Source organism: Schistocerca nitens, chromosome 9, assembly GCF_023898315.1.
Source record: "Schistocerca nitens isolate TAMUIC-IGC-003100 chromosome 9, iqSchNite1.1, whole genome shotgun sequence".
Taxonomy (NCBI): domain Eukaryota; kingdom Metazoa; phylum Arthropoda; class Insecta; order Orthoptera; family Acrididae; genus Schistocerca; species Schistocerca nitens.
In genome coordinates, this window is record NC_064622.1 from 329,052,076 (window position 1) to 329,191,241 (window position 139,166).

General features: G+C 41.0%; 1 protein-coding gene across 1 annotated transcript; it reads right to left on the reverse strand.

Annotated features, from left to right (window-relative positions):
* Positions 1-8,653: 8,653 nt before the first annotated feature.
* Positions 8,654-89,701, reverse strand: LOC126203011 (AP-1 complex subunit beta-1). The gene is made up of 18 exons (XM_049937213.1): positions 89,560-89,701; positions 89,095-89,211; positions 88,851-89,021; positions 80,274-80,519; positions 79,964-80,157; positions 72,282-72,456; positions 66,042-66,229; positions 65,580-65,706; positions 65,375-65,502; positions 62,077-62,257; positions 61,729-62,000; positions 37,219-37,411; positions 29,595-29,800; positions 24,956-25,042; positions 22,546-22,675; positions 17,663-17,834; positions 17,394-17,548; positions 8,654-9,148 (listed from the first exon to the last, which is right to left on the reverse strand). Exons 2-18 carry the CDS (start codon positions 89,200-89,202, stop codon positions 9,074-9,076), a joined length of 2,808 nt encoding a protein of 935 aa, XP_049793170.1. The 5' UTR covers positions 89,203-89,211; positions 89,560-89,701; the 3' UTR covers positions 8,654-9,073.
* Between the last annotated feature and the right edge of the window lie 49,465 nt (positions 89,702-139,166).

Below are 139,166 nucleotides of genomic sequence, written 5' to 3' on the forward strand. Positions count from 1 at the left end.
ATATATTACCATCAGTGCCCGCAGATGGCCACAGAATACTGCAGGTAGCCTTGCTCGGGACCCTACTGCAGCCAATGAAACAGTTGTCTCCAGACACACAGTCTACAGACGACTGAACAGACACGGTTTATTCACCCGGAGACCTGGAAGGTGCATTTCACTGACCCCTGGTCACAGGAGAGCTCGTAAAGCCTGGTGTCCAGAACACAGTACATGGTCATTGAAACAGTGGTCCCAGGTTATGTTCATGGACGAGTCCAAGTATAGTCTGAACAGCGATTCTCGCCGGGTATCCATCTGGTGTGAACCAGCAACCAGATACTAACCCCTTAATGTCCTTGAAAGGGACCTGTATGGAGGTCATGGTTTGATGTTGTGGGGTATGGGATTACAATTGGTGTACCATATTTACTCGAATCTAAGCCGCACATGAAAAATGAGACTCGAAATAAAGAAAAAAAAAATTTCCCGAATCTAAGCCGCACCTGAAATTTGAGACTCGAAATTCAATGTTGTTGTTGTTGTTGTGGTCTTCAGTCCTGAGACTGGTTTGATGCAGCTCTCCATGCTACTCTATCCTGTGCAAGCTTCTTCATCTCCCAGTACCTACTGCAACCTACATCCTTCTGAATCTGCTTAGTGTATTGATCTCTTGGTCTCCCTCTATGATTTTTACCCTCCACGCTGCCCTCCAATGCTAAATTTGTGATCCCTTGATGCCTCAAAACATGTCCTACCAACCGATCCCTTCTTCTACTCAAGTTGTGCCACAAACTTCTCTTCTCCCCAATCCTATTCAATACCTCCTCATTAGTTATGTGATCTACCCACCTTATCTTCAGCATTCTTCTGTAGCACCACATTTCGAAAGCTTCTATTCTCTTCTTGTCCAAACTGGTTATTGTCCATGTTTCACTTCCATACATGGCTACACTCCATACAAATACTTTCAGAAACGACTTCCTGACACTTAAATCTATACTCGATGTTAACAAATTTTTCTTCTTCAGAAACAATTTCCTTGCCATTGCCAGTCTACATTTTATATCCTCTCTACTTCGACCATCATCAGTTATTTTACTCCCTAAATAGCAAAACTCCTTTACTACTTTAAGTGTCTCATTTCCTAATCTAATCCCCTCAGCATCACCCGATTTAATTTGACTACATTCCATTATCCTCGTTTTGCTTTTGTTGATGTTCATCTTGTATCCTCCTTTCAAGACACTGTCCATTCCGTTCAACTGCTCTTCCAAGTCCTTTGCTGTCTCTGACAGAATTACACTGTCATTGGCGAACCTCAAAGTTTTTACTTCTTCTCCATGAATTTTAATACCTACTCCGAATTTTTCTTTTGTTTCCTTTACTGCTTGCTCAATATACAGATTGAATAACATCGGGGAGAGGCTACAACCCTGTCTCACTCCTTTCCCAACCACTGCTTCCCTTTCATGCCCCTCGACTCTTATAACTGCCATCTGGTTTCTGTACAAATTGTAAATAGCCTTTCGCTCCCTGTATTTTACCCCTGCCACCTTCAGAATTTGAAAGAGAGTATTCCAGTTAACGTTGTCAAAAGCTTTCTCTAAGTCTACAAATGCTAGAAACGTAGGTTTGCCTTTTCTTAATCTTTCTTCTAAGAAAAGTCGTAAGGTTAGTATTGTCTCACGTGTTTCAACATTTCTACGGAATCCAAACTGATCTTCCCCGAGATCCGCTTCTACCAGTTTTTCCATTCGTCTGTAAAGAATATGCGTTAGTATTTTGCAGCTGTGACTTATTAAACTGATAGTTCGGTAATTTTCACATCTGTCAACACCTGCTTTCTTTGGTATTGGAATTATTATATTCTTCTTGAAGTCTGTGGGTATTTCGCCTGTCTCATACATCTTGCTCACCAGATGGTAGAGTTTTGTCATGACTGGCTCTCCCAAGGCCATCAGTAGTTCTAATGGAATGTTGTCTACTCCCGAGGCCTTGTTTCGACACAGGTCTTTCAGTGCTCTGTCAAACTCTTCACGCAGTATCTTATCTCCCATTTCATCTTCATCTACATCCTCTTCCATTTCCATAATATTGTCCTCAAGTACATCGCCCTTGTATAAACCCTCTATATACTCCTTCCACCTTTCTGCCTTCCCTTCTTTGCTTAGAACTGGGTTGCCATCTGAGCTCTTGATATTCATACAAGTGGTTTTCTTCTCTCCAAAGGTCTCTTTAATTTTCCTGTAGGCAGTATCTATCTTACCCCTAGTGAGACAAGCCTCTACATCCTTACATTTGTCCTCTAGCCATCCCTGCTTAGCCATTTTGCACTTTCTGTCGATCTCATTTTTGAGACGTTTGTATTCCCTTTTGCCTGCTTCATTTACTGCATTTTTATATTTTCTCCTTTCATCAATTAAATTCAATATTTCTTCTGTTACCCAAGGATTTCTAGTAGCCCTCGTCTTTTTACCTACTTGATCCTCTGCTGCCTTCACTACTTCATCTCTCAGAGCTACCCATTCTTCTTCTACTGTATTTCTTTCCCCCATTCCTGTCAATTGTTCCCTTATGCTCTCCCTGAAACTCTCTACAACCTCTGGTTCTTTCAGTTTATCCAGGTCCCATCTCCTTAAATTCCCACCTTTTTGCAGTTTCTTCGGTTTCAATCTGCAGTTCATAACCAATAGATTGTGGTCAGAATTCACATCTGCCCCTGGAAATGTCTTACAATTTAAAACCTGGTTCCTAAATCTCTGTCTTACCATTATATAATCTATCTGATACCTATTAGTATCTCCAGGATTCTTCCAGGTATACAACCTTCTTTTATGATTCTTGAACCAAGTGTTAGCTATGATTAAGTTATGCTCTGTGCAAAATTCTACAAGGCGGCTTCCTCTTTCATTTCTTCCCCCCAATCCATATTCACCTACTATGTTTCCTTCTCTCCCTTTTCCTACTGACGAATTCCAGTCACCCATGACTATTAAATTTTCGTCTCCCTTCACTACATGAATAATTTCTTTTATCTCGTCATACATTTCATCAATTTCTTCATCATCTGCAGAGCTAGTTGGCATATAAACTTGTACTACTGTAGTAGGCATGGGCTTTGTGTCTATCTTGGCCACAATAATGCATTCACTATGCTGTTTGTAGTAGCTAACCCGCACTCCTATTTTTTTATTCATTATTAAACCTACTCCTGCATTACCCCTATTTGATTTTGTATTTATAACCCTGTAATCACCTGTCCAAAAGTCTTGTTCCTCCTGCCACCGAACTTCACTAATTCCCACTATATCTAACTTTAACCTATCCATTTCCCTTTTTAAATTTTCTAACCTACCTGCCCGATTAAGGGATCTGACATTCCACGCTCCGATCCGTAGAATGCCAGTTTTCTTTCTCCTGATAACGTCGTCCTCCTGAGTAGTCCCCGCCCGGAGATCCGAATGGGGGACTATTTTACCTCCGGAATATTTTACCCAAGAGGACGCCATCATCATTTAATCATACAGTAAAGCTGCATGTCCTCGGGAAAAATTACGGCTGTAGTTTCCCCTTGCTTTCAGCCGTTCGCAGTACCAGCACAGCAAGGCCGTTTTGGTTAATGTTACAAGGCCAGATCAGTCAATCATCCAGACTGTTGCCCCTGCAACTACTGAAAAGGCTGCTGAACCTCTTCAGGAACCACATATTTGTCTGGCCTCTCAACAGATATCCCTCCGTTGTGGTTGCACCTACGGTACGGCCATCTGTATCGCTGAGGCACGCAAGCCTCCCCACCAACGGCAAGGTCCATGGTTCATGGGGGAAGTCGAAATTCAAGGGGAGAGAAAAGTTTTAGGCCGCACCTCCATATCGAAACAAAGTTGGTCCATTGTAATATGAGACACAATTTAGGTGGAATGAAAGACGATACAGCTACAGTAGTTTGGTTCTAGTCGTAAGCTTAGCAGTTAAGCTTTACCAGGTAGCCATTGCTATGCGTCAGGCGCTCCGTCCGTATTTATACGGGTACCCTTCCTTTTTCACGTGCTTCGTCTGGTTTGAATCGATTGCTTATTTTGCTTTGATCTGATAAGTGCCGTTTTCTTTGTTGTAGGTGTTTACGTCACTCTAAGCTGAAAATGCATTACTGTACTGTGTAATGCATTGTCGCATTTTGATAGTGCGTGTTTACGGCCTGTCGCCGCTCGCGGCATGACTTGCTTTTGTGCGCGCTGCCGCCGCTTTAAAAAAAAAAAAAAAAAAAAAAAAAAAAAAAAAAAAAAAAAAAAAAAAAAAAAAAAAAAAAAAAGGAGGAATCGTCTCATTAGCGAAACAATGGCAAGAGACTGCTATTTGTTGTTACTTACACTGCTGCTTTCTTTGATAATGATCAACAAGAACCAAATGCGTATGATAGAACATGCGTATGATAGAACATGTTCTGAACGAGAGTTTTGCGAAAATTTTCCTCCGTTTGAAAATCTTTGCGGCCGCTTCTTTAGTACATCAAATTCTGCACAGAAATTGGCCATCTTACATTTAAAATCTAGTCAGTTGCCGTGCTTCATTTCTGACTGTATCACTATTAGGCATAAGAATAATACGAATATAAACATGACACGATACGTATATTCTTCCGCGTTTGCTGTTGTCTCACTCTAGTTTCGTAGTTTATTTCGCAGACAGGATTTAAATGAGATAGCAACAAACACGAAAGAATACATGGCAAAATGTTTATATTCGTATTATTCTTATGGTGAAGAGAATACTGCATGTGATTCACATTTCATCAGGTTCCTATTAGCAACCATCTCTTCTCACAGGTAGGAAAAAACTCTGAACATAGAGTTGGCCAAATTGACAAACATCCCTAACAGTCTTGCCAGTCGGATTTTCGTAGTACACTGAAATTCTGCTACATTCGAAGATGAACAATACGGAATTTGTATTTACTTCGTTGGATAATGTATGAAAATGCAGTGGTCGAAACTCGGGGCGGAGAAAAAAAAAAAGCTCATCTTCTACCTTTTTTTTTAAATTTATTTACTGATGCAGAGGTTTTGGCGCCAGTATTTATCTTTGTGCCCACAAAGCATGCTTGTGTAGCGCTACATATATTCGACGGCAGAAGTTAGTTGTGGCGGCACCTATCAACATTTTTCAGAACTTCCGCTTGCTTTGCACTCGATTCTAAGCCGCAGGCAGTTTTTTGGATTACAAAAACCGGAAAAAAAGTGCGGCTTAGATTCGAGTAAATACAGTACATACACCCCTGCATGTCTTTGACAGAGGAACTCTAATAGGTCAGGTGTATCGGGATGCCATTTTGCACCAGTACGTCCGCCTTCTCAGGCGTGCAGTGGGTCCCACCTCCCTCCCGATGGATGATAACGCATGGCCCCACTGAGCTGCCTTCATGGAGGAGTACCTTGAAACACAAGACATCCGGCGAATGGAGTGGCCTGCCTGTTCTCCAAACCTAAACCCCATCGAGCACGTCTGGGATTCTCTTGGTTAACATATTGCTGCACGTCTTCAAACCCTTAGGACACTTCAGGAGCTCAGACAGGCACTGGTGCAAGAATGGGAGGCTACACCCCAGCAGCTGCTCGACCACCTGATCCAGAGTATGCCAACCTGTTGTGCGGCATGTGTACGTGTGCATGGTAATCGTATCCTATATTGATGTCAGGGTACATTCACAGGAAAACAGTGGCATTTTGTAGCCCGTGTTTCGGGACGGTCTTCTCGACTTATCACCAATACCGTGGACACAGATCTGTGTCTTGTGTGTTCCCTATGTGCCTATTTTATTAGTGCCAGCTTTATGTAGTGCCACATTGTGTGGCACCACATTCTGCAATTATCCTTAATTTATGAGCATGAGTGTATGTCATTTTTGCCTATATTTATTGTATCTCATCGTAAGTTCTTATCATCATTATTGTAGTAGTAGTAGTAGTAGTAGTAGTAGTAGTAGAAGATTTCTATTTTCTTCTTCATTTTTAGATGCTTTACCATTTGATTTTGTGTTCGTAACCCTGTACTCACCTTCCCAGAACTCTTGTTCTTCCGATGGACTTTGCAAATTCAAACTATAACAACATATTAATTTCTCTTTAAATTCTTTTATCTATCCAATACATCAAGGGTTTTAATATTTTCGCTCCAGCCTGTGGAATACCAGATTTGTCCTGATGACATCATCCTCCTGATTAGCCCTCATCTGGAGACCTGATTGGGACATTTTTAGCTTGAGAATATTGTACCCAAGAGGACAAAATCATTAAACCCATGTGTCCTATCAAAACAAAATATGTAGTTCCACTTGCCTTCAGCCATTTACATTATCAACACAGCAAGGCCATGTTGACTAATGTTACAAGACCAGATCAGTCATCCGGACTGTTACTCCTGCAATTACAGAAAAAGCTGTTGTACATCTTCAGAAACCATATGATCGTCTGGCATCTCTGCAAATGGAGGGATGACTGATGAGGTTAAATGGTAATCGTATCCCATATTGATGTCAGGGTACATTCACAGGAAAACAGTATGAACTATGAAGTCACCGGTCCCTTGATCCTTTGTGCGTCAAGCCAGAAATAGTTCCCAGAGAGAAAGGACAGAAAAGACAAATCCCAATGAAGCCAGCTATATCTGAGAATCAAGAAAACCAGAAGAGAGAATCAACAAGAGGTGAGAGAAGGTCCAGGTGGTAGACTTTCATGCATCCTCTGCATCCAACAGTGGTTACCACCCCTTCCATTACCACGAGAAAACTAACTACATGGACAAGTTGATAGAATCTGAGGAAAGACAATTATGGCAAGACAGTAAACCAATGTCAGATGCAAAAGAATGAAAAAGGTGGGATGGGCAGGAGTCAGGCCAGGCCACTGACCAAGGGCAGCCATGGTCCCCCAGGATCGGAGCAGGCGAAAGGACATGCTGCCAATCCCTCAAGCAGCCAAAAGACCAATGTTCCTACATCACAGAGAGGAGTAAAAACCACTTTTGTGGTTAAAATGTAAAATCAAATCGTCCACTAGCACCAGAGGCAGCCTGCCAGCAAGTTTAAGGTTTCTGCATACGGTGGCCAAATTAGGGCAGCCCAGTAGGATGTGGGCCACAATCTCTGCAGATGTCCCATCTTTTAGCTTCAATAATACCTACATCCTTTTACTTAGGTATTATTAATGTACAAAATATTTTCTCTCTTTTGTATAATCTTTTCCCTTTCTACTCTAAACCCATCTTTCTTTGCTTCCAGTGGATGCCATTTCGATAACATCACGCTCTACTGATTTGTTTTCCCAAACCTCTGACTTCTCCACGATGCTAATCTGTCTTGCACTCGATATTGCTTCTGTCTGTTTAGGGGAGGGATTCCCAAACTTTTCCTCTGATGGAACAGTTAACCCTGGTACTTTGAGGGAACACCTTGTTTATCATGTTTAGAGATTAATTTTTTTTTTTAATGAGAAAAAACTTTTTTTACTCCGTGATTACTTCAATTTTAAATCTTAACTACACACACAAATTATGAAATTTTCTTTTCCAGAGCACTTATTCAATTCCTGCTGGAACATTGTTTGGGGGAACCTTTGTGTAATGAATGCCTGCAATTGGCAGAAATGCAACTTAGTCTTCTTGTAGTATGCCATAATTTTTTGTACCAGTGATCAGCCATAGCCCTTTAAAGTTCACTTTCCAACTGTATCTTGTTCACTGAGTGACCATTCTGCTCAGAACCTTGGCCACTTTAAAATTAGTTGCAGAAGCATAGTAAAATCAAGCACATACTGTTGATATATTAGTTACGTGTGTGTGTGTGTGTGTGTGTGTGTGTGTGTGTGTGTGTGTGTGTGTGTCCCACCCTCTCCCCATCTGAGGTAGTTTACTTTTAAATGTGCCTATCTGCTGCTCAACACTATGGAATCAGTAGCTATACATTGTTTGACTGTTTTTTGCCCACTGCAGATTTTCCCTCATTTGAAAGACTTCAGTCTTTGCTAGACTAGGAATTATCAATAACTCGGGCCGGATCCAGCTGTTGGAGTTGGTGGTCGTGTGCTTGCTCGTGTGAATTGTGCTTGCTCGTGTGGATTAATGGTATGTGTGTGTGTTTTTCCGACGAACGCTGAGACCAAAAACTTGTTTGTAAATATTTTTAAATTGTGCCTGTCTGCAACTTAGCAATATATCTTTTCCTACATTGTCAAATTAATGTAAAAGAAACTTGTGTTTTCTCTCTTTCCTTCATGTTTGCACCATACCATTTAATAGTTACTTTCAGCAGAAAATTTTAACACACATATTTGGTTGCACATTCTATATTTTTTGTGAACACAGGACACTAACTTCAAGACTTTCAGATAATACTCTGATTGTACAAGTCAAAATCATACAAATAACAGAAGAAAAATTAACCTGCTTCATACCTAAGATTGAACTGGAAGATAAAAAAAGAGAAAACAAGTGACATAACAGTAAGAAACCACCACAAATTAAATTTAAAGTTTTGTTTCCCTTTTCTAACTGTACTTTGTCATTTTCAGAAATACTGTGACTAAAATATGCTGATTAGTAAATATGCCAACAATTTTTAATTAAAAAAATACTAAGAACTAATATGTAGGTGTGGTGGCAAATGAAAATACTATTTCAGTTTTACCTAAAAATTTATTCATTTAACAAGCCATAGCGCTCCAAAACAAAGTCTCTTTGGTTTTTAAGATAGACACTGTAACAGGGAACATTTTTTCCTTCAGTGCATTTCTCTTGAATTATTTGTGTTTGATTTTTCCAAAAGGAGATTCTATCCAGTAGCAGAAACAATTACAAATCTAGTTGAACACATGACAGGTTCTTATTTTGACAGTTTGAGACAAATCATATTCAAAATTCAAATTTTATATGAATTTCCTCATATCAACCATCTCTCTTCATTTATACGGTGCATTTTAAACGAATATACTTTTAACTATATAACAGTATTTACTACACATGTAATAGAGTACTATAAATTATAACTGTTGAATGTAGGATATATTTCATATCTATACTGAAACATCAATCAAATGGAATGTTAACTGTGGAGAATAGCATCATAGGCTTGGAAAACACCAGGTGCGACGTCAAGAGCTCTAGACTTCAGTGACAACTGCAACAGGGGAAGAAATAGTATAATGACAGTAAAAATAAGCCAATTCACAATGAAGTAAATGTAACACAGTGACATGACAATTATCAGGCTTTTAATACATACTGATAAGAGCTAATAATGTGATTAACCTTTTACACAATAATGTACTGAAAGTTCTATTTGATGATTACAAATTGTTTAGGAATAAAGTAGACGACTCACTGAAAGGCAGAAGTGCTGCTTTGTAAATAGGTACCCCATCCCAGACCCCCAACTCACCCCAGTACAATGATTGGTCAGGAAAGAGCAGACAGTCGACTAAGCACAATGTAGTTCAACAGGTGTGTGTGTGTGTGTGTGTGTGTGTGTGTGTGTGTGTGTGGGGGGGGGGGGGGTTGCGTGTGCATGTTTTTTTTTTTCTACAAGACTGAAAAAGGAAGTGCATTCCAAAAGCTAGCCAAGCTCTGTACCTTTCGCTTGTGTACCTGTCTAAGCACTGCTTCTGCCTTTCGCTGAGTTATCTCCTTTATTCCTAACTAATATATAATTCTCAACGTTTTACACATCTACATAATTTGTAACCTATCCCTGATGTTATTCAATCTGTATATTGAGCAAGCAGTAAAGGAAACAAAAGAAAAATTCGGAGTAGGTATTAAAATCCAGGGAGAAGATATAGAAACCGTGAGGTTCGCCGATGACATTTTAATTCTGCCAGAGACAGCAAAGAACTTGGAAGAGCAGTTGAACGGAATGGACTGTGTCTTGAAAGGAGGATCTGAGATGAACATCAACAAAAGCAAAACGAGGATGATGGAATGTAGTCTAATTAAGTCGTTTTTTTTTTTTTTTTTTTTGGGCGCAAAACTGCTATGGTCATCAGCGCCTGGTCTGTGACTTAGGGAAAGGTAAAAAACGAAAATGGAAACCAGCAGCAATGGGAACAACACTCAAAAAATTGGAGAAACTAAAAGCAGAAGGAAAGCTTAAAAAACCACTACAGAAAGGGGTTGGTTGTCCCCAAAAAGAGCTTCAAATGACTGACATCTCACTGGCACTAATAAACTCGAGAACGCGATCGGCCAAGCGCGTGTCATCTGCTAAAATGGACGATATATCAGGCGACAGCTGTAGATGGGCACGTAACACAGTAAAATAGGGGTACTCAAGTAAAAGGAGTCTTACCGTCCACAGCTGAGAGCAGTGGGGACAGAGTGGGGGAGGATCGCTGCTTAAAAGATGTCTATGGCTAAAAAGACAGTGCCCTATCCGGAGTCTAGTTAAATTTACCTCCCCCCGACGACGTGTTCGGGAGGACGAGGTCCAAGCACAGGGAAGAGCTTTCACGTCCCGCAATTTATTATGGGCAAGTGTCGACCAATCTGCGTGCCATAAAAGAACAACACGACGACATAAAACGCTCCGTAGATCGGTGAAGGGAATCGATCGAATAGCTGGCCGAAGAAGAGAGACTGCAGCCCTGGCTGCTATATCGGCCGCCTCATTTCCACAGATACCAACGTGTCCTGGGAGCCAGAGGAACGCCACCAAGACGCGCCCCAGGTGGAGCAAGCGCAGACAGTCCTGAATCCGGTGGACCAGAGGGTGGACAGGGTAGAGAGCTTGAAGACTGAGGAGAGAGCTGAGAGAATCTGAACAGATAACATACTGTATCCGCTGATGGCGGCGGATGTATTGGACAGCCTGGAGAACAGCGTAAAGCTCCGCAGTATACACCGAACACTGATCGGGAAGCCGAAATCGATTTGGGGTGTCACCAACAATATAGGCACTCCCTACACCTAATGATGTTTTCGAGCCATCAGTGTAAATAAATGTGACTTCCTTCATTTGTGCACAGAGCAGCAAATGCCCGACGATAAACAAGTGAAGGGGTACCATCCTTGGCAAATTGACAAAGGTCACGGAGCAGGCAGATCCGGGGACAGAGCTAAGGCGCTGCTGTACCCCAAGTTGTCAAGAAGGTTTTAGGCAAGCGGAAGGAAAGAGAATGGAGCAGTTGACGGAAGCGGACTCCCGGTGGTAGTAGGGAGGAAGGGCGGCCTGCATACCCTACATCCAAGGAGGCGTCAAAAAAAATGTCATGGGCTGGATTAGCAGGCATGGAAGACAGGTGGCTAGCATAACGACTCAGAAGGACTGCTTGCCGATTGGACAGCGGAGGTTCAGCATAAAGGCTTTCCACAGGGCTGGTGTAAAAAGCTCCAGACACTAAACGTAATCCACGGTGGTGGATAGAGTCGAGACGCCGAAGAATAGACGGCCGAGCAGAGGAGTAGACTATGCTTCCATAATCCAATTTCGAGCGCACTAAGGCGCGATAGAGGCGGAGAAGGACCGCTCGGTCCACTCCCCAGGAGGTACCATTCAGGACACGGAGGGTGTTGAGGGATCGCAGACAGCGAGCCGAAGGACAGGAAACGTGGGAGGACCAGCACAGTTTTCTGTGAAACACAAGACCCAAGAATTTAGCGACGTCTGAAAATGGAGGGTTGACAGGTCCGAGATGTAAGGAGGGAGGAAGAAACTCCTTACGTCGCCAAAAATTAACACAAACCGTCTTCCTGGGAGAAAAACGGAAGCCGGTTTCGATGCTCCAAGAGTGGAGGCGATCGAGACATCCTTGAAGACGACGTTCAAGAAGGCTGGTCCGTTGAGAGCTGTAGAGGATTGCAAAATCGTCGGCAAAGAGGGAGCCCAAGACATCAGGAAGGAGACCGTCCATAATTGGATTTATGGCAATGGCAAACAGTACAACACTTAGCACGGAGCCCTGGGGTACCCCGTTTTCTTGGGAGAAAGTACGGGAGAGAGTAGTGTTCACCCGCACTCTAAATGTGCGCTCTGCCATAAATTCGCGAAGAAAAAGGGGCAGTCGACCTCGAAAGCCCCAAGAGAACAGTGTGCGGAGGATGCCTGTCCTCCAACAGGTATCATATGCTCTCTCCAGATCAAAAAATATTGCTACTGTTTGGCATTTCCAGAGAAAATTGTTCATGATATAAGTGGAGAGAGCAACAAGATGGTCAACTGCAGAACGATGCTTTCGGAATCCGCATTGGGCAGGTGTTAAAAGACTGCGGGACTCCAGCCACCAAGGTAAACGACAATTCACCATACGCTCCAAAACCTTACATACACTCCTCATGAGAGAAATGGGGCGATAGGTAGAGGGGAGATGTTTGTCCTTTCCAGGTTTCGGAACAGGAACGACGATAGCTTCCCGCCATCGTCTGGGAAAAGTACTGTCCAAATTCGATTATAAAGGCGAAGGAGGTAACGCAGACTATGGGTTGATAAATGCAGCAACATTTGGATGTGGATACCATCCGGTCCTGGGGCAGAGGAGCGAGAAGAAGAGAGTGCATGTTGGAGTTCCCGCATGGAGAAAACAGTATTATAGCTTTCGCGATTTTGAGAGAAGAAAGCAAGAGGTTGCACTTCCGCTGCACGTTTCTTCGGGAGAAACGCTGGTGGTAATTTGAAGAGCTCGAAATCCCAGCAAAGTGTTGACCCAATGAGTTAGAAATTGTGACAGGGTCCACGTATCACGCGCGAGAGTGAGCCCAGAGACCGGGGAGAAACTAGGCACGCTTGATAACCGTCGAATCCGACTCGAAACTTCCGAGGAGGGAGTGAAGGTGTTAAATGAGCTTATAAAGAATTTCCAGCTTGCCTTCTTGCTATCACGGCCGACGCGACGGCATCGCGCACGGAACTGCTTATAGTTGATACAGTTGGCCGAAGTAGGATGGTGGCGTAAAACGCGAAGAGCACGTCGCCGCTCACGTATTGCGTCACGGCATGCCTCGTTCCACCAAGGAACTGGGGGGCACCGGGGCAATTCGGAGGTACGTCGTATTGAACGTTCCACAGCTGTATGAATAACGTCTAATATGTGTGACCTCATCGTCGACACTAGGAAAGCGATGGTCATCGAATGTCGCTACAGACGAAAAAGGTGTCCAATCGGCTTGGGCAAACTTCCAGCGTCTCGGGCGCATATATGGCAGTTGAGGCTGCAGCCTAAGGACACATGGAAAGTGGTCACTCGAGTGTGTATCATCAAGGGCGAACCATTCGAAGCGCCGAGCTAGCGGAACAGTACCGACCGCAAGGTCCAAATGAGATAAATTTGTCGTGGAGGCAGACAAAAATGTGGGGACCCCAGTGTTGAGGCAAACTAGATCCGCTTGGTGGAAGACGTCTAGCAATAGTGAGCCACATGGACAAGGATGTGGAGATCCCCAAAGCGGGTGGTGGGCATTGAAGTCCCCATCTAGCAAATAGGGAGGTGGAAGCTGACCAAGAAGATGAAGGAGATCAGCTCGTGCCATTGGTGTGGACGATGGAATGTATACAGTACAAAGAGAAAAGGTATATCCAGAAAGGGAAAGACGGACAGCGACAGCTTGGAAGGAAGTGTTTAAATGGATTGGGTGATAATGGAGAGTTTCATGGAGAAGAATCATGAGCCCTCCATGTGCTGGAGTGCCTTCAACAGAGGGGAGATCAAATCGGACGGACTGAGAATGGGGGAGAATAAAGCGGTCATGGGGACGCAGCTTTGTTTCCTGAAGACAAAAGATGACCGGCGAGTAGGATCGTAAGAGGATTGACAATTCATCCCGATTGGCTCGAATGCCGCAGATATTCCAGTGGATAATGGACATAGGGTGAACAGAAAATGGAGGAATGTGAAAAAGGTTGCAGTCAACTCAACAACTGCTCAGAGCTTGCGACCGACAGCATGGAATGGCATTTAGCCGAAGGCAGAAGATCCTGATCCATAGGTTGGTCAGGAGCAGCTCCTGCCACCAGCGACCGGCCGGTTGATCGGCCACCAGCAGTGCGCCTCGGCGACACAGAAGACGGCCGAGGGCGATTTCCGCTAGGTGGTGCTGTAGATGGGACACGCCTTGGCGGAGAAGGAGAGGAACTGGGTTTCTTAGTAGCCTTCTTGGAAATATGATGTTTAGATGAAGGAGGAACCGATGGTTGTGAAGTTGGGGTAAATGAAAAATCTTCACGAGTATGCTCTTTTTTCGAAGTCTTTGTGTCTGACTTTTGGGCTCGAGATTTAGCAGAACCCGAAGAAGGGTGAGCCATAGAGTGGGCAGGCGAAAGTGGTGAGGTTGAACGGGCGATCTTTGCGCTGGCCGATCTGACGACCGTGGCACTAAAGGTGAGGTCACAAGTCTGCGTGGCCACCTCCTTTGTTGGCCGAGGAGAAGCAAGGACAGTGCTGTATTTTTCTGTGTGAGGCACGATGGGCTGTCAACTGGCGAATAATTTTCGAGCAGCAAAGGTCGAAACCTTTTTCTTCACTCTGATTTCCTCGATGAGCTTTTCATCTTTAAAAACAGGGCAATCTCGAGAGGAAGCAGCATGGTCACCCATACAGTTGATGCAGTGAGGGGATGGAGGTGGACAAGCACCCTCATCGGCATCCTTTCCACACGGAACACATTTGGCCGGATTGGAACAGAACTGGCTGGAGTGATTGAACCGCTTACCGATAGCAACGCATACAGTTTGGGACGTAAGGGCGAACGGAAATTCTCATCGCCTGCTTTGATTTTCGATGGGAGTTGAACTTTGTCAAATGTCAAGAAGACAGTGCGGGTTGGAATGATGTTCGTGTCAACCCTTTTCATAACTCTATTAACAGCCGTTACGCCCCGGTCAGACAGGTATTGCTGAATTTCTTCGTCAGACAATCCATTGAGGGAGCGTGTATAAACAACTCCACGCGAGGAATTTAAAGTGCGGTGCGCTTCAACCCGGACAGGGAAGGTGTGAAGCAGTGAAGTACGCAGCAGTTTTTGTGCCTGGAGGGCACTGACTGTTTCTAACACCAAGGTGCCATTCCGTAATCTGGAACAAGACTTTACAGGACCTGCAATTGCTTCGACACCTTTCTGAATAATGAAAGGGTTGACCGTGGAGAAGCTGTGACCTTCGTCAGACCGAGAAACAACAAGGAACTGTGGCAACGATGGAAGAACTGTCTGTGGCTGAGACTCAGTGAACTTACGCTTGTGAGCAGACATAGTGGAAGGTGAGGAAACCATTGCGGAAGAATCCCCATGATTACTAGCGTCTCCGATGGCGCGCTCCTCCCTTGTGGGGGCCCTCTCTGAGGGCACTCCCGCCTTAGGTGATTGTTCACACCTCAGGTCACACCTCCCGACAAACGGACAGAGGGACCAATCGGCACTTTCGGAAGGTATCAGCTCGGGTAATCACCCCTCCCTGGGCCTGGCCATTACCAGGGGGTACGTACGTGTCCTACCTGTCTACCCGGGGTGGGGAATTACGCATTAACCCGTCACTGGCTAAGCATGGAAATGCGTGGGTCGGCCTTCAGACACGCACAGGGAGGAAAAAAGAGAAGGGGAAAAACAAAGAAAGGGAAAGGAAAGAAAAGAGGTCTGAAATGCCGCAGCGGAGAAAAGGGTAAAGAGAAGAGGTAAGGAAAAGAGAAGGACAAAGGAAGGATGAAGACAAAAGCAGAGAAAGCGAAGAATGTGTTACATTTTCGAACGTCCGTCTCCGGATGTAGGCACAAAACATATTCCCAGAGGGGGAGAAAGGGAAGGAAAGAGTTAGAGGTGAGGGGGTGCGAAGATGGGGGATAGGGAAGGATGCGGAAAAGGAAGGAGGGCCACATTAGCTAGGGGTCCCGTGCTCACTACGCACGTATCCACAAAAGAGTTGTGGACCCCCTGGGGGGAATTAAATCGGTTGATGCTGAGGGAATTAAATTAGGAAATGAAACACTTGAAGTAGTAAATGAGTTTTGCTATTTGGGGAGCAAAAAACTGATGATGGTCGAAGTAGAGAGGATATAAAATGTAGACTGGCAATGGCAAGGAAAGCGTTTCTGAAGAAGAGAAATTTGTTAACATCGAGTATAGATTTAAGTGTCAGGAAGTCATTTCTGAAAGTATTTGTATGGAGTGTAGCCATGTATGGAAGTGAAACATGGATGATAAATAGTTTGGACAAGAAGAGAATAGAAGCTTTTGAAATGTGGTGCTACAGAAGAATGCTGAAGATTAGATGGGTAGATCACATAACTAATGAGGAGGTATTGAATAGGATCGGGGAGAAGAGAAATTTGCGGCACAACTTGACAAGAAGAAGAGATCGGTTGGTAGGACATATTCTGAGGTATCAAGGGATCACCAATTTAGTATTGGGCAGCGTGGAGGGTAAAAATCGTAGAGGGAGACCAAGAGACGAATATGCTAAACAGATTCAGAAGGATGTAAGTTGCAGTAAGTACTGGGAGATGAAGAAACTTGCACAGGATATAGTAGCATGGAGAGCTGCATCAAACCAGTCTCAGGACTGAAGACCAATACAACAACATAATTTGATAAAACTTCTCAATTTTCACAAAAATTAATTATAATTCAGGGAACATGACAAACTGCCAAATATAAAAGTACGAGGGCTTGTTCAAAACTAATGCCTTCAAATTACTTATGTGAAAGCTCTTAAAGCTTCATAAATAAACCAAACTTTATTAACATCTTCATCTCTATTGTATGTATCGACACATTTATTCCTCAATGTAGTCACCCCATATTTTTCCAGACGAGAGACCCGTTTGTCAATACTGTCACTGTAGAATGCCTGATTTTGTTGATGGAGCCACAATCTCTCCACTTTACACCATTTCTGAACTATCAAAGTTAAGTCATCGGAGGTGTTCTTTACCATTTGGAAACACATGAAAATTGGCTTCGGCCAAGTCAGGATTTACAAAGAACGATCAATGACAGAGAACCCAAGGCATCTCATTGTTGCAGATGTCCCATGTGGACAAAATCTTTGAATTCAAAACTTTATTGTAGTACACCGTTGCTCAGGCACAGACAGTTATGTTACACAACCCATGCTACATACTGCTATTTGAAGCCTTCTACGGCAGAGAGCTGCAAATATGTAGATACAACGAATAAAGATGTAAATAACTTCATTTTATTTACAAAGCTTTAAGAGTTTTCACATTAAAAAAAATCAGAGGCATTACTTTTCAGCATGTCCTCATACCACAGATGACAAAGATTGCCATAAACAAGGGCCCGAGCTTTCGTTTTCAGTCTTTTCCCCTAGCTTTCACTTGGGTGTGGAAGCTTTCTTTTTTGTATCATCTTTACCTCATTTCACATCCCATACCTATTCTCACAATAAGTAGCAGAAAATGAATGAACAGATTTTTGGTACTTACAGTGATGTTAGGATTTCCTGGTTGAATCTTAAGCTCATTAAGAACCCATATTCCATTTGTCAGCTTGAGAGATTGGTAGAGCATGTCCTGACCTTCAACATTACGCTTTGCTATTGTGAAAACATTGTTTTGTTGCATTTTTTGCACCACTGCATCTGTGGATGAAATGAATTTTAAGCGACATTAATTCCCTGGGAAAAGTTTCTGATTCTGATTACATTTACTCCAGCAAATACTACAAAAAATTAAGTTTAATGTTTTCAGCTTACCAGCATTGCACTGCACATTTGTCAGATTATACTGAACTTCATTCTGAGCTGGAATGTCTTTCCATGTTGCAAGGAATACACGCTTGTCCATCTGCCCATCTTCAGTGAAGAAAACATTCATTGGTACCAAACAGGCAAAATAGAAAACGTCTATGTTGTTCTTTATAGCAACCTGGCAAATGAAAAACAAGTATTAGAAGTAAAATTAAATGAAACAGAAACAAAATTGTCAGCCTTCAAAAATTGAGTACAATTAAGCTCCCACAAGTTTATTGTGCAATTATGCTTCATGATATCTAATATGTAGAGCAATCAAATTCTGTGTTTCTTTAAGAATGTGGAAGTTGAGAAACATCAATAACAGAAATATGTTACATTTATAAAGAACAGAAAATTCTACCGAAACAGACACTGATGACAACGATTAAATATCATCCATGGACCATCTTCACACACTCATATCTGAATTTAAGAATTATCTTTTAAATTAAGTTGTTGTAAAGAAACTCACAAATAGTGGAGTACTGTGGCGAATAATTTCAACTACTTAGCATTTGGTGTCAGCAATATATCACATTAAACAATGTAGCTTATAAAGCGATGATTCGTTACAAAAACGATCATATTGTCAGTTAATAGATCATTTATAAACTTGTGTTACCCAAATTTTGGTGTAAGTGAACAGTGTATTTGGTGATTATAATTTTTTCCCTAAATATTTACAGGAGGCAGGTTTTGGTGCTAGAAACTTCAAAATTTTAAATTAAATATATCTGTGTAAAACAAACCCGTCTCAAGGTACTGGACTCTAATTATTCGAGTTTTTGGTAAATTTTATAGGACCGTTATATATCACTTAACATTTATTATTTAGCAATGGTAATTCAAATAACAGCAATAGAAACACACCTTGAGTCTGTGTGTAGAACAGTGGAGTTACACTGGCAGACAGCTGTGTTCCTCTGAGTCACATGTTAACTATTTTTAATCCCTTTATACAGAATCCACAAAACATTTTTCATTGAATGAACTCAGTATTTGAAGTGATTGATTAGAACAGTTCATCTGAATTATAAGGAGGTTTATCTTTGCATTTATGAGATTTTAATGGTATTAGAAGGCCTGTTTGTAGTGTGCCTAGCATTTTCACTTTAAGTAGGAAGAACACAATTCTATGCTTCTGAAATAAGTGGGTGCATACAACAGTACTTGCAAAGACTACTCTTACATCTGAGGGACTGGGTACAAGACTAAGGTTATCTTACATTGACAGCAACGTTATTTAACCAACAGAGCTGTCCACTGCAGCCTCTTCAGAATTGGTGGCAAAGGTATCAGTCAAGATATTCCAAACACACTAAAGAAATAACCCCTCAAGAGTCAATACTTGACAATAGATAAGTAGTACTTCTATTAAATTTTAGAAATACTTCTATGAAACTATCAATTGAAAATTTTAACCTTAACATATTCACTCATAATATTTTAATCTAACACTAAATCTCTCGGTTCAAAATAAAAAGATATCTGATATGTGGGTTACTCACCTGCTTCTTCAGATACAATTCACTGAATGCACTGGAATATCAGTGGCTTTACAGCAGAACTACCTTATCCTAAATACTCTGAAACTGATCATCTTACAATTCTGCTTTCAGAACGTGTAAAAATCATAACAATCTGTCAAAAAGAATACTGGTTAACGGAAGACCGTATACAAGTTTTAAATAATATTAATAATCTTAAGGTAGACAGCAGCTTTTGTAGCAGAAAGAAATCTTGTGGAGGCTCCTGCATTTTTATTGACTCTCCAGTATGTTATAAGGTAAGAGAAAATTTGAATAATTTAAATGAAGTGAATGTGTTTTAGAGTTGCTCTACAGAGTTGTTATCTGAATACAGTGATTATAGCAATTTATAGAATTTCTGTATGCTCTTTAACACAAGTGTTCTTAGCTAAATTCCACAATCTCTTGGGAAAAACTTCGACAAGTAAAAAAAAAAAAATTGTGATTGTAGCAGATTTCAACAAAAATATGTTACCTGAAAGCAGTGATTCTACAAAATTTTGCAGAAATCTGGTTTTAACTTAAACTTTTCTGGAGAGATTACAGCAGACCAATGACCTGCACTGATAACTTTATAACTAATTACCAATTTGAAAATGCAAATAAGTACTGCTAGACCTAGGTACTTAGGATCATTCAGCTCTGTTTCTTGACCTCCCAAAAGCAGACAAAGCCTCATGTATATAAAAAGGAATTTAAGAAAACATAATAGGGATTTATTCTACAATAAATTAAGTATTGTTAGCTAACCTGCAGGCCACTACAGTTCAAGTGTCAGACAAGGCAAATTGTTGAATTTTTTACAAGTATGTTTAATGGATCTTTTATCCTAGATGTTGTCAAGAGAAAGTGAGCAGTAAACTTAAATGGATTACACCAGAAATAAAAGTATATAGTGCCAGAAAGAGAACTATATAATGAGTTAAAACTGAACAGAAATCCTGATTTTGTAGAGCATGCAAAGTCTATACAGCAGTTTTCAGGAAGTTTGTAGTGGCAGCTAACAAATAATACATTTATCCTCAAACACAGAAATAAGACAAAAGTGTTTGGTCAGTCTTTCAGTCATAATTAGGAACCAATGTCAAAAGTCAAGAGATTTTGAAAATTAAATTTCAAAATCATATGATACATCCTGTTCAGATGTCAAATTGTTTCAAAGAATTCTTCTGAAATGTATCAAGTTCAGCTGTAGATATGGCAGCCAGTCGAGGCAAAACAAATTTCACAGGCTCCAAAAATAACCGAAATAAGTCTTGTGAAGAGTTTGAAAAATCACCCAAATGGATGTTGAAAATGAAGTACTCTCTAAAAAATAAAACCTCACCTGTATGGGATGAAATACCCTTCCTGTAAATAAGAATATCATTTCACAAACATTGTCAGTGGTTACAAACCAATCTTTCAAGCAGGTATGCTTTCCAAATATATTGAAATTGCTGAGATAAAACCAATATTCAAAAAGGGATTGGCTCAAGATATGTGGAATTATTGCTTTATCTCCCTTCTGCCAATCCTCTCAAAGTGTTTGAAAAGACTGTAGCAAGACAAATTCAAAAATTTCTTACTACAAATGAGATTTTACATAAAATCTGGATTCCATCAGGGAGAAAGCACAGTAAATGCCATCAAAGAGTTTACTAAAAAAGAGTTTTACATTAGAGGTCACAGGAATATTCTGTGGTCTGACAAAATCCTGATTCAGTGAACCCTTTCACTATTTCTCCGCAAATTACAGATATAAGAAATGACAACTAATTGTAACTTCAAATTCAAGCAATTACTCCTAGAACTGGAAAACAATTTCCCCAAGGAGCCCCACAAAATTCGATATTGGTCACTGTCTGTCCTTTTTCTACATAGACGACATATCACTTGCTATTGATGTTTATACAGTTTTATTTGCTCATGACATCAGTTTTAATTGAAAATGAGGTATCTGACAGAATTTCAGAAAGTGTCAAAAATGCTCCAAAAGAGCTTGAACCTTTGTTGTATCATAATGGACTAAAACTAAATGTAACAAATTAAAATGACGCAATATGAAGCTAAATTATTAGAATTGAGTGAAATGAAGGTAACCTATAATGATCAGGATTTCACAGAAGCAAACCGTGTGAAGTTCTTAGGTTTAATCATCTTGACAAAATCTAAATCGGAATCTATATATTGACTAATTAGCAAATGAACTCAACAGCTTAGCATCTGCAATGACTATTTTGGCAGTTTCTACAGACAAACACCAGAAAGGTAGACTTTCACTGTCATTTTGAGTCAGTTATTCGTTGTGGCATGATCTGGGAAATTCAACAAATATCATGAAACTCCTAGTATTACAAAAGAAAGCAATCTGAAATATTTCCAGAATGAGATTTTCACTCTGCAGCGTAGTGTGCGCTGATATGAAACTTCCTTGAAGATTAAAGCTGTGTGCCGGACCGAGACTCGAACTCAAGACCTTTACCTTTTGCGGTCAAGAGCACTTGCCCGCAAAAGGCAAAGGTCCCAAGTTCAAGTCTCGGTCTGGCACACAGTTTTAATCTGCCAGGAAGTTTCAATCTGGAATATGTGTGTTTCCAAACAATGGGTATCCTGTTGGCCACTGTTAAAAGATTTAAAAATATTGTCTATTCCCTCCCTTTACATATATGAAGTACTGTTATTCTTATATAAAAACCCTGTTTTGATCACAACTACAGTACTCACCACTCCTGACACACTGCTTAAAACTATACCCCAACACGAAAGTATATGGCATTTAAAATTTACAATAAAATAAAAAAAAAATGGTTCAAATGGCTCTGAGCACTATGGGACTTAACATCTGTGGTCATCAGTCCCCTAGAACTTAGAACTACTTAAACCTAACTAACCTAAGGACATCACACACATCCATGCCCGAGGCAGGATTCGAACCTGCGACCGTAGCAGTCGCGCGGTTCCGGACTGAGCGCCTAGAACCGCTAGACCACCGCGGCCAATAAAATAAAATAAAAGGCAGTAACATATTTTAACATGGATCTTGGTTCACTGGAAAGATTACTATTTGCTCTTCTGGTTGAAAAACATACTACTGAAGAATTCATTGAGGACAGAGTCACAGAACAAAGAATTTATACATTTTATTTTTGTATACTAGAAACTGCAGTATGCGTTTTAGTAGCAGTATCCCAGAAATGTCTATAATATAACGTAAACTAATGTATTTCCCTTAAAAATGTTTCTTATTTATTATCTTGACATGTCTCCTACACATCGAATCAAATTATTCAAAAATTGCATGTTAAGAGATGAATAGTCAAATTTCACGTATACCTGTAGATTATTTAGTGGTTCCATACGCTGTACAGCTCCTGTGGTAGCTAATGGAAGGGAACTTTCATGGGACATCCCAGGTGGCAATGGAGTCATCACCTGCAACTGTGCACTTGGTGTTAACCCAAAGCTGCAACAGAAATTAAGTATCATTATCAATAAAATACTGAATATAAGAAATTTAACACCAAAACTAATTATACAAGAAAAAAGCTTTAAAATGGAAAACTACTTTGATCAATATTATGTGGTGCAAAAAATAACTGTAAATATCTACATATGAAGTCTTTGCCAAGACAGAAAAGTGATGTTGACAACTGACTCCACTCAAGCACACTATCGAACTTACACATACACCATCCATTGGGTCCAGATGTTCCTGACCTCCACTGTCAAAATTTCACATCACTGTCAACAAGAAGACACTGCAGCTACATTTATATACATACTTCACATGCGGCCATATGGTGCGTAGCAGGGGGATTCCATGTACCACTACCAGTCATTTTCTTTCATATTCCACTCACAAATAGAGTGAGGGGAATAAAACTGTCTAAAAGCCCCTGTACAAGATGTATTTTCTCTCATCCTTAAGTGAAAAGTATGTTGGTAGGATCAGAATTGTTCTGAAATCAGCCACAAATGCCAGTTCTGTGAATTTCCTCAATCTCTCACAAAAATAACATCTTCCAGGGATTTCCATTTGGGCTGACAAAGCCTCTTCATAATACTTGCAGGCTGATCAAACCACCTGGCGGCGCCTCTGAATTGCTTTGGTTCCACCTCTGATCTGTCCTGGTGGGGATCACAAACACACTAGCAGTACCCAAGAATGCTAGTGTTCTATACACCATCACCTTTATATATTAATTACACCTTCCCAAAATTCTCCCAATAAAATGGAGGCAAGCATTCGCCTTCCCTATTACCAAACTGATATGCTCATTCCATTTCGTATCGCCCTGCAATGTTGCACCTAGATATTTAATCAACATATCTGCACCAAGCAGCATCCTATGAACTATGCAGACGAGCTTATGGCAGTTTCTGTGTTAATGATATCACACTGCGAATGAAATTAGTTTGTTGAAACGCAGTGGTAAGAACAGAACATGATTAGAAATCACTTTTTCCTCAAAATTAACGTGTACATCTGTGCAGCTTCCAGTTTCTAATTTAATTTTTAGCAACAATATTTTTGTGAATTTTTACAGCACAGGTATGTCAATATATATTTTATGGGTATAATTTTAAAAAAGTACTACTTAAGATGAATTGGAATGTTAACTTACTGTATCCTCATTTACATCACTGGAATCTCGCTTCTTGAAAATCTGAACAGGGAGAGCACAAACAACTTGCAATGTCGAATTAATGGAATTTAGTATTTGGTTCACTTTTTACTGTTGCCTGTATGTTTCCTTATTTAGTATTTGGCTCCCTTCTGTCCCTTCAACAGCTGCACATTTCATCGTTTTTCTTGTCATTTCCGGTTGTCAAAAATTTTCAGAGGAAAGTATATAAAAATTAGGAAATACCTTATCCGGAATCCGAATTTCAGCATATACTTCAACGTACGTCTACCTTGAATATATAACAAGAATGCTCTGCATTATCACAACGTCAGCAACACTGACTACAACAGAGGATACTTCGGTGTTCTTGTGCACGATTCTTCTACACTGTTAGTGCCAAGTGATCAGAATGAGATGTAAATATTGTGTTTTAGGACTGAAGCAAAGGAAGGGAGATTGGGTTGCACATTCTGTCAATGAGGTCATTTGAAAAGATGCACAAACTGATCAGGGAAAGATGAGGAATTAAATTAGCCATATTATTTCGGAAGAGAATAATTTCAGCTTTGCCCTTTTAACCCACCCACTCTGGATGGTCAATGAGGATTTCAACACTAGACAACTAATGTGCAAGGCCTGAAACTAATGAAAGACTGAAAACTTGACACAGGAACTGTGGGATGGAACATATGCAATATTGCTATGGCTTGTGCTTTGTTTGTATTGGGAACTGAAGTGTTAGAATATCTCATTGCTGACTGTATTTAAAATATTTAGGAGCTGCATATACATTCACAATCATTCAGAAATTTGGACGAAGTTTAAGACATTCACCACAAATCGTGGAAAAATTAAGTAATGCACAGAACTAGTCTGGCCAAAAAGTTTCAATAAATAAAATGAATACAAATATCTTTTTTGACACTTACTTGTAAACAAAATAACTGTTACGTGTGCTGAAGCTGTGCAGCACCCAAGCTTCAAAAGTTAGGATATAAAGAGTAACAAACACAGACCTTTAGATACATTGACATCTTATAGATAAGTAGAACTGTATGTAAACACAACAAATAAAAAAAAGCTGTCTAAAAACTAAAAAAGTAGATTTCACGTACCTGTTTTTATTAAGTTGGATCGCAAAACCTGCCATTGGTTGCATGGCTCTGTTCGTAAACGTAAAATCCATCTGAATCTGCCCATTTCTGAAAAGAAATTTACACTAGTCACTAATTATGTTTTGTCATCACTGTACAAATTTTTAATAGTATATCAACAGGAGTTTATAGTGAAGTGTAACAATCAAATAACGATATGTAACTATCTGCACACCTTTCAGTGCCTCATGGATGCTGTATACAACATTACTGGTTGTTCTGAACGAAGTACGAATGCTCAATGTTTAGTACTTGAATTAAACTAGTGATCAGTATAAAAGTGATACTCCTAAGTAATTTCGGGAGGACAACAGTTCAAACTCACATCCGGCCATACTGATTTAGTTTTACCGTGATTTCCCTAAACAGCTCCATGCAAATGCCAGGATGGTTCCTTTAAAAGGGCAGGACCGATTTCCTTCCCCCTCCTTCCTTAATCTGATGGGACCGATGACCTCGCTGTTTGGTCCCCTCCCCCACCCCAAATCAACCAACGTAAGTAATTTAAAAGTCATGGAACTATTATACACTACAATATGTCTAACTATAAATCTTCTCCATTCACTTTCTACATGTGCAGCTTCCTTTACCATCTACAAAAAGGGTGGGGAAAGGGTGTGGAGGTGTTGGATGGTACCAGAAAGTTGAAGCCAACCTTACAAGATGGAGCGCTACATGAGAAAGGAACAAACTGTAACTATCTTGCACAGTACTGTACTGTCAACAGAAGTAGGACTCTCGTTGCACTGAGAACCTGTGAATATTAACCAGTGGACAAACTGCCCTTCCATTTTAGCCAACTAGGGACCACGTGACTCTTAATTTTCTTCTCATTTTTTTCCTATATATTTTGATCTTTTCACCGTGGGTTCCCCTTTTTTTAGACCACTTTTTGCCTACTTTTATTGCTCCTGCCTTTCAAACCTTCTGACTAATATTTTCCTGCAGAAAACTTTCTCCTGCTACCTTTATATTCTATATTTGTAAATCATCTTTTAATTTGAATATAATAGAGGGAAACATTCCACGTGGGAAAAATATATCTAAAAACAAAGATGATGCAACTTACCAAACGAAAGAGTTGGTATGCTGACACACACACACACACACACACACACACACACACACACACACACACACACACAAAATTCAAGCTTTTGCAACCCACGGTTGCTTCATCAGGAAAGAGGGAAGGAAAGGGAAAGACGAAAGGATGTGGGTTTTAAGGTAGAGGGTAAGGAGTCATTCCAATCCCGGGAGTGAAAAGACTTACCTTAGGGGGGAAAAAGGACAGGCATACACTTCTTCCCTTCCCACCCCCCCACACACACACCCATCCACACACACACACACACCCACACACAATTTCATAGATCCTGCTTCTAGGTAGTTTCTTTTCCAAGATATACTTTAAGATTTGTGTTTTTAGCTTACTGTCATTCGTCCTACATAAATGTCCAAAAAATTTCAATGTTTTGCTTGTCATCTTGTTCTTTCTATATTTTCTGAACACTGGAAAATTTGATATTTCAACACCGTTTCCCAATTCACAGGCTTATGTGCTGCTTAAGGGACCTGAACTTTTCTTCACAATTTTTCTCTCTAATATTTCTAGTTTGTCTAATTCAGTGCTAGGCATTCACTTGTATAGAAGTGCTCAGGTTTCATTACATTTTGTAATGTATTCCTTGATATGCACTTTTTACTGTATTTGTTTTATTCCATGTTAACACTTCCACATTTCCTACAATTGAAGTCAACTTTAAAACCATAACAGGTCTATCTATGTAGAACTGCTTAATCACTGATATCTAAAATACAGAGTGTGACAAAAGTCTATTAACTGAAAATGTAGTACAGTGTTTTGTAGCTTTAATGGCTTTTACAAAGTAATTTGTTCCACTGAAATGGTTCAGTGTCCTCCATTGTAATCTAAATATTTAACCAATCATTTAAACACCGATTTATGTACACTATGTGATCAAAAGCATCCAGACACCCCCAAAAACATATGTTTTTCATAGTAAGTGCATTGTGCTGCTACCTACTGCCACATACTCCATATCAGTGACCTCAGTAGTCAGACATTGTGAGAGAGCAGAATGGGGGCACTCCGCGGAACTTACGGACTTCGAATGTGGTCATGAGATTGGGTGTAACTTGTGTCATACGTCTGTACCCAAGATTTCCACACTTCTAAACATTTGTAGGTCCACTGTTTACAATGTGATAGTGAAGTGGAAAGGTGAAGGGAGACGTACTGCACAAAGGCTTACAGGCCAACCTCGTCTGTTGACTGACAAACTGCTGACAGTTGAAGAGGGTCATAATGTGTAATAGGCAGACATCTATCCAGACCATCACACAGGAATTCCAGATTGCTTCAGGATCCACTGCAAGTACTATGACAGTTAGGCAGAAGATGAGAAACCTTGGATTTCATGGTCAAGCGGATGCTCATAAGCCACACATAACGCTGGTAAATGCCAAACGACGCTATGCTTGGTGTAAGCAGCATAAATATTGGACAACTGAACAGTGGAAAAACGTGTGGAATGATGAATCACAGTACACAAAGTGGCAAACCGATGGCAGGGTGTGGGTATGACAAATGCCCGGTGAACGTCATCTGCCAGCGTGTGTAGTGCCAACAGTAAAATTCGGAGGCAGTGGTGTTATGGTGTGGTCGTGTTTTTCATGGAGGGGGCTTGCATCCCTTGTTGTTTTCCACAGCACTATCACAGCACAGGTACACATTGATGTTTTAAGCACCTTCCTGCTTCCCACTGTTTAAGAGAAATTCGGGGATGGCGATTGCATCTTTCAACACGATCGAGCACCTCTTCATAATGCACGGCCTCTGGCGGAATGGTTAGATGACACTAACATCCCTGCAATGGACTGGCCCCGCACAGAGTCCTTACATGAATCCTATAGAACACCTTTGGGATGTTTTGGAATACCGGCTTTGTTCCAGGCCTCACCGACTGACATTGATACCTCTCCTCAGTGCAGCATTCTGTGAAGAATTGAGTGCCATTCCCCAAGAAACCTTCCAGCACCTGATTGTACGTATGTCTGCGAGAGTGGAAGCTATCATCAAGGCTAAGGGTAGGCCAACACCATATTGAATTCCAGCATTATTGATGGAGGACACCACAGACTTTTAATCATTTTCAGCCAGGTGCCCAGATATTTTCGATCACAAAGTGTGTTTCATTACACAACACCCCATTATTACCAAAAATGTTTTTGGAATCTTGTTCAACCAGCTACCTTAAATGCTGTAGGTTTAATGGTTTTGTAGCAAAAACATGCACTTTCTGTATCCCCAGACTGAAAAATAACATGGTATGAGACACATGGATGTGTAATCTGTAGTAAGGTAGAGCACTTACTTGCTGCCAAATGAGCTGTTTCATACAGTTTCAAGTATAGCAATATTATTTGATTCAGTATTACCTTCTCTTAACATTTTAAGATACATGTCTGCAGTCATTATCCCATCAAACAAATTGGGGCCTATCACTTCTTTGCTGCATATACCAGCCCAAACTAGCTTTGGGAATATTTAACTTCTCCTCAATAACAAGTCCTGAATTTTCAAAAGACCAATACACAGAACTGTATTTGTTAATTCTTCTATTTAATTAAAAACCTGCTTCAGACTACGGGACTGTTTTGTAAAAGTTATGATCACTTTCACTGCAGATCGCATACAGCTCACAGAATTCATGTCTTCGATAAAGATCATTCTTGTTTAGGGCATGTAGTAATTTATCTTTATGGGGCTTCAGATATAGTATTTTTAACTTTCTCCTTAATCTTCTATAGGAACTACAGCTCGTTTGAAGCTCTTCTCGCAGATTTCTTGGGAAATTTAATCAAGACCTGTGCATGTTGCAGATTTTCTTCGGTAGTTACTAATTTTGGACAGTCACCTCAAACCTTTGATTTAATTTGTAGGAAGCTTGCCTACCTGGTAGCTGTATATGCAGGAACTTTTCAACAAAAGGTTGTCTTACATCCTCACAATTTCCATCAAGGTTCTATCACATCTATGAAGCAAACAAGCCCTGTTCGAAGAACAATTTTCTGTTCATCATGTACACCTTTCATGCTTACGATGAATGCGTAAGTGATTCCAAGGCTCAGATTGTCAGTTGTTACTAATGAACCAGTTCTGCCATCACACTTCAAACAAATTTCACTGCACAAAGGTTTCTAAAGTTATCGATGTGGAATTTATTAATTAAATGATTACAATTTAACTGAGTTTCAGTATTACTTGATCACACATGTTGGGAAAAAAAAATATTTGTACGAACTTTCCAGACTTCTTCAAATTCAGAACCAGAGTGCAGTGAAGACTATGATACGGTGCATGGTTAGTAAACAATATTTCAACAACATTCATAAAAATCATTTTAAACACTAACACTTCATGTTATTTGTGTCCAATGCTTATAACTTTTCTGATAATACACTGATGTGTGGACACTGTAAATGGTAGCTAAAAATACAGCACAATTACAGAACTACTGATTCAGAAAGCATTAAAGCACATGTTGCACACATGTATTCTGAGATAGATAATCACCTGCGTGAAAATGTTCCCCAAATGTCAAGTCCCTTGCCCTTTTCTGCTGGTAGCCAGTTAGCTTTGGGAGGTGAATACATAACTGGTGCAGAGGCAAAACCAAATATGTCACCAAGGAGACCAGTTGTTGATTGAGAAACTGGAGCAGCAGTTGCAGCAGCAGCGGCAGCCGCAGGAGCGGCATTATTGGTAACGTCACCACCCAACTGAAAAAAAAAAAAAAAAAAAAAGCCCTTCAGTCAATAATGAAAAAAAAGTATAGTTGAGTCTTTGGGAGGATATTTACTTTTTGTATAATAAGGAATGTTGTTTTTAAGTAAGGCACAACTATTTTGTAACACACAACACTGATGCTGCAGACGTAGGTCCTAGCTACATAATAATTCATCACCTATTTTCATTGTACAAGACCAACAGTTCATATTACAGTTTACTATGTGTCCTTAACGGAGTAGCAAAGGTTAACAGTGATAACTGTTTTAGCAGGCACAACAGCACCTATCTGAATATGCAAGCAAACAGGTGGTAACACAGAAAGACTTCTTGCTTAAGTAATATTACTGTAAGGCAACCTTACTTGTTGGGACATAGCAAATTGCAGCTTAACGCACCTGTTACATTTCCTGCTCCCAATAATAAGCCCCCCTCCCCCATTCTACATCTGAGGCGGGTGCACATGCAATATACTGTAATTACATAATTGGATAGATAAAAAAATCTACTCACCAAGTGGCAGCAGGACACACACATGAAAAACTGTTGTGGTTGGCAAGCTTTCGGAGCCAGTAGCTCCTCCTTCAGGCAGAAGGATTGAAGGGGAAGGGGAAGGGGAAGGGGAAGGGGAAGGAAGAAGGGTGAAGGGTGAAGGAAAAGGACTGGAGAGGTCTAGGAAAGCACGTAGATTTCGGGAAAGTCACCCAGATCTGGGGGTCAGGGGAGAATTATGTATGGGATGAGAAGAAATGTGTGTGTGTTATGCCCACTTGGTGAGTAGATTTTTCACCTACCCAATTAAAATTTTTTTACCAATGATTGATTGTTTTCATTGTTATACTGTAAATACAGGAATATGTGAAAGTGTTATGTATGCAAAATCTCATTTAAAGTTATAGCTCAATTGTTTATAGTTTTTTCCTGGTTATTAACACACAATTAGTTTTACTGGAAGTCTTGACAATTAGAAGACACAGGTAAATGCCATAACTTCAATATCATACAAGGAAAAAACCTCGTGAGCTGAGACGCGGCAAGGTAGCTATTGTAATCTCTGATTAGCAAGCAGACACTCATAACTTTTTGAGAACATATTTAGAGTTATCTTTAAGTAATTTTATTGCTGTATTTTTGGGGAACAAAAACCACCGCTCACTACTTAATTCAGTCAGTATTTAAAATTTTGAATAATTTAGAATCATGAAACATTTATTCCAAGAGATAATATACTCGTAAATTGATAAGTTATACTATTTTATTTTTCCTACTATTTCCAACTATTCAATATGCCATATGAGTTTCAGACTAATCTTTGAAGGAAGCACTTTAATCACGAAATTAAGAAACAGGTGGTCCCAGTATGCCAATATTGGTAATTTTTGAGAGCTGCATTATGAGGCCTGAAGCTGACATACTGAATCGCTGAAACTTGCAGCAAAAAATAAAATAAGTCCTCAATTTGCATGGCTGTTTGACAAATTTCTTTGTTAAATAATCTTAATTCTGTCATCATATATACTGTCACTGTCTAAGCGAGGCAGCTCGTTTTCTATTATCGCAAAATAGGGGAGTGAGTTCCACAGACATAATACATAAGCTGGGGTGGCAATCATTAAAAGAAACAACTGTGACAAATGCCCAAACAGCAGGAGACTGATATGCATTGATACTATGAAATAGTGCATTGACAATGGCTAGGCACAATAATCTAAATCTAGATTTGCTGAATAAGACCTGCAAGAAAGGACAACTGATTGCTCTATCATTTGTAAATTAAAACAGAAGCTTTTTTTTTTAATTGAGGCAGATCTTTGTGAAATTTCAATCACCAACTTTCGCCTCTGACTGAAAAAATATTTTGTTGGTACCCACCTACGTAGGGAGAAATAGTTGTCTAATGAACAAACTAAGAGTCGACACAGAAAGATTAACGTGCTCTTTCCTCCTGCAGGCCATTCAACAGTGAAATGGTAGAGAAATAGTTTGAGGATGGTTCTGAACCCTCTGAAAGGCACTTAACTGTGAATTGAGTAATTGTGTACATGCAAATGTACATGACTAGTTTCATCATACTGAACTTGTTCTCATATTTTATGTGTAACAAAACTAATGAAGTGAATATCAACGTCACAGCCTGTAACAGTGCTTTAGATGGATTTTACGAGCAAGACACCTCTCAGTAATATGATAGATGGCATTATTCAAAATATACTTTTAGTATGGTCATAATGACATCGTAATTGATCCTGAATCATCCTGAGTGTTGCAACACGATATTTTTTGGGACAAATTATCAGTAGGATGCTAAACACACTTTGCTGTGTCAGTGCCCAAAAGAACAACTGTAGCTATCCCCATTCAGGCCAGACCTACAGCAGGTGGCACCATCGCTTCTAACTAATAACTGATCAACACTCTCTGTTTTGCTGCAATGGTCAGCTTTGATGATGTTTCTTTGTTTACGAAAGAGCCACTCAGTGACACACTGGAGCACATCGGTTCCTGCAAGATATCACATAGCTCTTCCATGCATGTCTCACCAAGAGCTATTTCACATGGAATGGCGATTTCTATGAACAGCTGGAAGGCGTCGCCACAGGTATTCCTCTTAGTCCAGTGGTAGCCAGCTTCTTCATGGAACAATTCGAAGCGCGCGCGCGCACACACACACACACACACACACACACACACACACACACACACACACACACACACACTGGACTTAGCGACTTGCAAACATAAGATGTGGTACAGATACGTCGATGATACTTTTGTTGTGTGGAGCCATGGTGAAGAACAGCTCGGTGACTTCCTAAGACACTTTAACAGCCTCCATGGCAACATAAAATTTACCATGGAAGTAGAAAAGGACAAAAATCTGCCATTTCTAGATGTGCTGGTCACAAGGGATGGCAAAAGCCTGGGACACAGCGTGTATCGAAAACCGACACACATGGACCGATACCTGCACAAACTATCAAACCACGACACGAGCCAGAAAAGAGGCACGATTAATATGCTTGTGATGCAAGCAGGATGAAAATGTGAGCCGCAGCACGTCAGACGCAAAATGCATCAACTGGAAAATGTTGTGAGGAGCAATGGGTACTCCACAAATTATATTAGAAGTGTAACAGAGCCAAACACTGTGAAGTAAGGAATCAGAAAAAGAAATGTTGGGTATGACCTTTCTGCCATACATTCCTAGCGTGACGGGCAGAATCGGCCGTATACTGCGCAAACATGGTGTAAAGATGATTTTCAAACTTACAAGGAAGATCAAAGAGTGTCTTAGATTTGCAAAGGAGAAAAGGGACCCACTTGCAATGTCTGGAATATACCGTATACCATGCACATGCGGAAATTTTTTTGTCAGAATGACTTTACGATTAATCAACACCAGGATCAAAGAACGTAAGCGACATTACAGGTTGGGGCAGGTGGAGAAATCGACCGTGGCAGAGCATGCACTGAGTGAGACTGACCACGTAATAATATTCGCCAACACGGAAGTTCTGGCTGTAGAGAAGCACTATCACACGTGCTTGTTCAGAGAAGCTGTAGAAATGCAAAAACACGTGAACAGCTTCAACAAGAAAGAGGAAAGCATTAAGGTAAACGGATCCTGGCTTCCCATACTGCAGCGAACGACTGTTGCAGGTAGCAAGAGGAGAACCGCACCAGAAATGATCGCAGAGCAGCCCTCGGACGTTGGCGCGCCAAGTACATATAGTCTGCAGCTGTGAGCTCGGCTCCAGTTCACCACCGGCAATGGAGGGTGAAGCTTTGACAATGCCAGCCACTCATGCTGGTGAAACGTCAGTAAAATCATTAGATGAACTTCGGCCGAAGAACCCGAGACAGAAGCCAATAGGCAGTTTGTCAAAAACTCAGAAGTTTCAGTAGCACAAGAGATTGCATCAGAAGACACACCCAACACTGTTGATGCAATCTGATGGAGACAGGACAAAGGTGATGAGAGCAGAGGTATACAACAAACAATTGCCAGCTGGCCCTTTGGAAGGCCCAACGTACCAACTGATTCATCAGGTGGTAGTGACAATAAGTGACAGGATAACTGATAGTTATCTCTGTCACAAAGAGTATCATATAGTGACCACAGTAATAAAACCAAGACTGGAGGGGGAGGAGAAGAGATTGTAAGGCTGATAGCCGAGAAGGTGCCACGGGTGGCACTAAAGTGGATAGGGGTATTTCTAGTGAAGAGGTACAGAACAATGTCACACAGAAATTTGAGAGTCAGAAGGTCCCTATCAGATATTTTGGTACTTCCAACCCCATAGGGGGGTAGTGTGCACTAAAATCTCCATGTAAGGTAAGTGGGGGTGGGGGTGGGGGTTATTCAGGAGGCCATATCAACGTACTTTAGTGTCCAACACATGGCTAAATAAATAAATATTGCCAGTAGTAACTGTTGAGATTGTTCGCAATCCTACTGCTATTCCTTCCAATGTGGTACGGAGGAGAATGCAATCACAGACATCTGCACAAACCAATATACACGCCCCTCCAAATGGCCCCCTCAGCTGCAGTTCACTTATGACAGAATGCACACTGACATCAAAGAGTTGAAGAATGGTCATCAGTTTAATACATTTCTTTTTAGGACAACACAGATCACAAGGACATCAGTTGTTGCAGTAATATCCATTACAGTTCCATTTAACTATGTCAAGGGTGTCCTGGTTAGTATTAAATGGGGCAAGAGGCTAAGTCATGCACTAGGATCACTGTCACTGGTTGGGGCGCAACAACAATGACAGATTTAAAGTCTGACGGCATTGGGAATCTGGCACCTCCAGGGTCACCAAAGCAGCATTTCCCCCCCCCCCCCCCCCCCACCCCCACCTCCCCTTTTCTTCTTTTTCTCTTATTTTAGGAGGGTTGGAATTATGGCAAGTGTAAAGAGGAGTGGACAGCCCTTGAGCTCTGGCAATGGTAGATCGGGGAGAAAGAGGACGCTTCTCTAGATTAGTGCAAAAAACCAGGTCCTTTAACTGCTGCTGCTGCTGCTGCTGCTGCTGATGATGATGATGATGATGATGATGCAGGAACACAGCATATTGTTCTCAATGGAGAGAAGTCTACAGACAAAGTAATCTCTGGCGTGCCACAGGGGAGTGTTATGGGACCACTGCTTTACACAATATATATGAATGACCTAATAGATAGTGTCTGAAGTTCCATGCGGCTTTTCGCAGATGATGCTGTAGTATACAGAGAAGTTGCAGCATTAGAAAATTGCAGCGAAATGCAGGAGATCTGCAGCAGATAGGCACTTGTTGCGGAAGTGGCAACTGACCCTTAACAGACAAATGTAATGTATTGCGAATACATAGAAAGAAGGATCCTGTATTGTATGATTATATGATAGCGGAACAAACACTGGTAGCAGTTACTTCTGTAAAATATCTGGGAGTATGCGTGCGGAACGATATGAAGTGGAATGATCATATAAAACTAATTGTTGGTAAGGTGGGTACCAGGTTGAGATTCACTGGGAGAGTCCTTAGAAAATGTAGTCCATCAACAAAGGAGGTGGCTTACAAAACACTCGTTCGACCTATACTTGAGTATTGCTCATCAGTGTGGGATCCGTACCAGATCGGGTTGACAGAGGAGATAAGATCCAAAGAAGAGAAGTGCGTTTCATCACAGGGTTATTTGGCAAGCGTGATAATGTTACAGAGATGTTTAGCAAATTCAAGTGGCAGACTCTGCAAGAGAGGTGCTCTGCATCGCGGTGTAGCTTGCTGTCCAGGTTTTGAAAGGGTGCGTTTCTGGGTGAGGTATCAAATATATTGCTTCCCCGTACTTATACCTCCCGAGGAGATCACGAGTGTAAAATCAGAGAGAGATTCGAGTGCACACGGAGGCTTTCCGGTAGTCGTTCTTCCCGCGAACCATACGCGACTGGAACAGGAAAGGTTGGTAATGACAGTGGCACATAAAGTGCCCTCTGCCACACACCGTTGGGTGGCTTGCGGAGTATAAATGTAGATGTAGAACCGTATAAGAGGGCATTCCTCCCCCTTGGTTTAATTGACTTGTATGACTACCAGAGGTTAACATTGAGGGAATGGATGAAGTACGTACTTGAGGTACTGCCAATGACCTGGCCATTGTGCTGGCTGAAGTCGGCAGTACCAGGGAGGAATATCTGCTATCATACTTCTAAATATGAGAGGCAATTTGAGACCTAAATTTTCTTGATGTTACATTCCTTAACGAGGATAGCACACTTTGGGAATCAAGGATAGTGACTGTCTCTGCAATTCACACAAAAAGGCGGTTGCTCACATGGCAAATTTTCACGAAGTGGCCCACCATAGTCTCTACAAATTGCATTGTTCATACAAATGGGAGGGTATATGAAGCACTGGCATATAAAGCACTGCAACAGGGTGTGCAATCAGCCTCACATCACACGGGCAGACAATGATTTTTACTTTATCATGAAACAAATCCCCTCTCAAAAGCAAGGATGAAAGCTCTAGTGTCTACCTTTTTGTCTGAAGGACCTCGACACTTACCTAATATGAAGTCAGATTCTCATTTCTCCAAGTTTTTGCACAATTCCCCATCTGTCTGCAGCATTAAACCTTTGTGGAAAATTAAACCTTGTACTACGCTCAGGCTCTTATGAGGTGTTACAGTAACATGTACCTCATGATATTTTAGTTACACGAGTAATGCTCGTGACTAAGCAATATTTGCTATTTTAATTAAACTGGAAACATTTCATTATTTACAGAGGGGTGAAATTTCTCCAAATACACTTTCAGTATTCTCTGCATAGAACACTGGTTTAGTAGACAGTCTCCTCCACCAGTTCAGGTACAAACTGATGGGATAAAGTTTATGCAGATTGTTTGATTTAGCTTTCCTTCCACAGTGTGGTCAAGGAGGAAAAGTTCCCAGTGTCTTAACAATCTACATTGGAAAATTCAATTGTACCTGAATGGACTGCCAGAACCTCACAGCCACCAGGTCTTTGAATTGATCCAAATATCTGCAACGGTACCATTACTCCTAACAAGTGTCACTCAGCAAGAGCAATGGTCCTCCCATTCATATCTGATATGAGTTAATATACATCAAATATATTTTTGAAAACAAGACTACTGTTTAGACAACTCAAAATTCTTCTCCAAAAACTGAACTTTTTAATTTACATTAATAATTGAGAATTCTAACAAAATTAAACAAATAACAGTAGAAAATGTCTCTTTGTATACATTAAAAATTAATAATTTTGATCCTTTACAGGCCAATACATTTCCATCATGGCATTCAACTTTTCTTCTACAATTCCCAAGCCACTGACTTTTCCTACATTTGTAGTTACTATTACAACAACGAATACTATCAACATTTTTTGAATGCTTACCAAACTGTCCAGTCCACCACCCAGCAAATCAACTGATGGTGGTGCCGTAAACACATTTGTAGTTGTCTGTGCTGGTATTGTTGGAGCACTGATGTCCATACTGAGCAAATCTCCAATCAGTGAATCCTGGGATGGAATGACAGCAGGCTGCTCCGTAGCTGCCACTTCCAGGACATTCTCATTCGAACCAGCTCTAAACAGATTGCACGGAAATACTTGTTAACGACAACTTCAACAACACAGGACAAACTGGATGTCTGCCAAGTCAATCAGGCAAAGCAATGGTACATTAATATGCCTGTAAAATGGTACTAATCAAATGTGTCATACCCTAAAACAAATAAGTGAATGCAAAACCAGGCTGTATATTTCAAACAAATGGACATTACTAAATGTGGAGAGACAGCTGTTGAACATAGAAACTAAGCTTCTCCTGTTCAAATACCTTTGAAAACAAAACAATATAAACAGATTCTAATGTAATCTGGTTTTCTCAGAGTGAGTGATTAGTAGAGTACATCCAGGTGTTCTGCTCAGTTGTTTCCATTTTCTGCACAATATTTTGACAACCAACACAGCCTTTAGCACTGCAAGTTTTGCTGTTATCTGTACTCACACCTGGGCCCTAAACATACTTTATTATTATTGGTTTTGTGTCACTGTTTATAGCCGACTTCGATTACCAGCACCCTCTATGTTCGTTTTTCACAGCTCACACTTGTGGAACACAAATTCTCTCGGTATTTTCCATCTCTGGTGGATGTGACAACCGACATAACTTTAATAAATTGAGAGCCAGATTAAATGTTATTTAAAATGAAACCTCAGACTCTGTTTATGAGATTTTTCTGAAAGCTTTATTTCAATAGACTCCGTAATTATTCTGCCCCAAAAACTTGGCATTTGCATCACAATACTGGTCTCATTTCCTTTCATTTCATGATTACTGTATATAAATAAATAATCCACACTATCGAATAATTTTCACACCATAACTTTAAGGGAGGGAGGGAGATATGTATTGGCTTTAATTTTTGTTTATTTACAACAGATTTTTTCTAACAATGACTGTATCGCCAGTTACATATATCACTACACCTTTGCTTCTCATTGCCGACAATTTGTATCATGACACTTGATTCCCCTTTCTTGTTCACAATATTGTCAAGCGACACCTCAAAATAGACTGGTCTTTGATCCACGTTAGAAATTTGCGATAGTATGTAGGAATGTTCAATACACAAATCATCATATAGAGATGAAAATTCACTACTGTTTCCTCTTAATCATCTGGAAGCCATTAACTGATGGTAGTTTACCTCGGGAAGCCTAACACATTCTGATTGAAAATCTTGATAGCTAGCCTTGGTTAGCTTTGAAACTGGTGATGCGTAGTTCTTTGGCAAACGCTAATGCTTTGAGCTGGTACATTTCGCTAGTCACGTCACATCTATATTGTTACTTCTGATCTACATCATCACAGAGCCCGTTTTTAAAGTCTCGATGCTTTGTTTTTTCGACATTAAACGACCAGTGATCACAGTTCAGACAGCATTTGCTCATATCGTACTTTCTTCCCGCTACGCAGTTCCCAATGTTCTCTGCTTCAATAATTTTTTATTTAGCTGTGGATGAGTGGTAACAGTAGCTTGTAGAATAATTAACATGTGGTTAATACTTTACTTGTAATGTGCTACTGACATGTCACAGACTGAGGCTGCAATGCTGTTATATAAGATATTGGTATCTTTTGTTGGAGGTGGAGCAGTACCTAGTTTATTACAATTAATCAGTGCACACCAGTTTGTCCTTAAATTTGGTAAAAAATATGCATAATATTCGAGGGAGTACTTTGTGACAGTTGATTTGCATAGCTGTTCTGGTCGTGTGTGTTGGCTATGCTCCCTGCCTCTTTCCCCGTCTGCTCTGAGAGTCTGCCCACATGTAAGACATGCCACATTCACATGGAATGCTCTACACCCCCAGCTTTCTGAGACTGTCTACTTCAGTAGATCACTGATATCTCACCGGCCACAGCTGGAATGCCGAAGCGGAAACATGCTATCTAGCTCTTCTCACATTCACTTTTCCACTATCCATAACCCCCAAAATTCATGGGTAGTTCTGGTGAAATTTACATACAAACTACCTTTACAATGTTCCGTCATCTTTCGGGCATGCACTCAGGACAGCGACAATTCTTCTTGCAATATTTCTGTTAGAAACCTCCCAGCCATCTTCAAGGCGAGTCAGAGACCGAGTTCATAGCGTTTGCGCTTGCCTATTTATACGGAGAGTCACGTGATACAAAGCTGCTGAGGATTGAAAGCGCATGCGTCAAAGATATCAAAGTCGCCACTACTGTGCTAGTCAAGACCTAATTTACGATCAAATAAGCGTAACTTTCTTCTGTGTCTTCTGTTTCACCTGTTAATGTACCTGCATTTTCCTAAAAATAGCAAGGATCAGACAGACAGAAGAGCTGATCCGCTTTTAGACCACATGACGTAGTGTTAACTAATGAAACGAGACATCTCTTTTGTTTCTCCGATCCTAACAGAACTGTTAGAATTTACTTTTTCCACTATTTCTCTTTAGACATATTGTAGTCATCGCTCTGTTTTTTTTTTTTTTTTTTTTTTTTTTTTTTTTTTTTTTTTTTTTTTAGGGCGCAAAACTGCTATGGTCATTAGCGCCCAGCCTGTGACTTAGGAAATAGTAAAAAAAAACCGAAACTGAAAATCAGCAGCAATGGGAACAAACTCATAAAATTGGAGAAACTAAAAGCAGAAGGAAGGCTTAAAAATCCACTACAGAAAGGGGTTGGTTTTCCCCAAAAAAAGCTTCAAATGACTGACGTCATTTCACTAGCACTAATAAACTGGAGAACGCAGTCGGCTGAGCGCGTGTCATCTGCTAAAATCGACGATAGATCAGGTGATAGCTGTAGACGGGCGCGTAACGGATTAAAATAGGGGCATTCAATTAAAAGGTGTCTTACCGTCCACAGCTGAGAGCAGTGGGGACAGAGTGGGGGAGGATCGCCGCTTAAAAGATGTCGATGGCTAAAAAGACAGTGCCCTATCCGGAGTCTAGTTAAAATTACCTCCTCCCGACGACGCGTTCGGGAGGAAGAAGTCCAAGCGCAAGGAAGAGCTTTCACTTCCCGCAATTTATTATTGGGAAGTGTTAACCAATGCGCATGCCATAAATGAGCAACTTTGCGACATAAACCGCTCCGTAGATCGGTGAAGGGAAGCGATTGAATAGCTGGCCGAGGAAGAGAGACTGCACCCTTGGCCGCTATATCGGCCGCCTCATTCCCAGATACCAGCGTGTCCCGGGAGCCAGAGGAACGCCACCGAGACGCCCCCCAGATGGAGCAAGCGCAGACAGTCCTGAATCCGGTGGACCAGAGGGTGCACAGGGTAAAGAGCTTGGAGACTGAGGAGAGAGCTGAGAGAATCTGAGCAGATAACGTACTGTATCCGCCGATGGCGGCGGATGTAGTGGACAGCCTGGAGAACAGCGTAAAGCTCCGCAGTATACACCGAACACTGGTCAGGAAGCCGAAATTGATTTGGGGTGTCGCCAACAATATAGGCACTCCCTACACCTAACGATGTTTTCGAGCCGTCGGTGTAAATAAATGTGGCGTCCGTCATTTGTGCACATAGAGCAGCAAATGCCCGACGATAAACAAGTGTAGGGGTACCATCCTTGGGAAATCGACAAAGGTCACGGAGCAGGCAGATCCGGGGACGGAGCCAAGGCGGTGCTGTACCCGAAGTTGTCAAAAAGGTTTTAGGAAAGCGGAAGGAAAGAGAATGGAGCAGTTGACGGAAGCGGACTCCCGGGGGTAGTAGGAAGGAGGAGCGGCCAGCATACCCTACATCAAATGAGGCGTCGAAAAAAATGTCATGGGCTGGATTAGCAGGCATGGAAGACAGATGGCTAGCATAACGACTCAGAAGAACTGCTCGCCGATTGGACAGCGGAGGTTCAGCAGTCTCAGCATAAAGGCTTTCCACAGGGCTGGTGTAAAAAGCTCCAGACACTAAACGTAATCCACGGTGGTGGATAGAGTCGAGACGCCGAAGAATAGACGGCCGAGCAGAGGAGTAGACTATGCTTCCATAATCCAATTTCGAGCGCACTAAGGCGCGATAGAGGCGGAGAAGGACCACTCGGTCCGCTCCCCAGGAGGTACCATTCAGGACACGGAGGGTGTTAAGCGATCGCAGACAGCGAGCCGAAAGATAGGAAACATGGGAGGACCAGCACAGTTTTCTGTCAAACGTAAGACCCAAGAATTTAGCGACGTCTGAAAACGGAAGGTTGACAGGTCCTAGATGTAAGGAGGGCGGAAGAAACTCCTTACGTCGCCAAAAATTAACACTAACGGTCTTACTGGGAGAGAAACGGAAGCCTGTTTCGATGCTCCAAGAGTGGAGGCGATCGAGACATCCTTGAAGACGTCGTTCAAGAAAGCTGGTCCGTTGAGAGCTGTAGTAGATCGCAAAATCATCCACAAAGAGGGAGCCCGAGACATCGGGAAGGAGACAATCCATAATTGGATTTATAGCGATGGCAAACAGTACAACACTCAGCACGGAGCCCTGGGGTACCCCGTTTTCTTGGGAGAAAGTGCGGGAGAGAGTAGTGGTCACCCGCACCCTAAACGTGCGCTCTGCCATAAATTCGCGAAGAAAAAGGGGCAGCCGGCCTCGAAAGCCCCAAGAGAACAGTGTGCGGAGGATGCCTGTCCTCCAACAGGTATCGTATGCTCGCTCCAGATCAAAAAATATTGCTACCATTTGGCGTTTCCGGAGAAAATTGTTCATGATGTAAGTGGAGAGAGCAACAAGATGGTCAACTGCAGAACGATGCTTTCGGAATCCGCATTGGGCAGGTGTTAAAAGACTGCGGGATTCCAGCCACCACGCTAAACGGTAATTCACCATACGCTCCAAAACCTTACAGACACTACTCGTGAGAGAAATGGGGCGATAGCTAGAGGGGAGATGTTTGTCCTTTCCAGGTTTCGGAACAGGAACGACGATAGCTTCCCGCCATCGTCTGGGAAAAGTACTGTCGGTCCAAATTCGATTATAAAGGCGAAGGAGGTAACGCAGACTATGGGTTGATAAATGCAGCAACATTTGGACGTGGATACCATCTGGTCCTGGGGCGGAGGAGCGAGAAGAAGAGAGTGCATGTTGGAGTTCCCGCAAAGGAGAAAACAGTATTGTAGCTTTTGCGATTTTGAGAGGAGAAAGCAAGAGGTCGCACTTCCGCTGCACGTTTCTTCGGGAGAAACGCTGGCGGGTAATTTGAAGAGCTCGAAATCTCGGCAAAGTGCTGACCCAACGAGTTAGAAATTGCGACGGGGTCCACTAATGTGTCATGCGCGACAGTGAGCCCAGAGACCGGGGAGAAACTAGGCGCGCCTGAGAACCGTCGAAGCCGACTCCAAACTTCCGAGGCGGGAGTGAAGGTGTTAAATGAGCTAATAAAGAATTTCCAGCTTGCCTTCTTGCTATCGCGGATGACACGACGGCATCGCGCTCATAGCTGCTTATAGCGGATACAGTTGGCCAAAGTAGGATGGTGGCGGAAAACGCGGAGAGCACGTCGCCGTTCACGTAGTGCATCACGGCATGCCTCGTTCCACCAAGGAACTGGGGGGCGCCGGGGCAATTCGGAGGTGCATGGTATTGAATGTTCCGCAGCTGTAAGAATAACGTCGGTAATATGTGTGACCTCATCGTCGACGCTGGGAAAGTGACGGTCATCGAATGTCGCTAGAGACGAAAAAAGTGTCCAATCGGCTTGAGCAAACTTCCAGCGTCGCAGGCGCATATATGGCCGTTGAGGCTGCAGTCTAAGGACACATGGAAAGTGGTCACTGGAGTGTGTATCATCAAGGGCGAACCATTCGAAGCGCCGAGCTAGCGGAACAATACCGACCGCAAGGTCCAAATGAGATAAATTTGCCGTGGAGGCAGACAAAAACGTAGGGACCCCAGTGTTGAGACAAACTAGATCTGCTTGGTGGAAGACGTCTAGCAATAGTGAGCCACGTGGACAAGGATGTGGAGATCCCCAAAGCGGGTGGTGGGCATTGAAGTCCCCAACCAGCAAATATGGGTGTGGAAGCTGACCAAGAAGATGAAGGAGATCAGCTCGTGCCATTGGTGTGGACGATGGAATGTATACAGTACAAAGAGAGAATGTGTATCCGGAAAGGGAAAGACGGACAGCGACAGCTTGGAAGGAAGTGTTTAAATGGATTGGGTGATAATGGACAGTTTCATGGAGAAGAATCATGAGTCCTCCGTGTGCTGGAGTGCCTTCAACAGAGGGGAGATCATATCGGACGGACTGAAAATGAGGGAGAACAAAGCGGTCATGGGGACGCAGCTTTGTTTCCTGAAGACAGAAGATGACCGGCGAGTAGGATTGTAAGAGGATCTACAATTCATCCCGATTGGCTCGAATACCGCGGATATTCCAGTGGATAATGGACATAGGGTGAACAGAAAATGGAGGAATGCGACCAAGGTCGCTGTCAACTCAACGACTGCTCTGAGCTTGCGACCGACAGCATGGAATGGCATTCAGCCGAAGGCAGAAGATCCTGATCCATAGGTTGGTCAGGAGCAGCTCCTGCCACCAGCGACCGGCCGGTTGATCGGCCACCAGCAGTGCGCCTCGGCGACACAGAGGACGGCCGAGGGCGACTTCCGCCAGGTGGTGCTGTAGATGGGACACGCCTTGGCGGAGAAGGAGAGGAACTGGGTTTCTTTGTAGCCTTCTTGGAAGTATGATGTTTAGAGGAAGGAGGAACCGATGGTTGGGAAGTTGCCGTACGTACAACCTCTTCACGAGTATGCTCTTTTTTCGAAGTCTTGGTGTCTGACTTTTGGGCTCGAGATTTAGCAGAACTCGACAAAGGGTGAGCCAGAGAGTGGGCAGGCGAAAGTGGTGAGGTTGAACGGGCGATCTTTGCGCTGGCCGATCTGACGACCGTGGCACTAAAGGTGAGGTCGCAAGTCTGCGTGGCCGCCTCCTTTGTTGGCCGAGGAGAAGCAAGGACAGTGCTGTAGTTTCCTTTCTGAGGCACGGTGGGCTGTCGACTGGCGAATAATTTTCGAGCAGCAAAGGTCGACACCTTTTCCTTCACCCTAATTTCCTGGATGAGTTTTTCGTCCTTAAAAACGGGGCAATCTCGAGAGGAAGCGGCGTGGTCACCCATACAGTTGATGCAGCGAGGGGATGGAGGTGGACAAGCACCCTCATGGGCATCCCTGCCACACGTAACACATTTGGCCGGATTGGAACAGGACTGGCTGGTGTGATTGAACCGCTGGCACCGATAGCAACGCGTAGGGTTCGGGACGTAAGGGCGAACGGAAATTATCTCATAGCCGGCTTTGATTTTCGATGGTAGTTGAACTTTGTCAAATGTCAAGAAGACAGTGCGGGTTGGAATGATGTTCGTGTCAACCCTTTTCATAACCCTATGAACAGCCATTACGCCCTGGTCAGACAGGTAGTGCTGAATTTCTTCGTCAGACAGTCCATCGAGGGAGCGTGTATAAACGACTCCACGCGAGGAATTTAAGGTACGGTGCGGTTCCACCCGGACAGGAAAGGTGTGTAGTAGTGACGTACGCAGCAATTTTTGTGCCTGGAGGGCACTGACTGTTTCTAACAACAGGGTGCCATTCCGTAATCTGGAACAAGACTTTACAGGACCTGCAATTGCGTCGACACCTTTCTGAATAATGAAAGGGTTGACCGTGGATAAGTCGTGACCTTCGTCAGACCGAGAAACAACAAGGAACTGTGGCAACGATGGAAGAACTGACTGTGGTTGAGACTCAGTGAACTTACGTTTGTGAGCAGACATAGTGGAAGGTGAGGAAACCATTGCGGAAGAATCCCCCATGATTACCGGCGTTTCCGATGGCGCGCTCCTCCCTTGTGGGGGCCCTCTCTGAGGGCACTCCCGCCTTAGGTGATTGTTCACACCTCAGGTCACACCTCCAGACAAACGGACGGAGGGACCAATCGGCACTTTCGGAAGGTATCAGCTCGGGTAATCACCCCTCCCTGGGCCTGGCCGTTACCAGGGGGTACGTACGTGTCCTACCTGTCTACCCGGGGCGGGGAATTACGCGTTACCCCGTCACCGGCTACGCATGGAAGTGCGTGGGTTGGCCTTCAGACACGCACAGGGAGGAAGAAAGAGAAAGGGAAAGGAAAGAAGAGAAATCTCAAACGCCGCAGCGGAGAAGGTAGAGAGAAGAGGTAAGGAAAAGAGAAGGACAAAGGAAGGATGAAGACTTACAAGCAAGGAATGAAGGCGAAGAATGTAGTATATGTACAAGCGTCCGTCTCCGGACGTAGGCACAAACCATAACCCCAGAGAAAGGGAAAGAGAGAGCCAGAGGTGAAGGGGGGGGGGGGGGTGGCGAAGATGGGGAATGGGGAAGGATGCGGAAAGGGAAGGTATGCAGCCCGGAAAGGAAGGAAGGCCACATCAGCTCGGGGTCCCGTGCTCGCTACGCACGTATCCACAAAAGAGTTGTGGATCCCCTGGGGGGTCATCGCTCTGTGACAACAATGAAATGCGACTTCCTGGCAAGGAAGATATACATTGTTTCAGTTTTGAATGAGTTTACAAGCAAGTAGGAGCGCTATGGAGCCCAGAGGAAGGATGGTGAAAATGCACCTGGACAAGGAACAGAATTTAATGGACTCTTGTAAGTATTAGACACTACTACTCAGTGTATATATTTCAGTAGTTAGTACTATAATAGTAATTATTATTATTATTATTATTATTATTATTATTATTATTATTATTATTATTATTTCTTTCTTTTCTCAGACGCTATGTCTGGTCAAAAAATGGAAAGTGACGCGGACCTTGATCAAGTGTGACTTCCTTTTAACTGTACGGTATATGTCATATTGCATTTAGGAACTTTCGGGCAACTGAACATGTATAAATAATTACGGATTTCTGTAGTTGTATATATAAGTTTGGATGTAGCTGTATTGCACTGATGTACTGGTGGATATTGTGTGGTATGACTCCTGTAGTTGATAGTATAACTGGTATAATGTCAACTTTATCCTGATGCCACATGCCCTTGACTTCCTCAGCCAGTTGGATTCAATTTTTTTCTCCTGTTTTGTTTTGTATATTTGTTGTATTGGGTATGGATATTTCGATTAGTTGTGTTAATTTCTTCTTTTTATTGGCGAGTATGATGTCAGGTTTGTTATGTGGTGGTGTTTTATCTGTTATAATGGTTCTGTTCCAGTATAATTTGTATTCATCATTCTCCAGTACATTTTGTGGTGCATACTTTTATGTGGGAACGTGTTGTTTTATTAGTTTATGTAGTATGGCAAGTTGTTGATGTATTATTTTTGCTACATTGTCATGTCTTCTGGGGTATTCTGTATTTGCTAGTATTGTACATCCGCTTGTGATGTGATCTACTGTTTCTATTTGTTGTTTGCAAAGTCTGCATTTATCTGTTGTGGTATCGGGATCTTTAATAATATGCTTGCTGTAATATCTGGTGTTTATTGTTTGATCCTGTATTGCAATCACAAATCCTTCCGTCTCACTGTATATATTGCCTTTTCTTAGCCATGTGTTGGATGCGTCTTGATCGATGTGAGACTGTGTTAGATGATACGGGTGCTTACCATGTAGTGTTTTCTTTTTCCAATTTACTTTCTTTGTATCTGTTGATGTTATGTGATCTAAAGGGTTGTAGAAGTGGTTATGAAATTGCAGTGGTGTAGCCGATTTATTTATATGAGTGATTGCTTTGTGTATTTTGCTAGTTTCTGCTCGTTCTAGAAAGAATTCTCTACCTGTCCATAATGTAGGTTTTTTTATATCGATAAGTCCCCTTCCTCCTTCCTTTCTGCTTAATGTGAATCTTTCTGTTGCTGAATGTATGTGATGTATTCTATATTTGTGGCATTGTGATTGTGTAAGTGTATTGAGTGCTTCTAGGTCTGTGTTACTCCATTTCACTACTCCAAATGAGTAGGTCAATATTGGTATAGCATAAGTATTTATAGCTTTTGTCTTGTTTCTTGCTGTCAATTCTGTTTTCAGTATTTTTGTTAGTCTTTGTCTATATTTTTCTTTTAGTTCTTCTTTAATATTTGTGTTATCTATTCCTATTTTTTGTCTGTATCCTAGATATTTATAGACATCTGTTTTTTCCATCGCTTCTATGCAGTCGCAGTGGTTATCCAACACGTAATCTTCTTGTTTAGAGAGTTTTCCCTTGACTATGCTATTGTTTTTACATTTGTCTGTTCCAAAAGCCATATTTATATCATTGCTGAATACTTCTGTTATCTTTAGTAATTGGTTGAGTTGTTGAATTGTTGCTGCCAGTAGTTTTAGATCATCCATGTATAGCAAATGTGTGATTTTGTGTGGGTATGTTCCAGTAATATTGTATCCATAATTTGTATTATTTAGCATGTTGGCAGAACCAGAAAGGACTTAATGAGTCTCCTTGGTATATTCCACGCTTAATCTGTATTGGCTGTGATGTGATATTATTTGAATTTGTTTGGATATTAAGTGTGGTTTTCCAATTTTTCATTACTATGTTTAGGAACTGTATCAATTTAGAATCTACTTTGTATATTTCCAATATTTGTAGTAACCATGAGTGGGGTACACTATCAAAAGCTTTTTGGTAATCAATGTATGCGTAGTGCAGCGACCTTTGTTTGGTTTTAGCTTGATATGTCACCTCTGTATCTATTATCAGTTGCTCTTTACATCCTCGTGCTCCTTTGCAGCAGCCTTTTTGTTCTTCATTTATAATTTTGTTCTGTGTTGTATGTGTCATTAATTTCTGTGTAATGACTGAAGTTAATATTTTGTATATTGTTGGTAGGCATGTTATGGGGCGATATTTTGCTGGGTTTGCTGTGTCTGCTTGATCTTTAGGTTTCAGATAAGTTATTCCATGCGTAAGTGTATCAGGGAATGTGTATGGGTCTGCAATGTAACTGTTAAATAATTTTTGATATGATTATAATAGAGGGAAACATTCCACAGAGGAAAAATATATCTAAAAACAAAGATGATGTGACTTACCAAATGAAAGTGCTGGCAGGTCGACAGACACACAAACAAACACAAACATACACACAAAATTCAAGCTTTCGCAACAAACTGTTGCCTCATCAGGAAAGAGGGAAGGAGAGGGAAAGACAAAAGGATGTGGGTTTCAAGGGAGAGGGTAAGGAGTCATTCCAATCCCGGGAGTGGAAAGACTTACCTTAGGATTGGAATGACTCGTTACCCTCTCCCTTAAAACCCACATCCTTTCGTCTTTCCCTCTCCTTCCGTCTTTCCTGATGAGGCAACAGTTTGTTGCGAAAGCTTGAATTTTGTGTGTATGTTTGTGTTTGTTTGTGTGTCTGTCGACCTGCCAGCACTCATTTGGTAAGTCACATCATCTTTGTTTTTAGATATGTTAAATAATTTAGTTAGATGTGAATGTGTTGAGGTGAACTTCTTTAGCCAGAAATTTGCTATTTTATCTTTTCCAGGGGCTTTCCAATTGTGAGTAGAATTAATTGCTTGGGTGACTTCATGTTGCAAAATTATCACTTCAGGCATTTGTGGTATCATCTTGCATGTGTGTGTTTCTGCTTGTATCCACCGTGCATGCCTGTTATGTTGTACCGGGTTTGACCATATGTTGCTTCAGATGTGTTCCATGTCTGTTTGTTTGGTGGATTGTCTATTTTAATGTGTGTGTTATCTATTGTCTGGTAAAATTTGTTTTGGTTTGTGTTGAATGTTTGGTTTTGTTTCCTTCTATTTTCACTTTTTTTGTATCTCCTAAGTCGTTTGGCCAATGCTTGTAATTTCTGCTTCTTTTCATCTAATTGCTCGATCGCTTCTTGTTGTGAGATTTTACCTTACCTTTTTCGTTTTTTTTCTGACATTTCATTTCTTATAAATTGTGTTAGCTGTCCGATGTCTTTTCTCAGTTTCTCTATTCTGATCTGTAGCCTGTGTTGCCATGCTGGTTTTGTGAGTTTCTTCTGTGTGTTGGTTGGTTCTGATCTCTGCCTAGTGTGTATATTTAGTGTAGTGAGTGCTCCTATATAAACCAGTAGTTGTACCTCTTCCATAGTTGTGTTTTCATTTATTTTGTTGTGTATGATTGTGTTGATAGTTTTTATTGCTGTTGTTATTTGGCAGTCTATGCAAGAATGGTCTAATGTCTGTATTTGTGTCTTTGTATTCTATATATGTCAGCTGAAATTTTTCTTCTATATCTAACATGTGTGTCACTTCGTGTTCTATTTGTGCTTGTTCGGGTGGATGTCACAAGATTTCGTTTTCCTCTGATTGTTTAATTGATGCGTGTTGTTCTTTGTTTGTTTGCTCTGGGATGTTTGAGTCCATTACTGTATTTTCTTCTTCTTCTGATTGCACATTATTTTGTTCCAGTATTTGTTGTACTTGTTTGATGTTTTCTAATTCTGACTGGGGTATCCTGTTATTTTTGATTATTACACAGATCTGATCGGCTAGTCGTCGTTCTGTTAAAAATTTTAATTCTGGGTAATTGGTAATAAATGTTGTGTATACTTGTGATCTGTATCCAGTTGTGTTGGTTCCTAGGTTTGTTGCTTGGTAATAACAGAACAGGAGGTGTCAGTTAACTTCATCTGATCATCTCATCCTCTGTCTGTTTTCCTTATACGGTGGTTGCAGGAAGCATATCCTGCAAAACACCTCTATTTGGATTTAAATCATTTTCCAGTTGGCTAGCAGTGTTATTATTATTATTATTATTATTATTATTATTATTATTGCTGTCATCATCGTCACTACTACTACTACTACTACTACTACTACTACTGTTTATATTTATAGCTGAGGAAGAACGTGATGTGGAGATGCTCCGGACATTCATTGATTCAGGTACAGATGATCTGTCCTATAAACCGGACAACGCTACAGATTCTGGTGAGTAAACAAACAATTACTAGACGCTACAGCAGTCCCACTTAATTTTCTTTTCCCTTCCTCTGAATACCTCTCATGTTATTGTTACAGACAGCAGTGTTTAACATGGAACATCCCTTGTAAAGAATGACACAAAAACTGAGGATGCAACTAGGCACAGTAAATCATCTTAATCAGGACAGGGAAATTGCAGATGACAATGCAGGTATCGAGAGTAGTAACAAAACAAGCAAATGAAAATGGGTAGCAGTTAAAGAGGAATGAAAAAGAAATCAAAGAAAAATCAGTTGACGGCATGGAAGGGCACACATTTCTACGAAGAATTCCCAAGTTCCAGCAAGAAATTGGATTGATGTTTAAAGCTTTCCCGGCGTACTGATTGTTTCATAAAAACACGGGAGAACAGCCGGATATCAGTAACTTACTGCCACGATATTTCGGCGCAGAGTCTTCTGGCCATCTTCAGGTGAATGCCACTGTAGTAGTACTGGCGAGTACGCGCTGAGCTCTGCTATTTAAAGCCTTCTGAGGTGACATTGCGCATGCGCTGCTCAGCGTGCACGTTCGTAACGGCTCCGTGTGCTGCGCCTCGCGCCCTCCACTGTGAAAGCCTGGCGTATCGGTGTCAAGTCGATTTCCATCTTTATGCAGATAACTACGTCGACTACGAAGTTTCTCTATAACAGGATTCCAAGCAGAGTCCAGCTGATAACCGCTATCTCGATTGATGAGTCTCGCTGTCAGACAATCTTATTTCCACAGATTCATTGATAACACTGGTCAACACTCATTTTCTTGCCAAGGATATTTGAGTGGCTTTAGGATGGGTTAGTGGGGCTGAGGACGAATATAGCAACCATTTATGCAGTTTGGCTCTAGTTTTTGAGATAATGCATGATTTATTCAAAAAATTAGAAAAAATTGCTAATACTGAACTCGAGCGCTACAAACTACAATGAAAAAAGAAAATAATCTTTATAAATAGCTTCTATGAAAACCTGATAGGCATTTGTCCACGTATGAAACATAATTGAAAAGTTTCTCTATAAGTATATCATTTTCCGTCCATGACGAACCGCTTCCTGCACGCTTTCCTTTTATAGGTCTCTTCAGAACAGTCACGTTGCAGATTCCAGCAATAATCTGCTATCATATGCCTGTCCCATCTTCCTTTATATCTTTCCTCTATTCCTTTCATATCTTGGTGGAACCGCTCTCCTTGTTCCTCACTGAAATCACCTAGATTACGAGGAAATCGATCCAAGTGGCTGTGAGAAAGTGCAATTTTATGCTCATGTTAGCTCCTAAGTTTTGAAAGTTAGTGAGCATGTTTTTGACCAGTTCCTCATAATTGGGAGCTTTATGATTGCCCAAAAAACATTTTACAACAGCGACAAAACTGTTCCAGGCCGATGCTTCAGTGACAGTCACGACACTTGTAAAATTGGTATCGTTGATGAGCCTGCGAATTTGAGGACCATCAAATATTCCTGCCTTAAGTTTTTCACTACTGAGTCCAGGGAACGTATTGCAGATGTATGTGAAGCAATTACCATTTCTGTCTAAAGCTTTGGTGAATTGCTTCATTAGTCCTAACTTAATATGTAATGGTGGAAGAACAATCTTGTCCCTACTAACCAGAGGTTCATTAATGATGTTTGCTTCACCAACAGCCATATGTTCCCTTGGAGGCCATGTTTTCTGCTTCCAATGTTCGTGCTTTGCCCTACTATCCCACATGCAGATAAAACATGGGCGCTTTGTGTATCCACTTTGTTGTCCAAGCAAGAAGTTCACCATTTTCAAATCAACACAAATCAACCACTGGTGCTGCATATACTGAATTTTCTGCAGAACCATCTTGATGTTAGCATATGCTTCACAAAGTTTTGTTGAGTGGGCAATTGGAATAGATGCGTAACGATTGCCATTGTGTAGGAGAACACATTTTAAACTTCTAGTGGAACTGTCTATGAAGAGACGCCAGTCCTCTGGTCTATATTCCGGCAGCCCCAATTCCAGTAAAAGTCCAGGTATATTGCTGCAATACACTATAACCTCTTCTTGGTTGAAGTATGGAAGAAGGTTTCCTTCTCTCGTCCGGTAAGCTGTTATTTTAACACTTGGATGAAGACAGTTCTTTTCCTTAAGCCTGGATGCTAAGAGTTCTGATGCTTCCTTTGAAAGATTGAGTTCTCGTATCAAGTCACTGAGCTCCTTCTGGTCGAACTGCTGGGGTTGTGTCTCACGTCCTTCGTATTCCGAACCACTACTTGTACATTCCTCGCCGTGCACATCGTCATCTGATGATGTTAGTGTGGGTAATGTTGTGAAGGTTGGTACAGGAACATCGTTGCTGTGCACCACCAGTCTTCTTGCTGACTCCAAATCGGGATATTCCCACTTTCGTTTTTTGAACCTATTAAAACCTTTCAAATTAACAATGCAAAAATAGCAATCATCTGTATGGTTCTTCTGCTCTCGCCATACCATAGGCACTCCGAAGTTTAAGCTTTTCCTTTTTCGTTTTGTCCACTGCCGTAAGCACTCCACACAGCATTTACAAACTTTATGGGGTGCCCACGCCTTGTCTTGATCTCCAAGTTTAATTCCGAAATATGCCAGATACGCTTCCTTCACAAAAGGAGTGATATTCTTCCTGTTCTTTTGAAGAACGTATTCACCACAAATGTAGCAGAACTCATCTGGATGGTTCACGCAAAGACGGCATGAAGAACTCATGTTTTCCTAAAACAAAATTGCGCAAATACTACATATTATGCAGAACTTTCTTGTATTTGCATGTCAATCACATCCAACAAACATCATTAATTGTTTTGTGTGAAATGAATACTCACCTCTTATTTGCTACGTCACGATGAAAAGGTTCTATCTCCTTGAAGCTGCACTGCACATGTGTGTGACTTTCGACCATCGCCATTTTTCTTGTTTACACTGAATGCTACCTATCGGCTGTTGCGGGGATTACCTCGGCCAACAAATGAATGTCGAGTACCGCCGAATTCAAATCTGCACAACCCTCAATATCTTCAACACACGCACCGCACAACAGGACTGAACACATGCTGACAGTGTGATGTTTGCATGATGTAATCCTCAACCACACAGATGCACTCCCTGAGCACAATTGTTTAATAAAGATAGTACAATATCACTAATTAAAAAACAGGTAGCAAATACATTACACCATATATGGACCCTGCAGTCGATATTATCCACATGAAACTCTCATTTCCACAAATAACCTATATCTCAAAAACCAGAGCCAATTTGGAAAAAGTACAAATATACTCGGAATGAGTATCATAACAATATCCCATTTTCGTTCAAACTTCCCTGGCAACGAAAAAAAAATTTTATTTTGTAGAGCTGTGTAATAGAGCTCCAAAAGTTTGATGTATGGGCCAAAATTTTTGCGTCATCGTAATTCATTGAATGGTCTGTGGAAATACAATGTTCAGCGATTGCGGACTTGGTGGGTTGGAGAAGGCGAGTATGCCGTTGGTGGTGTTTGCCCTATATATGATTTGCCGCATTCACATGGAATTTTGTAAACACCTGGTTTACGCAGGCCCAGGTCGTCTTTAATGGATCCCACCAGTGATGAAATTTTGGAAGGAGGGCGAAAGATGACTCTCACTTGATACTTCCTCAATATTCTGCCTATCCGTGAAGAAATATTCCCAATAAATGGTAGATAAACAGTCGACCTGAAGGCCTCTTCCTCTTCCTTGTTCCGTCGTTTGTAGGTCTTCATCACTGTTCACTTGCCTAGGTGAAAAGCCATTCTTCAAAAATACTTTTTGCAGGTGTTCCAGTTCCGCTTGAAGACTGTCGGCGTCAGAGATAGTACGGGCACGGTGGACCAAGGTTTTGAGAACACCCATTGTTTGTGCTGGATGGTGGCAACTAGTAGCTTGTAGATACAGGTCTGTACGAGTGGGCTTTCTGTACACCGAGTGACCAAGTGTGCCATCACTCTTCCATCACACCAAGACGTCTAAAAATGGCAGACAGCCATCTCTCTCTATCTCCATGGTAAACTTTGTTTTCATGTATGGAGTTCATGTGATGTAAAAATTCTTGGAGACAGTCCAGACCATGGGGCCACACTATAGAAGTGTCGTCAACATACCACCAAAATACTGTCGGTTTAAAAGTGGCCGAGTCGAGTGCTCTCTCCTCAAAATCCTCCATAAAAAGATTGGCCACCAGGGGAGACAAAGGACTCCCCATGGCCAATCTTTTTATGGAGGATTTTGAGGAGAGAGCACTCAACTCTGCCACTTTTAAACCGACAGTATTTTGGCGGTACGTTGACAACACTTTTATAGTGTGGCCTCATGGTCTGGACCGTGTCCAAGAATTTTTACATCACATGAACTCCATACATGAAAACAAAGTTTACCATGGAGATAGAGAGAGATGGTTGTCTGCCATTTTTAGACGTCTCGGTGCGACGGAAGAGTGACGGCAAACTTGGTCACTGTGTACAGAAAGCCCACTCATACAGACCTGTATCTACAAGCTACTAGTTGTCACCATCCAGCACAAACAATGGGCATTCTCAAAACCTTGGTCCACCGTGCCCATACTATCTCTGACGCCAACAGTCTTCAAGCGGAACTGGAACACCTGCAAAAAGTATTTTTGAAGAATGGCTTTTCACCTAGGCAAGTGAACAGAGTGATGAAGACCTACAAACGACGGAACAAGGAAGAGGAAGAGGCCTTCAGGTCGACTGTTTATCTACCATTTATTGGGAATATTTCTTCACGGATAGGCAGAATATTGAGGAAGTATCAAGTGAGAGTCATCTTTCGCCCTCCTTCCAAAATTTCATCACTGGTGGGATCCATTAAAGACGACCTGGGCCTGCGTAAACCAGGTGTTTACAAAATTCCATGTGAATGCGGCAAATCATATATAGGGCAAACAACACGAACTGTGCAGGAACGCATTGTGGAACACCAACGGCATACTCACCTTCTCCAACCCACCAAGTCTGCAATCGCCGAACATTGTATTTGCACAGACCATTCCACGAATTACAACGACGCAAAAATTTTGGCCCATACATCAAACTTTTGGAGCTCGATTATCAATGAATCTGTGGAAATAAGATTGTCTGACAACGAGACTCATCAATCGAGATAGCGGTTATCAGCTGAACTCTGCTTGGAATCCTGTTATAGAGAAACTTCGTAGTCGACATAGTTATCTGCATAAAGATGGAAATCGACTTGACACCGATACGCCAGGCTTTCACAGTGGATGGCGCGAGGCGCAACGCACGGAGCCGTTACGAACGTGCACGCTGAGCAGCGCATGTGCAATGTCACCTCAGAAGGCTTTAAATAACTGAGCTCTGCGCGTACTCGCCAGTACTACTACAGTGGCATTCACCTGAAGATGGCCAGAAGACTCTGCGCCGAAATATCGTGGCAGGAAGTTACTGATATCAGGCTGTTCTCCAGTGTTTTTATGGAACAAGAAATTGGTAGCCAAAAGATTGCTCTAAATATCCATGAGAGTGCAGCAGTAAGTTTACTGAGCAGGACAGACAAAATATCCACAGAGCTTACTGGGATCTTGGATCAGCAGAGCTGCAAAGGCAGTACCTAAATAAATTAGTGGAAGAAGACAAACAAAGTGAGAGGACAAAATCTGATAACTCATGAAGGAAGAGGACCAAGAAATTCTACCTAATAAAAGGATCTGATACAGTTCAAGTGTGTATGCACTTTTTCCTGAAGACTGACATTTCTGAAACCTTCGTAAAAAATACTATTAAAAAAGAAATGAACATTGTGTAATTGAGAAAGGGCAAAGAGTATGTCATCAGCCAGGTAGAGGGAGACCAGAAAAAAAGTAAAGAGGCTGTAAGGAAACACATTAAGAGTTTTCCTACCCTTCACTCTCATTACAAGAGGAAAGAATGTACAGCAGATTATTTACCTTCCAATATGAGTATTAAGATAATGTATCGGTTATATAGGGAACAATGTTACGAGGAAGGAAAGGCAGTCGAGAAATTATGGCTGTATAGGGAGATATTCACCAAGGCAATGAAAAGCTATGTGTGATGAAATGTTTACAATTTTCACACCTTTTGGCTGAGGAAAAGGGAGACAAAAATTTTAAAAGGGAACAGAAAGAGCATTTGAAAAGGAAAGGAATGGCAAGGAAATTTAACAACATTAATAAACAAAATGCAAGAAAAGGTGAATCTTTGCTAGCTGAATTTGACATACAAGCAGTGCTTTACCACCCTAAAGGGAATGCAAAGGCAGTATTCTATAAAAGAAAGCTCTCCGTGTATAATCTCACAGTTCTTAACATAGGAGAATGCAAAATCGATTGCTGCATGTGGGATGAGAACAGCAAAAAGGGGGTCCACAGCGGTGGCTTCATGTCTGTGGGATTTTTTGAAAAATCATGCACAAGGAAAGCCGATGACCTTGTTTTCTGATACATATGGGGGTCACCCCCCCCCCCCCCCCATGAACCATGGACCTTGCCGTTGGTGGGGAGGCTTGCGTGCCTCAATGATACTGTTAGCCGTACCGTACGTGCAACCACAACGGAGGGGTATCTGTTGAGAGACCAGACAAACATGTGGTTCCTGAAGAGGGGCAACAGCCTTTTCAGTAGTTGCAGGGGCAACAGTCTGGATGATTGACTGATCTGCCCTTGTAACACTAACCAAAACGGCCTTGCTATGCTGGTACTGCGAACGGCTGAAAGCAAGGGGAAACTACAGCCGTAACTTTTCCCGAGGGCATGCAGCTTTACTGTATGGTTAAATGATGATGGCGTCCTCTTGGATAAAATATTCCAGAGGTAAAATAGTCCCCCATTCGGATCTCCGGGCGGGGACTACTCAAGAGGACGTCGTTATCAGGAGAAAGAAAACTGGCATTCTACGGATCGGAGCGTGGAATGTCAGATCCCTTAATCGGGCAGGTAGGTTAGAAAATTTAAAAAGGGAAATGGATAGGTTAAAGTTAGATATAGTGGGAATTAGTGAAGTTCGGTGGCAGGAGGAACAAGACTTTTGGTCAGGTGAATACAGGGTTATAAATACAAAATCAATGAATAAAAAAATAGGAGTGCAGGTAAGCTACTACAAACAGCATAGTGAACGCATTATAGTGGCCAAGATAGACACAAAGCCCACACCTACTACAGTAGTACAAGTTTAAATGTCAACTAGCTCTGCAGATGACGAAGAAATTGATGAAATGTATGATGAGATAAAAGAAATTATTCAGGTAGTGAAGGGAGACGAAAATTTAATAGTCATGGGTGACTGGAATTCGGTAGCACGAAAAGGGAGAGAAGGAAACGTAGTAGGTGAATATGGATTGGGGCTAAGAAATGAAAGAGGAAGCAATCTGGTAGAGTTTTGTACAGAGCATAACTTAATCATAGCTAACACTTGGTTCAAGAATCATGAAAGAAGGTTGTATACATGGAAGAACCCTGGAGATACTGACAGGTTTCAGATAGATTATATAATGGTAAGACAGAGATTTAGGAACAAGGTTTTAAATTGTAAGACATTTCCAGGGGCAGATGTGGACTCTGACCACAATCTATTGGTTATGAACTGTAGATTAAAACTGAAGAAACTGCAAAAAGGCTGGAATTTAAGGAGATGGGACCTGGATAAACTGAAAGAACCAGAGGTTGTAGAGATTTTGAGACAGAGCATAAGGGAACAGTTGACAGGAATGGGGGAAAGAAATACAGTAAAAGAAGAATGGGTAGCACTGAGAGATGAAATAGTGAAGGCAGCACAGGATCAAGTAGGTAAAACGACAAGGGCTAGTAGAAACCCTTGGGTAACAGAGGAAATATTGAATTTAATTGATGAAAGGAGAAAATATAAAAATGCAGTAAATGAAGCAGGCAAAAAGGAATACAAACGTCTCAAAAATGAGATCGACAGGAAGTGCAAAATGGCTAAGCAGGGATGGCTAGAGGACAAATGTAAGGATGTAGAGGCTTATCTCACTAGGGGTAAGATAGATACTGCCTACAGGAAAATTAAAGAGACCTTTGGAGAGAAGAGAACCACTTGTATGAATATCAAGAACTCAGATGGAAACCCAGTTCTAAGCAAGGAAGGGAAAGCAGAAAGGTGGAAGGAGTATATAGAGGGTCTATACAAGGGTGATGTGCTTGAGGACAATATTATGGAAATGGAAGAGGATGTAGATGAAGATGAAATGGGAGATATGATACTGCGTAAAGAGTTGGACAGAGCACTGAAAGACCTGAGTCGAAACAAGGCCCCTGGAGTAGACAACATTCCATTAGAACTACTGACAGCCTTGGGAGAGCCAGTCCTGACAAAACTCTACCATCTGGTGAGCAAGATGTATGAGACAGGCGAAATTCCGTCAGACTTCAAGAAGAATATAATAATTCCAATCCCAAAGAAATCAGGTGTTGACAGATGTGAAAATTACTGAACTATCAGTTTAATAAGTCACACCTGCAAAATACTGACGCGAATTCTTTACAGATGAATGGAAAAACTAGTAGAAGCCGACCTCGGGGAAGATCAGTTTGGATCCCGTAGAAATGTTGGAATGCGTGAGGCAATACTGACCCTACGACTTAGTTTAGAAGCTAGATTAAGGAAAGGCAAACCTATGTTTCTAGCATTTGTAGACTTAGAGAAAGCTTTTGACAATGTTGACTCGAATACTCTCTTTCAAATTCTGAAGGTGGCAGGGGTAAAATACAGGGAGCGAAAGGCTATTTACAATTTGTATAGAAACCAGATGGCAGTTATAAGTCGAGGGGCATGAAAGGGAAGCAGTGGTTGGGAAGGGAGTGAGACAGGGTTGTAGCCTATCCCCGATGTTATTCAATCTGTATATTGAGCAAGCAATAAAGGAAACAAAAGAAAAGTTCGGTGTAGGTATTAAAATCCATGGAGAAGAAATAAAAATGTTGAGGTTCGCCGATGACATTGTAATTTTCAGAGACAGCAAGGGACTTGGAAGAGCAGTTGAACGGAATGGACAGTGTCTTGAAAGGGGGGTGTATAAGATGAACATCAACAAAAGCAAAACGAGGATAATGGAATGTAGTCGAATTAAGTTGGGTGATGCTGAGGGAATTAGATTAGGAAATGAGACACTTAAAGTAGTAAAGAAGTTTTGCTATTTGGGGAGCAAAATAAGTGACGATGGTTGAAGTAGAGAGGATATAAAATGTAGACTGGCAATGGCAAGGAAAGCGTTTCTGAAGAAGAGAAATTTGTTAACATCGAGTATAAATTTAAATGTCAGGAAGTCATCTCTGGAAGTATTTGTATGGAGTGTAGCCATGTATGGAAGTGAAACGTGGACGATAAATAGTTTAGACAAGAAGAGAATAGAAGCTTTCGAAATGTGGTGCTACAGAAGAATGCCGAAGATTAGATGGGTAGATCACATAACTGATGAGGAGGTATTGAATAGAATTGGGGAGAAGAGGAGCTTGTGGCACAACTTGACTAGAAGAAGGGATCGGTTGGTAGGACATGTTCTGAGACATTGAGGGATCACCAATTTAGTATTGGAGGGCAGCGTGGAGGGTAAAAATCGTAGAGGGAGACCAAGAGATGAATACACTAAGCAGATTCAGAATGGATGTAAGTTGCAGTAGGTACTGGGAGATGATGAAACTTGTACAGGATAGAGTAGCACGGAGAGCTGCATCAAACCAGTCTCAGGACTGAAGACCACAACAACATGGGGGTCAGAACAGGAATGCCAATATGAGCACTGTGTGTTTACATGCAGTGAATACACTGGACATTCCAGCTATCGACCAATGTTTTTTTGTGCCTGGACATTGACAAATGGAAGTATACTGGCGCATGCGAGCATTGAAAGAAAAAGTAAATATGTGGATGTTTTTGATCCCATTGGCTGGTATACGATAGAACGACCTCCATGAAGTACAGAGTGACAGAAATTAATAACACTCGAATTGTAGATTTCAACCAGCTTCAGAAGAAAATAATTCGGAATAGGAAAACTGCTGAGAATGGAGAAAACTGAAATGGCTGAAGATTGTTTGGATGCAATATAGAAGAATCAGGCTGTCATGTTTTTCAAGTATTCCTACAACAATCGTGACCAAGTTTTGCACACCAAGAAAAGACCTGGCCTAAAAAATTCTTCAAATTCAGAACCTGAAGACAAAACTCTGTGCCCAGCATATGACAGTCCTCTCTACATAAGCAAAGAAAAATGTCTTATAGATCTATGTATCTTGGTATCACACATTATATCAAGAACTCAATGCTGCTAATGATTTACAAAATGAGGAAAATGTGGAAGAATCACAGGAATAGACTTCATGTTTATTTTCTGCTTTTTGTCTCCTTTATTACTGTTGTTAGCTGTGTTACTGTTGTTAGCTGTGTTTTGTTAAAATCAGCTGTGTTACTGTTGTTAGCTCTGTTTTGTTAAAATTATTTTTCCTATGTTTGTTATGTGAAGATCACAGAACAAGAATATTATTTCTGTTACCTGTAAATTATTTATTGGAAGTTCAATGTTACTGCAGACAAATAATGCAAAGTGAAAATAATAATGGATTTTATGTATTCTTCATCATAGACTGAAGATCAACTTCCTGAGAAACAGTTCTCTTTGTTACAGCACTCTCTCAATAGCACTGACACACATTCCCATAGCTTGTTGCATGTGTTCTGCATTTATAAAGGCATTAATAACACAACTGCAGTAATATTTAATATGATAGTATTGCTTAAAGAGGCATATTATTTGTTTGGCGTTCATATGTCATACAGCAGCAACCATTAAGTTCAGGATTGGACTATTGTAACTGTGCATAATTTGATTAGTCCATCAAATGACTAGAATATTTAACACCTAGTAGAAAACAACAGTTAATTAAGTATACTTTTTATTTACCATAGAATGGTTTGTGAAATACTATTAGAAAGTACTCAGTTTTTTGGACAAAACACTTAAATTATCTCAAAACACTGTTTTTGGAGTTACATTTTTTTGATCCTAAATAGACGAATTGTTGAACACTGACCAAACATCAATGTGAAATTAACTCTGGCCATCTAAAAAAATACACAATGAGTGCCAATTTGTTATCATGGGTGAGTTTTGTGTGTGTGTAATCACCCTATTCACCAGAATCAGAGTATTAACTTCCACACACTCCAACATTTACAGAAATTTGTGGCTGAAAATCGTGTTTAGTCTAATGAATAGGTTATGGCACTAAAAGGGGGGTATTTTACATACTTTTCAAATAGGAACTATGTTAGAAGTATATATTTCAATAATGTCAACTAACACTTTTTCACCCAGTCACTACAACAAAATTGTCTTATAAAACACTTCAATGTGTGACTAAAACAAACTATTTTGTTATGGATAAATACAAACCTCGCAGGCAACATCTTGCGCACACCTGCTCCTCTTCCTTCAACAAAAGCATTGGGTGGTTTGTGATAGACAGATGCCAGGCTAGAAATATGACAGATTAATTCATCCAGCAATGTTGGTTCCAACAGATCTGTTTCTTCTGATATAAGTGGCTTTTCTGCAAGGACAACTTCTTTGGCTGCTGCAGGATCAGTTGAAAGCAGACGCCAATAAATGAAACCTCTGTCACGCAGATCTGGATTGTCAGAGTCTTGCGTAGCTAGACTCAAAACCTACAAGACAAGACTTACAATTAAAATAAAAGATTAACATTACAGAGTATCCTCAAGCTATACACTGATACCATACCTGTTGCACTAATTCTTGTGTGTCAGTAGGCCGCTTTAAGAACAGTTTCACAATAGCTGTAAGTAACTGCAGTTGGACCTGAGTATTCTCATCATGGAATCCTTCCAGAAAGCTTTCCAAGAGTTCATCTGCATTGTCAATACGCTCTGCATACTCTCCAATAATCCATATCATGGACGCTCTGGATAAAATTACAAAGGTATTATTGAATTTTGTAATGTAACATTCGTAGATTTGTTTAGTATACTTATGGATATAGTCAATGACCAGTCCAAAAGACACAGATAATACAGTAACATTAACTTTTATCCACTTCCAATGCCAAGATACTTAGATTTCAAATAAGAGAGAATCTGTATAGTCATGTGGTAGCCATGTAGCAATGTTTGAAGCTCTGAAATTCTACTGAAGTAATTAAAATTTGCAATCCCTGGATTTTTTTTAAACACTGTATTGCTTGTTGTGTGTTGCAACAGCTAAAGTATGTCGAACAGGGTAACACACGTATATGTGATTCTGTTACTGCCAGGATCTCTCAGCATATGTAGCTGACAAGAGCTAGTGTTTTGGCACTTGCCCAATACAATGGTTTCAGTGCACGTAAAGTGGCAGCCCTGTGCAGTATCTGAACTTGCTGTGCCCAGAAGTAGGTAAAGCAGTGGTGCAACACCAGACTAAGTCATCAGATTTGGGGGTTGGGCAGGAAAAGTGTTAATGCCGCAGCAAGACAAAGTGTTGGTTGACATCTGCACGGAATGTCTGTTTTTAAATGCTCCTCACATCAATCATGAATATTGTTGCAACTGCTACCCATCTTTAGATATGAAAGCTTGACAAGCACATTCACTCAAAACACTTATCGAACCCGTTGACAATGTCAAGCTCTGTAATAGCCTTATTGTCACTGCCCTACAGCTCAGGCCCTGTGAGAACGAAGCTCTAATACTTAACACAGCTGAGCATTTACTTTAGTATGCCTCTAGCTGTCTTACATTAGTGAACTCTCCCATAACAGGTACATTTCCTCTATATTCAAGCCATTTTCAGTAATGAAAGCATCATTTGGATAAATTAGAACCAAAGACTAATCAGAAGATTAATAGTCATTTTCTCAAATTTTAATTGCTGTTAGCAAAGTATGGTGAATTCAATCGTCTGGCTCTGTAGTTTCACACCTGCAGAATGTGGACATCACTGAGCTCTATTTACCTTGGATAAAAGAGTGAAACGAACCATGACTTCCATTGTAAAACCATTTTCTATACTTTTCTTGCCAAGTGGAAGGTCATGGTATTTGGCAGTTTACCTTTTTATCTCTTTCGGATCATTATACACGTGCAACCAGAGTTTAATAAACATTGGCCAACAAAATTTAAATGTCTTATTCGTACCCATTACGATGAATTGTTGAACTAGCCAGCACGCAAGTGATAGTCATTTGCATATACAATGTAGAACTGGAGAGTGCTGTCTTTGAGAATGCATTCATCCAAAACACCCTGGCCCCACCCTGGAACTATGGTGTGATAAGTTACAACTCTTACACCTTTGGTGTTTCTGGAGGCAACATTAATCAGCACTCAGCATGTGCAGAATATTGTTACACCCATTCTTTTTCCGTTCTTGCAGCAGGAAGGTGATGTGTTGTTTGAACAGGATAATGCTCATTCACACACACACACACACACACACACACACACACACAGTGAAACTCAATGTGTTCTACAACACGTGCAGCAACTTTTCTGCCCAGCACAACCTCTGTACATGTCTCCAATCAATTCCCTGTGGGATATGATGAGACGAGAAGTGACTTGTGCATCTTTTCAACCAACATTTAGAACTACATTAACAGGTCGAGTAAGTGTGGCACAACATATCCCATGACAGTATTCTCCGTTTGTACGACCGACTGTATGACAGGGTCAGCATCAGCACTGCCGCCTATGGAGGCTACACCATGTATTAATATGGGTGTTGCAGCATGGGTCAATACCTGGTAACTAAGAATAGCTTGTGCTACTAATCTGTAAATGAAATAACTTCATGTACTCCATATGCACTGTTGCAACACCAAATTTTGAGTGAATTGGAAGCTTCTAATTTTTTTCCAGCAGTGTAATATGCACCACTGTTTCATACTTTCCACAGTAAGAGAATCTACCACAGCAACACTAATAGCTTCTCTGGACCGTATCTAGCACTGCTGGCTAACCAGCTGCATGTTTCATGACTGCTGTCTACATCATGTACTTCTGTATAATATTTAACTATTATTAATTCTCAATACTGTATACTTTAAGTCTTGCTAGTATGATGATATATGGCCACTGTAACATAAAATGGTCATTAATGAGTCTACAGCATTGTCAAAATTTGTGACTTGACTACACGTGGCACTTTCCATCTTCTGTGTGAACAGTTTTGTTTTGCTGACTTTTCCTGTAACTTTTCATGGCAATAACTTCTTTATATGGGCATTCAAAATATCTGATCAATAATTTTGATATGTTGCCTGATCCTGGCTTGAAATGTCAGTTCATAGGTGATTTACAATTATGAATATCAATACACAAGTAACAGGTACTTCATTATTTGTGTGTGTCTACAGTATTGTTTTATAAAATGTTAAATAGATAAAACAGTTGAAATTATTTTATGTAACTGGTGACATATGTGAAGGTGATTACCACACATTAAATATATATATAGTATGTGAAAATAAAATTTATGATGATTTGTTAAATAAATAAATAAACAAATAAAAAAGTACATCTACTAGCAAAAAACTGTACTTTATGTTTAACAGGGAATGTACATTCAATAGAGTATTTGTTAAAAAAATTGTTTACATATAAAAAATGAATTGTAAAAAAAATTGAAGGATATAACATACGGATTGTTAAAAGATTATAAATATGATGGTGCCTATAACAATGTCTTAGGGTCAGACAGTTACATCTTAGTTCAGGTTCAGCCTTTGTTCATTCTTCTATTTCTGTATCTCAGTTTTTTTCATTTTGGTTGAGGGAGTGTCTTGACAAATTATTTTATAATGAAGTTCAGGATTTATGAGAAGCAAGAACTTTTCTTAACTGAGTCTACATTTATGCACACAGATCCTGCACTATAATAGCAGCACTGTTTAATCAAGCACTCAGGCTTCATATTAATAGGATGGTTAGGGCAGGGTAGCAAATGGCACATTTTAAGGTAATTTTATACTTAATGTCATAACACCCTGTGGTGGTCAAACTAACCACAGTGTTGATAATAGTTGGTAGTATATACAGCTCACCTAGCCTCTGGTTCATCCAGTGTGTCCAAGTTTTCACACAAAGTTGAAATAATGCTTTCATATTTATTGGGATACTTGCGGAAAATGTCCTTTATTACTACAATTGCTTCTTGTACAACATAGTTGACCTAGACAACAAGTAAATGGTTAGAAAAATATCAATGTATACAAATAACATTTCAGCCCAATACAGTGAAATATTTACCTTTGTTTGAATCAAATCAAGCAGTGTAGAAACACATCTTTCAGCAGACTGTTCAACTTTTATAGCACATCGCCCTATCGCCCTGACAGCCTTACGAACAAAATCCACATCTACTTCAGTTGCATACCTATATCAAAAATATATTATTACTGAATTCTGTAATTTTACCGTTCTTTCAGTTACATATGAAGGGGTCAGCGGAATAAAGCAATAACACACAGGACGGTATTTTGGATTGTTGTATGTTATATCTTTGGTTAAATTTGAAGACAATAACATAAATACAACATGAAAAAATAATTTATACAGCAAAAAGCACTTTGTAACAGTAAATATGGAACTACAAGTTACCAGTTTGTGGGGCATTCTAAAAAAATACCTTGAACAGACTAGTTCTTACTAAATTGTGGATTAGCAGTTTCTTTTGCTGACCCCCTTTGTATATCAACACGGAATACTCACTCCTTGAGTTCCGACAACACTTGAGCAATATTTGCCTGTGACGCAAGTCTTATCATGATGTCCAGCTTCTCCAGCTTAACATATATTGGGTCATTGTACTTCACAAAGAACACTTTCATTTCGTGTTTTAATATATCAGGACGTTTCTGTACAATGAGGTTGATATTTCTAAGTGCAACATACTGGACCTGTATGTGAAAGTAAGAAGTGAGACACATGTAAAAACAAAATACTGCAAGTATATGAAGATATCTTAATGTACTATTACATAATTTATCCAGAAAGGACAAATAAAACAGTAAGCCAAGCCTAAACTGATTTACCAAGTTGCATTAAAGTGCACAAAAACACAGCTCTAAAAACCATGATCTTTTTCAACTGGTGAAAAAGAAAAGGATTGGAGGAAATTACATATCATGATGATGAAGTCAGCCAGAAGCCCAAAAACTATTACAAACCTACTGTTGGTTTGTTACATCAATATCCCAATGGTCACCCATCTCATTCCTAATCTTCCAATTATGGCTGAGATGTTACTCATGCTGGTATTCCATTACTTGTTTCTCCTCCGTTATAGTAGTGTATTGTTTGCTCTAGGATTCTTGCTCATTCACCAGCTTGTTTCCCTTCAAACTTGCTTTTCATCAAATAAAGCAACCCCTGCACCCAGAAGCTACATTTTCTTTCATCTTTTGTTCACACACATCACTGCCATGACCTGAATATAAGATAGTTCCTATGCGTAGCTGTGCCTGTCATTCATTTACCTGTGTTAGCTTCAGTTATATACTTCTGGAATTCGCTTTTTGGAATCCATTAAATGACTGAAGAAAAGTAGAAGCATTCACAGACTGCTTAAAGCGCTGAAGAATCGTTACAACTCGTCAGCTTTGGCAAGTGACCGTATCAACCAGTATGGTGACAGACGTAATAAGTAACTATTACTAAGTAACCATAAAAATGTAGGTACCACCTCAAAAAATAGGGCTTTTGAGTGCCAATGTTCTTGTTGTTGTTGACTTCTAATACTTCAAAAACTTGAAAATGCCAAACTACAAGGACATATACAGGGTGATTACAACTGAAGTTGAACTTTCAAAACACCGTGGAAATAACACCACTGGTCAGAATGATGGGAAATTGCAACAGAATATTATCAGAGAAGGGGGAAAACGTATGGCAGAATAAAAAAAATATTGTGAAAATTGATCAATAGATGGCGCTGTATGTGTCAGAATTGTTGTTGTTGTTGTTGTTGTTGTTGTTGTCTTCAGTCCTGAGACTGGTTTGATGCAGCTTTCCATGCTAATCTATCCTGTACAAGCTCCTTCATCTCCCAGTACCTACTGCAACCTACATCCTTCTGAATCTGCTTAGTGTATTCATCTCTTGGTCTCCCTCTACGATGTAAATGAAAACACCTGTTAAGTGCACAACCTATTGAAGTTGGTCTAAACATGTCAGGTATAAGGCTTTTCCTTCTTTCGCATCTGTGATGATCACCATGACTGTCTCAATGCAAGATCGCGCTCTGCTTGTAGAGCTGTATTACAAGAATGATGAGTGTGCTCACATCGCTCTGCAGAAGTTCCAGACACTGAAGGGTTTGAAAAAAGGCACTGGTTCAATGACTGCCGTGGGTCTGGATAAAATGATACAGAAATTTGCCTTGGTGTGCAACCTGGTAGAGGAAGGAAACCAACTCATTCGGCATCAGTGGAAACAGTGGCTACAGCAATGCAGGAGGAGACGAGTGGTTATTAGCAAACGTGTAGTACACAAAGAATTGCCCGAATGTTGGAATTACCCGGGAGCACGGTGCGTAAAATCCTAGGAACATCCTTCTTTGCTATCCATTCAAAATTACCCATGTACACAAGCTGCTTCCTGTTGACCTGCCAGCAAGAGAGATTTTTCCTTTAGAATTTCTTGCTTGCATGGAAGTGGACAATGATATAGCTGTGGAAGATTTTGTGGACAAAGCCCACTTCCATCTGAAAGGATATGTCAATACATAGAATTGTTGAATATGGGCAACAGAAAATCCACATGCAAATAAATCAGTACCAGTTCATCCTAAAAAGGTCACTGACTGGTGCAGGTTTATGGTATCATTTATCATAGAGCCATATTTTTTCGAAGAGACAGATGCTTCCGGTCCTGTTACCTGTACTGTCAATGGTAGCACAACCACATCATCCCAGCTCTCCTACAGCTTGGATGTGTGGATGGGATCATTTTTACGCAATATGGCGCACCTCCGCACATTGCAAATCCAGTTAAGCAGGTGCTGAAGCACCATTTCGGAAATGCTAGAATTATCAGCCGCCATTTCCCTACAGCCTGTCCGTCCCGATCACCTGGTCTTAATCCATGTGACTTCTGGCTATGAGGATATCTGAAAGATGTTGTGTTCAGTGTTCTGATTGCAAACTTAGCTGAATTGAGGGTACGCATTGTGCAACACATTCTAAACGTGACTCCGGAAACACTTCTATCAGTTGTGGAACATGCTATTTCTTGATTTCAACTTGGTTCAGAAAACGATCAACAGCATATTGAGTATGTTTTGTGGCAGTCACACGGAAATTAAAAATAGACTTATGCAGTTTTTGGCCTCAGGACAATTAAAAACCGAATTTTTTTCAGTTACACTGTCAGCGAGAGCGCACTGCTAGTTCCAGCTAATACTAAAACGAGTACAACATTCGCTTTTTACATATTTTTACAAGCTTCAAACAGGAGTAGTGCAGTAATGGATAGGAACTGCAATTGTTATGTACAGATGCAAGCTGAGCTGGCAACCCTTCGCTCACAGCTTCAGGCTGTGTTGGCTTCCATCACATAGCTTGAGGCTGCTGCCAAGGGGCGTCACTGTGGGGGATCGGGCACGGGGATACGAGGGGCGTCGAGCACGTCTCACGTGTGCTCTGATCGGTCCACTGCTGTGACTTCCCCAGGTACTGCCTGCACTTAGGTTGTCCCCTCACCCGTGGTCGAGTGGGAGATCATTCCAAAGTCTGGCAGGCAGAAAATAACTTTCCGTGGGGCTGATCGTAGGGTCTCCCCAGTTCGTTTGACAAACAGGTTTTAGACGTTATCAGTGGCTGACGATGTCTCTGAGCTGGATGCAGCAGTCCACCACATCCCAGAGGAAGCTTCTTGGACCGCAAGGTCTGGGCATTAACAGAGGGTGGGTTTGCTGGCAGTTGGGAGCTCCAACGTTAGGGGCATAATGGGGCCCCTTAGGAACATGGCTGCCAAGGAGGTGAAGGAAGCCAGTGTGCATTCTAGGGGGAGTCATTCCAGATGTGGAAAGGGTGCTTCCGGATGCCATGAAGAGTACAGGGTGCAGCCAACTGCAGGTGGTGGCTCATGTCAGTACCAATGACGTGTGCCGCTTTCGATCGGAGCAGATTCTGTCTGGTTTCGGGCGGCTAGCGGAAATGGCAAAGACTGCCTGCCTTGCTTCCGAGATTGAGGAGGAGCTCACCATCTGCAGCATTGTTGATACAACCGACTGTGGTCTTTTGGTGCAGAGCCAAGTGGAGGGTCTGATACAGAGGCTCAGGAGGTTCTGTGACTGTGTAGGTTTCAGATTCCTTGACTTGCGCCATTGGGTGGTGGGTTTCATGTTCCGCTTAATAGTTCAGGAGTCCACTACACACAGGTGGTGGCTGCACGCATAGCAGTGGCTGTGTGGAAGGGACTGGGCGTTTCTTTAAGTTAGAGTGTCTCCGGGAACCACAGAAGGGGCATCCGTCAGAAAGTGGGCAGGTAAAACACAGTAAGGTAGTTGTAGAAACGATTGGTATTGTAGATGTAAATTGTTGTAGCTGTGTTGGGAAAGAACCAGAGCTCCAAGTCCTAATAGAAAGCATTGAAGCTCAAATGGTTGTAGGTAGAGAGAGATGGCTAAAGCCGGAAATAAGTTCAGCCGAAATTTTTTTAAACAATCTAACAGTGTTCAGAAAGGATAGATTAAATACAGCTGGTGGTGGAGTATTTATTGCTGTCAGAGGTAGTTTGCCTTGTAGCGAAATTGAAGTAGATAGTTCATGTGAAATAGTATGGGTAGAGGTTAGAGGTTAGAGGTTATACCTGACAATCTGACTAAATTATTAATTGGATCGTTTTACCGACCCCAGTCACATAGTCAGCATGGATTCAGAAAATATCGTTCTTGTGAAACGCAACTGGCTCTTTATACTCATGAAGTAATAAGTGCTATCGACAGGGGATGTCAAATTGATTCCATATTTTTAGATTTCCAGAAGGCTTTCGACACCGTTCCTCACACGCGTCTTCTAATCAAACTGCGTGCCTACGGAGTATCGCCTCAGTTGTGCGACTGGATTCATGATTTCCTGTCAAAGGTCACAGTTCATAATAATAGACGGAAAGTCATCGAGTAAAATGGAAGTAATATCCGGTGTTCGCCAAGGAAGTGTTATAGGCCCTCTATTGTTCCTGATCTACATGAACGACATAGGAGACAATCCGAGAAGCCGTCTTAGACTGTTTGCAGATGATGCTGTCATTTAACGTCTTGTAAAGTCATCCGATGATCAAAACTTGCAAAATGATTTAGATAAGATATCTGTATGGTGCGTAAAGAGGCAATTGACCCTGAATAAAGAAGCTGAAAGCTCAAACACGTAGCAGTCTTTTTGTGACTAAATGTCTTGTTTATATGGTAAGCAGCAATCTAACCCTTTTGTAATACTGTCATTGTTCCATCCCGGATTTTCAATTTTTTGATATTACAGTTTGCAACGCATGAATTTTCCCTTGCAAATTATTATCTCCAGAAATTTTATAACTTTTGTTTGTTGACAGATGCAAAGTGTACAAAGGTGTTATCCTCTTTCTCAATCCTCATCCGTTCTATAACTGCGGCAAACATCAAGAGAAGACAACATAGAGAGGTATGAAATATTTATTGCCAAAGGAAGTTCTACTGAGAATATACAATTAATGATTTTTGGTTCCTGCTATGAACTTTTTTACTGGGAGGTAAACCAGTACAATTTTTTTTTCAAAGCTAGGAATTTCAGTTCTCTCCACAAAAAATCTTATTTTCAAAGTAATGTCCATTATTCTTGATCCTCTCTCATTTATTTCCTTATCACTACTGCAGTTTGTGGTCATCAGCCTAACACCATAACTCTTCACCTGTAAAGCTTTTGAAAAATAACTGTCAGCACAGCATTATTTGCAGTTGATACTTGGAATTTTTTTGCCGGTCAGTTCAAATCAGACACACAAATCTGGGAACAAACACCATTGTGTCCAAATGTTTGCTTAAAATTCAGTGACGTCACTGAAATTGCAATCAAGTCAGCTCCATCACGTGTTTAATGGATGTTCATGCCATGTTCGTGCCACCTGTTCCCTCAATCAGGTTGTCCCAGCACAATATTTCTCATCTTTGCCCACTGTAGGAGAGGGTCTCTACTCCTTTTGCCTGACCATTTCTGGCAGTTTATGGCCTCTCAAATTCACAAATTTTCTCACCATTTTCATTTGCACGGATAGTTTCTGGACATGAAGAACCAAATTTGTCTTCAATTGACATGTTGCAATTTTTAAAACATGAAAACCACTTTGCACTTCTCATAGCGTAATCTCTGTAAACCGTTTGCAACATTACAATGGGTTGCACAGAATTTTTCCCCAAATAGAAAGCAAATATTCACAACCACATATCGTTCACTTGCATTTGCCATCACAAAAAAGAAAAAGGAGAGAGCAAAACAGCAGCAGTGAAAGAAAGGAAAAAAAATCAATAAAGTCAGAGGAAACTTTTCCAGAGGAAGCCAGGAGTACTGCTGAACTCTCAGACAACTTTGTGATCCACCCTTGGCGAGAGAAATTCATAATACAAAGCAAGCTATGCCCAGGGCGATGTTCTTCTGGGGACTTGAGTACTTCCTCATATATCAAACTAGAAACTGGATATCTCTACCCTGAGAAATGTGTACACATGTATCATGGGATGGGTTCATTTCCAACCCCTTTACCTCGAATTTTGCAAAGCTCTTACCTTTTCACATTCTCACTTCTTCTAGAAGTTTTACTGTGAACTTTGTCGACAGTCTTCTTACATACCTCATGGTAAGCATGAATATTTCACGAGACGTCTACTGTTCACAGAAATTTGGAGGAATAACTATAAAACTGAGTATAACAAGAACCTTAGACTTTCGCAATATAAATAATGATGTACTTAGTACATACCTCTGGTTCTGAAGAAAGCAGTGTCACCAGTGGAGGAGCTAGCTTCTTAGTGAGTGTAGACACGAAATCAGAATCTGATGGAAGCATCTCCATAAATTTCATTAAAACCTTCACTGCAGACAAGACAACTGCAGCATTTGCATGGGCCAAACGAGGAGTGATCCGCTCACAGATGCTGCAGTATTAAATGTAACTTTTAAAATTTAGAATCGTATTCACTGATGCAACAAAAATAACCTACCCATAACAATATCATTAGTGACAAAGTGTTAAGAATAATACAACAGAAAGTAATAAAAATAATGCAATGTTCCACACTTATCTTTACAGGAATATTCTTCTTTAAAATTCTGTGTATTATGTGATTCCAAAAAATATCTGCAAAGAATCATACACGCACAGAGCAATCTCTCTCTCTCTCTCTCTCTCTCTCTCTCTCTCTCTCTCTCTGTGTGTGTGTGTGTGTGTGTGTGTGTGTGTGTGTGTGTGTGTGTGTGTGTGTGTGTGTGCATTTTATAAGCTTATAATTCAACTGGCATCAATAAATGACAGCTTTTTTAAAAAAACAATGAAGAAGAAGAAGAGATTAAACGGGATACCATCATCTACTTCCCACATCAAAGCCAAGATGCTCACTACCCTAAAAATCAATAACTCTTTCTGTGTTTACTGGTCGATTTTCAATAATCTAGTACAGAATTTGTTCCTCTTAGAAAGATTAGTAATGGATATGCGCGTGCGCGCACGCCCCCCCCCTCCCCTTAGAACAATGCCTAAATAAGAAAATCAAGTATATGTTGTCAATCAACAGGTGGTATTTGCTGCCATACAAACAAGAAATTTCTTGACACTTAACAGTAGCTAAAGGCTTCACCTCAAGTTATCTACATGCTACCTTGTAGTTACATATGTTTATTTACTTTGAATTTACATGATCAAACTTAAGCAGAAGCTATTTTGACGAGAACCTGGAATGGAATGAGTGTGACCTTCTGCAAGGAATAGTTACGACATTATATATGACATGTAAACAACTATGAATTTATATCTAAAAACAAAGATGCTGTAACTTACCAAATGAAAGTGTTGGTATGTCGATAAATACAATAAAAAAAAACACACACACACACACACACACACACACCTGCACATATACAGACATATGTAAATGCCATTTACAGATGTCTGCCTGTTCTGTATAAGTGCAGATTGTGTGTGTGTGTGTGTGTGTGTGTGTGTGTGTGTGTGTGTGTGTGTGTGTGTGCGCGCGATTGTATACCTGTCCTTTTTCCCCCTAAAGTAAATCTTTCCGCTCCCGGGATTAGAATGACTCCTTACCCTCTCCCTTAAAACCCACATCCTTTCGTCTTTCCCTCTCCTTCCCTCTTTCCTGATGAAGCAACCTTGGGTTGCGAAAGCTTGAAATTGTGTGTGTGTGTGTGTGTGTGTGTGTGTGTGTGTGTGTGTGTTTATCGACATACCAACACTTTCGTTTGGTAAATTACAGCATCTTTGTTTTTAGATACAATTTTCCCATGTGGAATGCTTCCCTCTATTATATTCAACTATGAATTTATGAACACAGTGGCTTTATAGCTCCAACTGCAACACTTTGAAATGTGATAACAGTGAGGTAGGTACAAAAGAACTATTAAAAGAAAGAACATAACAGATAATTCCAACAAATCAATATAAAAGAGGCACACCAATTCATTTGTGTCATATCTAATCATAATTAAAAATAAAGGGTGTAACAAGAGAGTGATGCAGGAGGGTGGTGGTGGTGGTGATTGATACAAGTGGTGGTACAAAAAGACAGAACTCTGACTGGATGAAGATGGGCACGAATATTCTATGGCCTTCTTGAAGGCACTAGCCCAGTAACCACCCCAAGTTATTTAGAGAAACTAATCAAAATGTTTGTATCACAACCTGAACCGAACTTTTCCAAAATTAAATAACTGTTCCTTAATCACTGCTCTTCCATTTGTCACTACAATAAAAGCCAGAGTATCAGTGCAAACAATCTGATTCAATGAAGTCATGATGACAGAGTGCAAAAATTTAGCTCTAAAGACAGATGCCAATACCACACTACATTTTTCAGCTGTATTGTACCATACGATACCCTTTAACTCTCTCCCATGGCCAACCCACCCCACTAGAAAGATACTCCAAACAGGGTACACTTGTATAAACTATCTGCTTTACTTTCACTTGAGGCCAAAAGAAATTTTAAAATATGTTAGCCTGGATCTTATCTAATTTCCATGAAAATGTGAATGTATTACAAGTTTCAGCTGATGTTATGCCGATAAAATTACAGTAAAACCACCTTTTCGCACTTTTCAGAAGCCTGAGCCGAAAAAGTATAAAATGCAGTAAAGTATAAGGTACAGAAAAGCACAGGAAACATATCAAGCTGTAGATTTCATACCTATGTCCTCTGTTTACAGAAAATTGACACACACCGTAAGGTGGCTCGCGGAGTATAGATGTAGATGTAGATGTTTTGTATTTTAACTAATACTTTGTTGCAATTTTTTTTACCACAGTCCTATAATGAAAATTTAGGATGTGTTATAATACGATCAGTTTGGTATTAGAAAAGGTCAAGGCACCAGAGGCAATTCTGATGCTGTGGTGGATACTGCAAGCAAGACTAAAGAAAAAACCGAGACATGTTCATAGGATTTGCAGACCTGGAAAAACACTTTACAATGAAAAATGTTACAAGATGTTCAAAATTCTTAGAAATATAGGGGAAAGCTGTATGGAAATGCGGTAGTATACAAACTATACAAGAACGAGGAAACAATAAGAGTGGAAGACCAAGAACGAAGTGCTCAGATTAAAAAGGGCGTAAGACAGGGATATAGTCTTTTGCTCCTACTGTTCAATCTGTACACTGAAGAAGCAATGATGGAAATAAAAGAAAGGTTCAGGAGTGGAATTAAAATACAAGGTGAAAGGATATCAATGATACGATTCACTGATGACGTTGCTGTTCTGAGTGAAAGTGAAAAATTACATGATCTGCTGAATGGAACGAACAGTCTATTGAGTACAGAATACAGATTGAGAGTAAATCAAAGAAAGAAAAAAGTAATGAGAAGTAGCAGAAAGGAGAACAGCGAAGAAGTTTACATCAGGATTGATGATCACGATGTAAACGAAGGTAAGGAACTTTACTACCTTCGCAGCAAAATAACTAATGATGGCTGGAGCAAGGACAACACCAAAAGCAGACTGTTGTTGTTGTTGATGTCTTCAGTCCTGAGACTTGTTTGATGCAGCTCTCCATGCTACCCTGTCCTGTGCAAGCTTCTTCATCTCCCAATACTTACTGCAACCCACATCCTTCTGAATCTGCTTAGTGTATTCATCTCTTGGTCTTCCTCTACGATTTTTACCCTCCACACTGCCCTCCAATGCTAAATTTGTGATCTCTTGATGCCTCAGAACATGTCCTACTAACCGGTTCCTTCTTTTTGTCAAGTTGTGGCACATACTCCTCTTCTGCCCAATTCTATTCAATACTTCATTATTAGTTATGTGATCTACCCACCTAATCTTCAGCATTCTTCTGTAGCACCACATTTCGAAAGCTTCTATTCTCTTCTTATCCAAACTATTTATCGTCCACGTTTCACTTCCATACATGGCTACACTCCATACAAATACTTTCAGAAACGACTTCCTGACACTTAACTCTATACTCAATGTTAAATTTCTCTTCTTCAGAAACACTTTCCTGGCCATTGCCAGTCTACATTTTATATCCTCTCTACTTCAACCATCATCAGTTATTTTGCTCCCCAAATAGCAAAAGATCTTTGCTACTTTAAGTGTCTCATTTCCTAATCTAATTCCCTCAGCATCAACCGACTTCATTCTACTACATTCCATGATCTACGTTTTGCTTTTGTTGATGTTCATCTTATACCCTCCTTTCAAGACACTGGCCATTCCATTCAACTGCCCTTCCAAGTCCTTTGCTGTCTCTGATAGAATTACAATGTCATCGGCGAACCTCAAAGTTTTTACTTCTTCTCCATGAATTTTAATACCTACTCCAAATTTTTCTTTTGTTTCCTTTACTGCTTGCTCAATATACAGATTGAATAACATCAGGGAGAGGCTACAACCCTGTCTCACTCCCTTCCCAACTACTGCTTCCCTTTCATGCCCCTCAATTAACTGCCTTCTGGTTTCTGTACAAATTGTAAATAGCCATTCGCTCCCTGTATATTACCCCTGCCACCTTCAGAATTTGAAAGAGAGTATTCGAGTCAACATTGTCAAAAGCTTTCTCTAAGTCTACAAATGCTAGAAACATATGTTTGCCTTTTCTTAATCTTTCTTCTAAGAAAAGTCGTAAGGTTAGTATTGCCTCACGTGTTTCAACATTTCTACGGAATCCAAACTGATCTTCCCCGAGGTCGGCTCCTACCAGTTTTTCCATTCGTCTGTAAAGAATTCGCGTTAGTATTTTGCAGGTGTGACTTATTAAACTGATAGTTCAGTAATTTTCACATCTGTCAACACCTGCTTTCTTTGGGATTGGAATTATTATATTCTTCTTGAAGTCTGAGGGTATTTCGCCTGTTTCATACATCTTGCTCACCAGATGGTAGAGTTTTGTCAGGACTGGCTCTCCCAAGGCCGTCAGTAGTTCCAATGGAATGTTGTCTACTCCGGGGGCCTTGTTTCGACTCAGGTCTTTCAGTGCTCTGTCAAACTCTTCACGCAGTATCTTATCTCCCATTTCATCTTCATCTACATCCTCTTCCATTTCCATAATATTGTCCTCAAGTACATCGCCCTTGTATAGACCCTCTATATACCCCTTCCACCTTTCTGCTTTCCTTTCTTTGCTTAGAACTGGGTTGCCATCTGAGCTCTTGATATTCATACAAGTGGTTTTCTTCTCTCCAAAGGTCTCTTTAATTTTCCTGTAGGCAGTATCTATCTTACCCCTAGTGAGATAAGTCTCTACATCCTTACATTTGTCCTCTAGCCATCCCTACTTAGCCATTTTGCACTTCCTGTCGATCTCATTTTTGAGATGTCTGTATTCCTTTTTGCCTGCTTCATTTACTGCATTTTTATATTTTCTCCTTTCGTCAATTAAGTTCAATATTTCTTCTGTTACCCAAGGAGTTCTACTAGCCCTCGTCTTTTTACCTACTTGATCCTGTGCTGCCTTCACTACTTCATCCCTCAGAGCTACCCATTCTTCTTCTACTGTACTTCTTTCCCCCATTCCTGTCAATTATTCCCTTATGCTCTCCCTGAACCTCTGTACAACCTCTGGTTTAATCAGTTTGTCCAGATCCCATCTTCTTAACTTCCCCCTTTTTTTGCAGTTTCTTCAGTTTTAATCTACAGTTCATAACCAATAGATTGTGGTCAGAGTCCACATCTGCCCCTGGAAATGTCTTACAATTTAAAACCTGGTTCCTAAATCTCTGTCTTGCCATTATATAATCTATCTGATACCTTCTAGTATCTCCACGTTTCTTCCGTGTATACAACCTTCTTTCATGATTCTTGAACCAAGTGTTAGCTATGATTAAGTTATGCTCTGTGCAAAATTCTACCACGCAGCTTCCTCTTTCATTTCTTAGCCCCAATCCATATTTACCTACTATGTTTCCTTCTCTCCCTTTTCCTACTCTCGAATTCCTGTCACCCATGACTATTAAATTTTCGTCTCCCTTCACTACCTGAATAATTTCTTTTATCTCATCATACATTTCATCAATTTCTTCGTCATCTGCATAGCTAGTTGGCATATAAACTTGTACTACTGTAGTAGGTGTGGGCTTTGTGTGTATCTTGGCCACAATAATGCATTCACTATGCTGTTTGTAGTAGCTTACCCGCACACCTATTTTTTATTCATTGTTAAACCTACACCTGCATTACCCCTATTTGATTTTGTATTTATAACCCTGTATTCACCTGACCAAAAGTCTTGTTCCTCCTGCCACCGAACTTCACTAATTCCCACTATATCTAACTTTAACCTATCCATTTCCCTTTTTAAATTTTCTAACCTACCTGCCCGGTTAAGGGATCTGACATTCCACGCTCCGATCCGTAGAACGCCAGTTTTCTTTCTCCTGATAACGATGTCCTCTTGAGTAGTCCCCGCCCGGAGATCCAAATGGGGGACTATTTTACCTCCGGAATATTTTACCCAAGAGGACACCAAGCAGACTAGCACTGGCAAAATGGGAATTCCTGGTCAATAGAAGTCTACTAGTATCAAAGTCTACTAGTATCAAACATAGGCCTTAATTTGAGGACGAAATTTCTGAGAATGTACGTTTGGAGCACAGCATTGTATGATAGTGAAACATGGACAGGGGATGTGGTACTACAGATGAATGTTGAAAACTAGGTAAGGAATGGGGAGGTTCTGCACAGAATCAGAGGGGAAACAAATGTGGAAAACACAGACAAAGGAGACGGGACACGATGATAGGACATCAGTTAATACATCGGGTATAACTCATTGTACTAGAAGGAGCTGTTGGGGGCAAAAATTGCAAGTGCAACTCTGAGATGAAGGGGTTGGCACAGGAGAGGAATTCGTGGCAGGTTGCATCAAACCAGTCTGAAGACTGATTAAAAGAAAGTCTCACATTAGAACACAATATCTTTTTAATGTGTTTTCATAAAAGACTTTTGTTTCGGTGTTTTATTTACACCATTGGACGTGACGACAAAAGAAACACGTGTTTGTGTGTATTAGCAATCAACCATCGCCTTCGTGATAATCACAATGGCAGTGACGAGTGCTGACACACATACGAGCATGCGAGTTTTTCTTTTCACCCCAATAATGTCCAATGGTGTAAATAAAACACAGAAGGGAATGTCTTTTGTGAAACCACACTAAAAAGATATTGTGATATTTACTATTGATAATCATTATAAATTTATGGTAAATAAATCTTAACAACATATTGGTTAAAACATTACAGTTGGCAGTCTTTGTAAACAGAGAACAATAGGCCCAAAGTCTAGAGCTTGTTACCGACAATAAGGTCACTCAGTTCAGAGATGTCCTGGACGAGAAACAGCTTTGTTCCAATCCTGATTTTCAGGAGGAATACAATGCACTTTTTGCAACAATCTGTTGAAAATAAGTTTTAAAGGTCATGGTAATACCAACGAAAACTTAAAATACAAGAAATGTTATAACACAGAATTTTTAATGATGAGAAAGCATTGTGTTGAGAGAATAGGTCTTTCGTTGGGACCAATAAAGTGGACGTAAAAAGTGGGACATCGTAAAATGAGAGAACACAGAACCAGGGTTTTACTGTACTACTTTATCCTATATTTTGAACTTCTCTTAATAAAAACTTTTAACCAACAATGGGAGTGACACTCACTGAAAAGCTGTCCCACTTCAGTTAAATCACCCAGCTGGAATCCTGACAACTTCAACTTCATATTAGTACCCCTCACTGAGAAAGATGAATCTTAATACTCTATAATTTATGTAAAATAAACAATTCTTTGATTGTATGGTTATTGTTAAATGAATACTTCTCTACTGCCACTCAAAGAGTACAAGAATCATACATTTAACTAAAATTATATGAAATTCAACTGTTACTTTATGCTTAAACTCAGTATATAATCAGTATGTAGCTTCTACTAACCTTTGGGCTTCCCTATCATCCTTTGGACTGTAATTTGCAAGAGAATCTAGAATGAAGACTTGGCCCCACTCTGTACATTCATTGAGAGCTGTTAACAGTTTGTTTATAGTCTGTGCATTCATTTCAATGAGTGGAGAGCCACTTGCACTTGCTTCATTTATTTCAGAGAGAGCAGCCACAGCATTAGCAACCACCTAGACCATTAAGTAAATATATATTATGTCCACAGTTCTTGAATGAAAATTTTCCGTATTAAAAATTTCTATTTTTCTAGCTACAGATACTAAAACTGCCAACAGAATATCCTTACCATAGGATTGGAGTCAGAAAGAAGATCTTTCAGCTGATCAAGAAATCCCTGGTCTTCAACTAACTGGGCATTGATATCATACAGCTTGGCAACACACACAGCAGCAGTTTTTCTAACATATGGATCTTCATCTTTGAGGCACTTACGCAAAGGCTCACAAAGATATTCAGTTATTTTGTCAACTCTAATGCAGCCCATTGTTCGAACAGCCAGGGCACGGATTAAAGGATTTGGATCTTCACAATCCTACAAAAAAGTTGGAAGTTTCATTGTTGCTATTCAGTCCTGATACATTCAATTACATACACTATTTATATAGTGTGATCTCTGAAAGTGACATTAAAATCACCACAGACTAAACATATGAGAAATAAACACGCTATGAAAAAGAATTATCACTAGGGAAGCTTGAAGGAGGAATATTACATGTGTATGTTTAATATAGTGTAGTATGCAGAAAGTGTAATTTAACTTGTGATTATTATGCTGAAAACTCAAGCTTAAATACTAGGGAGGTTACATTGAGTAATGGTTTCAAAGACTTGAGTACAGCTACATACTATCTGCACAAAGTCTGTCCCTCAGCTCACAGTTGGTTGACTTCTGTCGTGAGTGCAATTGCATACATGGTTCAAATGGCTCTGAGCACTATGGGACTTAACATCTATGGTCATCAGTCCCCTAGAACTTAGAACTACTTAAACCTAACTAACCTATGGACATCACACAACACCCAGTCATCACGAGGCAGATAAAATCCCTGACCCCCCCAGGAATCGAACCCGGGAACCCGGGCATGGAAAGCGAGAACGCTACCGCACGACCACGAGCTGTGGACAATTGCATACATAAATTCCTCTATATACAACTTACAAAATGCAACTCAAGCTGCCTCTGGATATAACATAGCAATAAATGGAGAAAGTATGTGCAAATTAGTAACAGTTAGTCTTGCTGTAACTATAATTACACTAAAGGCTTGCAACATGCAAAATGTCACTCTAGATATACAAAGCTTGTTACATTGGAAACAACATGTTGTTATGCATAGTCCTGGCTGCAGATAAGTTTAAGTACTTACGTACAACAGCAACGAGATCGAGGGAGCTTTAACTCTAAATGAAACCCTTTCTTCACTCGGACTTGCACAAGTTCCAGTTCTCATGTTGGTATGATGGACTGGTGTCATCATTAGGTGACATTACTGTTTTAGTGGCCTGACCATCTGCTTGAGGTATTACATACGTGGATTTATGTGACTTGTCAGTTGGTTTTTCACTCAATACTTACCCCACTACCATTACACAAATTGTAGTGTTGCAAAAAAAATGGCTCTGAGCACTATGGGACTCAACTGCTGTGGTCATCAGTCCCCTAGAACTTAAAACTACTTAAACCTAACTAACCTAAGGACATCACACACATCCATGCCCGAGGCAGGATTCGAACCTGCGACCGTAGTAGTCGCACGGTTCCGGACTGCACGCCTAGAACCGCGAGACCACCGCGGCCGGCCTGTAGTGTTGCAATTTCCACATCTATGTGTCTCCACGGTATTTATCACAAACAGGCATTTGTGTAATAAAGCATTAGCTGCTTCTGTGACTTGTCAAAAACATTTGATTGTGCAGTTCACAGTATTTTCCTACAGAAGCTCAAATATTATATCAGAGATGATAACTGTAACTGGCTTTCATCCTATCTAACTAAAAGTATACAGAGTGTTGCAACAAGAAATTTGGAGTGTTCACTACAGGTGTACTGCAGGGATCAATATTGGGTCTTTTTTTGCTCTTGTTGTGTATAAATTATCTTCCTTGATATATCTAAAAAGCAGAAATAATAATAATATGGAAAGGAAAATTGCCACTCACCATATAGAAGAGATGCTGAGTCACTTATAGACACAACAAGGAGTTTCACAATATTTTTACATTCCATCCTGGATTTTCCATTGTTTGTTAAAAAGCAGAACTAGTTCTCTTTGCTGACAATGCAAGCACAGTATTCCAATAAAACTTAATGGAGCAACTTCGTGGGATATTACTATAAACAATATTTTCTTGGAAATAAGCTGTGACTGAATTTAGGTAGAACGCTATACATTCAATTCAGTGCTGCACAATGTCTGACCACAACACTAGAAATAATAAGCTAGGTTGAATCAAGAAATGAAACAAAATTATAAAACTTATAAGTGTTTATACTGGCAGAAACCTGAACTGGAGACCACATGTTACAGTTCTTGAATGTCTTAGCTCTAAATCTTTTGTGTTGTGGATAATTTCAATGCCTGAGAAGATCAAATTGAAGAATTGCTCGATTTTCCTATTTTCATTCACTAATGCCTTATAGCATCATATTCTGGTGTAGCTCATCACTAAGGAAGACAGTACTATACAGAAGTATGTAATAAGGTTAATGTGAAGTGTCCACTCAGTAACGTCTTGATGACAGCTCCACACAGTTGGGCGTACTGACAGCAGTCTCTAAGTAAACCTTCTCCCTTACAAAGTTTATTATCAACAACTGTTTGAAACCAATAACATTCACAAATGAAATATTAGGAGGAGATAATTTACATTACCCATCCATCTCTCTCTCTCTCTCTCTCTCTCTCTCTCTCTCTCTCTCTCTCTCTCTCTCACACACACACACACACACACACACACACACACACACACACACACACACAGTGATGAATTTTTTTTTTTTTTTTTGCATCATGCACTAGAAATTGAATCTCAGTTTCTAAGTCCTAACATATATAGACAACAAAATTTCTTAATATATGCTGCCATAGTACAATACTGTTGATTAGTTCTGTAGGATTAAATAACTATTTTACTATACTTTTTTAGTTCTGAATGTTTTCTCCTTGTTATAAAAATTACTGATTCCATAAAGTTGAACAATTCAATGCCCCAAATATTGAATATTTGAGGCTAATTAGGAAGAAAAACTAACTTTATGAAATAATTTACCTCAATATCAATGAGAAATTGGGACTGTAAGACTAACAAAAATATTAAGAAATCATTTTTGCTGAATACAACATATGTTAAACATTGATTTGCCTGCAATAAAGTTCAAAAACCAAGATAAAATATTGCAACTATGTGCAATTACAATACTGCTAGTTTAGAGCAATAGAAGCTGTTCCTGTACAACTGCCTGAACAGCTTTTTGTTAGTTTTGTGGAAAGTAGTGGGAGTAAATGCCAAAATACAGTTTTCATAATGTGCATGTGCACTGTGTGTCTGGAATGCTGCTAAAACACATTATCTCTATAGTCCCGTGCTACACAGTTAAAATTTGCAACTACCCTTACTGCACCTTCTTAAGAAGCTCCACATTTATCTGCATTACTTCCTCAGATTTCATAATTGTGTTCTGGAAGTAAAAGATCTAATTCTAGAAACTAAATAGCTGTGGGCAGTTGTTCAACCTTTTTAATGGAGCACCTACCCTTTGGATCTTCCATTTACAAAAATTCTGTATTCCATTACCTTTGCTCATTTCAGAAAAACAGTCATCCAAAAATAAAAAGGAAACATGTTTATTATTAACCTGTCTTAACTCTGTGATAATTAAGTCTCAATATTATCTTCAGTGTGTGTACCTTATATTTCGTTATACTAACTCTTCTTCCATTTTACAGGTTTCTTTGTACTGTGTGACAAGCTGTGTTCTGGAATGGAACAATGAGGAGAATGGCCATCAAAGTATCAAGGAGCTAATGTAACAAGTGATATCAGAACCGCTAATGTGACAAGTGATATCAGAACCTATCAGCCTATGAAACCACTTGTTTCTGCATTCAGACTATTATGAGCTGCACAGATAACATAGCAACAAAGTATTAATCCTCAAATGACTGGAGCCTAATGAGGCAGCTCAGTGGTTAACTTTCAGGATAAACAAGGCGTCTTTCCAACCATTCCACTTTACTTTCTTCACAATACCCTCAAATTACTTTAGGCAAATAGTAAGTCGGTTCTTCAAACAAGCCCAAAGCAATTTCCTGCTACAACATTGTCCAGCCCAATCCCATTCCAGCTCTGTAATAATCCCAGTGTCAACAGAACTTTAATTGCAATCTTCCATTCTTCCTTATAAAATGCCTATTACCTCAAGACAACATTCCAGCAGGTGCAAATTTTGCTAAGACAGTGCAAGACAATGTAATATTTGGGAAGAATGTTTCCAATGGGATGTAAATTATCCATGTCCTGTTTGCCATTTTAAAATGTGCTCCAGGGAGTGGGGCAAGAAAGCTCTATGCACTGAAAGCACCATATGGGGAATAGGAGTGTGTTCCACATCCCTGTCTTCCTGTCAATATGGAAAATGGGATTTTGGTGCTCTCTGCACCACCTGTTTTACTCACGGAAGTGATACATGTAGCGAGTTCTCTGTCTGTTTGTCCGTTTAGTTGTATGTCATACAGCATTGTGAATGCATTGCACTTTTGGTCACACTGAATTCACAGACATAAAACTCCAGGAAATGGGTAAATAATTCTTTCTTACTCTCACTTTGCTTGTACGACACTAATGATACACCAAACTTGCCACAAAAGAAGGCTAACAGTATAACTTTAATTTTCTTTATTGCTCTAATGATAGTAACAATCATTGTAACAGTTTCCTAATTCTGCACACACGTACTCCACATGTAAGTATTACACACTGAATATACACAATCTTCCAACAAACAATGATCTTCAATCCACCCACATTCCATAATGATTTGAGAATGCTGGCAAACTATTTTTTTTTATTTCAGCATATTAACAGACATGTGAAAATCACGTTTAATCGTTAGAAGTATCTACACGAAGTTACTGGAAACACTAGCAACAAAAACGTAGCTACGAAATTGTGTGCAGAAAAATTGCAAAGGCCTACACAATTACTTGGAATATTTACAACGAGATATGGCTGTCCATCAAAGCCAAAATTTGTCACTGCCGTTCAGTCATCCCTACAGAAGCACCCCATAGCAACTGAGACATCATGAACTATCAACATCAAAGACTTCAAGAAAACAAAATCACATAATGAGAAAAATATTTGGACCCAACATTCAGGATGGTATTTAGATTACATCAGGTTAATAACTGTCCCACAGATCATGAATACGACGCTTCGTAATGATGTGGAATGTGCCAGGTTAACAGGTTTCTTTACATGACAATTTTTTTAATAATTGTAAAATTACTAAATTATATGTAAAAATTCATTAATTGTGTAGGAGTAGTTGTCATTTATAAATTCTTTAAATTTGTTTTTAAATGCTGCTCCGTATCTGTCAGACTTTTGATGCTATTTGGTAAGTGAGCAAAGACTTCTGTGGCAGTGTAATTCATGCCTTTCAGGTCCAAAGATTTAACCCACAAAAGTGACAATCAGCCTTTCTCCTAGTGTTTTAGCTATGCATATTGCTGTTGCGCTATTGAACTGGGATGGGTTATTAACCTTAGAGCATGTGTGCTATTGGTTATAGCACAAGTCGGCACGTGGCATACTTTGTACACATGTAAACAATAATTGTCTTTATGTTACAAAGGTAAACATGCATGAGGAAAGTAACAGTTTAATTTTAATTTAATCAACTAAGAATAAAATAAACTTACATTATAAAAGCTAAATCACCGTTCAATTAAACAAAAATAAAATGCATTATGTCATTCTGTTGTTGAGCACAAGTGTTGCCATACACTAACAATCCCAAGTAGCATTAAACAATGCAGCTGCATTGGATCCCAGCCAACCCCTTATTTGATTGCTAATTATCTCTTAGAGAACAGTCTCATTGGGGCTTATGCCACTAGCAGAAATTTAAATTTTTTGATCACCTAGCACACTGTTTATTTTATATTACTGCTGCTCTCTTGGGCGCATGACAGCACAACTTAGCACTGTGTTAGCTGACGCAATAACGAAGGAACAGGCATACACTCCCAACTGTAAAACAATGAAACCATACAAGACAACGTTGTTTGTACGTGGTGCAATTCATACATAGGCTCAAGGGTTAATGACGAATCTCTTAAACAAATACACTTCCTTAAATAAATGTCTGCAATATGATCTTGGGTGGGCACAACTATTATTCCAATTCCACACTTCTGTGCAATTAATACTTTTTTCCTTAATGAGAAATTACCCCAAAATAAGCCATACGAGAGCAGTGAATCAAAATAGGCTTAGTAAATTAATTTACTGGTGTGTTTATCACTAAAATTTGCAATAACTACAGCAGCATAAGTAGGTGAACAACACTTCAGCAGATCATTAACATGTTTCTTCCAATTCAGTCTCTCATCAATGAACACACCCAAAAATTTTGAATATACTGCCTTAGTCATAGACTTCTGTTCAAAATCTGGATGCACAAAAGTTCCGATTGTATTTACTTCTTGCAGTTCACCTGAATTGCACAGAGAAGATGTATGAGATTTGTTGGTCATATAGCACAAATGGATGAATTATGACCAAGAAATCTGACAATTCAAAATATGTTGGCAAGTAGGTACCCAAAGTGACCTCAATGAAATTGGTATTGACCAACTGGCACTTACACTGGCTACACACAGGCAGAAACTCAACCCCCCACCACACACACACACACACACACACACACACACACACACACACACACACACACACACTAAAGAGTAGAAGATAAAATATAGGGTTAACATAAAACAGTAACAGTCTTTTTTCACAGCAATTACATATTTGAGTAAATCTTTTATTTTCCAAGGTCACTCCTGCTGAAAAACTGCTTCAAATATTGAAATATAGAAATAGAAATAAAATTTCCTATATTATTAGACCCAAAGTAGTAGCTGTTGCTGGGTATGAAGAACAAATGGAGTTTAGGTGATACATTGCGCTCCAAGTGATACAAAATGAGAACATTAGACACAGAGCTTGGAAAAAAGGACAGCAAAGAAAAGGATTTAAAACTCACAGTAGGCTATCACAAAGATGAAACACATACACTGAGTAGGGCAGGATAGGAAAGGAAATTACCTGTATTCTTCCCTAAGTAAACATTCTGGCATATGCCTGAAACAAAACCATGGTAAGCCTAAATCTCAAAGGCTTGATGGCAATTTTAATATGCATCCTCCTGAATACAATTCCTGTATCTTTCCTAGGATTACATTTCTAGATTGACAAAAATTTCTAACTACTACAGACAGTTTATATTTGTGCTTTACTTTACAAGAAGGGTGCCATAAGAATAAACAACTTTGAGCAAATTGCAATAGTTTTCTTGGGTCAATGGAAAAGCCCGATTCCATCTGTCCGCTCTGACCCAAGGTATTACATTAAGCGTATTATGTTGTGTGACATCATTGTCACACAGTGTTGCTGAGCGGCCGTGTTTGTAGATGGCATGCTATATTTGTTGGCGTGCTCTTGTAGTGGGAGTTCATATTTGAAGATGTTATATGTGGTATTCAGTCATTTGACTGTGTAATCATTTTTGACGTAGTTGTTGGATGTGTGTGCTGTGTCACCAATGAGTTAATGTGATATCGTTTTGGAGGTTTGTGTGTTCGTATTAGTGTTAGGTACAATTAGTGTTGATTGTTTTTCTTCGACCAAAATGTAATGTTTTTCTTTTTCTCTGTTAGAGATGGATATGATGGAAAAATCTGATAGTTATTCACTCAGAGTTGCACTGGTTGATGAAATGAAGATGAGGTTTTTGAAGTGCTTCGGCTCAATTGCCAACTATGTGAGAGGTTTTGTACGAGTATGAAGTTGACAAAATTCCCAGCTTCTTGGATTATGAACCTGTATATGAGCAGTGCCTCAGACCTCATTTGAGAGATGTAGGTTGCAAGACTGTTTTACTTATAAATCACTTTTGTTACTGGTCACATTTACATTTTTGAGTTGCTTTGTTTTCCGAGAACTGTTTTTCTTTATTTTTTCTTTTAAAGGTGTGAATGCTTTCAGTTTTCTTCTCTCTCTCTCTCTCTCTCTCTCTCTCTCCCCCCCCCCCCCCCCCCCAACCCTTTAAAACAGACCCTTAATATTCGGATTCGGCCTTGTCGGAAACTGAGGTTCAAAAATGGTGCAAATGGCTCTGAGCACTATGGGACTTAACATCTTAGGTCTTCAGTCCCCTAGAACTTAGAACTACTTAAACCTAACTAACCTAAGGACATCACACACATCCATGCCCGAGGCAGGATTCGAACCTGCGACCGTAGCAGTCCCGCGGTTCCGGACTGCAGCGCCTAGAACCACACGGCCACCACGGCCGGCTGGAAACTGAGGAATTATGCCCAGAAAGCACAAGTTGATACTATTCTATAGCAGTTATTCCATCTGAATATTTATGTCAGTTGTATTTACTGTTAATCTCATAACGCTTATCTAACCAATAATAATTAGTCCACCAAAACAATTCTCCGACTGCTACGGCAATCCACCGTCGCTTCTACACTAGGATATTATGTATGACCACAACTAACGTTATTCGAAATACTGTCACGTCTTATTATTGTCGTCTGTGTAAGTAAAGCCACGGGGAACGTATGAAACTCACCTTCACAAAAGTGTTTACTGCCATTATTGCCATGTCAGGTTGACTCTTCGCGTAGTTCATCAAATATAAATACACTAGTTTCTTCAGTTCGAGATTGTCAGTCTGCATACAATTAACGACATCAGGAAATAAAGCAGAAACGTCTTTTCCTACTGTCATTGAAGCAATAACCTGCACAGAGAAATCAGTGTCAAGAGTGTTGAAAGAACTGTGTTCAAAAACTGATTGGAGGGCGGATACATACTTTTTTAACAGCTTCCCGCTTCTTCTCTTTCTTATCATTGTTAAGTTCAGATTTCAGTTCAAATATTTCACCCTTTTTTGTTGTGGTAAAATACTTTGAGTCAGTCATGGCTGGATGCTGAAAGAAAATGAAAAATAATATTACACTATTCAAAATACTTCCGAACATTTACAACAGCCGGAATAGGGTAACGAAAACTATGATTTGGTGAGTACGCCTGTTACGATTGATTGCATCGTTTCACAATCTTGTAATCAAAAATTACAGCAGCTTGAATTGTCTTGCGCTAAGAATTTGCTGTTGCAGTAGCTCTGCAACCATAACCTACATTAGCCCCACCGTGAGGAAGCATCTTGCTAAATGGGACCAAAACTTCGGAACGGCAAATTCAGCAGACAAGAAACCGGTGCAATAACCAACATACAATACAACAATCTATCAAAAGGCAAATGAAGAATAACTTACCTAGTTCCCTCACTTGACAAGATCCACCCCACACACTCGCAGTCAAAGATACACTTTTTGACAGCCAAAACAATTTGGTATCGAACAGGTGTTATCGAAGTACATTTTCAGCAAAAATTACACCACTCTTAGAACTTTGTTCTGATTGTTCATTTCTCATTGCAATATTCCTATGTCTGTCATCCAACGTAATCTGTTTATCACCGTCAATCACGAAACACTGTAAGTTCGCAAACACGGGTTAGCTGACAGCTAGGGAATATTTGTGTCAAGGTATACACCCGCATTGCTCTTGCATATTTGAAAAGCTTTCTCCTACCACGATCTCGACAAATCAGATCATATTAGTGATAATCTTTCAGTTCTACGTATAACGTTATCTCCCTAAGTATGAGCCAGATACGTTGGTCTCATTTCTGTGTTGCAGTGCAACTGGCGTGTTAGTGAAAGTGCAAGGGACGAAAAGTACTGTATGATACGTTAATGAAAGCTTCTAATACAAGCTAGAAAAAATCATAAAGTTAAGACTGCCAAGCAAATTAGCTGGGATATATTGTATAAATAAAATAAGTCTTTCTCTCCAGAATGATGCAGATTTCGGAAACAGCATTTCGAAGTGTTTTGTTACTCTTTATGGTGATAACCGTCGATGGCACCAAGGTTGCAGCTTCTTCAAATGGCAGTGACATTTCCCTACGCCCCATTAACAATGTAAGTGCAACTGTATTACATTATTTGTGACAATAGTGGCATGTAAGAGTAACAATAGTTGACGTTCAAGACAAGAATAGTAGTAGGCACGCTTTGTTAGTATAGATAAGCTTAAGCTATCAAGTCACTGAAGAGTGAGAGCAGCAATATAATATTGAGACTTCTGGTGTTAGGGAAACAACAACTGTTCAAAATGGTTCAAATGGCTCTGAGCACTATGCGACTTAACTTCTGAGGTTATCAGCCGCCTAGAACTTAGATCTAATTAAACCTAACTAACCTAATTACATCACACACATCCATGCCCGAGCCAGGGCTCGAACCTGCAACCGTAGCGGTCACTCGGCCCCAAACTGTAGCGCCTAGAACCGCACGGTCCCTCCGGCCAGCAAACAACTGTAGCAGCAGGTCTATCCTAATGTCAAGTTGGAGGTAGTTCTACTACACGACACAATAACAGGCTTTCTTATGTGTTACGTCTTTAACAAACAAAATTTGCAGACACAACAACTTGAGTTCCAAAAACCAACGCCCATCGCTGTTCTGCTGAGCTGGGAGACCTGAAATTCTTCTTGAATTCTTCAGTTGCAAATTATACAGCTGGGTTTATATTTTACATTCAGTGCTTTTCTTTAAAAAAAAAATTCTTCCTCATTACAAAGTCGGCACAGTGGCAGTAGAAGTTTGGCAACATATAGGGGCATACACACTTGTACTTGTATCTAAGCTATATCATTAAGTACTTCGTGCAGATTTGAATGTATCAAAATGCTATGAAGAAAATATTAGTGTGACAATAAATTCGCTGAATATGGGGCCAGTCATACAGAAGTTACAGAACGCAAGTGGACAACTGCAAACTAAGCATGAAAAAACTTACCAGTCGATAGAGGATATCGTCAAGAATTGATTCATAATTTGCAGCATAGTGTAGGTTTGTAATGCAGAACCTCCAATAGAGAAAGGGCGCATTCTGCCCTAATGTCTTTATGAAAAACGATTCCATGTTCACTTGTTACAGTATCAAACTTTGTTTACATTCTTGCTCAGGAATGGCAATAGATTTTAGTGGGGAAGCTATGCATTATGTGTCTCATCGACTGACACCTCCCCTATCTTCTTAATTTTCTCTTTGTCCTTACAGCAGGTGGGTCCCCTCTCATCCTGGAGTCTGGACGAAATGCTTCTCCTTTCTAACATATCCCACTTTTCTCCATGAAAGGAAGTAATAGTCCCAAAAGCTAGGAGAGTTTTTTTACTGTCCGAATGTCAATACGGATGGAAATGCAGGAAGCAAAATCGCGTCGTTATTAGAATACACAGTATGGGTCGCAGGGTATGTGTGCAGTAGCATGCTGTGAAGGCCAATGCACAGTGGTCGTCATGTCACCTCACGCCATGTCAAATCATTGAGCAGTGCATTTCAAATGGCAGCATTGACACAGGCCATCAGTGGTCCGTCACTTCACTTCAGGTTCCTCGGGAAGAAAGTTTGGACGTTGTCATTGTCTGCTAAAATCGGAAGTTAATCTATTTTCGCCTCTCTCGCTCATATAATAGTACTGGACTTTGTGCTTTTGTTTCTTCTTTATCTTTATTTTATTATTATGTTTTACTTGAAATGCGAACATTTTAGGTTACGGTTTATCGTGACTGTTACCTACTGATATGAAATGAAACAACGAGTTTACTCTTATTATTGTGCTTTGTTTTAGTGGCAACTTGTAAATGTTTTACGATGAACTGGGTATTGTTTCCGTTAAGTATTCTTCCACAAGAGAGGTAAGGTACCTGAAAGCGAAATATTATATAGGTTTTACAGTAACAGAACAGAGCTGATGACCACACTGTAAATCAATAAGGTGATGAAGAAATTTTCAGCAAGTAATATTTTAAGTGAAGAAGGGGGCTCTAATAAAGGAGAAAATATTGTTTTTTTATAATATTACTAATTATGTAAGAAATATCTAATAAATATTGTTTGCTAGCAATGGAAAGTCGATGTTTTGAAATGTTGTTTAGCTTCTTAGTACTTAACCACACGAAACTGATCAAGAACATACACAATGAAGTTTGCTTTGGCCATTAATATAAACTTTATCGTTGTTAGTTCCTCAATTCCGGTGTTTTACTGACTTTTTGTAACACGGATGATAACTCATAGCCTTACTTTCACTGTTCAGTACTGCACTAAGCAAACTGACGTGACCTGACTTGATGGACAGTGTGTATACACCCTGACGTGGCAGTGCCATGATGTAATTTGATGTGACAGTCACTGCGAATTGTCCTTGATACTGACTTCACAACTGCCTCTGACACCACTTAGTAACCCTATGCTGCCATAAGCTATTGTGTTGTCACTGTAATGGTAAGTGAATACTAAGTTAGTAACCTGAATGTAAGTCCTTAAGGCGATTGAGGATTAACCACAGCCTTCACAACAATTATCAGTTTTTCGAGGGATTCTGAGAGTAATCATCAGTGAAAAATAATGGTTTGCACTGCAATGGCATGTTGCACTAACCACTGCAGGCAACGAAAAAAGTTAGGAATCAAGTTTCACATATTTTCTAATAGCAATGAGATGAAACAAAAATATATAAATGCTTGTAAATGTGCTGATTTGATTGCAGTGACTACTGTTTGTGAGCTGAATATATTTTGCTGACTTTGATTATGAAAGAGATTTGGAATTTGCCGTTTTGTATCTTTCTATAAAACGCGATTTGAAGCCTGATGCTGTCCCAGCTCTGTGTCCCTATTCTCCAGGACTGATTTAAGGGATAACAGCGAGACTCACAACGACAAAAATTTGGGCACAAAAACGAAGTCATTCTAAAGAAGCACGAGGGCTGCCCAGAAAGTAATGCACCGCATTTTTTCCCTTAGACGAAAACAACATTAAGAATACGAAACGTTATGTATGTATTTTTTGAAGTCTCCTAAATGAGAATGCCAAGTTTCCGTAACTTCCGACAGATAGTGTAGCTGTAGCAAAGTGCTGTCATTGAATTTATCACTGCAGAGGAAGAAACTGTGGGGAATGTTCACAAACGCTTGTGCAAATTCTATGGAGCATCTACTGTTGACAGAAGTACAGTTAGTACAGTTAGTCGCTTGGCATGGAGAGTGAGGTCATCAGAAGGTGGTTCGGCTTAGCTCCACGATTTGCAGCAACTGGGGAGACCATCCACAGCTGTCACACTGGACATCTTGCAGCCCCCTCGGACTTCCACTTGTTTGGGCCATTAAATTATGCCATTCATGGAAGACATTTTGAGAATGATGAGGAGGTGCTTCACACAGTGAAGTACAGGCTCCGCCCCCAGGTCAAGGATTGATACCAACAGGGCATACACACCTTAGTTTCGCACTGGAGGAAGATGGAGATTACGTGGAAAAATAGATAAAACACCATTCTTTCGTGTGTGTAATTCTCGTTATGTTGGATAAAGAATTGTTGACGAAAAAAATGCGATGAATTACTTTCTGGGCAACCCTCCTAGAAGAGAACTTAATTGTAAACATATGATTAACCAATGAAGAAGCTACTAATTAAGAAAACAGCAACTATAAAAAGAAACAGTGTTGTAAATGTGACAATGCTCATTTTTACCAACTATTAGAAATGAAAGAAAAAGGAATAAGAGATTTGAGGCCAAAGAAATACATTTACTGGATCATCTCTCTTGGTGTAGTGTTGAGTTACTTAAAACAAAATATTTTGACAAAATCGTTTAGGATTCTTTTTGTGATTGTCAACAGTAAGTGGCTATGAAAAGACTGTGTGCTACATGGTCATCTGAAGATATTGTGCAGTATACAACTTTACACTGTATATCTTTTTAAAAAGTGTTATTTTCCTAAATAAAGGTGAACATATTTGTTTATTTAATTAATCAGTAAGTTAATGATAATAACATAGGCAAATAGATGTTTTGATGCTGGGGTATTTGGAGCTGATTTCATATCAATTCTTTGCCCTAAATTTTAATGCAGCCCTTTTTTAGGCCAAGTAGCTCGAATTTCCAAGATATAAAATGTTAGTCAAATATACATTACACTACTGTAAGTTAAATCCACATATCAAATGAAAAATTACGCAGAATGTTTGTTATTACGTTACACAATTATTATTATGTAGAAAAATAAATGAAAAAGTCATCAATGAAACCAACTAGTTAGTGAACAGTTTGGAAGCTTTTTTGTGACAATCTCAAATGTATTTTGGAACAGTCCCTTTATAAACTCCAGCAGTAATCTGTCATATTGTGCGTATCCCATTTTCCTTGGTGGTAGTGTTCCACAGTTTTAATATCCTGGTGAAACCTTTCACCTTGTTCCTCACTACTGTGTCTCAAATTTTCAGGAAAACGACAGAGTGGCTGTATAAATACTGTTCCTTAACGCTCATGATACAGCCAAGAGATCTGAAACTATTAAGCATCTTGTTTATTGTTTCAACAGTTCAGTTTTTTATTTGACCAGTAAATTTCTGAAAAAGGCAACAAATGAAGTCTAGGTTTTTTGCTCAGTCTCATTCACTGAAGTTACAAGGGTAGGATCCTTAATAAGTTGTCTTATTTGTGGACCATCAAATATTCTTACCTTAATTTTTTATGCACTCAGTCGAGGCACTTTTTCCCTATGCATGAAGAGCATGATCCTTTTTTACCAAGAGCCTTCACAAACTGCTTCATAAAGCCCAGCTCTTTATGCAGTGAAAGAAAGATGATTTTCTCTCATTCAACTAAGGGGTTTTAATGTCCTTCTTTCTGGCAACGCCAATGCTGATGTTTTCTCTTTTAGGCCACTTGTTTATAATCCTGTGGGGTGTTTTGTTTCTGCTATCCCATATATACAAGAAGTGACTTTGCTGTCCTGGGAGAAAGTTTATAATTTTTGAGTTGATATAAATACCTATTGATTACATGATACACTTTATCTTCTTCAAGACAAAAGTTATGGTGGTGTTACGTTCTTCTTCATTTTCGTGGAGTGAGTAATTGTTATTGAACCATATTTGTTCCCATCATATAGGACACATTTCGCACTTCACTTTAAGCTGTCAACAAGTGGGCGCCAATCATCTGGAAAATATTCAGGAAAACCAATTGTATATAGTAGTCACATGTAGCAATTCCTTTTCTCTTGCACGGTAAAAGGTAATTTTAGTTCCATGTTCCAGCAAATTTTTGTCACTCAGTTTGGGTGCCAGTAATTCAAAAGATTCTTTTGACAGGTTGAGATATCTGGCGAGGTTATTTAATGCATTCTAGTTGAAACGTTAAGGAACTGATGACATCTCCTAATAATCACTGTAACATTAATTAATATCAGAGACTTAGCACTCATCCTCACAGAGCTCTGGAAACTGGTGAAATATTGGGATTGGCACCTTCACTGAGTAACAGATAAGGCATTTTGGAGAGACTAACTTGGCATAAGTCTACTTACTGCAATTGTTTCGATAGATTCCAGAAATATTTATTAGGGAGAAATAACAATCATCAAAGTAGTTTTCAGGGTCTCTCCAAGCCATTGTAAGACAAGTTTCATACTTTTTCTTCTCCTGATAATCCACTGTCATTTGCGTTCTGTATACTGTCATTTGCGTTCTGTACACTGACATACCTCTAGGTGCCTCTCCATATATCCCTCTTGAATCATTGTGGAGGTGGCAGTGAGCTGAGTGGTATAGTTAGTTGTTGTTGAGCATATTAACTTTGTCGCATTTCTATGAGTTCTGTGTTTTTTGATAACAGGTCGGAAATAGCAGTGTGTCTGTACAATGTTTTGTTTTGAACATGGAAAAACAGTTGCAGTAACTCACCAAATGTTGTGATGTAGAAAGGTCTTTTTGTAAGTATGACAATGTTCTGATAAATGCATGAACATAAGTAAAGAAAATTTGGAGAAATCGGTAGTTGTGTTCTGTTTTAGAAGAAAATAGAAATAAATATTGAACTGAATTTTGATAGCCCTTATTTTTATTGTTTCGTTGCACCATTGTGTATGTTTAATGGCATGATACTGCATGAATGCACACACGTTTTACGATTTGATAGGTCATGAAAGTCTGGGCTCTACTCACCTCACATCATTGTATGTCCCTCAATTAGTCAGTGCTCCGCTACCACATATTTCTCAGGTTGCAGTAATTGTGTAGTGCGATAGGGGTCAACACATCTGTTGTGAATGGTGAAAATCATATGGCCACTATACATTTTTCCCCACAGTGGCAAGGGATTCTCTAACTACCAGACTTGCTCAGTCCTAGTTCATCTTTAACCAAGCCAAAGAGAGCTCTAATCTTGGCTGGCAGACGAAACACACTCTGAGTACACTTTTACTAAAACATCCTATAAGGTGGTACTGTCATCCCATTATCCTTCCCCAGCACCCTCCTCTCCTATCTTTGTTGGTCCCCTCCTTGTCTCTGGCTCTGTGCCTACAGTGGTTTTACAGTAGACTTACCTACCATAAATAAATGATTGTGTTACTGCACAAATAATGAGTATGTCTTTAGCAGTTTACAGTAATTAATGCTGGTGGTTGGGTGACACAAGGTACTAGCAAGTGGTGATGTCTCACCTGACGCACTAGCCAACTGCACCAGTCTGCCACTTCTGTCTCTAGTGTCCGCTTCAGAGTGCAGACTGAACAGTTAGACTTGAGTGTCATATTGGTGTCAGAAAACTGTGATTCCTCATCCACTGTAGTATTCATTTTGTGTAACATGAAGCTAGCAAAGTAAGTATGTTATGAAGAATCGATAGCTCCAATTTTCTAAATACATAATGTTTTTGACAGAAAGATTAAGAAGAAGAGGCTTTGCCCACATTTGGTGATTTCAATAGCGTTGCCAGAGGAGAGAGCAGTTAGATCGTGTGGTGTAAAACAAAGAAGGTATATATTGGTGACCCCACAAAGTATATTCCGTTCTGCATGGCCCCAACTTCCTGCTTACATATTACTAAATGGCCTTATACATTCCACACAATTCTAAACTTATACTTTTTTATTTTTCTTGTATTCTATGGCTCAGAAAACTCATATAATAGTACTGTCAGCAACTGCCTAACCAAAACACACATACTTTGACTTATATAATCATGTGCACTCTTACATAATCGTGTATAAATTCATAAAACCTAATAGAATGTGGTAAAATACTTATAGCTATGTGTAAAGATATTGAAATGTTATGCTGTCTAAATAATTCAAAACACTTTTCATACTTGGTCATCAAGTAATGCCTTGTAGTGTTAAAATATTACAATGTGACCTGCAATAGATTCTGTCTTTGTCAGAAATATCCAATGTTCTTAATATATTAAAACGACAATAGTATTTTTTTGTTGCTAAACATTCTTGAAACTTCAATAATAGAACAGGGTGTTTATTTTGTGCAATACTAATATTGTATTTAGATATAAAAAATTACAGTGTCAAATACAGTGATTCTGGTTTTGTTTAGTGTAAAGATAGTACTTAATGCTAAGAGATGAAAGCAAAAATATTTAAAAAGTTGTAGCATATATATATATATATATATATATATATATATATATATATATATACATGCTACAACTATATATATGAAACTGCCTAAATTGTTTATTCGACACTATATATACAAATGCCTGCTTGTATATAAGCATAAATACTCTTATTAAAAATGTATGATGTTCAGCTACTACTACCTGCGAAATTTTTCTTCCTCCCTAGTAGAACAATATGCGGAGAAGGAAAGGATACTCAGCAAAGGGGAGCAGAGTGTTTCCGGGGTAAAAGCTCCACCTAGCTCACTCAGTGCTGATACTACACATTCACTTTGCAGTGTGTGCTAGGCAAACAAGAAAGCAGATGTAGCACTCACTTTAATATAAATGGTGTTCCCCTTAAGAGTCATAAGGCGAATTTTCTCTAATGTTTCGCTAGATATTTGAAATTTAGTTTTTTCAGTGTACAAGTGAAGGCAACCGAAACAAATATTGCCTTTATGCGACGCCCAGTGCTGACGGAAAGGGCCAGTTTATTCCCCATTACAAACAAAATAATTTTTAAAGAGGGATGTTACGTGGTCATTCGATAGAGAGGTCCCAAATTAGTCTCATGTGATATTCAAAAGGGACAGAAAATATGAAGAATAACCAGTACTCCAGCAGCCACATCGTCGCCTTTATGGTGTCACTCACAAGGTGTGGACGGGTGCTGCTATTGGCTGTAATTACGCTCCCTGTCTCCTCATTTGCTGCCATATTCGGGTCTTCCCTCCCTCCCCGCCTCTCGCTGTCGTCACGTGGTGCAGCACTATACAAGGACGGCGCAGAGGTGTTGTGGGGACTAATGTGGCGTTGTACACAAAAGTTGGTACCTAATGACGACACTTCAGATAAAGACAGTTATTGCCAAACACAGCAATGAATCGGAGACGCCGTTGTAGGCCTGTCCCCAAGTGTGTCCTAACACCGCCGTAGCCGGAAAGTTATTTTTGTCCGAGCACAGTGCTGTGCAGCCCAGTCTCTTTGTAATCTGCGACCACTTGTAATCATTGCGAATGATGACTGTATCATCATAACTCAGATCGTGCTGCGTCCTAATGGAACAGTTATTCAGATTTTATGTCAAGTTGAAGACAATTGCATTCTAACTTGAAACTGTTCTTCTGCATTGACGAAGTGCGACTTTATAAGTGTTTTCGATAGCATCAGATATATGTCATCTGTGTGGAGACTAATTGTTTCTGAAGTTAAGCGTTATCATTCTCAAGGTTTAATAAATTAACAATAACGTATGTGTGCGTGTTGTAGTATTTGCTCACCCTCCTTCTGAAGTACTTCGTTGCACAATGTTGCACGACCGCGACCCATACTGTTACCACGACACAGCAGCGCTGCTCATTCGCTGCTGGAATTAATTCTGCTGTTTATTCTTCGTGCTCTACTGCCACTTTTAATACATATCGATAAAAACAAATACCGCGATGGACTAGTTTACAAGCGCTCTATCGAAAGGGCATGTGACATACCTCTTAAAACAATCATTGTGTTTGTAAAGAGGAACAAACTGGCGCATTTTCGCCGACACTGTGCGTTGCATGAAAGACTTGATGAACAGTATTTGTTTGTGTTAACTCTAGGTACATATTGGAAAAACGAAATCGCAAATACCAGCCGAAACATCAGAGGACATGCACCTGACAACTCTTAGGAGGGACACTGTGTATAGTGAACCGTTTTATGACTCTTAGGTGACGGAATGTAATAGCTTTATCAGCACTTTCAAAATGAAAAAATTAACAATATAACGCAACAATCGCCACTTAATGGTAAATACATCTACATTTACATGACAATTCTGCAATTCACACTTAAGTGCTTAGCAGATGTTCCATAGAACCGTTTCCAGACCATGCCTCGACGATTCCATGCTAAAATAACACATGGTGAAAAATGAACACCTAAATATTTCCGGTCGTGCTCTGATTCCTCTTATTTTACTACGAGGGTCATTTCTCACTATGCAACGAAAACCCCCTTTCTTTTATTGATTGTCACTTCAGCTCACTCCCATATTTCGCGGTAATACAAAATGAGCTGCCCTTCTTAGAACTCCGCCAATCCTATCTGGTAAGAATGCCATACTGAGCAATAGTACTTCAGAAGAGGACAGACAAGCATAGCGTAGGCAGTCTCTCTAGGTGTTTTTGTTACACCTTCTAAGTGTTTTGCGAACAAATCGCAGTCCTTGGTTCACCTTCCACACAATATTTTCTGTGTGATGGTTCCAATTTGTAATTGTAATCTCTAGGTTATTTATCATGCAGCCGAAAATTAATGGATTTTTTTTACTACTCATGTAGAGGATTTAATACTTTTTATTGTTTAAGGTCAATTTCCACTTTTCGCACTACACAGATATTTTCCAAAATCATTTTGCAATTCTTTTTGATCTTTTGAAGACTATTAGATGGTAAACAACAGCATCGTCTGCATAAAGTCTAAGAGGACTGGTCAGAGTGTCTCCTATCGTTTGTATAGTTTGAGCACAGTCATAGCACTTCCTATCTGTTACTACTAGCTGTGACCTTACTGTCAGGGAGCCACGAACCCAGTCGCAAAACTGCGACGATTTTCGACAGGCACAGAATCTGATTGGAAGTCGTTTGTGAGAAACGATGTGCAAAAGTCTTCCGGAAATCCAGAAACATGGAGTCAATTTGAGATTCCCTGCCCATATCATGCTTTACTGCAAGTGAATGGAGAGCCAGTTGTGTTTCACAAGAACGATATTTTCTGAATCTGTGCTGGATATGTCTCAATAGACCTTCCCTTCGAGGTATTCCATAATGTTCAAACTTAGCATACGTTCCGAAATCCTGCTGCAAATCCGTGTCAGTGGCGTAGGTTTGTAATCCAGCGGATTACTTCTATTCCCTTTTTTGTATACTGGTGTGACCTGTGCAACTTTTCAGTCTTTAGGTACGAGCCCTTCGTCAAGCAAGCGGTTGTGTATGATTGCTGAAAGTTGAGTTATTTCATTAGCATACTCCTAAAGGAATCTAACTGGTATCCAGTCTGGACTTGCCTTTATTAAGTGACTTATGTAGCTTTGTTACACTGAGGGTATTTACTTTTAAGTTATCCAGGTTAGAAGCTTTCTCGATTTGATTTGTGGCATACTTATTTCATCCTCTTTGGCGAAGGAGTTTCAGAAACTGTGTTTAGTAACTAGGCTTTAGTGGCACTGGTAACATTATCATTGTTATCGAGCAGTGAACTTATTGACTGTGTCACTAGTATACTGACATATGACCAGAATCTGTTTGGATTTTCCGTCGGATTTCTAGACAGAATTTCGTTGTGGATGCTGTTAGTATCATATACAGTATTACTGTGCAATTTGTGAGTGTTAGCCTGAACTCTAGGTCCTAAAGTCTACGAGTTAAGAGCTAGGCAGCCTACTGATCAGGAGAGGTTCGACATTGCGATGAGACCGTACAACTAGACTGATGTAGTAATGTCTTTTCTTTCAGGATGTACAGCGTCAGCAGCCTTGCTCGGCGGTACTGGTTGTTCATTGGTGGCGGTCACAAGAAGTGAAACTGCCCACTGGAGCAAGATGCGTGCTGAGTATCCATGCTGCAGGAGCGGGGATGGACACTGCACTTGCCCTCAGACTCAATGGCTCCCAGATGAGGGTCTTCGCGCCTCACCAAGGCTACCTCTGGCGTATCGCTAGGTGGGAATACGTCTGTATTTCTGTTTCGCGTAATTTTTTTCAGAGAAATAAGCGAAGTACGTGACAATATATTACTTTACCGAGCTATCCAGCCACGAGTGACGACCTATCCCCACTGCTTCCACTTCCGTTCATACGTGTCCACTATCTTCCAAACTTCAGAGCAGGTCTCCTGTATAACCTTGCGGGGGTAGCACTCCTGGAAAGAAAGATGTTGCGGAAAAATAGCATAGCCACAGCTTAGTGGATTGGTTCCATGAATTTTTGTGTCTGCCCTGATTTGAAACTTCCTGTGCCCTGGAAGACAAAAACTGTACCGTGGATCGGCACACAGTTTTAATTTGGCAGTAAATTTCAAATCAGGAATCACTCCTGTGCAGAGTGGAAATTCATTCTGAAAATAAAGTGCACTACATAATTGTCTTAAGTTTGGATACTTCTAAAGGCCTGTATACCTGAGTATTGAATTAGAGATGGCTAATAGATAGCGCGTAACAATGCTCTTCTACCTGACGGTGGTGATCCATCATGACATGGACTCTATGAAGCACCAAAAGACTCAAGCAATTATCCTCGTCCGTGACCGGATACTATAGCCCATCAAATAACATGTCCTTTAATAAAGATAGCTCACAACTGAAAGAGACTGATTGAGCTGGGTGGCAGGCATGCACATACTGATCGATTGTGTCTGAGTATTGTGCAATAATACTGACCATTTGAGAGCGGAATTCGTGATTTGCGCACTGTACTGAAGTAGACTGCAGAGCTTTAAAAATATTGACTCTCGCTCAATATATTGCCCAGTATATTGTATGTTATAAGAATGACAATGTGCAGTATACGCCAGTTCCTGCGAAGACTTCATGATTTGCCGACATGTAAAGAACTGATACAGCGATACCAATGAATATGAGGCCATTCGAAAAGACAGATAAAATGGAATCATCTGCTGCTTGATTAGCCTATATATTTAATACTTATTCAGTAATTAACTGAAGAAACATTCGACAAAAGTGCTTAAGTGCAGGGAAATAACGCTGCAACTGCTTGTACGTTTCATAGGCTTGAATTATTTGTTGGAGAAATACATAACAGCGCTACCAACTGGTCCACTGCAATAATATAAGCTACTTTTCTTGGGTTTATAGATCGTTTCCACCATTGCGGAAAGTGAACACCAACGAGAATATGAACAGCATGTTTTCTGAGTAAATAAGATATATCGAAGTTCACCATTTCGTTTAGAGATTTGTGGTGTCACCGCCAGACACCACACTTGCTAGGTGGTAGCTTTAAATCGGCCGCGGTCCATTAGTACATGTTGGACCCGCGTGTCGCCACTGTGTGATCGCAGACCGAGCGCCACCACATGGCAGGTCTAGAGAGACGTACTAGCACTCGCCCCAGTTGTACGACGACTTTGCTAGCGACTACACTGACGAAGCCTTTCTCTCAATTGCCGAGAGACAGTTAGAATAGCCTTCAGCTAAGTCCATGGCTACGACCTAGCAAGGCGCCATTAGTTACTTCATGAATCTAAAGAGTCTCACTTGTATCATCAAGAATGCTGTATACCAAAGGACGATATAAAAGTTAAGTGTTCTAGTAGCTACGTTCTTTTCTTTATCACATTCATTACGAATCCTGTTCCAGACTTCGCGCCAGTCGGCGTGTGTGTACGTGTGCCCTTTCGGCTATCCGTCTCTGTGGACTGGCTGCCTTGTCAGTCCACTACAAGATTTTTCGTTCATCCTCACAAAATTTCGATAGTCATCTGGCTCTGCTGTAAGTTCTCTTAGCATGTTAGTGTGGCCATGTGTAGAACGCCTTCCAAGACACTTTTCCCAGATCACCGTTTCCTCTTGTTCTTCTGTTCACAGCATGTAGCGATTGAAATCGCAATACAAGCAATTTCTACAAAATCGAGCGCCGCGCCGACTTGTTCGTTACCAAGGCCGAGTTCTAACTGACGCGTCCCTGGCACAAATATTGCACAACATATTGGGCCACTCTGGGCCTCGCACTTTCGTGCAATGTATTGACACAATATTATGGCGTAATAAATATTGAGCACGTGATGGCACTTAAATTAGCTATCCTTGTCCATGACCATTCTCACCTTGTATGTCCACACACTACATTGTGGGTGTCCCACCCCAACACACTCAATACTTGTGGAAGACATTCTTACCAAGTCCCGTAAGAGTTCGGAGAATGTGTGTGCATCCGCACAGAAGAAGAAGGTCATGGCCGGTGTTGCCAGAACTATATACTTATATGGATTTGGTGTCTGTTCATTCGGACATGTCCGAAAGAACAGACACCATATCCATATAAGTATACCTTCATAATAGTTCTCTATTATTTCGCTATCGAACAGCGCGTGGAAAAAAACGTACAACTGTATCTTTTCATGCGAGCTGATTTCCCTTATTTTATTACGATGATCTTTTCTCCCTGTGCAGGTCGGCGTCAACAAAATATTTTCGCATTCGGAGTTGAATTTACGGCCCTTAGATTTGACTGATTTAGGGTCAATTGCCAATTTTAGCACCATACAGATGATGGCGTCCCCTTGCGTAAAATATTCCGGATGTAAAATAGTCACCGGGCGGGGACTACTCAGGAAGGCGTCGTTATCAGGAGAAACAAAACTGGCATTCTACGGATCGGAGCGTGAAATGTCAGATCCCTTAATAAGGCAGATAGGTTACAAAATTTAAAAAGGGAAATGGATAGGTTAAAGTTAGATATAGTGGTAATTAGTGAAGTTCGGTGGCTGGAGGAACAGACTTCTCGTTAGATGAATACAGAATTATAAATACAAAATCAAATAGGGGTAATGCAGCAGTAGGGGTAATAATGAATAAAAAATAGGAACGCGGTTAGGCTACTACGAACAGCATAGTGAACGCATTATTGTAGCCAAGATAGACACGAAGCCCATGCCTACCACAGTAGTACAAGTTTATAAGCGAAGTAGCTCCGCAGATGACTAAGAGATTGAAGAAATGTGTGATGAGATAAAAGAAATTATTCAGATAGTGAAGGGAGACGAAAATTTAAGTCATGGGTGACTGGAATTCGATATTAGGAAAAAGGAGAGAATGAAAAGTAGTAGATGAATATGGAATGGGGTAAGAAATGAAAGAGGAAGCCGCCTGGTCGAAATATGCACAGAGAAAAACTTAATCATAGCTAACACTTGCTTTAAGAATCATGAAAGAAGGTTGTATACGTGGAAGAAGCCTGGAGGTACGGAAAGGTTTCAGATAGATTATATAATGGTGGGACAGAGATTTAGGAACCAAGTTTTAAAGTGTAAGACGCTTCCAGAGGCATGTGGACTCTGACCACAATCTGTTGGTTATGAACTCTAGAGTAAAACTGAAGAAACTGCAAAGAGGTGGGAATTTAAGGAGATGGGACCTGGATAAACTGAAAGAACCAATGGTTGTAGAGAGTTTCAGAGAGAGTGTTAAGGACAGATTGACAAGAACGGGGAAAAGAAATACAGTAGAAGACGAATGGGTAGCTTTGAGAGATGAAATAGTGAAGGCAGCAGAGGATCAAGTAGGTAAAAAGGCGAGGGCTAGTAGAAATGCTTGGGTTACAGAAGATATATTGAATTTAATTGATGAAAGGAGAAAATATAAAAATGCAGTAAATGAAGCAGGCAAAAAGGAATACAAATGTCTCAAAAATGAGATCGACAGGAAATATAAAATGGTTAAGCAGGGATGGCTAGAGGACAAATGTAAGGATGTAGAGGCATATATCACTAGAGATAATATAGATACTGCCTACAGGAAAATTAAAGAGATCTTTGGAGAAAAGAGAACCATCTGTATGAATATCAAGAGCTCAAATGGAAAACCAGTTCTAAGCAAAGAGATGGAAGCAGAAAGGTGGAAGGAGTATATAGAGGGTTTATACAAGGGTGATGTACTTGAGGGCAATATTATGGAAACGGAAGAGGATGTAGTTGAAGATGAAATGGGAGATATGATACTGTGTGAAGAATTTGACACAGCACTGAAAGACCTACGTCGAAACAAGGCTCCGAGAGTAGACAATATTCCATTAGAACTACTGATAGCCTTGGGAGAGCCAGCCCTGACAAAACTTTACCATCTGGTGAGCAAAATGAATGAGACAGGTGACATACCCTCAGACTTGAAGAAGAATATAATAATTCCAATTCCAAAGAATGCAGGTGTTGACAGGTGAGAAATTTACCGAATTACAAGTTTAATAAGTCACGACTGCAAAATACTTAGACAAATTCTTTACAGACGAATGGAAAAAATGGTAGAAGCCGACCCCGGGGAAGCTCAGTTTGGATTTCGTAGAAATGTTGGAATGCGTGAGGCAATATTAACCCTACGATTTATCTAAGAAGATAGATTAAGGAAAGGCAAATCTACGTTTCTAGCATTTGTAGACTTGGAGAAAGCTTTTGACAATGTTGACTGGAATGCTCTCTTTCAAATTCTGGAGTTGGGCAGTGGTAAAATACAGGGAGCGAAAGGCTATTTAAAATTTGTACAGTAACCAGATGGCAGTTATGCGAGTCGAGGGACAGGAAAGGGAACCAGTGGTTGGGAAGGGAGTGAGGCAGGATTGTAGCCCATCCCCAATGCCATTCAATCTGTATATTGAGCAAGAAGTAAAGGAAACCAAAGAAATATTCGGAGTAGGAATTAAAATCCATGGAGAAGAAATAAAAACTTTGAGGTTTGCCGATGACATTGTAATTCTGTCGGAGACAGCAAAGGTCTGGAAGAGCGGTTGAACGGAATCGACAGTGTCTTGAAAGGAGGATATAAGACGAACATCAACAAAAGCAAAACGAGGATAACGAAATGTAGTCAAACTGAATCAGGTGATGCTGAGGGAATTGGATTAGGAAATGAGACACTTAAAGTAGTAAATGAGTTCTGCTATTTAGAAGCAAAATATTTGATGGTGGCCGAAATAGGGAGGATATAAAATGTAGACTGGCTATGGCAAGGAAACCGTTTCGGAAGAAGAGAAATTTATTGATATCGAGTATAGATTCAAGTGACAGGAAGTCTTTTCTGAAAGTATTTGTATGGAGTGTAGCCACGTTGGAAGTGAAACATGGACGATAACTAGTTTAGACAAGAAGAGAATAGAAGATTTCGAAATGTGGTGCTACAGAAGAGAATGCTGAAGATTAGATGGGTAGATCACGTAACTAATGAGGAGGTACTGAACAGAATTGGGGAGGAGAGGAAGTTGTGGCACAACTTGACTTGAAGAAGGGATCGGGGGATCACCAATTTGGTACTGGAGGGCAGCGTGGAGGGTAAAAATCGTAGAGGGAGATCAAGAGAGAAATACACTAAGTAGATTCAGAAGGATGTAGGTTGCAGTAGTTACTTGGAGATGAAGAAGCTTGCACAGGATAGAGGAGCATGGAGAGCTGCGTCTCTGTACTGAAGACCACAACAATTACAACATCACAGATATCTTTTCTAAACCGTTTTTCAGTTGGTTTTGATCTTCTGATAAGTTTGCTGGAAGATAAACGATAGCATCATCTGCAACCAACCTAAGACGGCTGCTCAGACTTAGGAAGATTAGGAACAGCGAGGGTCTACAACACTACTTTGGGGAACGCTAGAAGTCACTTCTGTTTCACTTGATAATTTTCCGTCAGTTGCTACAAACTGTGACCTCTCTGACAGGAAATCACGAATCCAGTCGCATAACTGAGACGATATTCCACAAGCACGCAATTTGGCTACAAGCCGCTTGTGAGGTACAGTGTCAAAAGTCTTCCGGAAATCTAAAAGCACAGAATCAATTGGAAATCCCTTGTCAACTGCTCTCATCAGTTCGTGTGAATAAAGAGCTAGCTGTGTTTCTCACTGACGATGTTTCCTAAATCCGTGTTGGCTATGTGTCAATAGACCGTTCTCTTTGAGGTAATTCATAACGTTCGAACACAATATGTTTTCGAGAATCCTGCTGCAGATCGATGTTAATTATATGGGCTTGCAATTTAGTGGATTACTCCTATTGTCTTTCTTGAATATTGGTGTAACCTGTTCAACTTCCCGTTCTTTGTGTACAGATTGTTTAGTATGGCGCTATTGCATCAGCATACTCTGAAAGGAATCTAATTGTTATACCGTCTGGACAAGAAGACTTGTTTTTGGTAAGTAATTTAAGTTGCTTCACTACTCCGAGTATATTTACTTCTAAGTTACTCATGATGGCAGTTGTTCTTGATTCGAATTTTGGAATATTTACTTTGTCTTCTTTGGTAAAGGAATTTTGGAAGACTGTCTTTAGTAACTCTGCTTTAGCAGCACTATCGCCGACAGTATTTCCATTACTATCGAGCAAAGGAGGCATTGTCTTTCCACTACCATACTTTACATGCGACCAAAATTTCTTTGGATTTTCTTCCAGATTTCGAGACGAAGTTTCGTTGAGAAAACTATTATAAGCATTTCGCATGGAAGTCCGCGCTAAATTTCGAGTTTCTGTTAAAGATCGCCTAACTTGGATATATTGCATTTGTTTATTTGGCATTCTTTATTCTTTGTTTCTGTAACAGTTTTCTGACCCTTATTGTGTACCACGGAAGCTCAACACTGTCATTTGTTATATTTGGTATAAATCTCTCTTGCCGTCGACACTATTTCTCTGAATTCAAGCCACATCTGGTATATACTTACCGGGCATTGTTAATTTGGGAGGAGTGGAGATTGTATCTCAGGAAGGCGGCAGGCGAATTTTTATCTGCCTTTTTGAAAAGCTATATTTTTCATTTATTTTTGAAGGATTTGGGAGTTACAATATTCAGTCTGTCTACGATAACCATTTATTCGCTAATGATATCCGTTTTCATGCTCGTTATTAACTCAGGATTATTTGTTGCTAAGAGGTCAAGAGTGTTTTCAGAACCGTTAACTGTTCGAGTGGGCTCATGAACTAACTGCTCGAAATAATTTTCAGAGAATCGGTTTAGCACAATTTCGGACGTTGTTTTATGCGTACCTCTTGATTGAAACATGTATTTTCGCCAACATATCGAGGGTAAATTGAAGTCACAGCCAACTATAATTGTATGGATCGGGTGCGTGTTTGAAATTACACTCAAGTTTTCTTTGAACCTTACAGCAATTGTATTGTCTGAGTTGAGAGGTCGGTAAAAGAATCCAACTGCCTAGAATGACCGCTACCCATACTAACTCACAGGAACCATCTACTTCAATTTCGCTAGAAGATAAACTACTTCTAACAGAAACAAACACGCCACCGCCAACTGTGTTTAGCCTCTCCTTTCTGAACACCGTTAGGCCCTTCGAAAAAATTTCGGCTGAACTTATCTCCGGCTGTAGCCAGCTTTCAGTGGCTATACCGATTTGAGCATCAGTGCTTTCTATTAGCGCTTGGAGCTGAATCACTTTTTTTGTTTTCCCGAGACCCTCTTATCTAAAAAAAAAAACGCCCTGTCCACACCATACAGCCCCTGCTACCCGTGTAGCCGCCTCTTGCGTGTAGTGGACTCCTGACCTGTAACCCAACCACCCCATGGCGCAAGTCGAGGAATTTGGAGCCTGCATGGTCTTAGAACATTCTGAGCCTCTCAGTCAGACCCTCCACGTGGCTCCGTGCCAGATGTCCGCAATCGGCCCTGTCGATTATGCTGGAAATGGTGAGCTCTGCTTTCGTATTGCAAGCAGGCTGGCAGCCTTTACCACTTCTGATAGCCGCTCGAAACTAAAGAGAATCTCTTCCGATCCAATCCAAAATGACACACGTCGTTGTACCGACGTGAGCCACCACCTGCAGTTGCCTGCATCTCGTGCTCTTCATGGCATGGCACCCATTCCACGTCTGAAATGACTCCACCTGGTACGCACACGAAGTGCACATTGGCTTTCTTCCCCAGCTCCGCAGCCGTGTCCCTAAGGAGCCCCATAGCTCTCCTAACATTGGAGCTCCAAACTATCAGTAATCCCATCCTCTGTGATTGCTCAGATCTTGCAGGCTGAGAAGTTTCCCCTGAAACAGGTTAAACGACTGCATCTGGCTGAGACATCACCTGGAACCTGTTGGTCACACTAACCGAGTTCGGCCCCCTGGGAATTCTTTCGCCGCATGCCACGCCCCGACGCAAGATTCCACTAGAACACGGGTGAGGGCTCAACCTTAGTGCGAGCAGTAACTGGAGTAGGCACCAGTGCGGACCGATCGGCGGTTTCAGACGTGCTGGATGTCCGTTGGATCCCCACGGCCGGCCCACAACAGGTTCTGTATCGTTCGTCACTGAAAGACGATAGCAGACGTATCAAGAGAACCGTATTATCACACGTAAAAATCCTGACAGGACATCACTTCCATTTCCTGCAGCCGGCCGTGGTGGTCTCGCGGTTCTAGGCGCTCAGTCCGGAACCGCGCGAAACCGCGCGACTGCTACGGTCGCAGGTTCGAATCCTGCCTCGGGCATGGATGTTTGTGGTGTCCTTAGGTTAGTTAGGTTTAAGTAGTTCTAAGTTATAGGGGACTGATGACCATAGATGTTAAGTCCCATAGTGCTCAGAGCCATTTGAACCATTTCCTGCATGAATGGTATGCTGTTGGCAAGCGGAATGCCTTAACTCGTGGTGTTTTCGACATACTTGTACCGAACGGGGTGGGACTGTATTTAAAGGCCTCGCATTGGGGAGAAGTGGGTTTCTAATTTCCATCTGGGCAATTACATTCTGATTTTCAGTGGTTTCTCTAAATGCTACAGTGGGTTCTCTGAAATGAAAAAGATCAATTTTCTACCGCCTCTTTATCTACTCCAATCTTGAACTATAACGCTGTAGTCAATAAACATTAAATGCTAACAGGGCTCTTCCAGCCAGACAAATGTTTTCGATCCTTGAAGATTTAGGAAGTAGAGCAACGGTTGGTCACCGAGAATATTGAAATAAACGCCCTGGTTCATGTTCACGTAAGATGTATTAGTGGGCTCAAATCGTGGTTGAAACACTCCCACAAAACATCACAGGATCACATCTTACCTTAAGTGGACCCTCCATATAACTCAAAGATTTGCAACTCAGCTTGTCCTTTTCTTACATGGTATCCTGCAAACTGTGGCTGAAGAGCAACAGGCAGTTGCCATATTCCTAGACATCCAAAAAGCGTTGTTGGACGCGGCGCCCTATTACAGACTGTTAACGAAGAAACGACCATATGGAATAGGTTTCTCGATAAGTGAGTGGCTCAAGGACTTCTTAAATAACAGAATCCAGTACGTTTTCCTCGACGGCGGGTGTTCATCAGATTCACCGGTCTCATCAGGAGTGTCCCCAGGAAGTGTGATAGGATCGCTATTATTTTCTGTATTTGTAAATGATCTGACGGACAGGGTCAACAGCAAACTGTGGCTGTTTGTTAATGATGTCCTGGTGTATGGGAAGGTGCCGTCGTTGAGTAACTGTAGAAATATACAAGATGACTTACACGAAATTTCCAATTTATGTGATAAATGCAGCTAGCTCCAAATATAGAAAAATGTAAGTTAATACAGATGAGTAGGGAAAAGAAACGCATAATGTTGGAACACACCATTCGTAGTGTGCTGCTTGACACAGTCATGTCGATTAAATATCTGGGCGTAACATTGCAAAGCGATATGAAATTTAATGAATATGTGAGGATGGTAGTAAGCTAGGTGAATGCTCGTTTTATTGGCAGCATTTAGGGAAAGTGTATCACACACATTGAGGAGACGGCGAATCGAACGTCAGAGCGACCCATTCTTGAGTGCTATTCGAGTATTTGGGAACCGCACCAGGTCTGATTAAATGAAGAGGTCGAGACAATTCAGAGGCAAGTAGGTTATAGGTAGGATCGAACAACATGCAAATATTACGGAGATACTTCTTGAACACTAGAAGGAGAAAGGAAGTTACTAGTAATGGTACTGGGTACCCTCCGTCAAGCACCGTACAGTGGTTTCCGGAGTATGTATGTAGATGAAGATGTAGATACACTCGGCGTTAATCTCCTCGCTGGGTCGTTAGTGCTCTCAACGTCTTGCGTCATTTTAAAAGAGGAAATTTGTGACTCGTCGGACCATAGTATAAGCTTCTGGTCAGCTACTGTCTGTGTTGTTTGGCCCGTTGAAGATGTGCAGCCCTATGTTTCCCTATGAGTAATAATACCTTGCGAGGAACAACTGCATGCAGTTCCCTTCGCAAAGTCCCATTAAAAACTGGCTGAGGTGGACGTGCATTCATGGAAAGCACCAGTTGCTGTTGAGTTTCAGTCTGATGGTCACTGATAAGGCACTCGTCTTCAATCCCTGTCAGTTTGGTCTATTTTCAACCACTGTTCTTACGTGTTACACGGCTGCAAGAGACTCACGATTCGTTGTAGACACGATAGGCAGTCCATGTTTGTAGATCATTCGGGCAACTTCATTCGCGATATTATCATAGTCATGCCCAAACATGATTATTCCTTTCTGCCATTCTGTATCTCAATCTACACATACGTGACTACTCTGCAAGTCATACTTAACTACATGGTAGTACCTTCGGACTGTTTCTCTACCGTTCCACATTCTAACTGCGCGTGGGAAAAACGAACACTTAGGCCCGTTGCACACTTACGCGGTTGGTCCGCGCTCCGCGTTCCGCGCGCGGTTGGCGGACCCGCGTCATGGTTCACACAGTCGGGCGGCTGCGCGCGGTTCTGTGCAGTCGAGTGAACTCGGTCTTCCCTGCACTGTGCTGGATCTCATCCATGGAGTAACACATCGTTCTGTTGGATCGGATGTATAGAGATGAGCTCGCTGCAAGTATATCATATATCCTATATGATATACAAAAAGAGAAATTCCACGCGCGAGAGACGGTTTTGGGTGCATCCTATGGTGGAACGAAGACGAACGAAAGGAGCGTTCGTCACATTGTATTCCGAATTGCGCAAAGACGAAGACAAATTTAATACACATTTTCGTATGTCTATTCGTTACTTTGACGTGCTTTTCGGTAAAATACAAGACAACCTGACACTTGAAAGTCTCAAAAGGGTACCTATTACTCCGACAGAACGAATAGCAGTGACCTTAAGGTAAGAATATGAATATGTATACGGATGACGATTAATTTTAATAATATATTTAATCATTCAAAGCGTTGCTACAACTATGTATTACATTCGTTTGGCAATAGAAAATTTTACATTTTACATTACTACTGAATTACTACATAACTACTGAATTACTACATTACTACTGAATTTCTATAATTTTTATAACATCTCCCAAGATGATGATGACGTCGATTGGGCTGGAGAGGGATGGGGAGTCGCAACTTGTGTCTGTACGGACGGATCCTCGCGGTACTGCATTGATTGGTTAGGATGCTGTTGGGATAATGAAGGTGGGGCGTAGGTTCACATGGTTCAAATGGCTCTGAGCACTATGGGACTTAACTTCTGAGGTCATCAGTCCCCTAGAACTTAGAACTACTTAAACCTAACTAACCTAAGGACATCACACACATCCATGCCCGAGGCAGGATTCGAACCTGCGTAAAAGAGGTCGGTGGATAGTAGAAAGAGGTAATGGGAGCTGGGGGGTATATGTTTAAATCAGTCTGATTTGTTTGCTTAATCGACGTAAGCAGTTGAAGTACCTGAGTATGAAATAATAGCTTCTGATCAACATTTAATGTCTTCATAGAAGGCACAGCGAAACAAAGAATGCTCGGACGTCGTCTTCCTCCTTTTCCTTACCATCTTTTAATAATGTAAGTAAATTATCTTCAAATGTTGTATTCTTGATAGGCCTCTTCCTTTTGAAGGATTGTTTTTCGGTGTTGAAATTCAGCCGGACATCATCGGTTTGTTCTTCAGAGGGTTCGGCTCGACTGTTTTCTGGGAGTGCATTGTTGTTAGACAGATTATCTTCCACGACCGATACTGAGTTAAAGTTACTATCTGTTGGTGCATCTCGGAGACGGTCAAGAGAGTGTAACTGCTCATGGTAGATGTATTATGGTCTCTTAGTTGCTGCTGATCCGGACCTCTTTTGCTTTATTCTAGTGAGGCTTTTAAAATAGGCATCCCGTGCAGTTTTCCATCTCGTCTGGACCTTGTCAACTGAAATATCAAGGCCGATAAGTCTTTTATTACTGAGGACGCGTACATGTATTATTTTAAGAAGGAATACATTTAAGGTTTTATGTCAGCGTAGCCGACTTAATACCTAGAATTAAGTCTACTTTCCTCTGTGAATGTACATAAGTATCAAATATATGCTTTACACGTTACAAGTATATTGGAAGCAGAAACACATTTACAGATCTGCATTACTCTTATTTAATGGGTGCATCAATTGCTGGACAGATTACGAGGCAGGTGAGCGCCACTATTTGGACTACGTTAAGAGAAGAATGCACGCCTGAGTCCTGGATGGAAAACATATTCGTCTAGTAAAACCTGTCAAAAGTGGATCACTTTTCTTCAATTACAAGAATTATTTCTCCATTATTCTTATGGCCATCTATGACACTAACTGTTGTTTCACGTTCATTGATGTCAGAGGATACGGAAGGAACTGTGATTCAAATATATTTAAAAACAGCGTCTTTTGCGGGGAAATGGAAAAAGGAAAATTAGCGTTACACCCACCAAAGCCACTGCCATATGTTCTTGTGGCAGACGAAGGCTTCGCATTCACAACATGTGTTAAGGCCGTATGCGCGAAAAAATATGACTCACAAAAAGAAGATTTTCAATTACCGACTTACCAGAGCCCGAAGGCTTATTGAATGTACTTTCGGAATATTAAGTCACAAGTGGAGGGTTTTTCACCGGCCCTTGAATGTCAGTCTTGATCTAGCAGTATCTATTTTGCATAATTTTGTTCGAGTAAGAGACGGATACAACTTTGAAGACACCCTGTATGTTACCGGCTTCGAAGATGTGATAGAAAACACACCTGTCAGTAAATCGGGTAATACTGTACGAGATAAATTTGCCGAATATTTTGTCGGTAGAGGAGCTGTACCCTGGCAGGAATAAAAAATTCACTGAACTCAGGCCACTTATCTCAATGACAGACATTTGCGGTTGTGTGCAATTTTTCTACATAATCAATGTTTGTACTGTGCATGAACTGAACTGGTGACTGTCTATAATTCTATAATTGTAAATCATTGTATTTTGTATAGAACTACAATAAAAACACATTGAAAATATGCGTCTACTTACCACACTTTTTCTGATCTGCCTCGTTCAAACCTTCAAAACCGAGTGTTATATTTGCACAGACGTCTAGCCACGCCTTCAATCGCATTTCACTGTTCTTGTAGTCCCCATGCGATGGATCCCATATGTGAGGCCTTCCTTCAACTTCGGCAATTAACATGTCTATATCGATTTCACAAGACGTTCTGCAAACTTCTTAAATCACACCCATATTTACCACACTAGTCGATGCTACGGCTGAAATGAGGTACTCTGCTTCTACTGCGCGCGCGGTGTCTACAGGACTGCGCACGCACCAACTTGTTTCTGTGTATTCAACTGACGCGGACGGTCCGCGGCGCGCAAGGGCTACGCGGACGGCTCCGCCGCTTGCGGACCGTCCGCGTAACTGTGTGGGGCCCTATTCGAATACATGACTACCAACCGCGCGCGGAACGCCAAGCGCGGACCATATGCGCAAGTGTGCAACGGGCCTTAGGTCTTTCTGACGAGCTCTGATTTCTCTTCTGCTATTACGATGATCATATCTCTCCTTTTAGATTGGCGACAGTAAAATATTTTCGCATTCAGAGAAGAAAGTTGGAAACTGAAGTTTCGTGAAAAGATCTCACCGCAACGCAAAACGCCTTTATTTTGACTATTGCCACCCCAACTCGCTCATAATATCCGTGACAATCTCTCCCCTACTTCACAAGAAAATAAAACGAGCTGCCCTTCTTTGGACTTTTTCGATGTTCTCCGTCAATCCCATCCATTAAGTATCCCATACAGCGTAGCACTACTCCAGCAGAGGACGGATTACTGTAGTGTAGGCAGTCTCTTTAGTAGACCTGCTGCATATTCTAAGTTTTCCGCCAATAAAACACAGTATTTGGCTTGCCTTCCGCACAACATTATCTATGTGATAGTTCCAATTTAAGATGTCTGTAATTGTAATTCCTAGGTATTTAGTTTAACTGGCAGCCCTTAGATTTGTGTGATTTGTCGGTAAGCGAAATTTAATGGATGTGTTATCATACTCATGTGGATGACCTTTCACTTTTCCTTATTCGCAGACAATTGCCACTTTTCGCACCATACGGATATTATATCTAAGTAATTTTTCGATTGGTTTTGATCTTAAGATGACTTTATTAGACGGTAAATGAATCATCTGCAAACGATCTAAAAGGGCTGCTCAGATTGTCTGCTACGCCGCTTATAGTTTATATAGATAGGGTCTATAACACTTCCTTCTGTAACCCCAGATATCACTTGCGATTTTACTCGGGGGCTATCCATCAGGTATACGAACGGTGACATCCCTGGCAGAAAATCACGAATCCAGTCGCACAACAGGGGCGATACTCCATAGGTAAACAATTTGGTTAGAAGTCTCTTGTGAGGAACGGTGTCAAAAGCCGCCTGGAAATACAGATATGTGGTATCAGTCTGAGATCCCCTGTCGATGGCAATCATTACGTCGTGTGAATAAAGAGATAGTTGCGTTTGGCAAGAACGATATTTTCTGAATCCGCGTTGACGATATGTCAATAGACCGTTTTCGTCGTGGTAATTCATTATGTTCGAACACAATGTGTGTACCAAAACTTTACTGCAAATCGACGTCAGTGATATGGATGTAGTATAATTTTTCGGATTACTTCTAGTTCCTTTCTTGAGCATCAGTATGAACTATGCAACTTCCCGCTCTTTTGGTGCGGATCTCTCGTCGAGCGAGCGGTTATATATTATTGTTAAGTATGAGGCTATTGTATCAGCATTCTCTGAGAGGAACCTAACTGATATATTATCTGGACCGGAAGACTTGATTTTATTAAGTGATTTAAGCTGATTTGCTACGACGTGGATATCTACTTCTCAGTTATTCATGTTGGCAGTTGTTCTCCATTTCAACCCCGGAATATTTACTTCGTCTGCATATCTTATAGCGCTGATTCGAAACAAATCACTGGAATATGGGAACACTGCGCGAAATGTGTGCATGAACATAAATGCAGATTATAGACAAGCCTTCAGGTTGAACAGCGTTCTGTGTAGTTGTGAGTGCTTACGTCGGAGCTAAGTAAATTAGAACGTGATCAAACTGTACGTGCTCCTATGGTGGGTGCTGCCATAACCAAGAGAGCCAAAATGTTTAGTGTTTCTAGAGGCACCGCATCAAAGATTTATACTGCACACAGGGAAAGCGGAATATCACCATCCGCTAAGGCACAACGCGGACGGAGGTGAGTGTTGAGAGGTCGTGGTGGACGATCAGTGAAGAGCATTGTGACGAAAAATAAAGAGTCCCTGCAGAGCAAAGTGCACTCGCGGACACTGTCAGCACCAAAACAACACGAAGGGACCTCCACACGTAGGGAATTGCAGGGTTAGCTGGATTTTCAAAACTACTCATCACTGATAAAAATGACCACAACAGGAGAACGTGGTAATGGAAATGAGCGATTGGCGTTATTGGCCGGGAGGCCCCTTACGGGGCAGGTCCGGCCGCCTTGGCGCAGGTCTTATTTCATTCGACGCCACATTGGGCGACCTGCGCGCCGGATGGGGATGAAATGATGATGAAGACAACACAACACCCACTACCTGAGCGGAGAAAATCCCCGACCCAGCCGGGAATGGAACCCGGGTTCCCTTACCCTTTGGCCGGCAGTCCGTCACGCTGACCATTTTTTTTATTCAACAAAAACAGTAACAAAAATGGCTACAATGAAATGACATAAATAAGGTGACAGATAATTGCAGTCATAAATTACAGCATTCAAAGAATGAGTCTTTAGCAGTAGCACAATTTAGCACCTTCACTGTCACCTTCAACTGGTGGCAGTTCAGCATGCACATTTTCTTCTTCTGCAGCCGGTTCCTCATCATCATTTACCAGACCCAAACTAATCATTCAGTAAATCCTTGATGTGTGTTCCTTCCAGGGTAAATTACGTGGACAGAAGAGCAGTCCCGAACATCGCAAAATACTTCACTGCCTTGTTATTTTTGTCAGTTCCAGCCTTCTAAACGCATCCATAGGGAGTTCAAGATCTTCCATTATATCAGACACCAGATGTTTGTCGCCATATTCTTGTATCTGCTGTACTACTGATTTATTTTTCATGTGTGACTTGCAGGTGAGGTTAGGGTCGGGAACGTGACCCAACCCATTCCTTCTCTACTAGGAATCCAGTTCCTAAACTATACCCATTCGGTTGAAGACAATTCGGAGCATGTTACCATATTTCTTATTGAAATGATAATTAAATAGACACCCTAGCTGCAAGCAGGCGTTGATGCACTTCATTGGGGACATGTTGAAAATGTGTGCCCCGACCAGGACTCGAACCTGGGATCTCCTGCTTACATGGCAGACGCTCTATCCATCTGAGCCACCGATGGCACAGAGGATAGTGCGTCTGCAGGGACTTATCCCTTGCACGCTCCCCGTGAGATCCACACTCCCAACATGTCCACAAGACTACATTCGTAGTGCGCCTAATAGATGTTTGCCCATCATACTCATTACTCGTACGGGACTTGGTAGATTAATCTGCCACGAGTAATGAGTATGATGGGCAAACATCTATTAGGCACACTACGAATGTAGTCTTGTGGACATGTTGGGAGTGTGGATCTCACGGGGAGCGTGCAAGGGATAAGTCCCTGCAGACGCACTATCCTCTGTGACCGCGGTGGCTCAGATGGATAGAGCGTCTGCCATGTAAGCAGGAGATCCCAGGTTCGAGTCCCGGTCGGGGCACACATTTTCAACATGTCCCCAATGAAGTGTATCAACGCCTGCTTGCAGCTAGGGTGTCTATTTAATTATCATTTCATTTCTAGCAAAGCTGCATGGTCATCCACGGTAACTGTTCTTTCGGGAACAGATACTACCGTCATATATATATTTCTTATTGTGATTCTGATATTTAAGTATTTTCTCGAATTCATTTTCCATATACATCTTGTATTCAATATGTTCATCGCTCCCAATATTGTTAAAAACATAACTTGTATATTTGCCCATTAACCAAATCACTGCGTTATCTTTTGCCTGAGGGTAGTAACTTTCCTCTGGTCTGAAGAAAATGTTAGTCGGTACATAGTTTGCTGAAGTTATTGTTATTTGAGCAATTTTCTCTCTGGTCCATCTCAAGTTAATAATCCGATCTCCACATGTGTAACGATGAGGCACACTATCAACGAGGTTGCATTTGCTGCAGAGGTTAGTGTCACTTAAACCGATGGTAAAGAGACGCTCATTAGTGCTGATGATGTTATTGACTACCTTGTACCACGATGTTCTCACGTCAGACGAAAGGACATCACTACTGATATTTTTCCAGACCACATTCCATGCTATTCCAGCATATTTAGTTTCTATGTTATTTTTCCTGTCATGTTTCTGTCTTTCAGCTAAAATCGCCTTTGCTGTAACGTTTTTGGAGTTTAAAAGCTTTTTGCTGAGATAACTTAGTTCAAGATAATTCTCCCTAATGTGTTTCAGCTTAAAACTTACTTTTTGTGTATTTATCGGCGTCTCTACACTTTCTGGCCTGACAATATCGTATAGTTTTGCTGTAACGCACCGTGGATCATTACACATTATGCTCCATGTTCGTTTGACATAAAATGCCATAACTTTAGACTTGATGTCGGTTAGATGCATTCCTCCATTGCTTGGATCAAAAACTACTGTCTTCACCGGCACTCGAAACAATTCCCCTTTCCACAAGAACTTTGCTAAGGTGGACATGATCGTCTTCGCCACCATTGATGGAATGGGGAGAACCTGCGCTATGTAGTAGACCTTGGATAAAATACACGTGTTGATAAACAGTATTCTCTGGAACTGGTCTATGCTTCGTTGACATTTTTCAATCAAAGCTCCCTTGACTTTTCTTGCCACCTCCCGCCAATTTATTTCTATCATTTTTAAAAGGGAAGTTGTCAATGCCATTCCAAGAGCTTTGTGTTCATTAACATGGTTCGCCCACTCAATGCGCAAGTTAGCAAGCCGCTTTATATTTAGAAATTTACTTTTGTTTTCATTCACCCTCGCACCTGATGCGGAACAGTATTTTGCAAGTATCATCTCTAGTTGCGTCACATCTGTTTGGTCTCTGATGATTACGCCTACATCGTCCGCGTAAGCACCTACCACGGTCTTTGTTCCTTGAATGGTAATGCCTGTCAGCCTGTGCTGTAGCTGTCTCAAGAAAGGTTCCAGCGATATAACGAACAGGAGCATGGATAAGGAGCTTCCTTGGGTAACACCACTTTTTATTTCAATTTTTTTTCTCAGTTGACAGTTAACGGAGATTTGTGCAGTAACACCCATTGCCATGTTCTTGATGATGTCGATGGTTTTTGGCAGGAAGTCCATTCGGCGCATTGTCTCTATTTGTGATTAATTTGATCAAATGCCTTATGGAAGTCTATGAAAAGCAGTCCACATTTTATGTTACTTGCCTGCGCTAGCGCAATGACATCGCGATACAAAGCCGCAGTTTGTAAAATCGTCCTTCTGAAAGCACAAGTCTGCTGTTTGCCTATGATGTCAGAGGTGCATGGTGTAAAGCGCTTGTTAATTACTCGAGCTATAATTTTATAATCCGAATTTAAAAGCGAAATTGGCCGTAGGTTGTTTATTTTTTTTGCAGCCTCTGTTCTTCGGGATCAACACGATTTTGCATTGTTTGAACTCTGCAGGCACTGGCTTTCCTTGTAAGACTTCATTGACAATTTCGGTGAACTTTTCTCCTATTAGGGTCCAAAATCGTTTATAGAATTCGATAGGCAGTCCGTCAGGTCCTGGAGATTTTCTAGCAGGGGAGCTGCACACGATTTCTAATACATCTTCCTTGGTGATGGCCGAAGAAATGTTCTCATCATCATCTCGCGATATTCGTGGAAGATATGTACCAAAGAGCTCATCGTATTCTTCTTCGTTTGTTTCCCCTGACGCATACATACGTTCATAGTACGCTGAGATCTCTTTAATTATTTCCTTCTGGGTGGTGATTATGGTACCATCATCTATTTGAAGTTCATCCATGAAACTTCTTCTTCTATTCTTGATGTGTCTGACAAGGTGGTACGATGCAGCAGTCTCATCTTCAGTGACTGACTTTGCTTTGGATTTTATTTTAAGTCCCTCCAGTTCCTTTCGTTTCAGACTTATTAATTTTGCTTTTATTCTTATTTTAATTTACCATTCAGCTACAGGGGAGTACAGGAGTACGTGGTGTTGAAGTTGTAATACCCGGTATATAGAGCTGTGGAAGAAAGTCATTTCATCGGATGACTCTTGTTTTGCTGCTGGCCGAGTTTACGCCCCAACAGGGAAACGTGGCAGGGTCCGATGACGACGTGGTCATTTGTATCGTGGTACTCCATGGGCCTCATAGTTACCCTACCAGATCGCCTTACTGCCAAGGATTACGTGACTATTTTGGCCGATGGAGTCCATCCCATGATACAATGTTTGTTTCCCGATGGTGATGCTGTGTTCCAAGACGAAAGGGCCCCTGATCACACAGCTCGCATCGTCCAGGACTGATTTTGTGAGCACGAGGTTGCATTTTCACATCTCCCCTGGCCACCACAGTCAACAGATCTCAATATTGCTGAGCCTCTGTGGTCTACAATGGCGAGAAGAGTGCATGATGGCCATAGACCTCCACCATCGCTTCCTGAAGTTGTCACTATCTTGGAGCAAGAATGATATAAGGTTCCCTTGAAAACCATACAGGACCTGTATTTATTTAGCCAATCCGAGACGACTGCAAGCTGGTGCGAATGGGCACTGGTTTCCTATACCTCATTAGCTTTGGAAGGAAGATAAGCGCTTAACGCTCCGTCTAAATCTGGATGGCTGGATGTTAGGTTTGGTATTGTGTTGTGTTTTTGGTGTTCCCATATTTTTGTGCATTCTCTGTATTTCAACAATGGGGGGTCACATAACAGCCTGGTACCAGTTCCACGCCATGTAGAACGACTCAAACTGACCAGTTTGCTATATTAAGTGCTGTGAGCCATAGTACTTGGAGGACGAACTCTGTCATCTAAAAACTGCCTTCAGAAGAAACGGCTTCTCTGAGAAAGAGGTGAACAGAGTACTACACTCTATAAGATCTGGAGCTTCGAATGAAAAAGAACCAGCTAAAGGGAAAGTTTTCCTCCCGTAACTAAAATCGGTCTGAGACCACGTCACCGGCCGTTGTGGCCGAGCGGTTCTAGGCGCTGCATTCTGGAATCGCGGTGCTGCTACGGTCGCAGGTTCGAATCCTGCCTCGGGCATGGATGTGTGTGTTGTCCTAAGTTAAGTTAGGTTTAAGTAGTTCTAAGTCTAGGGGACTGATGACCTCAGATGTGAAGTCCCATAGTGCTTAGAGCCATTTGAATCGTTTGAGACCACGTCGACTGAGCATACGGAAGAAACGGCAGTGACGCCTTGTTTAAATAAAAAAAAAAGGTGCGTGAATATTTTGGACACTTCAAAGGTCCTATGTCCGCTGCTTGTAACGGCCGGACTATACAGGGTGAATCGCCTGAAACTTGCATCGCAAATATTGCCGAAATGGAAAGGGCTATTGATGTGTGGTTTTCACAGAATGGATTGACAGTCAGGGGCTGCTAGACAGTCAACATATTGTAATAATACTTGTGAGTGTATTTTTGGGTGAACATACACTTTTTTAAGTTTAACAATGCCTATTGACATTAACAAACTAAAAGTTGGGTAAATTAGAATGTCAGTGGTATTAGTTACACGATTATAATGCGAGTCGTTTACAGGATATCGTGTTTTGAAAAGTTTCCGCACCAACACTTGTTTGCGCCATTCAACCTGCGTAGTTGCTAGGTACAGTGTTGTTACGTTTGCTTACAGGGTGCTTGTGTGTTTATTGAGTGCATTGCGGCTTGTTAGTCAGTTATTGTGTGACAGTCGAAGGAGTAGGTGGTGAATGAATGATCGTATTTACCAATGCGGGAAAAGCCGACATGCTCATGGCCCGTGGAGAGTGTAGGAAGAATGCAGTTTGTTCTCGTACGGTGTTCGCGGCAAAATATACCAATAGACGTGAACCATCTCGGCAATTACGAGGCACCGGCCGGGATGGCCGAGCGGTTCTAGGCCCTACAGTCTGGAACCGCGGAACCGCTACGGTCGGAGCTTCGAATCCTGCCTCGGGCATGGATGTGTGTGATGTCCTTAGGTTAGTTAGGTTTAAGAAGTTCTAAGTTCTAGGGGACTGATGACCTCAGAAGTTGAGTCCCATAGTGCTCAGAGCCATTTGAACCATTTGAATTACGAGGCGTGTTTTTTTAAGCAAGTACCGTTTTGAAATGAAAAAAAAGACGTGCTAAGATATCTCAATAATTTTATTTTTATATGAAAGCCTGTACCTTAATCTACTTTTCTACATAATTTCCGTCAATATTGAGACAAATGGTTCAAATGGCTCTGAGCACTATGGGACTTAACTTCTAAGGTCATCAGTCCCCTAGAACTTAGAACTACTTAAACCTAACTAACCTAAGGACATCACACACATCCATGCTCGAGGCAGGATTCGAACCTGCGTCCGTAGCGGTCGCGCGGTTCCAGACTGCAGCGCCTAGAACCGCTCGGCCACCCCGGCCGGCTGAGACACTTGTCATAACTTTTTTTGAATACCCTCCTCACAGAAGTCTGTCGCCTGACTTGTTAACCACTGCATCACCACTGTTTTGACTTCGTCATCGTCTTGAAGACGCTGATCGCCCAGGTGTTTCTTCTTCAAGCGCAGGAACAGGTGGTAGTCACTGGGCGCAAGATCGGGGCTGTACGGAGGATGATCTAGAGTTTCCCATCGAAAAGATGTGATGAGATCTTTGGTCTGATTCGCCACATGCGGATGGGCATTGTCTTGCAGCAAAAAGATGCCCTTGCGCAACCTCCATGGACTGTTGCTTTGCCGGCCGCGGTGGTCTCGCGGTTCTAGGCGCGCAGTCCGGAACCGTGCGACTGCTACGGTCGCAGGTTCGAATCCTGCCCCGGGCATGGATGTGTGTGATGTCCTTAGGTTAGTTAGGTTTAAGTAGTTCTAAGTTCTAGGGGACTAATGACCACAGCAGTTGAGTCCCATAGTGCTCAGAGCCATTTTTTTTGAACTGTTGCTTTGATTCTGGTGTGACGTAGGACACCCATGTTTCATCGCCCGTAACAATTTGGCTTAAGAAATCATCACCGTCGTTGTGGTACCGCTCAAGGAAAGTCAATGCACTGTCTAAACGTTTGGTTTTGTACACATCCGTCAACATGTTCGGTACCCAACGTGCGCACAATTTTCGGTAATTCAAGTGCTCGGTCACAATGCCATACAAAACACTACGAGAAACATTAGGAAAGTCATTCCGCAAGGATGAAATCTTAAAGCGTCTGTCTTCTCTCAACTTATTTCCCACTTCCTGCACCAGACTTTCATTTACGACCGAAGGACGCCCGCTCCGTTGTTCATTATGCACATTTGTGCGGCCATCTTTAAATGCTCTCACCCACTTTCTTCCCATTCCATCACTCATAATGTTTTCTCCGTAAACTGCACAAATCTCACGATGAATATCGATCGCATTTAGGCCTTTAGCACTAAGAAATCTTATAACAGCTCGTACTTCACAGTCGGCGGGACTCACGATTATCGGAGGCATCTTAAACACTCAGTACACAACGTAAACAAGGAAGAATCAGACCGTAATGGCGTCAGTGCGTAGATGTAAACATAAAATTATTGAGATATCTTAGCACGTCTTCTTTTAATTTCAAAACGGTACTTACTTAAAAAACACGCCTCGTATTTATCAACCTTTTCAAACAGTTACGCGAATGTGTTAGTGAAACACCTAGACAACGTAACGGAAGGAAACAAGCTACGACAGAACATTAATGTTCTTGATACTGTTACAGTTGATACGCACGTTAGCTCCCGCGCAAGCGCACGAGGAAGTGTTCTACGCGTTCTCCTTCGACATAGGTTAGATCCCTTTTACATCTCTCTCCAGTAAGAGCTGCTTGGAAACGATTATGAGAATAATCTGTATTAAGACAGAATACTCCAGGTGTGCCATGTATCTTGTTTGGTGATGAAGCCACATTTACCAGTCGTGGCCAGGTAAAATGCCGAAGATGCGCTGTTGGTTTCCTGGTCGTCCCCGTTGGCTTCGTTAGGCGGAACGTCAGCTTCCATTGAGTGTAAATGTATGGTGTGGGATACGGTGTGGGAGAGTGAACCATCAGCTCATAGGCCCGTTTTTCATAGACGCAACACTGAACACGCACACGTCTCGCAGTCTCCTAACAGACCACCTTCCACGGATGCTAGAAGACGTTCTCTTGCAAACAAGGCGAAACCATGGTAGCAATACGATGGCTTCGAGCCCATAGTGCACGGAATACTGCAGCACGTCTCGTTACTGGTCAGAATCCACATAACTACTTGCGTAGTTCTTTTGTGTGCTACCACGGGTACTGTACAAGTGTGGGTGTGGGAGCGTTTCAAAATACTGTCTCATAAACGACTCGCACTAGAATCGTACAGCACACACGAGTGACATTTTAATTTACCCTATTTTTAGTTTGCTAATGTCAATAGGCATTGTTTCTTTTAAAAAGTGTATCTTTACACAAAAAATACAGTTTTTAAGTATTATTACGATCTGTCGATTAACTAAAAATACGGGCCCCTGATTAGCAATCCGTTCTTTGGAAGACCGCACACTAATAGCACTTTCCCATTTCTGCAATATTTGCGGTGCAAGTGTTAGGTGATTCACCCCGCACATAATCCCTTGTACACAGGGTCAAATGCACATAGGTATTACGATGGCTTTTTTTTTTTTCAAGATCCGATCGGTCGCGAAATGGAAACCACAATGAAACTCAAAAATGCAACATTAACTGCTTCTCCCAGCTACCTCTTTACAAGGTAGCCGCATTGGCTTACACATTTGTCGTAGCGTTGTACCAAGTTTCCAGTATCCTCGTGATAGAAGTCAGCCACCTGTGTTTTCCGCCAATTCTTTACTCTGGGAGCAGTTCGTTGTCTGTGCTAAAACGGTTTCTGAGCCGTGGCTGTCTCGTGCTATGCGCTGGGTTAAACCTTCGTTGCGATTCTGTTTTAGTCTCCCGCGGTTATCGCGATTATGCTGTTATCCTCTCCTTCCGCAGGTGGCAGCAGCGGTGTGTATCGATGTTCGCACATTGGACTATCTTTGACCTGGCGCTTACAGTTTCCGGCTGGGCGGTGTGCGACCAGTCGGTCGGTTGGCGTGGAACAGTGAGGATTTCTCGGGGCGTAGTTTGGCCGGTGCCTGCTGGCGGGCTCTACGCAGTGTCAGAGTGTGTGGCGCTGTTCCCATTGCTACGAGGTCCGTGCTCACCGATCCTGGTCGCGAAAGTTGTGTTTTCATTTCACCTACCAGCAAGCCACGACTGTTCACATGGTGTCGTTTGCAGTTCGTTGTCGGCTGTTGGGGTATTCCCGCGAGCAACAACTCCGGTGGAATTTCACTGTATTTGGTTATTTGAATTGAAGTGCACCAGCGGAATCTTCTGCCTTGTGGCCGTTAACGTTCCGGTTACTTGCCCTGGCCGTCGACGTAAATTTCGGGGAGTGTTGTTGCTGTCCAGCACGGTGTGTAATTTGACAGCTCCGTGTATCATTGCTTGTGGGCGCCAATATCTTCTACGTTGTTCCGTTCAACCCCTTATTGTGACCTGGTTGGGTGAACTGTAAGTTATCTTGTCGGTGGGTCCTCTGACTGTCGGTCGGTTGGGTTGTCGTCGGATCGTGAATGATTGGCCTGACTGCCTGTCTCACCTAAGCGAGCGTTAGTGTTTGAATTGCAGGCCGACCCTCAAACATCTGGGTGCCCTTGTGTGGACTGCCTTATTTTGTTTTAATTTGTTCTTGTTGTTGGTACTTGTATGGCTTCTAACCGGTTTGTGTTTTAAATTAGAGTTGTTTTACTCTTAAGGCCTTCAGCCTAGTTTAAGGTATTGTTTAACGTAAGCCCTTTGCCATTTTAAAATTTTTTTTCATTTTTTGTAGTCTTCGGCCGATGTGAATTTAACTTGTTTACTTCAACCATTGAATTTTTAAGTCTTCGGCCTTCAGCCGGTTTGAGTTTCAGTTGTCTGTTCTTAAGGCCTTCAGCCTAAATTAAAGAACTGTTTCACGTAAGGACTTTAAAAAAATAAATATTAATGTTTTGGAGTTTTAACTGCTCGTCCTTCAGTCGATTTGAATTTTACTTGTTTACTTTAGCCTAACTAAAGCACTGTTTTAAGATAAGGCTTGCCTTTTAAATTTCTGACTATGCTTGCGTTTTAAGTTATTGGCCTTCAGCCGTTTTTAAATTAAAGTGACTTTCAGCTGGTAATTAAGTCACAAAGATTAAAGCTGTGTGTTAAAAAAATTTTTTTGGGGCTCTTGTAATGTTCGATCAATTAATAAATTTGTATGTTTGAGTGTAACTGACAGCCCCTTATTTTGGCCCCTTTCCACAATTTATTCTATGTGTCCTGTCCTGCGGGTTTAGCAAGGCGTTTCAGTTTCATCATAGCCAGTGATTCATTGAGCAAAGAGATGAAAAGTGATGAGGAGACAAGTTCCCATCGAAGACGCTGCAGGACCGTGTTCGTTGCAGCTGCAGTATGGGTCCGAGCATTGTCATGAAGAAGGACAATGCCAGATGACAACATTTCTCTTCGCTTATTCTGACCAGCTCTTAGTAGCCGATTTTCTCGAATCGTCCCATCCGCTCGCTGAACCAAATCATCGGTTGACACTCGCTTCCTTCCCTGACCATCTGCATCATGAACGTCTGTACGTCCAGCTTCAAAGTTCCTACACCATTGCCGCACTTTGCTGTCACTCGTGACAGTTACGTTATGTGCGCTGCATGAAATCGGGCGGAACATTTCAGTACGAATAAACTGAATGAAACCGTGCTCTTCATACTTGGCGGGAGACTATTGCTCTAGGCATCTTTACGTGCTCACTGTGCGCTCAGAACTGAAAAGCGTGACGTTACACGATCGACGAAAGTACAAAGGGCACTGCGCAACACATCTGCACAAAGCGTCATCGGATTTTCGCTGTGATTTTCATTTCGCAACCGATCGGACCTAAAAAGATGCAGCAATAATTGTCGTTTATGCATACGCATAAATCGGTTTAAAAATGCACCGGAATCAAGAAGTCATCAAAACCTTTTTGCTGACATCACGGTTTTATCAAGATCGAATAACAGGAAGTACAGAGAGGCCATAAAAATTCAAAAACACAAAAACAATTTTAGCAGAAAATAAGGCGAATTGAGATTGGACATATTGTTTGCTTTAGTACTAAATTAAGCTCCATGACATACGTTAGCGCAACTCCACGATCTTACGCAGAGGACTGATGACACCACGACATGGTCGTAGTTCGGTAAGTATAAATGACTCATGAATGGTGGGCTCCATGTGGTTCCCGAGTCGTGCAGCGACCGTAAACCATAAAATTACCAAATATGCAGCAACCAGTCGCAAAATCATGTTGTATTTATTCACTTTTGCAAATCGATTTCAACTGATTAACAGCCATCATCGGTGCTACAAATACAAGAATAACAATAATTAAAAACAGTGACCAAATGAATAAATGTACATAAAGCAACGTAAACCAATTAAATATATATAGACGCATTAAACCATTTAAAATGAGCATACAAATTTACCTTTCAACCAATATGTGGCCTGAGTAGTAATACCGTCTTAAGCAGAGGTCCAACATAAAGTGATACATAGAGAAATGACTATGACAACGAGAAACCATAAGGGGGTGCTGCAAATAAACCCGCCCTCTATGCGAAAAGATACAGCTAAAATAAAAAATTTCATGAAAAAAATTTTAGTATTATATCATTATATTTTACCTCACTTTGTACGTCATACCGCTTTCTTCTTCTTCTCATTTTTATTTTAGCTGTATCTTTTCGCATAGAGGCCGGGTTCGCTTTGCAGCGTCCCCTTATGGTTTCTCGTTGTCATAGTCAATTCTCGATGTATTACTTTATGTTTGACCTCTGCGTAAGACAGTATTACTACTCAGGGCACATATTGGTTGAAAGGTAAATTTGTATGTTCATTTTAAATGGTTTAATGCGTCTATATATATTTAATTGGTTTACGTTGCTTTATGTACATTTATTCATTTGGTCACTGTTAATAATTATTTTTATTCTTGTATTTGTAACACCGATGATGGCTGTTAATCGGTTGAAGTCGATTTGCAAATGAGAATAAATTCAACATGATTTTGCGACTGGTTGCTGCATATTTGGTAATTTTATAAATAACTCTGCCTGGTGAACTTGTTTGAAGTTGTAACTGCTTTATGAGTTGTTATAACCTCTGACACTGTCTCCAGCATTGTAAGACGAAACGTTAGGCAGGGAAATATGCCTTGGAATACGACCTAACACCCACGAAACACCAAAACACAAATACCAGCGTTGACATCCGTCATTGAAAGTGGAGATAATTTTTTCTTGTACCACTGCTTTGATATCTCTATTACTCTAACACTGCAATGCAATATTAACAATAAATTACATGAGATTACATGAGTCAACAAATGTTCTACGAGTCTATGGTTAACATCCCCAGTTACTTAAACAGACACTTCCAATATGTGCATGTGTGAACTCCATATATAACTCTCATAACTTTCGTAGTGCATGAATACTTTTTGTCTAATAAAGTAGTAACCCCAGAATATTATCCTGTAGAACATTACTGAATGAAAATATGGTAACTGCGTTAAGTCACTGACTTATGTATGCTTCCAAAGTTGTTATTTATTCTGGCGGCAAAAGCTTGTAGTATAAACATTTTAGCAGGTCTACTAAGGGGTTTCCCGAATGAAGTTTGTTATTTAGTACACTGCCAGAAAAACGACCTCAAGGACTGTGATCAGTGACACCAGGGTATAATACCATCATACTGAGGGGTTGTAGTGTTAGTATTTAATTTGTTACCCTCGATCAGATGGCGCTCAGGAAGCCTGCCTGTACATCCTCAGTTTTGTCTCTGCAGGCAGCAACTGTGCTGAGTTCAGAGTTGAATAGCGTTTGAAGTAGGATACCATCATGTCCCACCAGCGAGTATGCACTCCTGTTGAACGACTTCAGCCATTTGAAGGAGATCGTATTGTTAGCCTGCAGGACACTGGACGTACGAATTAGCGGATTGCTACACGTGTTGAGCACAATGTATCAGTGGCGTTTAGCTGCTTTGAAAAGTGGTCTGTGAAACATTCCCACACCTATATACCACATTCTGGACGTCCGTGCATAACAGTCGTACGTCAAGACAGACGCACTGTGTGAGCAGTGATTACCCGTCAAACATCATCCAAGGAAGAAATTAGGCCACAGTTATCAGGAGTCATTGGGAACAGTCTTCTTGCATGGGAACTAAGAACAGGTGCGGATATGGCCAGGCTACAATGATACCACCACACCGGCAAGCATGACTGCTCTGGTGTCGTGAAAGAGTCGACTGGACGGTGGAATGGTGCTTTGTTGTTTTCAGTTTTCAGTGACGAGAGAGTAGGCTCTGTCTGTATGCGAGTCAAGGTCATACACGTGTATGATGTGGAACTGGTGAGCTGTTTATACCTGAGTGCATTCGTCCACAACACACAGGTCCCATCCAGGCTTCGGGAGGAGGACGGGGGAGGGGGAGAGGGGGGGCATAAGTTACAGCTAGCATTACATTCGGTGTTTCTGCACGGTAAAGTATCCAGTGCCCGCTACATTTCACAGGCTGATAAACAACTGCGCTGGCCATCAAAATAAACAGCTCTCGCGCCGACTAACATGGGTGGTTGAAATGGCTCAAATGGCTCTGAGCACTATGGGACTTAACATCTGAGGTCATCAGTCCCCAAGAACTTAGAACTACTTAACCTAACTAACCTAAGGACATCACACACATCCATCCCCGAGGCAGGACTTGAACCTGCGACCGTAGCGGTCGCGCAGTTCCAGACTGAAGCTCCTAGAACCGCTCGGCCGCAACGGCTTGATGAAGTGGGAACTTGCTCGTCCTCCAGGACCGGCAAAACCCATTGCCGAATTGCAACAAAAGGCGCAAGATGCTTGGGACGGTCTATCGGAGCCTTTATGATCTTTTGCATGCGATAATACAGACGGGGCTACAATGTGTAATGATGCTATTTTTTGGGCTCCCTTCACTGTGGCAAGCGAGTTCCATTTGATCTGAATTTTTTATGGTGCACTCCTTCAATAATGAACTACCAGTCACTGCACTTGTCAATGAAACTACCCTGTCCTTGAAGATGTCGCATTTTTTCTCGGCAGTGTACAGGGCGATTATTTTCACAGTGTGCAAACTCTAAGAATTGATCGATGAGACTATACGGAACAAAAAATATCTAATGAACTTATGTCCGGAAATGCATGGTTTCCTTCCTAAGGACCATTTATTCAGTGATACTTTACCACAGAGACTGCGGTCTAATACACGCTGTATCATACAGCCACAGTTACAGCTGTTCCTCATACGTCATGCCCTAGTACCCTCTCCTGCCATAGTTATTGGTAATGCTGTGTCCAATACACTTCTCTTGCTGACGCATCTTGTAGTGGATGTAATACAGCGTTGTACACAACGGTCTCGTATTCGAATAGAGAGCTTGCCGATATGATGTTTACTTACGGAAAGGCAAATGGGAACGAGCGGCGGGAAGCAAGGTTGTATCAGGAGACCTATCCCCGCCCACAATAACCACAGCAGCACTGTTTCGCCGTTTGTCTGAGAAAGGTTCGTTGCAGGAAGCAGCAAAACATGAAGAACGTACCAGAAGTGTTCGGACATCAGACTTAGAGGAAAATGTAATTAACGCCGTGGAAGGCGACCGCTGTGTCAATGTTAGTAAATAGGGCCGAGCACAGGGTAAGCCAGTCGACCATGTGGAACATTCTCAATGACAATTGTTACTACCCTTATCACTTACAGCGCGTCACCTTACTAGCGACAGATTCTCCACGCCGGCAGCAGTTTTGTCACTGGTTTCTTCACCAGGCAACCACGATTCCAGGATTCGTGTCATCCATCCTGTTCACAGATGAGGCCATCTTTACACGGACTGGTATCTTCAGCTTTCATAACAGTCATCTGTGGGATATTATGCAGAACCCGCGTGGTATAGTGACAGCGAATCATCAGCATCGGTGCAGCTGGAATGTGTGGGCCGGGATAATTGGCGACCTATTTTGGAACCAGTCTTCCTTCCACGTCGCCTAACAGGCCTGAACTATCGGCGATTCTTGCAGGTGACTTTGCCTCCCCTGCTGGAGAATTGACATTGATGATTCGAAGGGTTATGTGGCTACTACGTGATGGTGTTCCAACCCACTTCTTCGTTAACGTCGGGATGCATCTCAATCGTGTCTTGCCTGGACGATGGATCGGAGAAGGGTGTCCAATTGCATGGCCTGCTCGTTCACTGGATGTCAACCAGTGCGATTTCTGTTTATAGAGCCATCTTAAAAGTATCGGGTATGTGGTGCACATTCCCAATGTGGAGACACTGGAGCAGCGTGTTCATGCTGCCTTTGCACTGTTCGGATGCAGCCTCCCCGACGTGAACGTGTGAGACACAACATGCTACGGCGCGTACACGCATTCGTTGAGGAGATGCAAACCATTTTCAACACATACTAGCTGTGGCTGCATGGTAAAGCGAGTATTAGACCGCAGTCTCTGTATTGATTGGATAAATGGTCTGTAGCATGGAAACCATGCATTTCTGGAGATAAGTTCATTAGACCTTTTTTGTTCCATATCCTCCATTTGTACAGAAACCAGATGGCAGTTACAAGAGTCGAGGGGCATGAAAGGGAAGAGTTAATTGGGAAGGGGTTGTAGCCTTTCCCCGACATTATTCAATCTGTATATTGAGCAAGCAGTAAAGGAAACAAAAGAAAAATTGGGAGTAGGAATTAAAATCCATGGAGAAGAAATAAAAACTTTGAGGTTCGCCGATGACATTGTAATTCTGTCAGAGACAGCGAAGGACCTGGAAGAACAGCTGAACGCAATGGACAGTGTCTTGAAAGGAGGATATAAGATGAACAACAGGAGCAAAACGAGGATAATGGGTTGGGTTGTTGTGGGGGAGGAGACCAGACAGCGATCTCATCGGTCTCATCGGATTAGGGAAGGACGGGGAAGGAAGTCGGCCGTGCCCTTTCAAAGGAACCATCCCAGCATTTGCCTGGAGCGATTTAGGGAAATCACGGAAAACCCAAATCAGGATGGTAGGACGCGGGATTGAATCGTCGTCCTCCCGAATGCGAATCCAGTGTGCTAACCACTGCGCCACCCCGCTCGGTGAGGATAATGGAATGTAGTCGAATTAAATCGGGTGATGCTGAGGGAATTAGATTAGGAAATGAAACGCCTAAAGTATTAAATGAGTTTTGCTATTTGGGGAGCAAAATAACTGATGATGGTCGAAGTAGAGAGGATATAAAATGTAGACTGGCAATGGCAAGGAAAGCGTTTCTGAAGAAGAGAAATTTGTTAACATCGAGTATAGATTTAAGTGCCAGGAAGTCGTTTCTGAAAGTATTTGTATGGAGTGTAGCGATGTATGGAAGTGAAACGTGGACGATTAATAGTTTAGACAAGAAGAGAATAGAAGCTTTCGAAATCTGGTGCTACAGAAGTATGCTGAAGATTAGATGGGTAGATCACATAATTAATGAGGAGGTATTGAATAGGATTGGGGAGAAGAGAACTTTGTGGCACAACTTGACTAGAAGAAGGGATCGGTTTGTAGGACATATTCTGAGGTATCAAGGGATCACCAATTTAGTATTGGAGGGCAGCGTGGAGGGTAAAAATCGTAGAGGGAGACCAAGAGACGAATACGCTAAACAGATTCAAAAGGATGTAGGTTGCAGTAGGTACTGGGAGATGAAGTTCTCACAGGATAGAGTAGCATGAAGAGCTGCATCAAGCCAGTCTCTGGATTGAAGACCACAGCAACAACAACAACAACATCCTCTCATCGATCAAGCCCTAGAGTTTGAAGACGGTGGAAAAAATCACCCTGTATTTCTTTGTTGGTAAAATTACATTCGAGTTGGTGGGATGTTTTTTTACAGTACAAAACTGAATCAGCTACGGTTTCCAAACTTTAAAGCTGGTCCTTTCGTGCAATATCAATTAATAATTTTGACAAAAGCGTCATTGGATTGTAGTAATTATAGTGGGATATAGCTATTACCAGTATGTTCCAAAATTTTCTCAAATATTCTGCTAAGCAGGCTTACACCATAGGCAGATGAAATTGTGGGGGATTACCAAGCCGGCTTTCGGAGGAACAGATCAACTATAGACCAAATATTCACCCTGCGTCAAATTCTGGAAAAGAAATGGGAATACAATAAACCAGTTCATAATCTTTTCATAGAGTTTACAAAATCATGTGATTCAGCGTTGCAGTCAAAATTGTACAGAATTCTTTTGGAACTTGGAATACCAAAGAAGTATGTTAGACTTATAGAAGCGAGTTTGAAAAACACAGAAGGTAGAGTACGCGTGGGGAAATTGGAGTCAGAAGAATTTGTAATAAAGAATGGACTTAAGCAGGGAGATGCCCTGTCTCCGCTACTTTTTAATTTAGTCCTAGAATATATTGTACAAATGGCAGCAGATAATTCAGAGGGTGTGGAGTTAAATGGAAATACTAAGATATTAGGGTATGCAGATGATCTAAACATCATTAGCGATAGGAAAGAATCTGTAACAGCAAATGCGAATGCGTTAATCAAGGCTAGTGAAGATGTAGGTCTAAGGATAAGTGAAGACAAAACTAAATACCTGGTTACTACTAGAATGCCAACAGCAGTAGATCAGGAAGTGTTAAGAGTTGGAGACATGCAGTTTGAAAAAGTGAACGCATTTAAGTATCTAGGCGTGGACATCACTTCGAGGAATGAGATTGAATCTGAACTGAAGAAGAGATTACGGGCGGGGAATGCGTGCTACTTCTCACTGAATAGATTACTTTCATCAGGAATATTGTCTAGGAATTTAAAGATTAGAATATACAAAACTATTATTCTACCAGTTATGCTGTATGGGCGTGAGACTTGGTCTCTCACTGTGCAAAATGAAAAGCCGTTTCGAGTATTTGAAAACAAAATTTTGAGGAAAATCTTCGGAGCAAAAAGGGATGACATCAGCGGAGAGTGGCGAAAACTGCATAACGAAGAGGTTCACGAACTCTATTCAAGCCCTGACATAATCAGTATTATTAAATCACGTAGGCTGCGATGGGCGGGTCACGTAGCTCGAATGGATGAGGACAGGGCAGCGCGCAGAGTACTGGTAGGGCATCTAGAGGGAAAACGTCCTGTGGGGAGACCGAGGCGTAGATGGGAGGACAATGGGAAGGCTGATTTGAGGAGCCTAGGTATTGAAGGTGAATGGAAGGAAATAGCCCAAGACAGGGCAGATGGCGAAAATACGTTGCTGCGGTAATGGACTCTCGAGTCCGGTATGACCAGTGAGTAAGTAAGTAAGACAAAAGCGTCATGTGATCCTACTTCAAAATTGAAAGTGCGAAATTTTCGCATTGAGTATGGGTAGAGGATGGATGAGCCTGTTTTTGTCAGAGAGCTGATCACACTGTGTGGTGGCTGCAGGTGCTGCGACCCAGGGCAGCCGTCGGCCGTGCTGATGTCGGGCAGTCGCTGGCTGCTGGTCACGGCGACGGGAGGCGGCTTCAGCCTCGAGGCCTTCACCTACGTCTCCAGGGCCAGCACCGACCTCCTGCCCCCACCACACGACACGGATAATGCTTCCGTGGTCGCGAAATACAGCGATCTGTGAGAAGAACTGTCTGTGCTCTAGCATCACGATCCTGCAACTTGTTGCTGACTTTCGCTTTAGTGTACCAAAAGGCCCGAAGTCTGCCCTTTATTTCGTACACTATGATTTTCGCTAACCTTGTGGTTTGTTACACTTCGAAGATACTCTCAGCTTTAAATTTGGGTTAACGTCAATATTCGTAATAAACAGGCTTCAAGTATATCAGTATGCAAACAACCAATCATATTCCGTGTAGAGTAATCCAGGGTGTTTCACAATTCATGTTACAGGCTTCTAGGGGTTTTAAAGGGGACTGGGCAGATAAAGCTCTGATGAGAAGTCCATGTTCGGAAATGTACCGTTTGGATATAAAATAAGTTTGAAGATCGGATCAGTTTCATATATCCCGCTTCACGATACGCACACAAGCTGAGAAAAGGGCAACAAAATCGGCTGTGAGAAACAGGTACGTTCATACCTAGGAGGGTGGACAGTGGTGCTCCACGGATGCGCCGCACTCTCGAATTAGAAGAGGACGTCCTCCGTCACGTAGAAGGAACCCGACGACTGGAACTCGTAACATTGCTCGTGCCATGGCCTCCTCATCGTCGTGTGCCTACCGTGAAGCCAAAGATTTGAAAGTTATCTGTTCTTCAGACTTATTTTATATCAATTTCCGGACTAGAGTTTCTTATCAAAACTTTAACTACTAAGTGCCCTCTACAACCACTAGAAGCCTGTAACAGGAATTGTCAGACATCCTGTATAAATACTTACCTTATATATAATACGCCAGCTGAGAAGTGTAAGAGAAGAATCAGTGACTTTTTTGAAAGTAGCTGCCTTTCTGTTCCTTGTAGGTCCCACTGTTATCAATGTGAGGAAATCAGCTAGAATAGTAATTTGTTGTTGGTGTACTTTACAGAAGTTGCCTTATTTGCCGGTTCTCGCAGTTAAACCTTCATTCAGAACTGCATTAGAACTTAGAGGAAAAATTATTTTACTGTGTTTTCGAGTAAATAGGACTTCCTGAATGTAATGATGTATTTTTATAATTTTATGTTTTATTTATTTGAGAAATATATGATGTTGATCATTGGCTGTCATTTCTTTTCAGAGCCTAAAATATTAATAACATGTGTTCGATGTACTTCAATCAGCTGTCTTTACCTTTAATATTTATACGTACATTCTGTTATCGATTTCAGACACCCAATTTCAGGCACCCTACTACAACAGAAACAACAAATGTACAATAAACTCATTTCACTGTAATGGCATATGTCCTAAAAGTATTAAATTATAACAAAAGCCATCCGCAGTTGCTGGCTCAGATACTAGGTACGCTCTTTTCTCCACACAGGAACAGAAGGAAATTATTTAAAATATATAGTTTTGTAAACAACTTAGGTTATTGCCTTTAGTAACACAATCGTAGCTATTATTAGTACTCACTACTAATATGGTCATAGAATAGCGTGCATGGATCAGTCACACAAAGCAACGTGGGTGTCTAACCTATTCAACAGCAAAAACAATAGTGTCCTCTCTTCACTTGACATACAGTTCCTCCTTCACTGTCACAGCTGAAAGTGATATGAGCAACAAAGATAGAGCCACAAATATCGTTCGTCAATGAAATCAGAGTCCTGCGCAAAGTATTACTTCCTTTCGAGATAAAGTATTTCGTTAGTAGTAATTTGTATGAATCGTGTTACGGCAGACTTGCATATCCAAGAATGCAGAACAACAATTAGACGTCTGTTACACACCGCGTTAATGATGCGGCAGTTTTAATGGCTAGCATGAAACCTTTGTCCATTCAGCCGGGCAGTGGTATTTTGACTCACTCTGTTCTCATAACAACAGACTTTCGGAAATTAAGCTAATGAACTTTACCGTCTCCATTGGAAGCAACTGGGAAGTCTCACGACTACACGAAAAAATTGGCCATGTGCGAATAGGACTTAGTTCTAGACATTTTGTCAATTCTGGGAGCTGAGTACCTCGACGATTTTTGCATGTTATAGACACTGATACTGGTAAGATACCAGCCCCGGAATTCAAAAATTTTTGAGAATCTTTTAATTTTAAGTTTGAAGTTGGATAACAAATGACAAAAGATTAAAAATGGTTCAAATGACTCTAAGCACTGTGGGACTTAACATCTGAGGTCATCAGTCCCCTAGAACTACTGAAACCTAACTAACCTAAGGACGTCACACACATCCATGCCCGAGGCAGGAATCGAACCTGCGACCGTAGCGCGATTCCGGACTGAAGCGCCTAGAACTGCTCGGCCACATCGGACGGCATGACAAAAGAAATACGTTTTTCCTGTGATTGGATTAGTGATTAGCAACATTATGTTTTTTCCGTTACATGTATTCTGAGACCATGTTTCTTGCCACGTTTCACGATTCCAGGCCAACGGGAAGTGCTGTATAGGTTTTGATTAGTGAGCTTGCGAGTATCAGAATATGTGATACAAATGATCGTATCATTTGATTGCATTAATTTAATTCAGAAGCTTCCATTTCTTACACTGACAAGGGGCCGTAGACCTTAGTGTGCGACATAAATTTCAACTTGATTCGTCTATCCGATTCTGGCAACAAGCATTTTTAACAGTCGGACAGACGGACAACAAAAGTGATCCTATAAGAGTTCCGTTTTTACCGATCGATGTACAGAACCCTAAGAATCCCAGCAGGGTTTGGTCTGGTCGAACGTCGCATGTATACGCACTAATCGTTGATTTCTGCGTACTGAGAGCGCCTCCAGTGCAGTGTTCGTGTTGACATCGATGATACGACATCGTGTGACTTTGCAAGACCGAAAATCGCACGACTGCGAAAGCACAACCCAAGGGACAACCCGCTACCCGTGTAAAATTCTGAAATAGTGAAGAGACTTTCTTCGGGATGTGAATGTTATCTCACTGTTCTAGCCTGCATGCGGGACGTTTATTACGAAACACGCTTTCCAAACGCTGTAAAAGCTGATGTGGAACAGCGTGTGAAATGTGCAGTTCTATTAGATAGGTTTCCCTTGGATTCCTAATGTTAGATAGGTTTCCCTTGGATTACCAATGTTCGTACTGTTTCGAATAAATTTAATTATTTTGGATTGTTGCCGATTGTTTGTAATGTGTTTGAGATATTTGCAAGCAAACTGCGTGTATACTCGTACATGTGCGTAGACGGATCAGACGTCTGGTAGCGCACCTTGCCGGCCGTTGTGGCCGAGCGGTTCTAGGCCTACAGTCTGGAACCCCGCGACCGCTACGGTTGCAGGTTCGAATCCTGCCAAGGGCATGGATGTGTGTGATGTCCTTCGGTAAGTTAGGTTTAAGTGGTTCTAAGTTCTAGGGGACTGATGACCTCAGAAGTTAAGTCCCATAGTGCTCAGAGCCATTTGAACCATTTGTTTATGAATGACAGCATAACAAGTC

Bases quoted from the DNA above. Each gene is read 5' to 3' on its own strand.
- LOC126203011 (XM_049937213.1), bottom strand. From the start codon at position 89,202: ATGACTGACTCAAAGTATTTTACCACAACAAAAAAGGGTGAAATATTT. The intron at 80,520-88,850 runs GTGAGTTTCATA...ACTTTTTTGTAG, and splicing joins CAGTAAACACTTTTGTGAAG to GATTGTGAAGATCCAAATCC. The intron at 37,412-61,728 runs GTTTGTATTTAT...CAATCTGTTTAG, and splicing joins CGCAAGATGTTGCCTGCGAG to AGCTGGTTCGAATGAGAATG.